The following is a 121896-nucleotide window of genomic DNA, read 5'->3' on the forward strand; positions in this document are numbered from 1 at the left end:
AAATACGGTATTAATCACTAATAACAAATATTACGGCCACCACCGAAACCGACATTCGTTCGCATCAAGTCCAAAACTAACTGGGTAAAATTCAGGATATTCATGAAATATAGGTTAGGGCTACGGCCAACAATAACAGCCTAAACACTATCTGCCTTTGAAAATGACCCAGAAGATTCAAAAGAGGTCCGAAGACTTAATCTTCCACGCAAAGCGTACAACAAAATGACTAGTACCACTAAACGTAGGTTCAATATTTATTTTAAAGTCCTAGCCAAGGTCCAATATCCCACCAAAGTGCCTGTAATTTTACATTCCCATTTCCTGAAGGTAAAAAAGACTTCCTCACGCACAGATTTCCAACATAAACCCTGGTTCTGACATAGGTCCCTTTTAATGAGTATTTTCGGTATTATGAAGATCCCAGCCACATTTACATCCAGGTTCTTAAAGTCAGGGTGACTTCCTTAAGGAGAATTTTCAACATTGTCCCTGGTTCTGACATAGCTGTCATGCAACGGTTGGTTCAATATTTTCAAGGTCTTAGAAGCAATTTTCCATTTCTTAAAACAGAAGACAAAAACACAGGCCAGATTCTGCCATAGATCCTTTATAATAGGTAATTTTGGTATTTTAAGGATCATATCCATATTGGTGTACAACGTGCGCACATTGGAAATGCAGATTCGCAGGTCGTGGTCCTTTATACGTTTGCGGGGGTCGTCAATATTAGGGTAGTATTATTTTTTCCGAGTGTGGGCAACTAACCCGCCGCATCAACGCATTTTTCATAGTTCTTGTGGGAGAACTCGCGGCACATGTCAGACCAATATTTCAACGGGTGATGAAAATAGTTACACCAGTGTCCACAATTGAAATGGTCAGTGTCCACAATTGAGATGAAAGATGGGCCAAGATAAGCCTGGGATTCGCCATGTTAAAGCCAATCAGAGCCGTTGCTTGGTATCTATCATACCCCAGACCACTCTGTTCGACTTTTAGGGACATATATTTTTTTTTCTTGGGGGACGGGTACCTGTTACTTCGGAACCTATTTTTAAAGGTTATAAAAGCACACTTTCATTAAGTTGTGTCATCATGGGATTATCTCAATCCGTTTGTAGGTTACTAAGATCCATATCTTTTAACCTAAAACAGATACAACAAACATGTTAAAAAGCTCGATATGTAGTCTATCGTTTGGGACAATATGTGAGAGGGACTTTAATGGAGCCTTATTCGACTTTTAGGGGGTTTAAAAAAATATATGTTCTAAAACCGATTTTTTTACTGTATATTAAGAGATAAAGTCAAACTTTAATAGAAAGAATTTTTATAACCTTTAAAATTTATTTATCGATTTCGTTGAACCGGTTACTCGTACCCGAACTTCCGTCTCAAATAACCGGGTACGTCCCAAAAATTCGTATTCGAATTATTAGGGTACTAATACCCACCCCTGCAAAAATATTTCAAAAAGAGTCTGATCTACCCTAGCGAAATTTTTACCCGTTTTACTTTGAGCCACTGTATGAGTATGAGTATTTTGTTTTATGTTTACTCAACCAGAACCCTCCCAAGCGGTTAGTTGACAACAGCTCACGTTTGGCGCTTCTCCATTTAACATTAAATGTTATTGTGTGGAACATAGCAGGCAGTTGACAGATGATGTCAACAACAAATGATGTTGCAGCGCTGCTGAAGTCTCTCTCTCTGTTTTTCTGCCCAAAATTGCAGCTCGAGTCACTGAATCGATTACATTTTCCCACTGGGTCTAATTATTCTCTCTCTCTCTCTCTGTTATTGTTATTGAAATTTGACACCGGGCCGGTTAAAATTTGTAAACGTCAAAGTGAGGAAAATAAAAAACAAACATTGCAAAATAAAAATATTTTGGAAAAAAGAATTAATTTTTGTTTCTAAATAAAAAAAATAATTTAAAGGAATATTTACACGTGTAAATGCATTCCACCACGTGTAAATTTTAAAACGCAGTGAATCCAATTTTTGTTGAAGCCTCTCACAGTGACCGTAAAAACCAAAACAAATGTCAGAACCGAATTGTAAAAAAGCTGTAAAATTTGTAAAGTGCATTCTATCAAAAAATATCTAATAAAAGAAACAACAAATACAATAAAATCTACAACAACAAGACGGCCGTTGGATATCATTGTTAAAAAAAAAGTACCAGAAAAATCAGGTAATATAAAATAACCAGGTGAACCAACCAGCGGAATCTGAAACTGAATAGGGCTGCAAGGTACATATGTGTAGGTTGCCAGTTCACCTATCCGCCCTACCACCTCCCCTTACAATCTCAAATAAACCAAATTTTATTACTTCTCATTTTAATTATCTAATAGCCATTAAGTTAAGTCATGATGCAGTTCATCACTCGTTGTTTTTATCGTTCCGCAGCCCATCGCCAATAGACATTTAGCTGTCTATAAAAGAGAGATTACATCTGTCTCAGCGCGTACATATGTACGATATATAGACAGTCATAAAATGCGATGTAATGACGACTGATAAACGCATGCTAATCACATGAACAAATACTTTATACAGTTTTTGTTTTTAACACCTTCAAGGTAAGATTTTCACCTGTAAGATCAGCCATCATCTACTTGACAGAGAAGTTCTGAATGCGAGGTTTTTATGATCCCATACAATGTGTCGAAGTTTTATTGGCAATATCAAGATTGACATTAAGATTTTTCCCTAAAGATAGGGGGAGTTTTTGTTTCACTTTTATATTTCAAGGGTATATTAAATTTATCATTACGTTTGCAAAGACTTCGAAATTTTTGTCGAAGATCCTATAATTTAAATATATTTTGGAGCCTAGTAAAATATTTCGGATAAATTACTACCCAGGAAACAATTTTCCATATCGTTCCATGTTTTAGTGTAGCACTCATATATGGGTTCCGATCTATGTATAAGAACCTGGAAGCTAATCGAAGCGTCTGCAATTTCCCATTTCAAATTCTCAGACTTCTTCGCTGAATATTTTCAATATTGGTATATGTATTGAGATATGCCTCATATAAGATTCCCGATCGTTTTTATACCCACCACAACTAGTCCAAGAAGATTGTTTTTGGTAATGATCGGTTGATATTCAGATGATGAAATGGACCAAATTTTTGTCTATTTTTCTGATCGCATTAAAATCCACAATTTTGACCCGAAAATCACTAAACTTTACACGGAGAAATGGATTTGGCCAAGGAACAATCGTGGCTCTTTTCATGACAATAGGTCAATATTTAGCGGATCAAATGCGCCCAGACTGGTACTTCATGGAAAGTGGTACATTTTGAAACATAATTCGGAAAAGTTGCCAGTGTAGGAAAGATGATCTGTTGAACTCTACTCGGACAAAAAGATGCAAACATCACGAAATATTTCGCAGACCAGGGATCTCCATAGATCTGTAGAAAGTTAGAGTTTAGAGGTAATTGTGTAGGGAATTATATGATCGACCTCGCCCGACTATACTGCTCCGCTCACTAGTTTAGCTTTAAAATACCTTTTTAAAAGCCTCTCAAGGGTCTTATGTCGCCAAAGAAACAAAAAGGCTAAATTCCTTCAAAAATTTTATCAATGAAATATATTTCAGAGGTATACTAAAATACCTTTAAGGAGACATTCTCTTTTCAAAAACTAATATAATCAAAAGATCTCTCCAAAATATTCTGCCTTCGGTTGGCCTCTCAAAAGCCTTCTACCGTCAGAAAAATCGATTAGTCATCCACTTTATAGTTTAACTTTCACAGAACTACTATTTGGGCTGTCCTATACGACTCCAAAAATACCTTTTATAGGCATTCTATTGAGGTCATAACGTTTCGAAAGACCTTTCAATTGCCTTATTTCTTTAGAAGACTTATCTGAAGTCCTTCGATAGACCTCAGAAGGACCTCCAAAGGGTGTCTGACCCCTCTAACACCATCTGTCTTCAGAAGACCTTCCAATGGTCATGTCTCGTTACAAAACCTGTCGTATGTCCAACCACTTTTGAAAGGTATTTTTTCTTCTAGAAAAAATAAAATAATCGAACAGCAGCAGACTATTCTCCTTCCAGCATACATTTCAGAGAACAATTTAAAAGTCCTCTACCTTCAAATGACTCCCTTAAAACCTTCCGTGAGAAAGACTTTCTGCCTTCGATTGACCTCACAAATTTTCGCAATCTCGAAATGAGCTCTTAAAGGCCGCTTGCATTTGACTCCTCTAATACATTTGGTCTTCAATGACCTTATTTCTTCAGAAGTCCCATATTATTAACATTGGAACCCTCTTGAATGGTCAATTAATAAAAGAGCTTTCTAGAAGATCTTTTAAAAAATTGCAATTTTAAGAATACATCCCAAAGACCTCCAGTCTGCCTTCACAAGTCATCACAAATGCTTTGTGTCTATTTAAAGTTCCTAAAGTGTCTTATGTGCTGAGCCCATCTGTGTACGCTTGACCTTTCAAATGCATTTCGTATTCAAAAGGCCTTTTCTAGGTCTTGGGTATTCGGCTCTAACAACTTCTGCCATTGGAAGACCTCTCCAAGTTTCTAAAAATGTGGTATATCTACTGAAAAGATCGATCGCTTACCATTCTGTCTTAAAAATGTGCAAGTTTTTTCTTTTGTTAGTTGGAAGATCCTAGCTGTTTTTTTAACAAAGGGGCTGTAATGTGACAGCTTCCTCAGGAAAAATTCAATATAGAATTAAGTTTTCTATGTAGAGTTATAAAATAGAGGTATTTTTATGGTTCTAACTCTAATTTTCCAAACAACATTTCAGACATAGAAATTTCCATGTTATGATATAATCTCGATATAAGTTTCCAGCCGATTTTTGCCGGACTTTCCGCATAGAAGGTCCGAGCTGCATTTTCCAATGGAATTGTCCTTTCCGGACATTATAGAAGTTTTCTATAGACAGGATAGCTTACAGAAGACTTCAATATACACAAGTCCTTATAGAGGTGTTATTTAAAGACAATGACTTCATTAGGTATTCTACAGTCAGATGTTAAATAGAAAATCGTATAAAGAAAATTGTATAAACGAGAGAAGATATTCTCAGTTATCAGAGCATTCGTCAAAGGTTTAACGTCAAGGTACAATTTTAATGATAAAAGAAATAGATAAACAGCTTTTTTAGGCAGCTATTTTTTTTGTGTTCTATAAACAGTCCTTTTGGAGACCATCAAAGGATAAAATGCATTTTTATGGTTCTGAACCCTTCCCGAATATTTTAAACGTTTTCTATAGACAGGATACCTTGCAGAGGACTTCTATGTACTCAAGCCTTCTAGAGATATTATGACAGACAGATGTTAGATAGAAAATGATGCCAAAATCTTGTATAAACGACAGACGATCTTCAATAGTTAGAATGGCTTCTAGATGTCTTCTCCGGAAGAAATAATACTTTCTGTAGATCTTTAATATACAGAAGTCAACCTTAGGCGGAAAACTTTCTTGGAGTATTTTATGGGCTGTTTGCTTTTTAAGATAATATGGAGATATGACTTCTGAAGGTCATCTAAATACAGAAGCTCTTCTAGATCTTCTTCACAGGACTTTTATAGTCAGAAGACATTCAAGGGGACTTATACAGACAGATGACGTTCTAGAGGGTGTAGAGAAGACCTTCAAGCGGTCTTATACAGACAGAGGACTTTCTAAAGGTCTTATACCGAAAGAAGGTGCCCTCTAGATCTCCTTTAGACTGAAATTTGTTAATGATACTTTTGACTAACATTTTCTAATGGTTTTTTATAAATTGCAGACTTGTCCAAGTTTGTTTCTGAAGGTCCTCCATAGACAGAAATCCCGCTGAAGGTCTTTTATAGATAGAAGACATTATATAAGTGTACTATAGACACAAGACCTTTTGAAAATCTTCTAGGAAGTGTCCTATCTTTTTATGGTATTTTTAGACCTTCTGAGCAAAATAAAATACTTCGATTTAGCCCGGTTGATTTGTTACTCTGTTGAAATGGTCCCCGGGTGCCCTGTGCGTACGTTCTGCCTCTTTATATGGGCCCCAACTGAATTTAGGGTATTTAAGGTCCTAAAATCACGATCTACATTAAATTTCTGCATATTTGCATTTGGGTTTATTTAGAAATTATAGGTCTATGTTTTGAAATTTTCAATATAGGACAATGTTCTGACATAACCTCATTTAAAGATGGAGTCACCTAAGTATACCCTTCACCACACTGTGGTACAGGGTATTATGTCTTTGTGCATATGTTTGTAACAGGCAAACGGAAACGAGATAGACACATGGTTCCTTTTGAGAATATGCATAGAATCACTTTCTAAGTCGATTTATGCATGTCCGTCCGTCCGTCTGTCTGTCTGTGCATGTTAAATTGTAAACAAAGTACAGGTCGCATTTATGATCCGAATTGGATGAAATTTGGCATAGGTCACTTATTCGGCCCAAGGACGAACCCTATTTAAATTGGGAAAATCGGTTCAGATTTAGATATAGCTCCCATATATATATTTAACCGATTTAATGTAAACAGTCCCTATATATCTTTCGATTTGCACGAAATTTGGTACAGCCTAATCATTTAGGTCTAGAATTATGTCTGCCAAGTTTCGTGAAAATCGGTCCAGATTTCCATATAGCTCCCATATATAGTTTCGTCCGATTTCATGTAAATGGTGCCCTAATGTTCTTATATATCTTTCGATTTCCACGAAATTTGGTATAACGTACTGAATTGAGCCTAGAATGATGTCTGCTAAGTTTCGAGAAAATCGGTCCAGATTTCCATATAGCTCCCATATATAGTTTCGTCCGATTTCATGTAAATGGTGCCCCAAAGTCCCAATATATCTTTCGATTTGCACGAAATTTGGCATAACGTAATGAATTAAGCCTAGAGTGATGTCTGCCAAGTTTCGAGAAAATCGGTCCAGATTTAGATATAGCTCCCATATATAGTTTCGTCCGATTACATGTAAATGGTGCACCAAAGTCCCTATATATCCTTCGAGTTGCACGAAATGTGGCATAACGTACTTAATTGAGCCCAGAATGATGTCTGCCAAGTTTCATGAAAATCGGTCCTGATTTAGATATATCTTCCATATATAGTTTCGTCCGATTTCATGTAAATGGTGCCCCAAAGTCCCTATATATCTTTTGATTTGCACGAAATTTGGTACAGCCTAATCATTTAGGCCTAGAATGATGTCTGCCAAGTTTCGTGAAAATAGGTCAAGATTTACATATAGCTCCCATATATAGTTTCGTCCGATTTCACGTAAATGGTGCACCAAAGTCCCTATATATCCTTCGATTTGCACGAAATTTGGCATAACGTACTGAATTGAGTCTAGAATGATGTCTGCCAAGTTTCGAGAAAATCAGTCCAGATTTCTATATAGCTCCCACATATAGTTTCGTCCGATTTCATGTAAATGTTGCACCAAAGTCCCTATATATCTTTCGTTTTGCACAAAATTTGGCATAACGTACTGAATTGAGCCTAGAGTGATGTCTGCGTTGTTTCGTGAAAATCGGTCCAGATTTAGATATAGCTCCCTTTTATTATAGATTGATTTTAAGTAATTGACGCACCAAGAACCAATAGGAACAAAACGTTCTGAAATTAGTATAACCTATCCTGTCACTAGTTTGTTTGAAATCGCTTAATATTTGGATAGAGCTTCCATATATATTTTCGCCCGATTTCAAGTAAATTGGGCATCAAACTCCTCATGTTAGTCAGTTTGACATCAAATTTTGCACAACGTACAAAATTGAGCATAGAATTATGTAGTTGCGTTTTCTAGAAGTACAGACATAGCCCAACGGATGACCCATTTATATTTGTTTGAAGTCGATTTACATACTTTATGGATAGGTCTTGGTAGATTCATATTTAGATAAATATCACATATTTTATTTCATCCAATTTCATGCTAATAGTCCTGTTTAATATACCCATAGTGGTGAAGGGTATCATATAGTCGGCCCCGTCCGACTTTACTACTTTCCTTACTGGTATTTGTTTTTGTTGTTGTTTTATTGTTTTTGTATTTTTTCTTAATTCAGTTACAACAATTAGATGCCGGCCAACGATGAGGATGGGAAAGTAATTTTTTTGTTTGTTTGATTTGATATAAAATATAATAATTATTATTGGCGTTGGAGGTATAGAGTTAATGGACCGCATCGACATACAAACAATCATACTATAATTTATCAAATGGGAGATCTGTTGAGATGTACATCTGGCGCTTAATGATGAGCAGTGGGAAAATTAGAAAAAATTAATTGAAATTTGAAAAGAAATTCGAAACTGAACAAAAATTTTTGTTGGGGAAACTTTGCTGAATAGAGTGTTTTCTATAGAAACACTCGGGTGAATTGAGGTTATCTATTAAGGAAAAAGGTCCGTTCTTTAGAACGAAGGCATCTTATGTAGATGGAGGACCTCCTGGTCCTTAATAAGGGCCAAAGCATTGCTAAATTGACAGTTTTATATAGAATAACTTTTTCTCAATTAGGTTTCTCTATAGAAAAATTTAGCTGAATTGCGATTTTTTTCAGAAAATCTTTGCTGAATTAGGTTTTTGTATAAAAAACACCGCTGAATTAAGTTTTCTTCAAAAGAAACTTGATGAGTTGTGTTTATCTATACAAAAATGTTACTAAATTGGATCCTTCTATAAAAATACGTTGCTGAATTGTGTCTTTTATGGAAAAACGTTGCTAATTTTTTTTATTTATACAAAATCTTTTCAAAATTAGGGGGTTCTATAGAAAAACTTTGCAAAAATTAATTTTTATCACGGAATGCTTTTCTGAATTAAGTTTTTCTATAGAAAAACTTTGCTGAATAGTATTTTTCTTCAGAAAATCTTAGCTGAATTAAGTTATTTCCATTAAAAGCATTGCTGAAATGAGTTCTCTGTAGAAAAATGTATCAAAATATCGGTTTGGTGTAAAAAAACATCCCTTAATTTAGTTTTCCCTATGAAAACCTTAGCTGAATTGAGTTTTTCAACAGAAACCCGTTGCTGAATTACTTTTTATTGGAGAAAACTGCGATTTTTCTATGGAAACGTTTTGCTGAATTGAGATTTTATATAGATATACTTTGCTGAATTGCGTTTTTCTTCAGAAAATGTTAGCTGAATTAAGTTTTTCCATTAAAAGCCTCTGCTGAATTGAGTTTTTCTGTAAACAAATGTAGCTGAATTTGGGTTTTATGTAGAAACATCTTAGCTTGATTGAGTTTTACCTATGAAAACCTTAGCTGAATTGAGTTTTTCAACAGAAAACCGTTGCTGAATTACTTTTTTTATTGAAGAAAACTGTGATATTGCTATGGAAACGCTTTGCCGAATTGAATATTTTTAATGAAAAACTGAGACGAATTGAGTTTTTTGTTGGAAAAAATTGCGGTACTGTTTTTTTTCTCTATAGGGAAACCTTGCTGAATTAAGTTTTCGTAAAATTGTTTCATAAATATTTTGCAAATTTGATTTTTTTTTTTAATTTTTCTCCAGAAAAACCTTGCTGAATTTATGGTTTTCTAGTAAAACTTTTTTTGGGGGAAATTAAATTGATGTTTTTTATGGAAAACCCTTTGCTGAATTAAATTGTTCTATTAAGAACTTTGCCAAATTGTTTTTTTTTTTTATAGAAAACCCTTTGCTGAATTAAATTGTTCTATTAAAAACCTTGCTGAAAAAAATGAAAAAATTTGAAAATTGATTGCAATTGTTTCCAGAAAAACTTAGCTGAATTGAGAACTTTCGATTTTTTTTAAGAAAAGCTGAGCTGAATTCAGTTTTCCTTTGCAAAAATCTTGCTGAATTATGTTTTACTGTGGGAAACCTTTGTAAAATTATTTTTTCCTTGGAAAACCCTTTGCTGAATTACATTTTTCTATATAAAGCCTTTCTGAATTGAATTTTCTATGAGAAAGTTGAGCTTAATTGACTTTGAAAACTATGCTGAATTGATTTTTTATAGAAAAGCATTGCTGAATTAAGTTTTCTTATAAAAAGAATTTGTAAAATTGATTTTTTTTTAATTTTTTTTTTTCTCAAAAAAAAAACCTTGCTGAATTGAGAAATTTCAATTTTGAAAAGCTGGGCTGAATTCATTTTTTTGAATTAGGTTTTCCTATAGCAAAATGGCGCAAAATAGTTTTTCTATGAAAAACGCTGAATTAAATTTTTCATAAGAAAAACCTTGCTGAATTCATTGTTTTTTAAAGAAAACTTGGCTGAATTAAAATTTTAAATAGAAAAAACTTAGGGAAATTTATTTTTCTCCCACTAAATTATGATTTTCTATAATTTTTGCCGAAATAAATCTCTCCACATAATCTGCTTTCCAAATTTGTTTTTTCTTCTGACACCTTGCTTGCTTCGCTTAATAATTTTTCTTGATTAACTGCCTCCACAAAACGTTCGTCCCTTGACCACTATAAACACACATATACGTATTAAAATCACCATCAATTCAAAATTATTTTGGTCAATTTGCGAATGGCCAACCAACCAAACCTCAATTGCGGGATCATAAAGATATATGGGACCCATAAACCTAAAATACCATTTATCATGAAATTATTATGAGAGTACAATTTCGGTTGGTTGGTTCTTGTCGTTATTGGTATTGCGGAATAATAAAATAATCTCATCGTTGGGCCATAAATTTGATTGATATTGACGTTTTCAATAAGTTTGGCTACTTCCCATATTTAGCGATTATGTTTTTGATTTCGCAGTTCAGATCGCTCACCTTTAATATCGGGGGATAATCAGTGAATGTGTTTGAGTTTGTTGTCGTTGTTGCCGGTTGCTATTTTATTGGGTACCTCAGGGCGATCTTATCGCAATGTGTTTTTAATCAATAACTGATTAGTTTTCGTCCTCGAGTTAAAAGCCAATTTTTTTGTTGGTTCTGTTTTCTAAGCATTGAAGCTCATTGAATAGCGCGGGCTGTCGAACTGGGACTTAATTAATAATGACATATAGTCTGGCTAAGTTTCGAGTACACTTCGGTTTTGGAAAAAACTGAATTCCAATTGCTGATGGCGATGATGATGACAAGGCATGAAAGTCATTTCAGCTTTCGAAGTAAAAAAAGTAGTTATAGCAGATAAGTTAACTGACTGACTGATTGATTGCTCAGGAAGATAGTGATCTCATAACCACAATTGCTGTTTGGCTATTTCATTTTCCATTGTCACAAGTGACTTAGAAATCACGTTTAGGTACTTCACCTCGCAACTGATTTAAAATGCAAATTAGTAGCAGAAAATCCCTTTTTTCATTAGAAAAATTAATGGTTAAACTATGCGGGTTTTATTTTCATTACCTAAGGAAAATAAAACCCGCATTCATTACCGGCGATTGTAAGCACAGACGTTTGAAGTATATTCAGCAAAATATTGTTAAAAAAAATTTGCATCTATTTTGTAAAAAAAAACTCAATTCCGGTTAGTTTTTATTAAATAACGTTTATTCAGCTAAGTTTTTCTATGAAAAAAATCAATTAAGCCCATATTTTCTATAGTTTTTGCAAAATAAATTAATTTAGCTAAATTTTTATAAAAAAAATAATTTAACAAAGATTTTCTATGCAAAAAACACAATTCAGCTAAGTTTTGTTTTAGAAATACTAAATTCAGCTAAGGTTATTCTTAAAAGAACTCAAGTATGTTTACGTATAAACACTATTCAGCTAAGTTTTTCTATGGGAAAACTCAATTCAGCAAAGTTTCTTCGTGGGAAAACTTAATTCCGCAGTGTTTTCCATAGAAAAATGCAATTCGTCAAAGTTTTTCCTTGAAAAGATTTAATTCAGCAAAGCTTTTCTTTGAAAAAGAAAATTTCTGCAAACTTTTTATAGTAAAACTTTATTCAGCAAGGTTATTTTATCACAAAAAAAACAAAATTCAAATTTTCAAAAAAAAGTCAACTCAGCACTGTTAATCTAAAGAAAAACTCAATTCAGCAGAGGTTTCTATAAAAAACTCTTATTTGACAAAGCTATTCGAAAGAAAAACCCAATTCAGCAAAATTGTTCATTAGAAAACCTCAATTCAGCTAAGGTTTTTCATAAAAGAACACAATTCCACAAAGTTTTTTTACGTAGAAACTACATTCAGCTAAGTTTGTTTCTATGTGAATACTCCATTCAGTTATGTTTTTCCTCTTCGGCAAATGTTTACTATAGAAAAACTAAATTCAGCAACGTTTTTCTAAAGAAACAATTGAATTCAGCTAAAGTTTTCCTTAGAAGAACTCAAGTTCGCAACGTTTTTGTATGTATAGACTCTATTCAGCTATGTTTTTCTATGGAAAAACTCAATTCAGCTAAGTTTCTTAATGGAACAACTCTATTCAGTTATTTTTTTTACATTCTGGCAAATGTTTACTATAGAAAAGTGTTTACTATATAATTAAATTCAGCTAGGTTCTCAGTATTAGTAAAACTTATCTCAGCTAAGTTTTTCTATTGAAATACTCAATTCAGCAAAGTTTCTTAAAGAAAAACTCAATTCAGCTAAGTTTTTCCAAAAAAATATTCAATTCAGCGAAGTTTTTATTTAGAAAAATTCAATTAAGCAAAATTTCTCAAAGTTTTTTTTTAAGTATAAACTCTATTCAGCAAAAATTTTCTATGGAAAAACTCAATTCAGCTATGTTTCTTAGTGGAAAAACTCTATTCAGTTGTGTTTTTCCGTCAACTAATACAATTCAGCTAAGTTTTTTCTTCAAAAAATTTAATTCAGTTTTTTTTTTAATTCAATTCAACAAAGCTTTTCTATGAAAAATTTAATTCAGCAAAGTCTGTCTTTGAAAAAAATCAATTCAGCAATGATTTTCTTTGAAAAAAGTCAATTCAGCAAAGTGTATTTTGTAGAATAATTCAATTTGCCACATTTTTCCGTAAAAAATGCAACTTTGCAAAGACGTCTGAATATCTATCACCCCAAAAAACACCTTTCAATGTAGTGTGTGTGTGGGAACTTTTATTAATTTTTCTTCTACGCCATATATAAATTCCTAAGGTACTTTACTTATATTTAAATTAAGCTTTATTAAGGCGTCTGGATTTGCTGAATACAAATTGTTTAATAAATTCACACACTTAGAACTTATTTAAGTGTGTGAGAGTTTATTAATAAAAAAACAGTGTCGTTAGACCGAGGAGATGACGGTGATTTGTGAATTTTAAAATCTAGATTTAAGCGATCGTCCAACGCCGTCTTGTTTGTGTCTGTCAGATTGGAGTTTGACCTTTCAACCTCTAGCAATGGAAATTCAAATAAGAAGAAAAGACAATTTTAGAAAGAGAGATAGAGAGGGAGAAGCAGGACAAGTCAATTTTAGAGGAGTAAAATAACATTGTGCGGTCTTTTGCCTGATGCTGCTTTACTCTCTCTCTCTCTCTCTGAAATTTACTTTCCCTCTCATTTGAGTTTCCATTGCTAGAGGTTGAAAGATCAAACAGGGTTTTGTGTCTTGGTGCATATGTATGTAACAGGCAAAAGGAAAAGAGATAGACCCATGGTTCCTTTTGAGGATATGCATAGAATCACTTTCTGAGTCGATTTATGCATGTCCGTCTGTCTGTAGATGTTAAATTGTAAACAAAGTACAGGTCGCACTTATTTGGCCCAAGGACGAACCCTATTGAAATTCAAGAAAATCGGTTCAGATTTAGATATAGCTCTGATTTAAGGTAAATGGGGCAACATAGCCCCTATTTATCTTTCGATTTGCACGAAATTTGGCATGGAAGACTCAATTAGGTCCAGAATGATGTGTGTTAAGTTTCGTAAAAATTGGTTCAGATTTAGATATAGGTCCAATATATAGTTTCGTCCGATATAAGGTAAATTGTGCAACAAAGTCCCTACATATCTTTCGATTTGCACGAAATTTGGCACAGCGTACTGAATTCAGCCTAGAATGGTGTGTATTAAGTTTCATAAAAATCGGTTCAGATTTAGATATAGCTCCCATATATTTTTTCGTTCGATTTAAGGTAAATGGTGTACCAAAGTCCCTATATATCTTTCGATTAGCACGTAATTTGGTATAGAAGACTGAATTAGGTCCAGAATGATGTGTGCTAAGTTTCATGAAAATCGGTTCAGATTTAGATATAGCTCCCATATATATTTTCGTCCGATTTAAGGTAAATTGTGTAGCAAAGTCCCTATATATCTTTCGATTTCCACGAAATTTGGCACAGCGTACTGAATTAAGCCTAGGATGATGTGTGCTAAGTTTCGTGAAAATCGGTTCAAATTTAGATATAGCTCCCATATATATTTTCGTCCGATTTAAGGTAAATTGTGCTCCAAAGTCCCTACATATCTTTCGAAATTTGGCACAGCGTAATGAATAAGGTCTACAATTTTATGTAAATTTCGCCCAATTTTATGTAAATTGTGCACCAAAGTCCCTATATCTTTCGATTTGCACGAGGGTACTGAATTAAGTCTAGAATAATGTGTGCTAAGTTACATGAAAAGATTCCCTTCACCGTGGGTTGTGTTGTGATGTTCGGCTTTCATTTGTGGTCTATAGATCGACTCGAAAATAACGCAAAAAATTAAGTTTTCGGTCCACTTCATTCCAAAATTATTATCTGATCTGATCACCGAAAATTATAGGCGTTGTCCTTGACCATACCCGGAACCTCATGTAAGATTTCAAAGCGATCAGCGCTATAGTTCCGCTCTCTAGAGTGATAATGGGTTACTAAATAATATACGAATACGGAGATACCTGTAAATATTTAGGTGTAACTCCCACATCCGAGCACATACAATAATATAATTGGTCTTAATTTAAAGGGCAACCACTCCTCTTGGATATAATATCAACTTCTTGGGTCTATGTCCTTCAGTGGTAAATACATATATACTATAGAATACAAATTTTGTAATTTTTCACACAAAAGTCAGGGTCCATTTGACCCGCTAAATATTGACCGATCTTCATCAAAACAGGCATGCTTATTCTTTGGCCCGATTCCCTTCTCCATGCAAAATTTCACAAAGTTCGGACCATTATTGCGGCCTCTGGAGCGATCAGAAAAACCGAAAAAAATAGTATTTGGTCCATTTCATCCCCTAAATATTAACCGATCTTTCCCAAAAACAATAGGGGTCTTCATTGGCCAGAACCCATCCTACATGCAAAATTTCGAGAAGATTGGTCCATAACTGTAGCCTGTATCGTGTTTACAAATTATAATGGACAGACGGACGGACGGACGGACACACATTTTTAGATTGACTCAGCTAGGCGAGATATGACGATCGATATACTTAAAGGTGAGTCTAGGACCAATATTTCGCGGCGTTACAAACTTTTGCGGCTGCACAAAGCTATAATACCCTGACAACATAATTGTGTAGGGTATAAAAACGACGTCTGTTAGGATACATATGTAGAATATACCCAAAGTGGTGAAGGGTATCATATTGTCGGCCCAGTCCGACTTTACTACTTTCCTTACTGGTTCCATTTAGAGCAGTGTTGAACAGAACTAAATCGAGAGTAAGTGTGTGAGAGCGTAAGAGAGTGAACATCATAAAAAATTACTAACCATGAAAGAAAAATGAGAACACATCACCGCTATCGTACTATTTTGTGCATTAGTGTTTTATAGTTATTCGTGTTGAAAAAAGTACTAAAGAGCTACCCCCTGCTTAGCCCTGCAGTAAAGTCACAAAAGTATCAACAATTAACGAATTTCTGATAGAAAAAATTTAACAAATGTTTATTATTTAATTTTTTTTTTTTTTTAACACCTCAAAGCCCCCCAAACTTGGTACTCTCTTTGTATGACCCACATTTTGGTCAAGGACCCCCATTTTATTCCCCCCTTCCAATTCAAAAAAAAAAACCCCAAAACAAAACGTGTTTCCTCTTATAACCCACCACCAGCCCTCTAAATCATTACCGAAATCCCATCCCCTCATAAAACACTACAAGACTATGACAACATTGGTTGCTGAAGTGTTTTTTGTTTTCGTTGTTGGAATTCTAACAACGAGAGTGTAATTCTCAATCACTACAACAATGCAAAATCACAACAGAATATATGACGAGAATTTAATTGAGTAACTTGGACAACAACAAATAGTCACTGACAAAAGTGAATTTATAGTAAGACATTAAAAACAAAACAATAGCAGCAACAGTAACAACCAACACTTATGGAAGATAAGTAATAGCTTTCAACCGAAAAAATCCACATTATTTTTGATTTAAAGACTCCAGCAGGGCAGCGCAGGTGTACTCATGTTTCGTTGCTAACTGCTGAATTGGCTGTTGTAATCAAAACAAAAAATTCTGGTTTTGTGGCAACGTAAAGAAAAGCATAAATATTCGTGGTTATTATCTGTAGATAGTTGGAAAGAAACCCTACCAGAAACAAGCCCTACCAGAAACCAGAAATTATTTATTTACCATCGTATGTAGGGAATACCAAAAATACAAACACATAATTATGAGGAAGAAATAACCAATAAATCAGTTGTAAAAAAATCGCCCATCAAGTTGAAGGTCGCTAATGTAGGTAACTGCCCTTTATCCAACCACCATTGGATTAATGATTGATAAGCATACAATAATCGGTCATAGGTGACAATTATAATTGGATGCCTTTGATTGATTTGGATTTTTCAAATAATTTGAAATGTTTAACGAACATATGTTAGAGGTAAGAGAGGTTCATCGTCAACTTTAGATGGGTCGCTGATGATTTGTTTATAATTGCTTACATATGTATTATAAATAAAAATTATGTTGGGTATATTTATTAAAATTTATACCAATTCAGCAAAGTAATTTCATACAAAAGGTCCATTCAGCGAATTTTGTCTGTATATAAAATCGATTCTATTTAAAAATTAAATTGAAAAAAGTCAGTAAAGTTTTGCTTTAGAAATCACCAATTCGGCAAATATTTGCTATAGGTTTCCTTCGGAACAACTTCTACTGGAGCCCCGCCGGGGTTGCTATCAGCTCTTTCACAACCTTACTGCCTGTGTTAGCTGTATCAGATGTCCCTTTACATTTATTGGCTACCATTTGTCGCCAACTTGGTAGAGGGCTTGACAGGAGTAGCCGATGTATTTTTGGTTAGGGAAAAATAAATGTTCGAAGTTGACCGGCATGTTAGAAGTCGTAACATCGTCCAGGAGCTAAAAATCGACCATAAAACTGTTTTAAACCATTTACACAAATCTGGATTCAAAAAGAAGCTCGGGTGCACAGCAATTAACAGAAAAAAAATGATAGATCGAATTTCCCACAGCGAAGCCTTGGTCAAACGGATGGAGATTGGAGATGAGAAATCGATCACATACGATAACCCTGTGCAAAAACGATCGTGACCAAAGAGCGGTGAAGCCCCTCAAACGGTGGCCAAACCAGGACTAACGGCCAGGCCAATGTTCAGCTATGCATTTGGTGGGACTAGAAGGGGATTATTTATTATGAGTTGCTTCCATATGGCCAAATGCTAAATTCTGATCACTACTGTCAACAACGGGATCGTTTGAAGATAGCAATTGACCAGAAACGGCCAGAATTGGCCAACAGGAGAGGTGTCGTGTTGCACCAGGACAACGCTAGGCCACACACATCTACAGCGACACGCCAGAAACATCGACAGCTTGGTTGGGAAGTTTTAATGCATCCGCCATACAGTCCGGCTTTGGCACCAAGCGATTATCATATTTTTCTTGGATTGCTAAATTTCTTTAATGATAAAAAAATTGGTATCTAGGGAGGATTGTGAAAATCGACTACTAGATTTTTTTTGCAAGTAGATAGCAGGACTTCTATGGGAGAGGCATTATGAAGCTAGCTTTAAAATTGCAACAAATCATACAACAAAAAAGTGTATATTTGGCCCTAATCGGACATTCCGAAGAATTGGACATTCTAAAGTTCTACAGTTCATATAAAAAAATGGATTTCTTTTTCCTTTCTATCGATTAAGAGTTCCCTATCGGACTTGTGTGAATTGTCCCGTTGGCACTTCCTCACCACCTTTAGGTGTTTCTTTAATCAATTTGAACTCCTTCGGTATGACTTCCTATCCAATGCTTCTTTGGATTTAGAACTTTTGGTTGCAACGTCGTTGACAATGGATTTTCCAAGCATTTCTTGGATCACACTCTCTTGACTTCTGTTATCTTCGTTACTAATTGCCTCTGAAGCAATGATGGCTTATCGACTGGCCCGGACTTTTGCATGATAGTTTCGGTCTTTGAAATTTGGTATCACTCCTGTCATAGGAGTGTCGTCCCATATGCCAGCTGGGATGCTTTCCTGACTGAAACGGATGCTGTCATATTCCTCAATGAGATTGCGGATTGAATGGGAATGTTAGGTCAATTACTTGTTGATGCCACCCAGGGTAGCGCTAAAGTTGTCTCCTACCGCATTTAATGTTCTTCTTGAGGATCGTGTACTCATACTATTGGCGCTGGAAGAATAATACGAGTCCGAGTTCTGGTATCGATTTTTTGTCCTTGTGGAATGAGCGACTAAGGGTGCCAATTCAATCACACAACATCAGTCGAAAAAAGATTTTTTTGTTTTTTGGGATGTTTGTTATTAGAATCCATACGTAATAGAAATAAGTGGAGGACAGATTGTCGACCATGGCATATCCTTCTTACCATGACAAGGACTTGGTAAGTAAACCTAATACTGTTTGAGGCTCCAATATATCAACCAGACTCCGTTAGAATACAGTAGGTATCCTGACTGGAAAAAAAACGATGCTATACATGATTTTGCATAACACACTAGCGGAATCCATTCTTTCTGGGTCCATCCAGGAATCCATTCTTTCTGGCTCGTTTGGGGCGCCTATGTTCGCCTCCACAGCGAATATACTCCTATATTTAAATATATATAGATGTATATCGACCAAAGCGGATAGTTGGAATACTTAAATGGGTATTTATACCCTTCACCACACTGTGGTGCAGGGTATTATGTCTTTGTGCATATGTTTGTAACAGGAAAAAGGAATCGAGATAGAGCCATGGTTCCTTTTGAGAATATGCATAAAATCACTTTCTGAGTCGATTTATGTTCGTCCGTCCGTTTGTTGATGTTAAATGGTAAACAAAGTACAGGTCGAATTTATGATCCGAATTGGATGAAATTTGGCATAGATCACTTATTTGGGCCAAGGACGAACCCTATTAAAATTGGAAAAATAGGTTCAGATTTTGATATATAAATATATATATTTTCGTCCGATTTAATGTAAATGGTGCACCGAAGTCCTTTTATATCTTTTGATTTCAGATATAGGTCCCATATATATTTTCGCCCGATTTTATGTAAATGGTGTACTTTAGTCCCTGTATATCTTTCGATTTGGACGAAATTGGTCATAGCGTACTGAATTAATAGTACGTTTACATTTAACCGGATTTCGTTAACCCAGTGGGTTTCAATTGTCAATTCCTTTGCATATATGTCAAATAAATCCTCATTAAGTAGGTTAACCCGGTAAAAAGTTATAATGTATATGCCGTTTAAGTCTAGAATGATGTGCGTTAAGTATCGTGAAAATGATTCAGATTTGGATATTGCTCCTATATATGCTTTCGTCCGATTTTAAGTAAGTGAAGCGCCAAAGTCCCTATATAACTTTCGATTTGTACGTATATTGAATTAAGTCTAGAATGATGTGTGTTAAGTTTCGTGAAAATCGGTTCAGATTTAGATATAGCTCCCATATATATTTTCGTCCGATTTAATGTAAATTGTTACCAAAGTCCCTATATAACTTCCGATTTGTACGAAATTTGGCACATCGTATTGAATTGAGTGTAAAATGTTATCTGAAAATCGGTTCAGATTTATATATAGCTCCCATATATATTTTTCCGATTTTATGTAATTTGTGCACTGAAGACTCAAAGTTTGCCCCAAAATTTTCACAACGTATCAAATTGAGACTACAATGACCTTATTGGGTTCTTTGAAAGTGGTGCTGATGCAGACATAGCTTCCATTTTTATTTAAAACGAGTGTCTGATTGGGATTAAATTTTGAACAGTGCAGCACACCGAATAGCGTGTATCAAGTTTGTTTTAAATCGCTTTGTCCCATGATACGCAAATGACGCTAAATCTGTCCGAATGAATTGAAATTTATGGATATATGTTAGTCGTGCGTGTGTATGGATATATGTTCGTTAGGATACATATGTAGAATATACCCAAAGTGGTAAAGGGTAACATATAGTCGGCCCAGTCCGACTTTGCTACTTTCCTTACCGGATTTTTTAAATTTATTTTTATTTAAATTGAAATATTTCCGAAATTTTTTTATCTGTCTATAAAGCTGATTTTTCACAGCTAGAAGTACGCTTAAGGTTGCTTCTATTAATTGAGACCCCGTCTAACGGCCTTCTGTTGTTGAGAAAAAACCCCTCAGGTTACAACCTAAAGATATGAGACCCCGATGTTGGCTTTCCTAAGTTAGAAACCCCACCTGATTACATTATATAGAGACTGAATATCCCTATATTGGCCTAAAGAAATGACCCTTGTAGATAGTAATTGTAAACCACGGAACCCTCGTGAGGTATTCTATAGGTAGAAATCCCTTTAATGGCCTTTAAGGGTTAGAAAACCTCTCCATCTGGCCTTCTGTAGACCGAAAATTGCTCTAATAGTCTTTTATACACATATGGACCGTTTATATCCACCACCACATCGCAACACTGTGCCATTGAAAAACTCCCAAAACAACAACAACACCAATACTAATAATTACTCTCGATCACACAACCAAACCACAATTGTTTTTTTAGATATTATTAATTGATTAAAAAAATAAAACAAGCAATAATTGTTGAGGTAATGTTGAGATTGTTAAAAAAACAACAACAAAAGTAAAGTACTTTTGTTGTTGCTATTTGAAGAATAGCAACAATATATGAAAATATATATTTTTTTTTTGTCTCAACATGACAACAATAGAAAAAAGGTAGTAACAACGTTAAGAAAATTAAAAACAAATATTTTTATCCAAAAACTAGACAAATTGGATTTGTTTATGTTTGATAAATTTTAAATTAAGTGAATGTTTAATTGGTAATTGGATATTAACTTTTCAAAATTCCTAGAATATAAGGTGACAGAAAACAAAAATTAAATATCTAACTAGCTTTGGAATTTAGATAAAAAAAACAGACAAATAATTTGTTCTCCTTAAGAAAGTGTAGATGAAATGACTCATACATTTCATATACACTTTCTTGAGGAGAGAAAAAATATTTTTCTGTTTGTTTTGTTTATTTTTTTACAAAAAATTTCTCGGAATATTGTTTGACAGCTATTCTCATGTTTTCAAATAAATTCCTTTTAATTATTAACTATTAATCTGACATTTGAAATGTTTCAACACAAAAACATGTAGTTCGGTATTTACGCTTGATATAACATTTATTAAATTATGGTTTTATTATTTTATTAAAATAAAATATTTACACCTTTTTAATACAACATTCCAACACCATTTGACGTAATACTCAAAATTGTTAATACGAACAATTTTTGGATTATTACTACTTTTTTTAGATAATATTATTAATGATAATTATAACGACAACAAAAGATTAACCACAATAAAAATAAAAACAATAAAAATGAAAAACAATTGTAAAAAAAAAAGAATTAACGCAGGCCACATAAAGTAAATAGGGACTTTGGGGTACTATTTACATAAAATCGGACGAAAATATATATGAGAGCTATATCTAAATCTGAACCGATTTTCACGAAACTTAACACACATCCGTCTAGACTTAATTCAGTACGCTATGCCAAATTTCGTGCAAATTGAAAGATATATAGGGACTTTGGTGCATTATTTACCTAAAATCGGACGAAAATATATAGGGGAGTTATAACTAATTCTGAACCGATTTCTTCGAAATTTATCACAAATTTTTCTAGACTCAATTCAGTACGCTATACCAAATTTCGTTCAAATCGAAGTATTTAGAGGCATTTTGATGCACTAATTATCTAAAATCGGACGAAAGTATATATGGGAGCTATATCTAAATCTGAACCGATTTTCACGAAATTTTACACACATCGTTCTAGGCTTAATTCAGTACGCTATGCCAAATTTCGTGCAAATTGAAAGATATATCGAGACTTTGGTGCATTATTTACCTAAAATCGGACGAAAATATATAGGGGAGTTATATCTAATTCTGAACCGATTTCTTCGAAATTTATCACAAATTTTTCTAGACTCAATTCAAATTTCGTGCAAATCGAAGTATTTAGAGAGACTTTGGTGCATTATTTATCTAAAATCGGACGAAAATATATATGAGCGCTATATCTAAATCTGAACCGTCATTGTAGGCTTAATTCAGTACGCTATGCCAAAATCGAATGATATCTAGGGACTTTGGGTCACTATTTTCCTAAAATCGGACGCAAATATATATGAGAGCTATATCTAAATCTGAGCCGATTTCTAGACTCAATTCAGTACGGTGTACCAAATTTCGTGCAAATAGAAAAACATATAGGGACATACATAAAATCGGATGCATATATATTTGGGAGCTATATCTAAATCTGAACCGATTTTCATGAAACTTAGCACACATCATTCTTGTCTTAATTCCGTACGCTGTGCCAAATTTCGTCCAAATCGAAAAATAAATAGGGACTTTGGTGCACTATTTATCTAAAATCGGACGCAAATATTTATGGGAGCTATATCTAAATCTAAACCGATTTTCACAAAACTTTGCACACATCATTCAAGACTTTATTCAGTACGCTATGCCAAATTTCGTGCAAATCGAAAGATATATAGAGACTTTGGTGCACAAATTACATAAAATCGGACGAAAATATATATGGGAGCTATATCTAAATCTGAACCGATTTTCACGAAATTTTACACACATCGTTCTAGATTTAATCCCGTACGCTGTGCCAATTTTCTGAAAATCGAATGATATATAGGGACTTTGGTGCATTATTTATCTAAAATCGGACGAAAATATATATGAGCGCTATATCTAAATCTGAACCGATTTTCACGAAATTTTGCCAGTACGCTATGCCAAAATCGAATGATATCTAGGGACTTTGGGTCACTATTTTCCTAAAATCGTACGCAAATATATATGAGAGCTATATCTAAATCTGAGTCGATTTCTAGACTCAATTCAGTACTGTATACCAAATTTCGTGCAAACAGAAAAACATATAGGGACATACATAAAATCGGATGCATGTATATTTGGGAGCTATATCTAAATCTGAACATATTTTCATGAAACTTAGCACACATCATTCTTGTCTTAATTCCGTACGCTGTGCCAAATTTCGTCCAAATCGAAAAATAAATAGGGACTTTGGTGCACTATTTATCTAAAATCGGACGAAAATATATATGGGAGCTTTATCTAAATATGAACCGATTTTCGAGAAACTTAACACACATCGTTCTAGACTTAATTCAGTACGTTATGACGAATTTACATAAAATCGGACCAAACTATATATGGAAGCTATATTTAAATCTGAACCGATTTTCTCGAAACATAGTACATATCATTCTGGACCTAATTCAGTACTCTATGTCAAAATTCGTGCAAATCGAAAGATATATAGGGACATTGCAACCCCACTTACCTTAAATCGAACGAAAAAAAAACTGACCCAATTTTCTCGAAACTTGACACACATCATTATGGACTCAATTCGGTACGCTGTGCCAAATTTCGTGCAAATCGAAAATATATAGGGACTTTGGAGGACTATTTACCTAAAATCGGACGAAAATATATATGGGAGCTATATCTAAATCTGAACCGATATTCACGAAACTTAGCACACATCATTCTACACTCAATTCAGTACCCTATGCCAAATTTCGTGCAAATCGAATGATATATAGGGACTTTGTGGCACTATTTACCTTAAATATACAGTGGTGGTCACAGAATTAAAACATTTACTGTGGTAAACATTTTTTGATCAGCCCTCGATTCGCTTGAAGTACTTTTGAATTTTTTTTAATTCAGAACACTTCGATATACTGCACTTAAGAGATTTAGTGTGAAAATAGAAAATTATTGCATGCAATTTTTCCATAAATAACGGTTTTTATGAAAATACATCGACTCTGAAGTGGCCATATAATTAAAACATTGTGTGATTTTTTACTTTACTGTTTTTTTTTGAAAATATTTTTTAAAAAGCTCTTTAATTAAGTTGAATTGTGTAAACTAAGCACTTTTAGAATCATTTACAGATAAAAAATTCAGAAAAAATCTGTAAAATCAATAAAAATTGGCAAAAATGTGTACAGTACACCTAACATTCAAAAAACACCCTTATTATAGAAAATAAAAGTCCGAATGCACCAGAAATTGCTAGAATTAGTAAAAATCACTTAATAATTATCAAAATAAATAAATATTTGAAATAAAAACTCAAAAAATGGGAATTAACCTAAAGGAGCGGTTCAATTTCAATAGGCTTTACTAAAGAAGACCGGAATATTTTTGCAGTATGTGAGAAAATATCGATTGATATCGGTACTTATTATATCAAATCGATTGTTCGAGTAGTACAGAATATATTTTATCAAAAAATATATCAGTCACAACAGAACGAACAGAGATCAACGCCTATGTTGACGAGTAAAGGTTTCTAGCACACAGCAGCATGGTTGATGGTCAACTCTTGACCCTTAAAATCTATTGAACATGAAAATATTTTTCCAAAATAATATTTTATGAAGAGAATAACTTCCACTTAATCTATTTTAGAAACAAGGAAGGAAAATTTTTACAGTTTGACAAATATTTGAAGACTTGTGTTGAACATCAACCATGCTGCTGTGTGTCAGAAATATTTACTCGTCAACATAGGCGTTGATCTCTGTTCGTTCTGTTGTGACTGATTTATTTTTTAATAAAATATATTCTGTACTACTCGAACAATCGATTTGATATAATAAATACCGATATCAATCGATATTTCCTCACATACTGCAAAATTATATTCCGGTCTTCTTTAGTAAAGCCTATTGAAATTGAATCGATCCTTTAGGTTAATTCCCATTTTTTGAGTTTTTATTTCAAATATTTATTTATTTTGAGAATTATTAAGTGATTTTTACTAATTCTAGCAATTTCTGGTGCATTCGGACTTTTATTTTCTATAATAAGGGTGTTTTTTGAATGTTAGGTGTACTGTACACATTTTTGCCAATTTTTATTGATTTTACAGATTTTTTCTGAATTTTTTATCTGTAAATGATTCTAACAGTGCTTAGTTTACACAATTCAACTTAATTAAAGAGCTTTTTTAAAAAATATTTTAAAAAAAATGCAGTGAAGTAAAAATTCACACAATGTTTTAATTATATGGCCACTTCAAAGTCGATGTATTTTCATAAAAACCGTTATTTATGGAAAAATTGCATGCAATAATTTTCTATTTTCACACTAAATCTCTCAAGTGCAGTATATCGAAGTGTTCTGAATTAAAAAAATTTCAAAAGTACTTCAAACGAATCGAGGGCTGATCAAAAAATGTTTACCACAGTAAATGTTTTAATTCTGTGACCACCACTGTATATGGCAGCTATATCTAAATTTGAACCGATTTTTTCAATAGTGTTCGTCCTTGGGCCAAAAAAAAGAGCTGTGCCAGATTCCATCCAATTCGAAACAAAAATGCGACCTTTACTTTGTTTACAATTTAACATGGACAGACGGACGGAAATGCATAAATCGACTCAGAAAGTGATTCTATGCATATTCTCAAAAGGAACCATGTGTTTATCTCGTTTCCGTTTGCCTGTTACAAACATATGCACAAAGACATAATACCCTGTACCACAGAGTGGTGAAGGGTATAAAATGCAAATATGGAAAATATTAAAAAATTATTAGAAAATGTTCTCTGAAAAAATTACGAAATTTGTTTTGAAACAAAATATAAAAAAATCAAAAGAATAAAAAATTAAAAAAAAAAATTTTTAAACATAGTTTTTATAAATCCACGCTTTTTTTTAAAAAAAATCCATTTTTTTAATTCCTCAACGTAATTTTTATAGCAATTTTCCAAGAAAATCTTTCCCAACCCTGATTAGCATGTATATTTCAAGCCTCCTCCATAATCACACCATGGAAAGCTACCCGAATTTTAATATATTTGTTTAGTGTGTTTGCCTATTCCGATAATAATTTCCTTACTTTGAGGCCAGACAAAAACAACAAAAGCACCAATCCCCTAAATTAAAATCGGACAGTCATTGTTGATATATATCTGTCATTTTGTCATTTTCGTCACCATCGTCGCACTTCACCTATCAAATGTCTCTCTATATGTATTAAATTACCCATAACAAATTGTATCAACAAAATAAAATAATTAAATGTTTAAATAATTTTAATAATTTTCAACAACAACAAAATAAAATAAAAAAATAAAAATTCGTGCGAAAAAATGTCAATTGACGGGTCTGGTGCCCTTCCTCCAAAATTTATAGTTCGTGTCAATATTTACCACAAGCAAATAACAAATAAACGAAAGAAAAAAATTCCTCTTTGACAAATATTTGTCAATCGTGAATGCCTATGAATGGAAGAATTTGATTAATTTATTGACAAATTTGTTAACACAAATTAGTGTTATAGTTTCGGAAAATGGTGGCCCAAAATGGCTTAATAAGTAATAAATATGCCAAAATTATGAACACCGAACTTATGGTGTAATTAGCATGTCGGCGACAATTATGATCCGACATGCGGACTATATTTGCGTAATAAAGTGAGGGCGATATATTTTTGGTACGGAAGCTATAAAGGTATATTTGTAAATGTCATAAGAAATCACCTAAGTCGATTTCAAAAAAAATTCTTTCAAAAATGCACGCCTTATATAGGTCCTTAAAAATATGGTTTAAAAATTCCACGTCTTATATATGTCCTTAAAAATATGGTTTAAAAATTCCTCGTCTTATATATGTCCTTAAAATATGGTTTAAAAATTCCTCGTCTTATATATGTCCTTAAAATATGGTTTAAAAATTCCACGCCTTATATAGGTCCTTAAAAATATGGTTTAAAAATTCCACGCCTTATATAGGTCCTTAAAAATATGGTTTAAAAATTCCACGCCTTATATAGGTCCTTAAAAATATGGTTTAAAAATTCCACGCCTTATATAGGTCCTTAAAAATATTCTTTAAAAAATCCACGCCTTATATAGGCACTTAAAAATATTCTTTAAAAAATCCACGCCTTATATAGGCACTTAAAAATATTCTTTAAAAAATCCACGCCTTATATAGGCACTTAAAAATATTCTTTAAAAAATCCACGCCTTATATAGGCACTTAAAAATATTCTTTAAAAAATCCACGCCTTATATAGGCACTTAAAAATATTCTTTAAAAAATCCACGCCTTATATAGGCACTTAAAAATATTCTTTAAAAAATCCACACCTTATATAGGCACTTAAAAATATTCTTTAAAAAATCCACGCCTTATATAGGCACTTAAAAATATTGTTTAAAAAATCCACGCCTTATGGTAGCCTTGGGAAAATATTGTTTAAAAAATCCACGCCTTATGGTAGCCTTGGGAAAATATTGTTTAAAAAATCCACGCCTTATGGTAGCCTTGGGAAAATATTGTTTAAAAAATCCACGCCTTATATAGGTGCTTAAAATATTCTTTAAAAAACCCACGCCTTATATAGGTGCTTAAAAATATTTTTTAAAAAATCTACGCCTTATGGTTGGTCCTTAAAAATATTCTTTAAAAAATCAACGTAGATTCTGTAGATTCTTAAACATACTCTTTAATAATCCACGCTTTATATAGGTCATTCAAAAATATTTGTTAAAAAAAAATCCTCGCCTCATGGTTGATTTTTGAAAAATATTCTTTCAAAATCCACTCAGTTTTCATTTCTTCTATTTTTTAATTATATTTCTTCAATTCCCTTCGGAAAAAATCTCTCCAATTACCTTTCAAATTTGTATTTCACAACGTATCATTTCAAAGCAAATAGAATTAGATTTCGTAATTTTTCCTCCATAATTGTGAAGATAATTGCCAGGTGTCATCATCATCCCCATGATCTTAATTTTATTTTTTATTGATTTAATTCCATTTAACCTAGATGATAATGGCCTTGTGACAAAAGCATGTCCGTAGATGACGAAGAGCATGTTCGTTTCTGTTCCACTTGGGTGGAATTTATCAACAAATCTAATAAATAAACCATAAAGCTCAACAAAAGGTATAAAATACCTGCAAATGAACTGTGGTTTTTTCTTTAATAAAATAAAAAATAATAATAATAAAATAGGTATTTATTTATTTTCTTACAGATTAATATACAAAAGAAGCGACGACCGAACCGGGCATGACCCAAACCAATGTACGATTGTGGGGTAAATGGAGAGTAGACATGCCGCAATAATATAATAACAATAACAACAATATAACAGCATCACACAGAGCAGGCCTCTCACTCCCTCTGCCACTCGGTCTCTAGGGCTCTGCAAACGAAACGAGCCGCCACGAACACACAACGATCATCATAATCATTTAACACCCATTTTTGCCACCCACCCACACAACAACAACACAATACATTTCCCTTAACCTGTTGAATGTAAATAACAATAATACTAACAAACAACAAAAACAACAATTACTACACTAGGCAGGCATACCAACAACAATTACTACACTAGGCATACCAACAACAACAAAAAAAGAAAGTAACATAAACGACTAGCATTAACGTGTCGTTAGTTGGGGGCGAGAGACGAACACGAGCAATTACATCGTCTCCACACACAGCACAGTACAGCACAATAATAACAGCAATACAATAACAGCAACACAATACACCATAACAGCAACGACGACGACGCTGATGATGGCTGTCGTTAACGTCGGCGTCAACGTAAGCGTTGGCAAAAATATAAAATAAAAACAAACATCTCCCCCCACCCTCTCTTTCACTGACGGCTACACTGCACTACAACAGCACTCTCATTGAACACAAACAAAATAGAGAGCCCCCACAACAGAGACGACCCCACAAAGATCACACGTTTGTTTTGTATTGTCTGTTTGCTCAACTTTGCTGTGTTGTGCTTATTGTCTCTACTATTATTGTTGTTGTGGTGGCTGCTGCCTGCCATGTCATGAGAGCAATGATGATAGCCTGAGTGTTGTTGTTGTTTTTTGATATGCCGACTCTCATAATAATATTATTTTGGCAAATGTGTTGTTATTTTATTTAAATCGCAGTTAAGTTACTCCGGTTTTATCAGAACCTATTCAACTGTTATACGACGACGAGCTAACTAAGTTCGCAAAGTCAGTCAGTCCGGTACGCCGATAACGTAAACCTGGAAAACAAATCGTCGTAATCGTTGTGCGTGTTGGTTGGTTTATCTGCTGACTGTTTAAACCAAAAAGTGTTTAGTTGCGCGACGGCAACGGCCAATAACGTACCGACATAAATCAAGTTCGCATCGCATAACTCAAATTAGGTTATTGTCAAAAAACAAGAAACCATCTCTTCGACAATAATCGGGAAAGAGTATAAAGTGAAAACGCAGCAAAAATTTTTGTGTGGCAAAGTGAAATATTTAAAAAAATAAAAATCCTCACACAATTGACACAAAAATGTTATAACAATAATTATTTTTTTAAAAATCCCAACCAACCACAAGAAACCTCAAAGAAACGTGAGCTCTGAGATTTCTTAATCCACCGGTCAAAAATATTTTTTTGAAATCGTGAAAAAAATTCAAACAGTATTATTAACATTTTGTAATATTTTTTTAATTTATATTAAATTAAAAAACCACACTCACCACAAAAATGACTTCCAAGGAACAAATTATGGCTGCCGAGGAGAAGGAAGTGGAGAAGCCAGCCGGTAAGTTTTGCGAACATTTTTTTTCGTTATCTAGATTTAAAAAGAAAATACTGGCTTGAGCCAGAGGGTAATAAATTTAAATGAGAAGAAAACATAGCTATGCAAAAACAAAAATAAAATTCAGTAATTTTTTAGACTCGAAGTCCTACTTGGGTCATAAAATATTTTCAGAATACAATTTTTAAAAATTAATAAATTTAATTTGCGTTTGCCCCAATTCAAAACAAAGCCCCAGATCATGCAATCAGCATGTCTAATGTCAACTTCCGTGTACTTGAACTGACATACACATAAACTTAAGGTATTTTTTTATTTTTAGAAAATTTCACTTACATGCCCGCCCGCGCTCCGTACATTGACATATAAAAATGTCACAATTATACGTTTTGAGAAATTTCACTTAAAAACGCCACGTTATTTTTTCAAAGTAATCACGCAAGCAAGCTGAAATATTTTTTTGAACTATAGTTTAAAAAATCATCAACAAATTATAGCTGTCAATGTTAACACGTATTATTTGACAGAATATTAGCAGTAATTTGGCAATAATTTGTAGGGATTGTTTGCTTAGAAGTTAGCTGAATAACATTTTTAATAGCTGAATATGGAAATAAAAAATTGAAATAAAATAGACAAAATATTTTTATTGTACATTTTAAAAAATGTTGCTTGCTGAATATAATAAAAATTAGCTGAATAGGGAATTTATCGGCATTTTTTAATATTAGAAACCATAAATAATTTTTAAATTGTCATAAAAACAAAAAATTTTAACTTTTTAAAAAATGTAGCTGAATAGAATTTTTAAAGCCTTTTTTGTTGCTGAATTGTTTGTGTTAAAAATTTTGTGGGGAAACAGCTGAATGAAAAAAAAAATGTAGCTGAATAGAATTTTTAAAGCCTTTTTTGTTGTTAATAAACACTGGCGAAGTATAATTGTTCATGTGAATTAAAAATTTTGCATTTTTGGGAAATTTTTTCTTTGCTGAATTGGGTATCATGCAGCTGAATTCAAATTGTAAACCTTTTTTGATATTAGAAACAATAAAAAAATTTTAAATTGCCAGAAAAACTAAAAAATGTCCATTTATAAATAACTTTTATTTTGCTGAATTGTGTAAAATGTAGCTGAATACAATTTGTAAAGCCTTTTTTGTTGTTAAGAAGCATTGACGAGTTATAATTTTTCATGTGAATTAAAATTTTTTGATTTTGTCGAAAAATGTTCTCTAAAATTTAGCTGAATTCAAATTTTAAAAGCTTTTTTGATATTAAGAAGCACCGACAAATTATAAATCCTCATGTGAATTTAAAATTTTGGATTTTTCGAAAACTATTGTCTGCTGAATTGGGTAAAATGTAGCTGTATTCAAATTTTAAAGTTCAGATGGAACGACAGGCTATAATTGTTCACGTGAATTTACAATTTTTTAATTTTTTCAACAAATTTTCATTGCTGAATTAGGTAAAATGTAGCTGTATAAGAATTATATTGCATTTATGATACTAAGAGGCCTTAGTAAGTTATAATTGGTTAGCTAAATTAAAAATTTTGAATTATTTCAACAATTTTTCTCAGCTGAATTGTGTAAAATGTAGCTGAATAAAAATTTTAAGGTAATTGTTGATGCTAGGAAGCTTTAGCAAGTTATAATTGTTTAGCTGAATTTCACATTTTGCATCTTTTCAACATATTTCCCTTGCTGAATTGAGTAAAATGAGCTGAATAAGAATTTTAAAGCATTTTTTTGATAAAATCATTGGCAATTCACAATTCCTTTGCTGAATTAAAAATTTCTCATAATATCAACAAATTTTCTTTGCTGAATTATTTTAGAGTGCAAAAATTAAAAATAATTGCAATGTGGAATTGTGTGAAAATATATGAGAATTTTAAGGCTATTTTTTGCAAAAGGTTTTCCTAGCTGAATTAGGTAAAAAGTAGCTGAATAAATATTTTAAACAGTTTTTGGTTGTTAGAAGTTGTTATTGACAACTTATAATTGGTTAGCTGAATTTAAAATTTCGCAATATTTCAACAATTTTGCTTTGCTGAATTGGTTAAAATATAGCTGAATGGAAAAATTAAAGCTTAATGAACTATAAAAAATGGGTAAAAAATTATAATTGGCCAAATAAATTAAAACCTTTTATTTTATTCACAATTTTGCTTGCTGAATTAAGCAATCCGTAGTTGAATTAAGCAATCCGTTTCATTGATTGTTATATGGCATTAATGTGTCTTATTATGATCTTTAAAATTTATATTTGGCGTTTTTATAAAACAAAACTTAGCTGAATTGTGTGAAAAGTGACTGAATATGAATTTTAAGACTTTTTTGTTTACAAGAAAGCAATGACAAGTTAAAACTGGCATGCTGAATTGAAACATTTCCAATTTTGAAAACATTTTACTTTGCTGAATTGTTTTAAATGTAGCTGAATACCAATTTTAATGTTTTTATGGATATTAGAATACAATAAAAACACTTATTTGATATGCTGAATTGTAAACTTCGCAATCTTACTTTACTTTTACTTTGCTGAATTGGTTTAAATCTTGCTGAATATAACTTTTAATTTTACATTATTTGAAATAAAATTTTACTTTGAAATGAAATACTTTGCTGAATTGCCTAAAAATTAGCTGAATAGAAAATGTAAAGCTTCTTTGGATATTAGAAAGCAATAATATGTTATATTATGCACGCTGAATTTTATATTTCGTTTAATAACCACTATTTTACAGAGTTTTTCTTAGCTGAATTGAACAACATTTAGCTGAATAAAGAATTTTAATAATTTTTTTATATTAGAATGGATTAATGTGTTATAATTTGAATGCTAAATATCATATTTTGCATTAATTTTAAAATTTTGCTTTGCTGAATTGTGTAAAAATTAGCTGAATTACATATTTTTAAGTTTTAAGTGCTTTATTTTGTATTTTTATTTGTAATAGTATTATTTGCATTAGTATTATCACGCCTAATTTAATATTTCGCTGAATAACAATTCTTTCTCAGAGTTCTTCTTAGCTGAATTGAACAAAAATTAGCTGAATAAAGAATTTTAACAATTTTTTGTTATTAGAAAGCTTTTATGTGTCATAATTTAAACGGTTAATTTTAAATTTTGCTTTTATTACAAAAATTTGCATTGCTGAATTGTATAAAAATTAGCTGAATTGTTTATTTTTAAGTTGTTAGTGCTTTATTTTATTTTTTTTTTTTTTTTTTGTAATTCAATAGTATTATCTTAACTGAATTGTGTAATTTTCCAAAAAAACCTGTCATATTTCTTCCATCCAAATTGATTATATTCAGCACAATTTTTCGTTTTATGGCATTATTTATTATTACGATTGCAACATCTTGGAAATATTGTATTGTATTTCCTGAATACTACAATGGTATTCAGTTTACGTTTTTTTTTCTTCCAGATGATAATACAAAAGAATAATATCATCAACCTCAAGTCAATTATCACATACGGCAATATTGTGGGTTACCCAAGCTTGTTGTAATTTATTTGTTATTGTTGTTGTTGTTTTTTTCTGCTTGTTACTATGTATTTAAGCAATACCTTTTACGGCATCTTTTATTGGTCATTTTTTCCGCTAAATTACACTTAAATTTTATTAGCTCTCTGATAAATTCATTCTTACATTACTAAAAGAATGCGGAATTGCTTACAATTGTGGCTTTTTAAGTTTGAGATGCCGGACAATGTCAAACATTTACAGCAACAAAGAAAAGGGAACCCCCCACAAACTTACGAATGTACAAGCATTTAAGAAGATTACTTTTAAGCTAGCTGAATATCTCAACAACAACAACAGGGAGCAATTTACAAAAGTATGGCTTAATTATATGCACTCTGTTTGTGTGTGTGTTTTTATTTTTTCAAGTATAATTGTTGTTATTTATTTTATTTAATTCAGACATTAATGATGCTTTTGTCCAATTACAAACACACACACTCACACATACACATGATTATAATAATAAACAGAACAATTAGCTCAGGTGAGGGAAGAGCTTTCATTTTAGACTACAATTTGTTCGACTGTTGTTGCTTTAATGCAACAAAAATGTTTGCATACAATTTTTTTTTCATGTTTTTTTTTTTTTATTATTTTGTTTGCCATATCTTTATGCTAATTAACTTCGTGCATGTGCTAAAATATTTGAACGCAAAAATGCCATACATTTTTGTGTTGCTAAATTGACCTTAAATGTGTTGATATATAAATTAAAAATTTAATATAAATTATTGTTTCGTATAAAAAAATAAATATTTAGCTGAATTTAATTTCGCTTAGCTGAATTTAAATTTTAATTATATAAAAACACGTTTTGTAAAAAAAAATAATTTTTTGCACAAAAAAAACTTTGCTGAATTGTAAAAAAATTAGCTGAATTAAATTTCTAGAAGCTAAATATTAATTTTAATTGCTTGGCAAAATGTTTTCTAAACGAAAATACAAGAAAATTCACTTTTTCACAAAAATAATACTTTGCTGAATACTATAAAATGTAGCTGAATTGCACTTTTAAAAGCTGAATATCATTGTTGACTAATTAACAGCGCCTATTGTAACTTAAAAAAAAAACATGAAATACAATTACGTTTTGTAAGGAAAATTAAATTTTTGCACAAAAAAACTTTGCTGAATTGTAAAAAATTAGCTGAATTGAATTTTTAGAAGCTAAATATTAATTATAATTGCTTTGCAACATGTTTTCTAAACGAAAATACACTTTTTCACAAAAATAATACTTTGCTGAGTACTATAAAATGTAGCTGAATTGCACTTTGAATATCAATGTTGACTACTTAACAGTACCTATTGTGACTAAAAAAACATGAAATACAATTTTTTCACATAAAACTTCATTGCTGAATACTAGAAAATTTAGCTGAATTACATTTTTATTATCTGAATAGCAAGTTTTATTGCATATGAACATTTTTTTGTAAACAAAATTATATGAAATGACATTTTTTGCACTTATAATTCTTTGCTGAATACCATAAAAAGTAGCTGAAGTTATTTTTTAGTGGCTGAATATCAATTTCAATTACTTGTTAGGGCATTTTGTCAATGAAAATACAAGGAATACAATTTTTTTACCCAAAACACCTTTGCTGAATACCTTAAAATTTAGCTGAATTGAATTTCTGAGTAGCTGAATTGAGTTTTTTTTGTAGTTAAATATCAATTTTTATTGATTTCTTGCACAGTTTAATAACATAAATACTATTTTTGGGCAGAAAATCCGATGTTGAACACTAAAAAATTTAGCTGAATTGAGTTTTTCGCATCTGATTAACATTTTTCCTAACATAATTCTATTTTTAGTAGCTTAAAATGAATTTTAATTGCCAGCGAGAATGTTTCATAATGGAAAATAGTTTTTCAAATAAAAAATCCTCTGCTGTATACCTTCTAATTTAGCTGAATTGAATTTTCGAGTAGCTGAATAGAGTTTTTAGCAACTTAATATCAATTTTAATTAATTTCGAGCAAAGTTCTATAACATAAGTACTATTTTTGGGCCGAAATTCCTATGCTGAATACTAAACAATTTAGCTGAATTGAGATTTTCGCAGCTGAATTTCATTTTTTTTACTTTCGTTCACTTACTGTAGAAACAGAATTCATGAAATTAATTTTTTATTTTTAAAATGCTTTGCTGAATATCTTACAACTTTGCTGAATTCAATTCTATGCAGTTTAAATATATTGTTTATAACATTTTTTTGGAGAATTGTATCTGTTAAATTTGTTTCAGAAACAAAATGTTAAATTTTTTCAAAGAAAAACTTTGCTGAATTACATTTTTAGTGGCTGAATTCAGAAATTTATAAGCTGAATTGACATTAAAATACAAATATATTAAAAAAATGTGTGAAATTTAAATTTTCCTTCAATAAAAACTTTGCTGAATTACATTTTTGGTGGCTAAATTTTAAAATTTATTAGCTGAATTGACTTTGCAATATTAATATTTCAAGAAAATATGCGAAATTTCATTTTTCCTTGAATAAAAACTTTGCTGAATTACATTTCCTTTAGCTGAATTTTATATTTAACAATATTTTTTACAATTTATGTCTTTAAATGTATTTTCTAATTTATTACAACAACATTAATGGCCTTAATATTTCACTGAATTACACTTTCACTTTAATTTTGAAGCTATTATTTTCAAATTTATTGCTGAATTGGGCCTATTAGCGTAATGATACTAAAAATTTACATTTTCCTAACCATCTGAATTCTGAATGGACATAAATTCGATTTCCTAAAATAAAAAAATTAACACATTTTATTGATCTTTTTCAATTGATTCCCAAACCTCAAAAAAATCCCCTCTAACTCTCTACTACCGTAAACAAAAAACTATTTCAATATTCATTGAAGTATCTCGCAAGCTAATTTGAAATTCAGCACATGTTTTCCCCAAAAGCATAACGTAAACAAGGTTAATAGACATCCAAGCGGCACAGCATTGCCACCTAGTTAATTGAACTTGCTTTTATTGTCAATACACTACTCGCATATCTGTCAGAATTATTGTTGACGGAAAATATTATTAATAAACCAATTGAAGTTCAATGTTTTAATGACATTCAATATTTTGTGTTTTTGGTTATCCAGAACTCACATTTTTCTATGTGATTTATATTTGTCACATCCACACTGTGACTAACTAGCGACAAATTTTTTGTTCTATTGTGCTAAATTTGGTAGCGTTTTGTATGTTTTTAGCATAATAAATAACTTCCGTTAATTTAATTTTCCATTTAATTTAATTTTTTTATTTAAAACATAATTACAAAAGAAGGTTACTTATATGCCGGCATGAATGAGCTCGTCTCATGCACACACACGCAAAAAACTAGGCTGAATTTTAAATTGAAAATTTTCTGATTTTTTTTTCAAGTTTCAAGTTTTTTAATTTTTAATGATGTGGGTAATTAATTTCGGGAAACATTTTCCAATTATTAATATTCAGCAATGAGATATATTATTCAGCAAGGCAAAAAGTTCTAATAATTCAATAAATTATATATGTTTTATTTTTTATTCAAAATTTACAAAAAAAAACATTTTTTAATGTTTGCTGAATTGGATTTTTTGTAGCTGAATAGCATTTTCACCCAGCTGAATTACATTTAAACGCTTCTAAAATGTATATAGACCAATTTTTTCACAAAAAATTGTAAGCAAAAGATTTTTGCTTAGCTGAATTACATTTTTCGCAGCTGAATAAAACTTTTACACATACCATTTAGTAATAGAATCGACAATAGTTTAATAATTTTCATAAATAAAGATTTTAAGCTAGCTGAATACAGATTTTCGTAGCTGAATATAATTTTTGTTAATACAAATCAAATTAATAGGCCTTAATAATTTATATGGCTTTGTTTTGAATTGAAAATCTGTATAAACAAAAATTTTAACTTAGCTGAATAGGACTTTTCATGGCTGAATATAAAATGTATTTAATACAAATCAAATTAATAGGCCTTATGGCTTTATTTTTGATTTAAAATTTTTATAAATAAAGATTTAAAGCTAGCTGAATAGAGATTTTCGTAGCTGAATAGAAATTTTACAAATCTGAATTACATTTAGAAGCTCTAATTATTTATAATGCATTGTTTTTTATAAAAAAAATCAAAAACAACAATTTTACCACAGCTGAATTTGAGTTTTTGTATATGTAAAAGATTTTTACTTAGCTGAATTGGCAATAGGCGTAATAATAAATCATATGAAGCGGTTTTTAATTGATAATCTCCATAAACACAAATTTTAGCTTAGCTGAATTAAAGTATTCGCAGCTGAATAGAAATTTTACTAAGCTGAATTAGCATTAAAGGTTATATTAGTTTATATTAAAATATTTTTAATAAAAAAAGTGCATTAACAAAAAAATATAGCTTAGGTGAATAATAATTTTATAAAGCTGAATTAACGCTAGAGGTCCTAATAATTCATGTGAAATAATTTTTATTTAAATATCTTCATAAACCAAAAATTTAACGTAGCTGAATTGCGGTTTTCACAGCTGAATAGCAAATTTTCAAAACTAAATTACATATGGAGGACTTAATATTTCACATTACGTTGTTTTTAATTTAATTTTCTTACAAATACCAATTTTAGGTTTGCTGAATAGTATCTGAATAGGATTTTTGCAAAGCTGAAATAGCTCTAAAGTTCCTAATAATTCATATAGTCTTATATTTTGTTCAAATTTTTCGTAAACAAAAAATTTAGCTTAGCTGAATTGTGTTTTTCGCAGCTGAATAGCAAATTTTTAAAACTTTATTACATATGGAGGCCTTAATAATTCAAATGACTTTGTTTTTACTTAAAATTTCTTTCAAATACAAATTTTAGGTTAGCTGAATTGTGTTTTCAGTAGCTGAATAGGATTTTTACAAATCGAAATCAGCACCTAAAGTACATATATGGAATTATTTTTAATTCAAATTTTGCAAAAACAAAAATTCTAACTAAGCTGAATAGGGGTTATCGTAGCTGAATAGGATTTTTACAAAGCTGAATTAGCAATAGAAGTCTTAACAAATGATAAGGAGTCATTTTTTATTGAATATGTTCATAAACAAAAATTTTATCTTAGCTGAATTGTGTTTTTCGCAGCTGAATAGCAAATTTTCAAAACTTAATTACATATGGAGACCTTAATAACTCATATGACTCTGTTTTTTTTATTTTAATATCTTACAAATACCAATTTTAGGATTGCTGAATAGGAATTTTTACAAAGCGAAATCAACACAAAAGATCCTAATAATATATATGGAATTACTTTTGATTCAAATTTTGCATAATCAAAAATATTAGCTTAGCTGAATTGCAATTTCCATAGCTGAATAGACCTTCTACAAAGCTAAAATGATTCATTATTCTGTCTTTGATAAAATAATTGCATATTTTTCACATAACTTATTAAACTTCCTCTATAAAATATCCATTTTTCTTTATAATCAGCTGTTATCACATTCAAAATCTTTTTCGAGTAAATGACCTTTCAAACCGAAAAAATGTAACGAAGGAAAGAAATTAAAAATGTATTTCACGCTTACAACAATCAGATGTTCGTGTTTTTTTTTCATTTTATATATGCATGTAACCAGATGGGATGTTCGTGGTATTGTCAAACCGTCATCACATTTTTTGTACGTGCATTTTTAATTGCAATAGTTGTTGTATTATGACAATAAATCACAAATCCGATGTTTGTTTATAAAATTTCGGAATACACCAGTTATTCCCCTTTATAAAAATATAATAACAAATTATTATTCAATCCGCAACATGCTGAATTAGGCAAACATTTGCTATAACACTTTTTTTCTCTCACTCAATCGATATAAATAAATATATGTATATATTCATCGTTTGTGCATACAAAATTAGTGGGAAGAAAGGTATAACAATAAAAAATATGTGTCTGTCAAAAAATTCTTAGAATTGACGACATTAATACCAAAATAAAATAACACGACAAAATTAACGAACAATAACATGGTTTAATTTAAACGTGTTAGAGATATCGCAATTTTTTGTGTGTTCTTTTTTTAAGCTTTCATTAATTTGTCAAAATACGACATGCCCGGTTTTTGATTGCAGCCAAGCCTAATTGAATTAAAAGCCACACAGATCCAAAATGCTGATCTGTAGTTTGTTGTGTGGTGACTCAATTCCTTATTGAATCCAATTTAATATTGAAGTGATGTTGTTAACAATAAAATGTGTTTTTGGCTGCATTCTAAAATCTGTGATTGTTTTCGTTTCTATTTCAATTCAATTTCCTATATAAAATTTCCACAAAAAAAATCGATTACGGAATACAAAATATAACAGCTTTTGGGAATATATCAAATAAAAAATAACACATTAAATAAATATAAACACATTATTCTACTAATAAAATACATACAAATAAATAAAATAAATATAAAAATACAAATAAAAGGAAAATCCTGCATTTTTTAACTCTCAAAATTTTAGAAAAACTTTCTCCAGTATCCTCCCTTTAAATAATTGGTAGGCATTTGGTTCTTTAGAAATGTTTTTTTTTTATAAAAATCACTAGGCAAATTGTTAATTTTTTCATCAAAATAAAATATGATAAAAAAATTCGTATATTATCTCGCATAGTTGTAGAAAAAAACTTCATATTGATTCTCTGGTCTCAGTAATAGCCTTCTGCCAAGAGATGTTTCTTGGATTAAATATTTGTTGGATCTAGACTACTTCCTTCCCTGCTCTCTTCTGAAGTCAAAGACTCTTTTAAATATCAGCTTTCCGATAAAATCTGTGATACCTTCATAATCTTTTTATAGATATTGTCCAATCCACATACAATTTTAGCACAATTTTATAGCGATTTTTCTTCAATTGCTCTCAAACTTTACACAATAGATGACACTTTTCAATTGAGGATACTCGTTCAAGATTATATTTTCCATCAATTCATTAAACATAGTTATAAAATAACTTATAAACCCACAATTATTCTTACCTGGCTTGTTACAGAGCGGAAAGTCCATAAGCCGAGCTTAAAAAAGATTTACAAGCGCGTCGGACTCCAATTTAAAAGACCACGTTCCCATATGTTGCCTTCCCCTTCTGCGTGAACCATCAGTAGGCTCACTTTTATATGCCTTTTGAGCTGGGGCATTCTCATTCATTCGCACAACATGGCCTAGCCACAGTAGTCGCTGCAGCTCTGTACGGCTGGCTATGTCGATGTCCGCAATTATAAAGCTCGTGGTTTATTCGACGCCGATATTCACGTCGACATAGCCCTTAGATCTTTCTGAGAAATTTTCTCTCAAACACCCTTAAGAGCTGCCTCATCTGCTTACTCAAGTATCCATGATTCAGATCCATATAACAGCACGGGTAGTATCAGCGTCTTGTAAAGTATGAGTTTGGTCTGGCGGGAGGTGGCCATGTTTCTAAACTGCTTACATAGACCATAGTAGCATCTGTTGGCCTTCACAATCCTTCTCCGAATTTCAAAACGGATGTCATTCGTTTTATTTATGGTGGTACCAAGGTATATAAAATCTTTGACTACCTCGAAGCTGTAGTTCTCAAGTTCCACAGTTGGTCCGAGTCTACTGGAGGTCTTGCACGTTGATACCATCAGCTTGGTCTTCTCGCGATTTACTGCAAGACTCACTTTGGCAGAATCCTTCTCAATTCGTTCAAATCTGGCTGTTACCGCTCGCAATGTTCTACACATTATATCGATGTCATCGGTGTAGGCAAGTAACATGTGTTGTTTGGTGTACACAGTGCCATTTCTGTTCACCTTTGCCTCTCATATGACCTTTTGCAGCAGGATTTTAAAGAAATCACATGACAAACTGTCACCTTGTCTGAATTCTCGTTCGGTATTAAAGGGCTTCGAGAGGTCCTTTCCGACATTAACAGCTGACCTTGTGCCATTTAAAGCTATCCTGCATAGCCGTATTAATTTTGCAGGAATGTCAAACGCAGACATGACTTTAAACATCTCTGAACGGATAGGGCTGTCGAATGCGACGACTAGGTGGAATATGTCGTTGTATTTTTCGTAGGGCTTTTCCGGGATTTAGGGTCGAGTGAAAATCTGTTCAAAGTTGGATATGCCAGACCTGAAGCCGCATTGATACGATCCAATTGAGCATTGGCCATTGGCTTCACTCGTTCACACAGTACGCTGGATAGCACTTTATATGCGATGGGAAGGAGATTTATTCCTCTATAGTTGGCAAATATCGTCTTGTCTCCTTTTTTGTGTACGGGACACAGTATGCTGAGTTTCCAATCATTAGGCATGCATTCCTCTAGCCAAATTGTACTAAGCAGTTGGTACATGCTCCTAACCAGCATTTGACCACTGGCCTTTAATAGCCGATTAATTGCTATTCTGAACTCAGCCGATTAATTGCTATTCTGAACTCATCTTGGCTAGGTTGTATACAATTTATACCGTCATCCATTATTGATTCTGGAGTATCTTCTTCACCGCCACTATTTGATGCCAGAAGTTTCTCAATGGCACCTGCTGCTTTATTATTAAGCCGATTAATTGTTATTCTGACCTCATCTTGGCTAGGTGGTATACAATATATACCGTCATCCCTTATTGATTCTGGAGTATCTTCTTCACCGCCACTAGTTAATACCAGAAATTTTGCAAAATGCTTCTTACAGATCCTCAACACGCTATCTATATCTGTCACCAGGTTTCCATTTTCATATCTACAGGAGGATGTGCATTCGGTTTGGTGTTTTACTCGTTGGTAACATTTCCAGACTTCGTTCAGACTCCTGTACATTTCGATTTGTTCCCGATCACGTTTTTCTGGTTCTTTCCTCTTTTTTAGGAAAATGCTTTTCTCCTCTCTCCTTTTCTCTCGATAATTCTCCCTCGCATTACGTGTTGCTACTGTCTTGCCTTACACGCTGCGTGTTTCATCATAGTGACACTTTAGGGTTAAATAAATATACTTGATGTAATTATTCTACATAATAATACTACTTATGCTAAACTATATATATTACGGGTAAGGCAGTCCTGGGCCATCCATCTTCCATAATCTCATGTTACAAGCCTCGATCACTCCATCATATATGGAATTTTGGTGAACTGATCTGACAATTTTCAATATCTTTGACTAATCATTTGATAGCCCCTTTGCTCACAACATAAGTAACCTTAAATTTCGGACCCTCTGGGCGAATTGTTAAACATTTTTTAAAAAAATTTCCATTGAATATTTTATTTTTTGGAAATTTTCAGAAATTTTTTCCTTGTATAACATTCTTTACATTAGCCATAAATTTTGAAATACACTTCCATGAAATGAATTCACTTCTGAAAGATAAAAAGCTTTGTCTTTATTCTCGAAATTTGACTTAGGAAAAATCTACAAATACTCTAAATAAATATGTTAAATTATTTTTTAAGCACATAAATACAACGCAATTCAAAAACATATTTTTTCGTATGTTTTACACTTTAAACGGCATTAGTTCATACCTTACAATTATTTAACACATTTTTTCCGAAGATAATAAACAAAGGCACTTGCCATTAAAAATAACTTAAATATTAAATAAAATAAATATTTATTTTAAAGCAAAATTGTCATGGCTGACTTATGTTGTGAATTGTGGATATCAGCTAATTATGCTAAATATTTAAATAAATATTATAATTCATGTTAAAATAAAAATTTGGAAAAAAAATAAATTCCCTTGAATATTATTTTTGGATTTCAAAAAATTCCTTTGGTAATATTTCTTCTCCTTATATCTTATAAAGTTTGTTTAAATTTTAAATGAGAATTAAATGGTTTTTTGTTTGTTGACATTTTAATTTTGTGATTTTTCATACGAAGCAAGAGATTTTCTTGCGAAGCGAACTTCGAATATCACATTTCAATGGAATTTCTGTTAATATAAATACATATTAGCAGAAGAACTTATAAACGCCATACCATTCAAAACATATTTGAATATGGCCAATAACAAACCTAAAAAATGCTGGCATATTAATTTTTTTGGGTGAAATGCAGAATTTCGAAAAGTTACCAACAAAACTAACAACACAAAATCAAGTTCAACACGACGTTTTTTCATAAGCTAATAATTCAAAATCCATAATTTTTTTTTTTGGCAAAATGTAGACCAAAGACGTTGGAAAGTTTGATTTACTTTTTTGCAAATTCGTATTTTATTTTAGAGGAAGCGTAAACAAATTTTGTATTCATAATAAATAAATACGCAATTTGTTTATAACATTTTGGGAATCTATTTGTAGGCCAATGGCCATTGGTTTAATTTAATCCGGTTTATTCGGTTGTTTACGAATTTTAAATATTAAAATTTTAGCCTTCGGCAAAAATAAAGTGGTTGGATTTATATTATTCAAATTTCACTAGGCAAATTGTTAATCTTTTTTAAGAACTGTCATTAATCACAGAAGTTTGCTGTTGATGTATTAATACGGGTTTTATTTAAAATCGTTTAATGCAGAAGTTTGAACATGATTAATGATTGGGTAGTCACGCAAAGGAATAGGGCGGCCAATGTATTCAAACTTAATACGAGAACGGTTCGGAAACTTCTTCAAAAATATTTTTATTTTTAAATATAATCTCCTAAAACTTCAATACACGTAGTCCAATGCTTTTCTAGCAATTCTATCCCTTAGTTATAATAGTTTTCCTCAAGGCCTTCAAAATAGTGGTTTACAACTGTAATTATATCTTCATTTGAGGTAAAACGCTTGCCAGCAAGTATTTTTTTAGATTTGGGGACAAGTAAAAGTCACTGGGAGCTAAATCAGGAGAATAAGATGTGTGGTCTAGAATTTATACGTTTAATTGATCCAAAAGATTGCAATAGTACTCTGAATCTATTATTTAACACTTTTGCAGACAGTCAATCAATAAAAAAGAAATAGTTCGTTCCGCAACTATTCAATTCTACTAGACATACATTTCCTGTTTCCCTTAACTTTTAACCTTTGGTAGACTACTTTGTGACTTGCTCCTTAATCGGGCTTAGAAGCGAAAAATTAACGAAAAATCTATTCTCAGACTCGTGAAATAAATTCCATCTATTTTACTGGACTTCTAGAATTCTCAGTACACTTCTCATCCCTTTCATTTAATTTTCTAATAACCGCATTTTTTGTTGTCTTTCCAAACAACCAATTTCAGCAAATAATTCTTGAGCAAATTCTGACAACTCCTTCATCTTATCTCCCAAAATTTGAACACAATATTTCATTGTGTTTATTTTTATTTCTCTATTGCAAATATTATTTATTTTTTAGAATATTCTGTCTCGTAACGTCATTATTGCATTGCAGACACGATTTGTGAAATGTTTTCGTCGTGATTAGCACATTTCTTTTTATTTATTTATTTTTTTAATAGACAATTAGCAGACGATGACAATTTCATAGGAAAGTCATCTAAAAATAACAAAAACACATTCCAGAGATCCTGGAATTCTAATGACTAATCATTATCTGGTAGCAAATGTCATTTGTCAATCAAAAAAATTATTTTTTAAAATATAGTCGTGTTTTGATAAATCCCAGATTTATCAAAATGATTTCACAACTTCACATCCTAAAATTTTGAGGGACAAAATTTTGTCATGTGATATTTCTTCTTAAAATTCGACTTAAGACTTCGAATTCCTTAAAAACAATGGACCTTTAATATTGCTTCCTTACACGCATCCAAACTTCAATCGAGATGTGTCCCTAGTTTTTTCTACAATTTCCAACCGATTTTTGTAGCTATTCGGTTTCACAGCTTCTTGCAGGCTTCTTTACAAATAATGAATTTCAGTCATCTTCTTTTCTCTGAAAAAATTGCTCCAATCTCAATTAGACATATATCCCTTCTCAATCTTGCAAACCGATAGAGCTAAAGAGATTCTCAAAGTTAGTTCGATCCAATGACTTTGTGTGTAGATATCCGTGTAGATATATATTAATAATACCCTTCTCTACCAAAATCTCGAACAAAATGATGTTTAATGTGGATATGTTAGGCACGTTTCATTTCTGTTTTTGAAGCCATAAAAATACATCCGACATTGTCTTCATAGATTGTAGCAGGTTCATCTGACATTATACACAAATCTTGCAAAATTAATCTAAGCCATACAGCTTCCATAAATAGCAGAACTATGTTCTATATATTCTGCCTCTCTCGAAGATGATTCATACGGTCTGCTTTGAGATGCTTGACCATGACACAGTACATCCAATGTATCCACGGATCCATTTCCTGTCCTTTATAGCACTTCTCCAGTCAGCCTCGACATATCCTTCTAGTATCTTTGGATTATTATTTTTATAAATAAATTTTCTACTCATGGTTCCCGTTTAAAAATCTTAAGTTTCTTCAAAAATGGGCCAGCTGTTTACTAGACATATATTTTCAATTTTCATTTGTTCACCAATTCTTTACTGGATTTATAACAACTAATAGACTATTACCAATTGATCACAAAATTTGGACTTGGTCAATTGATATTCCTTCTATGGAAGAAATCACAAATGTTACAGTTGATTTTCTCGCTTTTGAATATCTTCCATTAAGTTTCAATATAGATTGTCGCAACTAATATTGCATCTCAAGAAATAGGTCAGTTGTTTAGTAGACATATATTTTCAGTTTCCATTTTCTCGCCAGTTCTTCACTGGATTCATCACAAATAAAAGACTATTGCCCAACAGATATTCCTTCTATGAAAATGTCTTTCCTTAGGTTTAAACTTTTGCCAACTGATATCCAATCTTAGGGAAATGGGCCCGTTTTTACTAGACATATATTTTCAGTTTCCATTTTTTGCACACATTTCTCGCTCCATTTGGAAAGCTTTATTTTATACCTGCTATAAAATTTAAATATCACATAAATTTATTAAATTATACTTATAATTTCTTAACCTCTCCCAAAAATTACTTACAATTAATTTCCAAAATTTTCCATTACCGCATAACAAACATCTTTCCTCCACAAACACGCTGTGACAATTAAAAAAGCCATATGACAAATGGATTAATGTGTCAAACTCTACCTGATGTCTTTGAACTAATTTGTGGCGCCGCCGTCACCGGCATCGATAAAACATGTTTCAAATACTAGTTTGCACACTTTTGCTTGCCATTCACGATGTCTCGATGCTGTCACACGATGTGTCAAAGCGCACTGCAAATGAATTCAGTTACAAGTTCAACATAATTGTTTGGTTGCTTGCTGTGCACACACCAAGATTGCAATTTGTTGTCTGCCAAGTCAGGTTTTTGGCACGTGCTTACTTAAATAGAGATCTCACAAACTACACTAGTGGCTATACATGGCATGCATTTGCATTTCACACTCTCACTTACAACATCTCGTTTGCGTGCTCTCACACTCTCTCTGTGCATTTGATGTGTTTTTATTTTGATATGCAAACGAAGACAGCTGTTTGGTGTTGCCAATGAATTGGAAATTTGCAAGACTAGCTGGAAAACTATTTGCAAGTTTAACCAGAAATAAGAAAGAATAATGTAAAAATTATCTGTGTGTTATTAAATCGGATTCTAATAAATAGGTACTCCACTTAGCTCAGCTGACTGTCCGATTAACTGTCAAAGTGCATACTTTCTGCTTCAATTTGAAGTGCAAAGCTGCCAACCAGGCGAAATATTACTAGATAAAATTTGACTCCTTATTATTGCATCATGATATATATAGCCCAATATCTTTTATAATAATGTCATCCACGAAAACCCAGCTGGATATCAGCTGTCACTCAAGTTTGCTGTCAATCAATTCAATAATAATTGATACTCACTAATAATTGACATCCTTTTTGGAAACGTAAAAAAATGTGCAGTGTTACCAACCATTTGAAATATTATAAGGAAAAATTTGACAGATGGTCGGGACAAAAACAAAGGTTTTTTGTTAGACTTTTATCAGATTTAGAAGTGTTATTGGAGCAATTGATCACACATGACCGTTAGGTCCAACCAAGGGCAATATTTAAATCGTTGATAATTTTTTCAGAGGAATTACCTCAACCAAATCTAATGCCTCAGTCACAGTAATTAAACAATTATTCGAGGAAAAAACGGCAAGACTTAAAAACCAACATTTTGAGATTTTCTTTACTGATGGCTCAGTGTCCCCAAATTTTGCGGGGTCGGCGTTTGTACATGGGACAGTTTTCTCTTTCTATTGTAAGAACAACATATGCTCCATGTCGGCTGAGTTGATAGCTATAACAAAAGCGTTAGAATATGCCATTAATAACAATATTTCGAAAATTGCAATACTATAATATAGTCTCAGCAGACTTCTAGCAATAAAAAATAATGTAAAAGGTAATTTTTTTGATTGATAATTTAATACTGTTGTCTAATGAGCTGAATGATGAGGTTGAACTGCACTATATACCGGGTCATGCGGGTATAGCTTTAAATGAAATAACAGACCAAGCGGCAAAAAGAGCCGAAGAACTTGGAATACAATTAGAAATGAAGCTGACTATTTCCGATACAGTTGCCCAGATTTCACATGCTCTCTGGTCTGCGTGGTTTTTAGAATATAAAGATCGTGGCATGTCCAGTTCCTCTCACTACTTTGCGATCTTTACTGACACTGTAAAGCGGCCATGGTTCCATAAATCCACAGCCAACCCAAGCGAAATCAAACAAATCAATAGAATCCTGACAAATCATGCTTTCTGTAAAGCTACACTGTAGAGAATGAATGCGGCTCCATCAGCAGTATGTGAAACCTGTAATTTGGAGGAAAATGTTGACCATGTATTATTTCACTGCCAAATGTACATCCGAGCATCGAAAATTCAGTATCCTCGGTGGATTTCATAAACAAATATGGATTTGGATATAGCGGCCAAATAACCTTCGGAGTACACTCGACAACATTCCGGGGGGGACTTTAAAATCGATTTTTTTTTAGTTTTTATGCCTTTTTAGGGCAGAGGATAAGGATATGTTTTGATACATCACATTATTGCAATTGAATGCCTTTAATGAGGGTCCTATAGATCGTTAGTTACCCATTGTAATTAAATCATGACACATTTTCCAATATTTTTGTAAATTTTAATTTAATAAAGATTTTTTTTCTCCATGACACATTTTTCTAACAATTGTTTATGACTTAGATTGTGAAAAGTTTTACCTAACAATTGCGGTTTTTCCACTCATACTTGATTTTTGTTTATTATTGTCGCCTCTTGAGAACTCTTCGAGTTTCTTTATAAATAAATAAAAAATCAATATTATTTAATTCTCTAATAACTGTTTGCAATATTATATTGTATACAAAGAACATTTTTTTTCAAAATAATTACGTGTATATTTACGAGTATATGTAAACACAGCTTGTTTTAACTTGAACGACATTGACGACAAAAACACAGAGTTTTTATCTGACACTTGACAAAGAAAACTGAAAAACAGATTGTCATGAGAAACGTGTGGCATCCATTTGTTTCGTATGTTCTCATTTGACTCTTTTTCTGATAAAAGATTTACGTGTTTTCGAGATATGACTGGAGAAACATAACAAAAACTAGTTTATATCTTCCGCATCAAATTGAAGAAGTGGTCCAAAACAATTGTGTACTTGAGATATTTTGCAAAAAACAAAAACTCAGGTGAATAATACTTCAAACATAAATGCATGATTTACTGGTAGATTAGGATGCCTCAACAAATGTTGCATACACAAAAAATCGACCCAAAAAAACAGACAAGTTTTTCATAATAAACCTAAGGACAGGACGTTCCCGAAGTTCAATAACAGAGAAGAACAAAAAATGGTCCATTTACCAGCGCTCCTAAAATCGCTACAGGATTAAAAGAATCATAAGATAAGGAAGTTTCTGCAGAAATTTTTTAGGCAAAGTGCTGAAAAACTCAACATTCATGATAATTATTACTTCCAACATGACAATGATCCTAAACACATTGTGGATCGCATTCAATTCACCACACATGCTGATAACCCTTCCTTAATGCCCCTATTTGAATCTTAGTCAGAATATATGGGATAATCTAGAAAAACGAATCCGAAATCACATAATTTCCAGTGGGGCCCAAACCAAAGAAATATTTTTGACAGAATGAGGTTGTTTAAAATATTTTGAACAGAATTTTGTATTACAGAAGATTTGGTCGTTGGAGGATTTTAAGATAAGAGTCTAAAATCCCCCATGCAATCCTTATAAGATTGTTGGGTGTTGAAATTTTATGACGCATATGACGCAAATTCTATTATTAAAACAAATAGTTTACTGATAAGTATTTTGTGTTTGAGATTAGGCTAAGCAAGAGTAGTTTAAGTAGTACCTAAGGATAAATAATTTGCAATAAAATCAGTGCCTTACAATCACTCATCAAGGAACGGCCAGGAGTACCGTGTCTAATTTCTTACACAGACGAGCTGCGGCTGTCTGTATATTTTACAGGGGTAAAATACAGATGCTTGAAAACTCACATCTAAAGACGGCTGAAAAGTCATCTCTATAGATGACTGAAAAGTCATCTCTGTAGATGACCGGAAAGTCATCTCTACAGATGTCTGGAAAGTCATCTCTATAGATGTCTGGAAAGTCATCTCTATAGATGACCGGAAAGTCATATTTATAAATGACTGGAAAGTCATCTTTATAGATGACTGGAAAGTCATCTCTATAGATGACTGGAAAGTCATCTTTATAGATGACCGGAAAGTCTTCATTATAGATGACCGGAAAGTCATCTCTATAGATGACTGAAAAGTCATCTGTATAGATGATTGGAAAGTCATCTTTATAGATGACCGGAAAGTCATCTTTATAGATGACCGGAAAGTCATCTTTATAGATGACCGGAAAGTCATCTTTATAGACGACCGGAAAGTCATCTTTATAGATGACCGGAAAGTCATCTCTATAGATGACCGGAAAGTCATCCCTATACATGACTGGAAAGTCGTCTCTATAGATGACTTGAAAGTCATATTTATCGGTCATCTGTTTGGTCTTTAGTGGCCTGAATTACTCCCTCTCATCTCCCTAAAAACGTGTCAAGATTACTCCTCCCCATCATGACAGCAATTAGGTTAGGTTTAGACACTTCTATCACAAAATAAACCTCTCATATTTGCAAAGTTTTTTTGTTGAGTTTAAACAAAGCGAATAAAATACTGAATCATCTGATTCATTCATCCACACCCCAACAATCACGTTACATTACACATTCACTTGTGAACCAATTAATTGCGAATATTTTATTTTGTTGTGTTTTATTCACGGGATAGTTAATAGAAATAAATTTAATTAAGCGGAAATTCATCAATTCCATTGCGCGCTATTTCAAATATTTTTCGTTCTGTAATTGTCAACTCAAGCGTGAATTTAGTTTTTGTGAGGGGGCTAAATAGGCGATGGAAAATGTGTTGATGACTATAGATTCCTGCTATAAGACGCATTTAGAATAGGTAGAACTTTTTAAAGAAAGGTAGAAAGAGTACTCCATTTAGCACAGCTGATTGCCCCATTAACTGTCAAATGGCATAGTTTGTGCTTGAATACTCGACGTGCAATATTGCCAACCATGAAAAACAAATTACTAAATAAAATTTGACAGATGATCGGAAATCGGACAAATATTGAATCGCTAAAATCATTTTTTCGTGCAAATAGCGTTCTCTTTTGATATTTTCCATTTTTATTACTTTCTCGATAAATATAATTTTTCAATTAAGCGTCTTCGACTGTATTTTATTTATTTTTATATCTTCCGACCATCCTCCTCCTTGCTTCTTTCTGTAAATTCTCTTTCATATGATTTGTCATTTTCACACAGAACTAATTGATTACAAATAATTGTTTATACATTTTTTTCTCATTGCAATTTTTCTGCGAAAGAAAAATGAGAGCTACTGAGAAGTGATTGCGCAGAGGAGGGTTTCTAATGAAAGTAAAATATATGTCAGCAATTGTGCAAACTAATGTAACATTTTGACAATTATATATAGCTGTGTTGTGTTATCGACATGACATTTTATTTTTATAGTGTGGAGGAAGATATGGGATTATAAATTAAATTAAGGGGAAAGTTTTTATGATTTTAGACAAAAAGAAAAATGTGGCATTTGATGTTCTGAGACGAATGAATACCGGCAGATAACTATTTATTAAACACGGTCAAAGGAGTAAAAGTTGCATATTTGAAATATCTGATGAGGAATGGCAAAACCTATAATAAAACCGGGAAGTTGTGAGACGAATGAAAACCGACTGACAACTATTAAACACGTTCAAAGGAGGGGTATTCCCATATTTGAGACATCTGATGAGGAATGAAAAAATACTAATTTTTATAATCTATAATAAAAAAGTATAATTGAAGGATGCAGAAGTGGCAGAGGCTGCAGAGAGATGCTCTGGCTTAAAACAAGTCAAAAATGGCATTGGAAATTGGTTGTATTGAAGAATTTTGAGTTCTGAAGAGTTCTGAGAAGAATGAGTACCGACAGATAACTATTAAACATGTCCGAATTTTGGGACATCTGATGAAGAATAAATACAAATTTGTATAATCTATAAAAAATGTACAATTGAAGGATGCCGAAGCTAAGGCAGAGAAGGGGTGTTCTAGCTTAAAAAGGAATAGGATTTAGGTATTAAACTGGCATAAAACATGCTACGCCTGTACAGTATAAGGAAATTTAAAAAAAAAATCAGGAAAATCTGTATCTGCAGTAGAAGCCTGGAGCAGAAAAATTGCAGTCAAGTTCAAGTTACGATTGGAAGAAAATTCAGGCATTTGAATGAATTTATCCACCAATAGATGTTCAGAGACGAATAACTACCGACAGATAACTATTTAGCACTGTCAAATTAGGAAAAAGTCGCATATTTGGGGCATCTGATATTTGGGGCATAGTCGTTTACGATTCAAGTCATTCAGAGTCTTTTTTTAGAAAAAAAGTGTATTAATAAAAAAAATATTCTTCCAAAAAAATATTCCTCGAAATGACTTATATTCTAGCTGAATACTACTACCTGATCCTGAAGATTTGAATTAAATTCGTTTTGTAAAATTAGAACGAAATTAAGGAAATATAAATTATGTCAAAACACAATTTATAAATTATCGTAATTTTCGAAGATTTATTAATTTATTTTATTTATAACCATTAAATACTGGCCGGTTTTGTTTATTAAAAAAATATTTATTCTCTTAAAAACCTGCTTAAAATGAATGTCATGTATTTTTTGTGTAAATTGCATTACTTATTTATTTATATATTTATTTTGTACATGTCTGGTTACAACATATTTCCTCTCTTCCCTCGTCAAAAAAGAAACCGCCTGACAATTTAAATGACACTTCACTTTAATAAATCCATCCGTTGCAATGGTACCAGCAAAAAAACATTACATGCCGTCGCAAAAACTAAATTTATGTAATTTTATTTCTTATTTTTTCCGCTGTGTTATGGGTGGTGCCAAAAGATCAAATCAATGTCAGCAAAAAAATAATGAAATATTATTACATTTTATTTATTTTTTGTTGCTATTTTTATAACAAAATAGATTTTCAAAAATAGATATAAATATTTCTCACTGTAAATCAACCAGGAAGGAAATGAATAAATTTTGAAATAGAAATTATTATAAAATCATTTCCAAAAATATGGTAAATTTCAAATTATATTTTTATAAGAAAAAATTCAATGACACCTCCATTAAAACGTATTAGGTTTTTTAATTTGAAATATGAAAGTGTTGTTGATTTTTTTATTATAAAAATATCATTTTAAATTTCCCCTTAATTTTTGAAACATTTTTTGGCTCCGAAAATATAATAATTTTTTTTTTAAATTAAGCAATTATAATAGTTGTTTTGTGTAAACTCCGGCACATTCGTTTTATTAAAACATATTTGATGTAAACACAACCTTAGTCAGCGTTTTATGAAACTATGTCCTTTAGGGCATCATTTTATCGTTTTTGAGTTCTAATTTCCTTTGCATGTATATCCAACAGGTTCGTTGTAAATGTATCTTTAGTTCACGTAACCACTTTGGAATTAACACTTGAAATGAGCCGTTTTATTACAACGTTCATGATGTAAACACTGCCTTAATCTGCAGTGTCATCTATTAATTCTTTTACTTTATATTCCACAGATGTTAATATATCAATTAGTTTCATAATTGTATTTTGAATTGTTTTCACTCCCTTTAATATTTTTCTCTGTAAACAAAAGAAATTTACTTAAAATTCTTCTTATATTCTTCTATTTTACACATTTTTCTTATTATTTTCCATTTTATATCACATTTTTCCAATAATTCCAACTCCTACTCATTGTTCAACTGCTTTTAACCCAAAGCGCCTAAAAGCATGCTTTGAATTTTTGTCAATGTGCACGTTACTTCATACAGTAAGGTGATATCTAATCATTATACATTGTATCAGTTCATAAAGCGATCAATTACAAATGTTAAAGCTTTTGTTAGAAAAAAAGCTTTTTGTTTTTTTTTTGTATAGTTTAACCCGTTAAGGACCACAAGGGAATTTAATAAAAATAATAATTTAATAAAATAAACCAAACTTAAATTGAAAACGTTGACTGTATTTTATGTGGGTGTTTGTGGTAATACTTTAGATAGAGTTTATAGATCTGCTAGAGGTTATTGCGATGTCCTTAGGGTCTTTCATATTTGGGAACGGGGAATATTGACCCATATTTGAGAAGTATTGGACACGGTCAATTAAAGGTAATAACCATAATATGGATACTCAGTGGGATATCATTAAGGCTTATATACAAAGCAGAAATCTGTTAGAATTATTTTTTAAGAAAAAGGAAGACCTTTCGAATATTTTTTAAGAATACACATCCTGAGTTTTTCTACAGGAAGATCTTTGAGTTATTTTTATAGGAAACTCGTTCAGCTCTTCTCAAGGATAAAATGAAAGACTTCTGTATGACTCTTTCAAAAGAGGTTTAACAAGACCTCCATGAAGAATTTTCCAACATATCCATAAGAACATGTTCAGCTCTTCTATATATAAGACCTTTTTAGACATCCCATTGCTCTTCTATACAAAAATATCTATTCAATGCGCCAATAAAAGACTTATTCAACTCTTTTATAGAATACATCTTCAGCCCGTCTATAAACCCTCTTCAGCTCTCCTGTAGGCCTATTCTGTAACTTTTAACAACATTCGATATTGTTTAATTTTCCTTTGTTATTGTAAAAACTACAAAACAAACAAATGAAATTGTTGTAAAATAAACAATGTCAAATGTTGTTAAAAGGTTACAGAATAGGCATACTGGTCTGGTCTCCTATGGAAGACCTCTTCAGCTCGGTTATAGATGACTTTTTATGCCCGCCAATAGTAACCAATACGACCCGCCTATAGAAGACCTCTTCAGCCCGCTGAAAGAATACCCCTTCAGCACACCTATACAAGACCATTTCAGTCCGCCTGTAGATACCCCTTTAGCTATTCTATAAAAGACCTCTTCAGCTCCGCTACACAAGACTGCTTCAGCTCTGCTACACAAGACTTCTTTAGCTCGTCTATGGAAGACCTCTTCTAAGACCATTTAGCTCTTTTATAAGACGACATATTCGGTTCTTGAATAGAAGACGTACTGTATAGTCCGCCAATAGAAGACCTCTTGAAGCCAGGTATAAGCTGGCAAAAAATACCACTTTAGCTCACCCTATATACTATTCAATGATGGTTAAATAGGTTTCTTTATAAAAATTCTGCAAAGTCTTCTGCAACTCTCCCTTCGTGGTAGGATAGTGTAAACCGACCCACCTCTGAAACCATGACTTGGCATAAATCATAGCGCGACATCATCATGTATATTTCCATAAAAAAGGCTATTAACATTTTCTGTTTATTAGTCTAACCTCATAAGGTCTCTCTACCAGGCCATCACTGCTCTGCACACCCCCTTCAAACGTGATCGATCGGCGGAGAAAGAAGAGCGTTAATTAAATCAAATGGCAATTCATTAACACGAGATCACTACAGACGAGCCAAACATGCACACACACACATATGTATGGTTTTCTCACTTGGGCGAAAAGTGAAATGATTTCACAATGTTATGGAAGGGGAGGAGGAGGATGTTATTGTTGTTATCGTTCTTGGTTGATCACTTTGTTTAGTTAGTCACTGTTGCCGTGCGGGATGTCGGGATGATATGATGGAATAGTACTAAAAATTAAATTTGATTCTGAAGCTCTCATTATCGCTAGCCTCTACATACTCCACCGCCCTCCTCCGCCCCTTATGCTACCTTTTAATAGGAAACTAAAACTCGTGACAACTATTATGTTGTAAATGATTTTTCACGTTTGCTATTCACGTTATGCTCGGCGTGTGTTTTTTTCTATTCTTTGGAATTTTGTTTTGAATTTTTTTTTCGAATGATGCGGCTGGGTTTTATGGATTTTTATTATGTTGACAGAATGCTAATAAAATATCTGGGGGTTTTCGGATTTTTTTCTATGAATGGAAATTTATGGAAGTTTTAGAGAATGGGAGGTGGAATTCGCCAATTGAAGGTCTTTGAAAATTTGTTCGTTAATGAGGAAGAGTTCTGAGAGGAAATTTAAGTTCTTAAATTATCTCAGATTCTTGCAGGCCCCTTCAACCTCTACCATCCATTCATCTTCATAAACTTTCCACTCTATTTTTAGACCCATCACGATTAGAAGAAGTAGAATAGAACAAAAAATAAAAACGTGTGAAATTATGAAATCCGCAGAAAGTGTTTCATTGCACAAAAACCAGTCACGAGTTTACGTCATATTAAATACGCTAGAACCCAACAACACCTACGATAAGACCCACTTAGATAACGGGGGCCCCTCCTCTCAATGGCAATGACTAGACAATGTTGGACCTTTGTTTCTGAAAAACAACAACACAACATTTAATTTAGTTCAAATGAATAATATAACGACAAATAACAAAATGAATTATACAACAATAAATAATTAGTAATAGAATATGAAGATCAAGGGAGCGGGAGAGAGAAGGAGAGGTAGAGTTATATATGAAGTGCTGCAGAGAAAATAAGTGTTTAATCAGACAAAAAAGTGACAGCTATTCCAGGAGATATTTTTTTGTTATTTGATGATATTGAAATAAATATGTTTGTCATTTCCTTTCGTGGTATGGGGACAAAAGAGGGAAATTGGGGAGAAGAATGTCTTCAAAAAGGAAATGAAGGTCAAAATATAGAATAACTGAGCAATCTACTCAAAAAGTGGAAAGCTATTCTACAGAAGATCTGAAAAGTCATTCTATTGCAGATCTTAAGAGGTCTTCTATAGGGGAGCTGAATAGGTCTTTTATTGGAGGACTGAAGAGGTATACTTCTAGAGGAGCTAAAGTGGTATTCTATAAGAGATCTGATATTTGCTAACAGTGTTTTTATGTTTTCGTTCAGTGCCGAGTCTTTGCGCGATTTGTCTTCCTGTAGTTTCTGTACTCAGAACCGAAGCCCCTCGCCAAAATTGCTCGCCGTCACCGCCTTCTTCTTTGTAGCAGCCTCCTTCTGACACAATATTCTTACTTTTCATTTTTTCATTTTCTTCTCTTTGAAACTGACAGAATTTCCTCGACCTGTAAGGCCATATCAGACGAATTCCTGTTTTGCTACTTGAACACACACTCTTTATCTCTAATATTTTCTCAGCTCGACGTCTAAATATGATCTCACTCAAAATAGGGTTGAACTGATATGGAGTTGATATACCGGAAAGCTTTGAAGGGATTTAAGAATTGCCACTACATTTGGGAAATTTCCGATGTAGTAGGGTTTTATATAACTCTAAAAAGATCCTATATGTGCAGTAAATATGACTTCTGTAGGAGATATTCTATAGGAGGAAGGCGTAGTATGCCTGCTGTAGGAGCAGCACTGAATAGAAGCATTTGATATACAGGAAAGCTATAAAGGACCTTAGGATTTTTCACACTGGTATAGGTGTTTTGATCTATAGCTGAATACATTTTCTATTGATGGACTGACTTCTTCTAGGGGGACTGAATGGATTTTATATAGCATGAGGCCTGTATAGGAATAGTACTGAATAGGCAGAGAGCTGAAAATCCTCCTATAGAAGAAGGCATTCACATTCACCTACCATCTTCCTTTCACCTATGATCTTCCTCAGAATCAAGTTGAAAAGATGCGAAGATGATATACAGGAAAGCTTTGAAGGAACTTAAGAGCTGCCTATTCATTGATGATGACTTATTAGGGCTTCTTCACTTACTGGGGGAATCTATCTGCGAGCTGAGCGTTTGCATTTTCTTCTTAATTTCCTCTAAGCGAGCACCCGATGGAGAAAAGCTGTGTATATTTGATTCACTGTTATCTACAATCTAGTGGATCATCGTCGACAATTTTACGGAACAATATTGTTTTTATCTGTGAAGAAATTCGCTGCTTCGGCAACCTCTTCAAAATATCGTTTGCAATTTTTAACTTACTGATAATGACCGCATTTCGGATAGTAATTCTGAAGGTTACTTGTTTCCTAATTCAATGTTCGTGAAGAGCTTCCTCTGAATCCGAGAAACTACTCATCAAAATCCTAAAAATGTTGTTTAAAATGTCCGCATTTCGGATAGTAACTCTGAATGTTTCTTGTTAATTAGTTCAATGTTCGTCAAAAGCTTCGAGTGCCGATTGCATATCCTCTGAATGCGAGAAAATATTCCTCAGAAAAACAATTCGTTGTTATTTTTTACCTTGATGATAAAGACCACATTCCGGATAATAATTCTGATGGTTTTTTCTTGCATAGTTCAAGCTTCGCGAGACTCTTTTTTTCTCCTTTGTATCCGAGAAACGGCTTCCCTGAATCCTTAAATAAAGTAGTTTAAAGCTTTACCTTAATGATAAAGACCACATTTCGGAAATTAATTCTGAATGAATCTTCTTTCCTAGTTCAATGTTTGTCAGAAACTTCTTGAGACGCTTGTTTATCCTCTATATATGAAAAACTGCTTCCCTGAGTCCCAAAAATGTTGAGACATTACCTTGATATAATTATCGCATTTCGAATAATAATTTGTTGGATTCTTATTTAATAGTTCAATGTTCGTTAAAAGCTTCTTGAGGTTTTGCTTAGGTACTACCACGGCACAATAAATAGGTAGTCCATTTAGAGCAGCTGATATCTCGATTAACTGTGAAAGTGGGTAATTTCTACTTCAATTCGATGTGCAATGTTGCCAACCATGTGAAATATTATAAGGAAAAATTTGGTAGTACTCCTGATGCAAGAATAAGGTGATGTAAAAAACAAAAACATTTGTTTTTTTGTCGATCTTGTCAAATTTTTCCTTATAATATTTCAAATGGTTGGCAACATTGCACATCGAATTCAAGTAGAAATTACACACTTTGACAGTTAATCGAGTCATCAGCTGCGCAAATGGACTACCCATTTATTGTGCCAATGGTACTACCATGATGCAATAATAAGGTGATGTATCAAAACAAAAACCTTTGTTTTTGTCTCGATTATCTGTCAAATTTTTCCATATAATATTCCACATGGTTGGCAACACTGCACATCGAGTTCAAGTAGAAATTACCCACTTTGACAGTTGATCAAGACATCAGCTGAGCTAAATGGACTACCTATTAATTGTGCCATGGGTACTACATATGAGAAGTGAGATTCTTATAAAGTATTAGTTGCATAAAAAGGTATTATTATCAAGGATGTATTTTTATGGTACTATTTACAAAGTATTTACATAGTTGCATTTTAAAATGTTGGTTCAAATATTTAAATGCGGCCTATATGCTGTATGATTCGTTTCAAAATCCATTTCAGCTTAAAATACTCAATTTTCTTATTGACAGTGTAAAATATCCCTCATACATTGTTGTTTCTATTTTCTCCCTCTCTCATCTACTACTCTCCCTATCAATCTCTCGTACATGTCAATTTCCAATTCAAATTTGCACTTGAGAAGAATAATTGTTTCGTATAACAAAAAAATTTGCTACTCTGTGCGCTTTCGTCAACACTATCAGGCGATATACACGTGAGCCATAAAAAAGAAACCCACACACACCATTTGCCGCAGCACACCACAGTCACTGGCTGGCGATCCGTCCCAGCCCCTGCCCCACAAAAAAAAAACACAAATACACTTCGCGACACACCAATCAAAAGTATTTCATCTAATCAAACAACGAACAACGACAACTGTTGTTGTTGTTGGTGCTTGAATGTGTCATCTAAACTTAGAACTTTAGCATTCGTCGTTATATTTATACGACGAATCCATCGGAATCGTGTACAGTCACACGAAACAACAAGTTCAACAATTCCTATTTAATAATACAAAAAAAATACAATTAGTGAATTGTTTAACGTGACAATGTGAAATGTGGAATAATGAAACGTGAATGTGTGATATTTCACCAACAGCTAACTATTAATGTTTGCAGAATTTTTATCATCCGCAACTTCGCGTTCGTCCGTTCCCTCCCTCACGTTTTTTTTTTCGGGGGAAAATGAGTTTGCAAAATTTGTTTTTTTTTTTTGCACTTAAACAAATATTTTTATTAGTGTTTAACACAACTCAGTCACCGTTTTATTTTAGACTTTGTATTGGAAAAGTTTGATTTTTTATATTTTTGAAGATTTTTGTTTTTAGATAATTTCCTGTCGTCATTAAAAATTCACTCGAATGTTAAATTAGAAATTTTAGTGTGCGGTTTTATTATTTTCGGTCACGAGGGTTTGGTTTTTTGATAGAGAAATGGGTTAGCTAAGTGGCTAAGAAGTGGAGTAGATTGGAATTTGAAGTAGGATTTTTTATAAAATATGAACGTTTGAAGGACTTTGAGGTGATATATTTAAAGACGTCCAGAACTTTCTCCCCATGATGCAATAATAAGGTGATTTATCAAAACAAAAACGTTTGTTTTTGTCTCGACCATGTGTAAAATTTTTCTATATAATATTTCACATGGTTGCAGCACTGCACATCGAATTCAAGTAGAAGTTACCCACATCTGCTGCGCTAAATGGACTACCTATTCATTATGCCATGTTTCTGGTTTAATATGGGCTGAGGAAAACCCGTAGAGGCCTGTGATTCTGTGATTTGCAGGGTTAACTTCCTCTGTGAGGATTTATTTGACATACATATATGTAATTGACAATTTAGATCTACTGGATTTAATAAATCCGGTACAATGTAAACGTAGTATAAATCTCATGCCATGTGGTCTTATTTCCTTCATTTAACTTTCTCCACAGCTAAGGTCTACCGTCTGACCTACACCAACGTAATGTTTCTATGTGGGCTTCACATTTTTGAAAATCTGTCGTCTTGTCACAAGGTGTCTGATCGTTTTGACGTCTTCCTCAAATGAAATAAGTCTTCTCGGCTTAACTTTTAAATATGCTTTCACTCAAAAATGGTTGGCAAGGCAGACTGAAAAAAACCCATGCATCAGAACAGCTGTTGATGCAATCAGCTGACCAAAACGTGGTTGAAATTTGAAACAAATAAAGTTAGAAAAATAATTATGAATGGAAATTTCTGATGAGTTTATCGATGATGCAATAATAAGGTGATGTATCAAAACAAAATCATATTTTTTTTATTCGATCATCTATCAAATTCTCTCCAGTATTATTTTTCATGGTTGCCAACATTACACGTCCATTTCAAGTAGAAATTATGCTCTTTGACAGTTAGTTAATCGGTCTTAACACAACATGTCTATTCGTTTTGACGTCTCAACAATAACTCTCTCTCTCTCTCTCTCAAACAAAATACATCTTCTCGGCTCGACTTCTACATATGATTTCACTCAAAAAGGGTTGGCAAGGCAGATTAAAAAATGAACATGCATCAGAACAGCTGTTGATGGAATCAGCTGTCAAAAAAGTTGTTAAGATTTAAAACGAGTGAAATTGGAAACATATGTTCCACTCCAGCACTTTTTTTAATAGTAAAGCTAGTAAAAGGAAAAAATGTCAAAATCGCCCAAACATTTCTTTTTGTCTCGACCATCTGTCAATTTTTTCCATTGACATCGATTTTAAGTAGAAATTACGCACTTTGACAATTAATCAAGTCATCAGCTGCGCTAAATGGACTATTTATTGTGCCGTGGTAGAAACTATGCACTTTGACACTTCAACGAATCGTCAGCTGCGCTAAATGGAGTACCTGTTTGTTGTACCATGGTTGGATCCATGATGCAATAATAAGGTGATGTATCACAACAACAACCTTTGTTGTTGTCTCGATTATCTGTCAAATTTTTCCATATAGTATTTCAAAAGGTTGGCAACACTGCAATCGAATTCAAGTAGAAATTACCCACTTTGACAGTTAATCAAGACATCAGCTGCGTTAAATGGACTACCTATTCATTGTGCCATGGTTGGATCGTAATAACAGAACAGATGTTAATGCAATCAGCTGTTTTGTTAGCGATTTAAAACGAATAAAACAACTTAAATATGAATGAAAATTTTAGAATTTCTGGTGGTTGTTTTATTGAATATTTTTTTTAAATATTTTTAAAATGAAAAATCTTTACAGATTTTTGCTGTAATCGATTTCAAATTTTTCCATTATAAACTTGCCCACTGTTTTACGATTTATTGAATTTCTACAAAATTAATTTGATGAGCAATTATTTATTTTTATATTACACACATATATTTATAAAAATAGCTTGGGTCCACAAACCACCGCAATGAACAAAAAAATTGCAATGTAAAAAAAATGTCTACAAAAAAACTTCTCATAAATTTTCAACACAGCATAACATTTCTAAATAGTCAATGCCAGCCATATTGTGATGGTGATGATGCCGGTACAAAATGTTTCGAAAATATATAGACGGAATTAAAATTATTTCCGCTTTCAGTTAGTTTTTCTCTTTCTGTGAATGGGTTATTGGATAATAGGGTGGCTGTGAAAAATCAGAGATGAACAGATAACATAAGATTCCAAGGAAAATATTTTTAAAAGATAATGTAATTCAGTTGGAAAAATTTCTCTGACTTATTTATCAAAAGTCGAAATACTCTCTGTCATTTCCGATTCTTAAACAAATGTAATTCAATTTTTAAAATATCGACCTCAGCATCAATTAAGATATTATTGGAACATCTTTTCTACTTCATATCTTAAAATCCCCAACATTCGGTTTACAATTTATGTCCATTTCCTGGAAACTGAGAACAATTTCTTAAATTTATGTAATTTTCATGAAATAGAAAAAATCCTCGTTAATGTGATACATACATATAAATGAAATATGTTATGTTTATTTTATGAACCTTTTTCATTACTGCAATGAATTCAATTCATAGATGTTATGATATAGGTACTTTATGTTAATATTTTATGATTTTTTCCTAACTTTTTACATAAAATTCCTTCTTTTCTATGAGAAAATTGTTATTATATCTCTTATTCGAAATCTTTCTGAGATCATCTTTACAATTTGCCAATAGAAAATCTCTCCGAAAAACAAACTAATCTCAACTATTATTAACTCAGTATTCGAAAATACATTTTCTAATAAATTATGATTTAAATTTCAAAATTATGCCAAGAAAAAACATTCCGAAACAAAAAACCAAAACATTTCATCTCTTTTGTGGGATTTGGGATCTCGCCCCCGCCATAGCAAAAAAAAAATTGCCGGTCGGTCACGAGATCAATATACAAGATTTGTGTGTATGCCTGGTGTGTGTGAGGTATGTATATTCTGCATGATGATCTTGCGTAGATGATTTACTTGCGTTTTTTGTTTCTTCTATTCCCAAAATTTTATTTTTATTTATTTTTAGTGAACTTTAAAGACGAAAGTCCATTAACATAAGTTTATTGGTCTGTTTTTGTTGATGTTCCGATCTTTTGTGTTTTTTTTTTTTGCTCTGAAAAAAATGAATGAAAGCCAATTGAAAAAAATAAAAACAAAGTACTTTTGGTAATTACTTGTAGTTGATGTATATTTTTTTCGTTTTTTTTTTTCAATTGGCACAACTTGCGGCCAAAATGTTTTAAAATGACCGGCTAGTCTGTTTTTGGCCAAAAACAAAATAATACAAAATTATTATAAATATTATCACGATGATGTGATTGTTATTTTAAATAATTTTTGGTTATTGTTTTTTTTTTGCGAAAAAAAATTATGGAATGTTTTGATATTTATTGTATAATAAAGTTTTCTGAAACTATTTTTTCAATATTAAATTTATGTGATTTTTTATATTTCAAAAATTTTTTTCAATATTTTATTTTTATTTATATGGAGTGAGCTGGGAAAATTTGTTGAGTTACTCAAAGAGATACAATACTTTCAGAAATTCCCCATAGAATATTTATTTTCAATGACTACGTTACGAAACTTTAAAATTTCCCACATTTTATTCACAATTTATGTAAATTTTCTTGAAACTAGGACCATATTTCTTAAATGTATGTAATTTTCGTTAAATAGGAAACAAATCTAAGAATAATTTCTTAAACCTAATTTTTGTTTGTATTTTATTTATAATTTATGTAAAATATTCCTTGTATGTAGAAACAATTTCATAAATAGGAAAAGCATTTAAGAACAGTTTCATAAAATTTAACACCAACAATTTCATAATTTTTACTATCATCTGGAACCTGTTTTCCCTCCTGCCTCCTTCTGTTTACAATTTATGTTAATTTCCTGGAATCTAAGAACGATTTCTTAAATTTATGTAATGTTCATTAAATAGAAAACAAATATAATAACAATTTCTAAATATAAATATTTTAATTCTAGACATTATATTCATATTTTTATGTAAAATGTTCCTTGAATCTAGAAACAATAGGAAACGCATCTACGAATAATTTCATCACCTTTACTATCATTTGGTACCCTTTTTCCCCTACATATTTTAAAGATCCCCATCTTCTGTTTACAATTTATGTTCATTTCATGGAATTTAAAAACAATTTCTTAAATTTAGGTAATTTTCATTAAATAAGAAAACAATCTAAGAAAAATTTCTTAATATAAATACTTTAATTCTAATAAAGACGTTACAAAATTTAAAATTGTTGACATTATATTCATATTTTTATGTAAAATGTTACTTGAATCTAAAAACAATTTCACAAATTTATGTACACCACCTAAGAACAATTTCATAAATTTCAACACAATGATTCTACAATTTTATCTTCTTTACTTTAATTTGGAAACTCTTTTTCGCCAAAATAAAGACTTCTCCACATACTGTTTACAATTTATGTTCATTTCATCAAATTTAAGAACAATTTCTTAAATGTAGGTATTTTTAATTTTCATTCAACAAATTGGGCTTTAACAAATACATTTCCAAATATTTAACTATTCCAAATTATATTCAAAATGTATGGAATGTTTTCCTTGAATCTAGGAACCGTTTATTAAATTTATGTAATTTTCATTAAATATAAAACACATTTTAAAACAATTCCTTATTATATTTAATTCTGATTTAATGAATACATTTCCAAATATTAACATTTTCAACATTATGTTCAAAATGTTTGTAACAATTTCCTTGAATCTAGAAACAATTTCATAAATTTATGTAAACTTCCTTAATTACAATAATTTCTTTAATTTCACCACAATGTATCAACCATTTCATCATCTTTACTATCATTTGGTAACTCTTACCCCCTTCACATCAAAAAATAAATACCTCCCCCAATTATTTACATTGCCAATAATCGTGTTATCTCAAGATGATTTGCCAAAGATAAATGATGTTCATGTTTTTCATTCATGTCTAGCCATACCTTGTGATCTGTAAGTAAACGTCATATTACTGTTATTGTTGTTATTGCATTCGATCACATTTCGATCACTCAAAATAGATGGGGAGGAGAAAAAAATTTCAAATTCATTCATTGATCTAAATCTTAAATCATGCCATTATTTTAAGATCACTGACTCATGACAGTCAGGGAATTCTTTTTTTCAAATTGCTTTAGTCGCTAATGCTAATTGTTCAGGGTATGAGGGAGAATGATAGAGAATTTAAAATAAATGATATAGTATATTCTATGTTAAATTATATAATAGGTAAGAAAAGTAATTGGTATAGTGTATTTTTTTCGCTCTCTTAGCACCATTAAAGAACATACATATGTAAATGTATTTAAAGACTTTTTTCAGAACTGTCGCCCTCAGTTGCCACAAATATTTCAAAATTAATCACTTATTGTGCCAGGAAATTAATTTCTCAATTAATAAAATTTAAAAGAATATGTGGGAGTTATATTCGTCAATTAATAAAATATTTAAGAAAAAAAAATTGTGGGTATTTCAATTTTTATTTTATTATATTTGGGCATAAACAAAATCAAAATTATATTTGAAAAAAGAGCTCTCAATGATTTTCTTCAATAAATCTGAATATTTTTTGATATTAAATATTAATTTTAATTCGGAATTAAACTAATAATAATATATTTAACACAATCAGCTGTTTAGTCAACTGATCGACTTTACAGATGTTTATTATTATGATAGGTTTACATTAAACGATTTAAAGTTTAGTCATTGCACTCAAACTCGCAAAAAAATGAGAAAAATGTTTAGACTTATTTTTTTTAAAACCTAATCTTTGTCTACTTAATAAAAAAGCAAAAATAACAATCATTAAAATGTCAACTATTAATCAGCTGATTAACATAACAAATGATCAGTATTTAAGTAGGTTCACATCACACGAACGATCGTCAACTAACACATCTCAAAGAAGAATACGAAGAACTTCTTCTAGAAAATCAATAATAGAATTTGATCAGCTGATTTTTTTAGTTGACCCTCTAGTTAATTTAGTAAAAAACGTTTAAGACTTTATTTGGAGATATTTCTCTTCTTCTTATTAGAAGACTCAGCTGATCCTCTTAACACATGATTAAACATTAGGATACGTTCACATTAAACGATTTCCAACTCGAAAGTGATAAAAATTAAATAAATAAAGTTTTGTAAACTGTGTAAATGCAATATTTTCTCCAATCGATCAGTAGATTATCCTTCAAACCTATCAGTCCTTTTATTTGCTTTTTCAGAAAATAGTTCAGCTCTTCGATAAGCTCTTTAATAAGAAACCCTTTCAGTTCATCTATAATATTTTTTCAGCTCTTTTATAAGAAGACATTTCAGCAAAGAGACTGAATGCTTCTCAGCTTTTTAAATTTTGAAGACATTTCAGAACCTCTCAATTTTAAAATCTTAAAAGTCATCCCGCCAACTCTACTACTATAAGACCTTTTTGGATTATCTTCCAAAAGACTTTTCCAGTGCAGCTATTGGAAATTTTTTGGCAATTGATTGTCTCTTCAAAAAAATATTAGTTATGATTCAATAAATTTATGCTTTATAACGATTATTAACTTGTTCCATAATTAATATTTTAAAAAAGTTAAAACACAAGTAATGACGTTCCCCGATTAGATGCCATCTCAAACAATATTTGGTGTATGTATGTGCGTCACTATATGAACTCGTGCCTGCCTACATACTTCATATATAATACTACACCTCTTAAGCGCTTCGAAGGGGGGATTTGTGGGGGGATAATACCATTTAAACCGACCTTAACATTGTTAGTGTAAAATATCACTCAACAGACTCTTTTAATTCTACAACAACACCTTCACACACACACACCAATACAATGACAACAAAACGGCATTTCTGCCATACCCCCAACAACCCCCAATTGAATGATGATAACAACAATATCACCCTTTTGAATCTATTGCTCGCACTCTCTGTCTCTCTCTGTCATTACACCAACACTTACTCACTCACATAAGCTCTTGCTTATACATGCACGTGTGACCGAAAAACAAAAAGAAAAAACAATAACAAAACCAACATAGCAGGCATTTGCAAGAAATGTCGTTCAAAAAGATAAAAGTTTGCCGTTACACTTGGCCGTGTGTCAGTTGAATGGCAGAAGGCGCGCCAAGAAGATAGAAAATTAGATTTAAATAACGCGCAAAGACAGACAAACAGACAGATCATTCGGTATAAACGTCAGATCAAGTTGTGGTGTAACAATAAAAGAAGAAAAAGAACAGAAAAAGTAACAGTGAATAAATTTGCAATATAATTATTTTAATTACAAAACAACGTGTGAGAGTGTGACCAAGTTTGAGAGAAAACGAGAGCAAGAGAACCCCCCATTACATTTCCGTTGTAATCAAAACATTACATGAGCAGAGACTAACCGTTTACATCATTTTAAAAAAAGTGAAAGAAGAAGCAGCTCTCAACGTGAAAGAGAAAACCGCCTACCTAAGCAAAACTACGGATATACGAGAGGCACAGCCAGTATTTTTTTTGTTACAGACACCGTGCCATATTCTGCTTTTTTTTGCAAAATAAAAACACATAACGTAGCATTTTCGAAATTCTTTGCTAAACGAGAAAAAATTCCCAACACAGAATTTAGTTTTGTGAAAACCACACAGCGGGCAAGTGGAAAGAATATTCAAAGCAAAAATTAAATTTTTTTCAATACTACTACGGGCAACAAAAAAATACAATTTCAACTAATTAAAAAAAATCTAATTTAAAAAAAAGCGAAAGAAAACAACAAATCCGGAAATGAGGCAAATTTTAACAAATTCGCGGTAGAACATGAAATGGTTTAAACGTGTGCGTAAAAAGTGTTGACAATACTTTTTTCCCCCAAAAAAACAAAAAACCATCGTGAAAAACAAATATTTAATTAAAAATTAAATAAAACGTTCCTTCCAAACAAAACTCATACCAAAAACCTTTAAGTTATTATTATTTATTATTAAGTGATTTAATTTATTATAACAAAAAAACAAATTCCTCAAAATGACTGTACAAACAAACGAAAATCGTCAACATAATGGCCACGTCCTGGTCTGGGACCAGAACAGTTTCAATGAAATCTTCGAGGACACCAAGCCAAGATTGGGTAATGCAAAACATTTTGTTTTTATTAATTTGAATTTAAGTATTTTATTATTTAACGATATTATACACAATTTTGGAAATGTGAATTTTATGGTCCTTCGAGTCTTTAACACAAACTAGCCGCTTAGATCTGACATTAAAATGTCACATAAAAAATCGTTTAAGTAATGATTAATATTTTATTTTTTATTATTCAGTGATATTTTTTATTATTCAGTGATATTTTTATTATTCAGTGATATTATGAATAAATTTTGGGAAATGTGAAATTTTGAATTGCATTGTGAGAATCTGTATATGGTCCTTCGAGCCTTAAACACGAACTAGTGACCAAGATTTGCCATTAACAATACAATTTTTCAAAATATCTTCATTAATCTTTTGAGTATTGGTTTAAGTTTATTCTTCGCCACTTTTATAAAAATAAATTTGGAATTGGGAAATGAGAATTTTTATTTTGAGTTTATTTTGAATGTGAATTCTAATAATTAGTATGTAAAATTACAATTAAGTTAGATGTTTGTATAAGAAGAATATTCAAGTGAAAGGAGAAAAAATAAATCAAAAAGGGGAAAAGTATTGAAATAAATTGAAAAAAAAAATTATCAAACCTATAACAAAAATGTTGGGTTATATCCTCTTTTGGAAGAAGAAATTCACCCTTCCCACTTTTTGGACTAATTTTTTTTAAATTATTTATTTCTATAATTTATTATTATTTTCTATATTTTTTTCAATATTTTTCCCCTTTTTTGCATAATTAGAATCTTGTTTATTATTACACGTGCTTTATATTTGATTATTTTTTGCATTTTCTTTTTCACATGATAATCATTCTTCTATTTAAGTATTATTTTTTTCCTTCATTTTTATTTTTTTTTTTGTACATTTTATTGTGCAATATTAGCGCATGTTCTCAAAACGTAAAGGCAAAATAAAATGCAACGACATTAAACAAAAAAACTACTAACAACAACAACATAAAGAGCAATTAATCAAATTCAACATTGGCGTACTTAGGGATCTAGGCGAAATGGGTTTATTAAAAAATATAATTTGCATCAAGAAATTGAAGTTAGTGCATCTTGAAGCATTATAGAAGTTTCGAAGTTCTCAGATAGACATTTATGTTCCCATATTTACATAGACTATCTACGCCAATGAAATTTGCACATATGTATGTATGTGTGTGCGCAGACAATTAAAATAAATTTCTCAAAACGTAAATTCGCCAATCTGATCAATCATTTTGACAAAACGGGGTGGCTAATTATTTTCAAATGAAAAAAAAAAATTTCTATTTCTAATATTTTATTTAGTATTTTGAAATGTTTTTTTTTTTTTTTTTTTGTATTTTAATAGAACATTTACATTGTACCGTGGGTTTAAATTGTCAATTGCATTGTATATGTGTCAAATACATCCTCACGAAGTAGGTTCTAATGTAAATACCGTTTAAGTTTTTTTAGGAATTATTTCATAATTTTATTCAAATTTTTTGTTGCTGTAATCTAATTTTACTAATGTTTTTCTATACCTTTTAACATTAAAAGTAGTAGACTTTTAGAATTTATACCTAATTTGTTTATAAATTTCAAAAATTCATTAATTCTTGGAACATTTTCATATTTTTTTTTAATTTATTTAAATGTATATTTAACGCGGTTTTTAAGTAGTTTAAGTATTTTTTAGCTACGAAGTTTGTTTATAGGAACTATTTCATAATTTTATTCGAAATTATTTTTTGCTGGAATCTAATTTTACGAATGCGTTTCTATTCCTTTGAACATTAAGAATAATAGACTTTAGGAAAAAATACCTAAATCATAATTGTAAAAAATCATTAATACTAGGATTTTTTTTCATAAATTCTATTTTATATATATTTAAATACATATTTAACGCAGTTTTTAAATCATTTAAGTCACGTCTAGCTATGGAGTTTGCTTAGAAACTATTTCATAATTTTATTTTATTTTATTCTATTTTTTTTTTTTTTTGCTGAAATCTAATTTTACGAATGCTTTTCTTTTCCTTTGAACATTAAGAATAGTAGACTTTAGGAATTAATACCTAATTTTTTTCAAAAAATTCATAAATTCTAGGAATTATTTCATAAATTTTATTTTATATATATTTAAATGTATATTTTACACAGTTTTTAAATGATTTAAATCATTTTAGCTACGAAATTTGTTTAGGAACTATTTCATATTTTTATTCGAAATTATATTTTGCTGAAATCTAATTTTACGAATACGTTTTCATTCCTTTGAACATTAAGAGTAATAGACTTTAGGAATTAATACCTAATTTGTTCATAAGTTTCAAAAACGCATTAATTCTAGGAATTATTTTATAAATTGTATTGTATGGAATACAATTTTACGAATGCTTTTCTATTCCTTTAAAAAATAATTGTGTAATATACTTTAGAAATTAATACTTAATTTGTTCAAACTGTTCATAAATTATAGGAATTATTTCATAAATTGTATTTTAACACAGTTTTTAAATCATTTTAGTCATGTTTAGCTTTGAGTTGAGCAATAAAATTAAACTTTGTACAAAATACTAATTAATAGAAAAGTTTCAGGTTTTGTTAATTGTTATTTTTTAAATTTCACGTGATTCCACTTAAAATGATAATACATTTGTAAATTTCTTTATTACAATTAGTAAAAAAAAAAAATACCATTTTGTTTTTATTTTTAATTGTACAAATTATGTAACCCAGTATAAGTACAAAACAAATATTGTCTGTATATACAGCTTTTAATAATTAGATTGAAAATAGCTGATAATTTCCCTTCATGAAAATTGATTCTATTGTCAAGTGGTGACGATGATGTCGATGAAAATTACTAATAATAACAATCTAATTTTCATTCAAAATAATTCAGTTGACGTATTTTGAAAAGTCATAAGAGGAATATAAATAAAAAAAACAACAACAAAAAATTTTTATTGAAATATAAAATTCATTACAGTAGATATCGGATATAAGAAACTCAAAAAAAGCCGGATATTTCTTTATTATATGCGTTTTTTTCTTACATGGAATTATCCGATATAAGAAAGTATAAGCTCGGTGTTTTTGATAACCTTTCTTATATGCGATTTTTTCTTATATGAGATGTGCTTATATCCGATATCTACTGTACAGAGAATGACAGACAGCCACTACTTGTTTATTATTTGAGAAGAACAGCAACAAAAAAAAAATAAATGTGTTTTTAGGCAGCTGGAAAAGTTGGGAATTATTTACTATATCTTTTTCCATCACATTTTACACAATTTTTAGACAAAAACATATATATATATATATATATAAATAAAAAATAAATAATGTTTAACAATTTTTCTTAAAAATTGTACAATTGTGAAAAAATAACCTTCAAAGAAATGATTAATTTTTTCTATTTACTTTACCATAAAATTTTGTTTTATATCATGACAATTGAGTTTGGGAGTGTTTATTTTTCGTGCCTACTCCCGCACCCTCACCTTAAATAAATGACATTGTTCCTCAAGATGTTGCTTTTACAAAAAAAAAAAAAAATACCAAGAAATTATACTTATGGGACGATTACGGATGGCAACTATAGTTCAGTGGCGTTGCCAGTTGCCAAATTTGAATTATGGATGGCAACTGGAGTCAACGTCAGTTGCTTTAAATATAATTTTTCGGCAACCATTTATTTCTGGTTGCTGTTTGGTGTTTAACAATAATAACTGAAATTTATAGGCTTCCAATAATGGTTAAAATTACTACCAAAGAACAATTTGAGGTCTTAATTGCGCGGATGGAAGCTAACCCAAATGTAGCACGCGGCGTGCGGACTTTTGGTCAAACCAAAGCCACTATCGATGATGTGTGGAAGGCCATTTCAGAGGACCTTAACTGCTATGGCCCACCAATACGCACTCCAAATGAATGGCAGAGAGTGTGGGTTCATTTTAAAGCAAAGTTGAAAAAGAAGATGGCGCAAAATAAAAGAAACCATAACATCACCGGAGGTGGACCATCGCAAGAAGTGTCGTTATCAGCATTGGAGCAGGCGGCAGCGGACCTGTTACAAATGGATTGTACATTAAATCCAGAAGGTGCCCTATTTGGGGTTACATCAGATACATTGGATGTGGAGGAACTGCTTGAAATCGAGCCAATCACTGATAAGGAACAGGAAAATATGGTGAAACAAGTTAAGATGGACAACGAATGCCAGAATTTACGAAAAAGAGTACGGAAGGAAGATAAAAAGGTCGATATACTAAAAGAGCAAACGGCAACTCAAAGTGAACTTTCGAGTACAATAAAAAGAATTGAAAAAGATCTGTATAAACAAAATGAAATAATGAAAGACATCAAAGACCTACAAAGGAAAAATTATGAGATTTTTAAAGAAATTAAAGAAATGAAAAAGAGGAAATATGAAGCACAAGCAGAGGAACATAAACTAAACGTGGAAATTAAAAAAATAAAACTAAAATTATTAGAAGAACAACTGCAATGTCTACATAAGGGAAATATGTAATGTTTATAATTGAAACAACTATTATTTTATTATTATTTGAATATTATTACTTGTATTACATATTTGATTAACTGAAATAAAATATCCTTTTTAAATTTTATCCATTTAAGCTCTGCGTAATTGTTCTTCGTATATCTAAGGCAATAGAACTACCACTTTCATTTTCGCTTATGATTGGTACATTTACTACTGTAGGAACTTCTTCCCAATGAGCATTATAATGCCTGCCAATATTGTACAATGCGCAACACGCATTCACAATAGATATGCACTTTTGAGGCGTATAGTGCAGGCCACGTTCTGCAGAAAGGCATCTGAACACAGACTTTAGAACCCCATTAGTTCGTTCAATTATATTACGAGCCTTTGAATGAACGGTATTGTATTTACCTTCAGGCGAATGCGGTTCGGCTGAGCGGTATGGAGTCAATAATTGTGGTTCCAATGGGAATCCAGCATCACCTAAAATTTTCCAATTATGAAGATAATTAGAACTATAAGTATATATAACAACCTAGTAGCCAGGTATTTGGCCCGAAATCATCTGCGATCTCTTGCTTCAGTGGGCTATTATTCCATATGAAGGCATCATGTGTAGATCCAGGATGTCTACCGTCAACATACCTGATCCGCATTTGATAATCGCACATCTACAAAACAAGTATCTATGTGAAAATAATAATTATTTTTGCATAAAAAACTCACCAGCAAAACATTTAAACTAAAGTAGCCTTTCCTATTTAAATATAAATGACGAACATCTTCTTTTGGGCCCATGATATGTACGTGTGTGCCATCTATACATCCGACAACACCCGGGAACTTTGTTTTCGAATAAAAATAATGTTTATTCTTCCTTTTTTCTTCCTCTGTTAATTTGGAAACAATCCAAATTTTTTTTTCTATTAGCCGGACAACTTCGGTCAAAACCACCGACATCGTGGGTTGACCCATGCCAAGGTTGAAGTCATTGCCATGGGACTTTTGAAAACTTCCATCCGCAAAAAACCTCAGAGCTGCACACACTTTTAAGAGAGGAGGAATTGCTGTTGACCGTCGGGCTTTTCGGAAACCAGGATTTAATGCGTCAACTAAGTAAACAACGGCATCTTTTGGTAGCCGAAAATACGCCTTAAAGCTAAAACGAGCAGTTGATTGAACATTTCTCCAAACATAAACACCTACTCACAGTACGGATGGTAGTTCTAATGGATTCTATTTATCTCTTAAATGCCTTCTAATAGACGCCACGCCTTGGACATCATTTTCATCATCAAAAAATAGTTCCACTGAGCTTATCATCACTTAAAATTCTTGTTTCTGAAATATTCTATTCAATTTTTTGTTTGTTTACAAATATTTCTAATATATTTCTAGTTGTAGAAATGTCAAAACAGTATTATCGACGGCAACTGAGAAAAGTTGATATCCATAATGTTAACTTTTATTTCAGTGGCGTTGCCAGTTGACATAGCAACTGGAGTTTGGTTGCTATCCATAATCGACCCATTAGTTTCATGTTTTTCTTTAGAGATAAGCAGCGATTGTTCAACAAATTTACCCTTGTGTATTAACTTTTATTTTTATTTAACTTTTTGGTCATGAAAAAATGTACCAAAGTACCGCATAACTATATTTGGTTAGAATTAATCAGCCGGATATTAATTTGTTAGGGTGAAAATGCTCACTAGTGAGAAATTTCTCCCCGGCGTATATCCCGGCATTTCTAGGGAGTTATTTCTAAAAACAGATGTTATTTTTATTAAAATATTTATTTTGTCAATCAATTTTTTGTAGGCCTGTGTTAAAGCCGCTTTGTTATAATTTGTAGGGGTTTTTTGTGTTAATTTTCTGCTGAAGTAACAAATTATTAATCAATTGCATAAGTCAGCAGAGCGACGAACAAATAAATGTGACACAAAAACACGTGTGTGTCGGTCGGATTGGCATACATGAAATCAGTCGCTTTTTTGATTAAATGCAAATATTTACAGACTGTTTTTTATTACAAAAAATTGCAACAACAATAAAAAAAGGAAATTGTAATTGAAGATGATGCGACACAATTTAGACAATAAAATAAATAATAAAAATAAAAAAAATATTTTTTTATAATTCTAAGTGGTAAAAAACATTTGAATAAAATTAAAAAAAAAAATGAAATTTTATTCAAGTGTTTTTTTGTATTTTTTTCCAAAAAATTTCAAAAAATCAATGATCACCATTCATTATTTTTCCTCTTTTGTGTACTCAAATATTTAGCACTTTTCTTAAAACCCATAAAAATACAACACAAAATGTTTGCTATTGTATTATTATTTGTTTTTTCCTAATATTATTGTTGTTGTTGCTGTTGTTTTTTATTGTTATTATTATTAAATAATGTGCTAAAATTCCATGAATGAACAAAAAAAAAGAGGAAATTTTTTTAGCCAGGCAACCGAACCAAACCTCCTCCTCCTCCTCTTTTGCAATGCTAAATCATAACTAAAAACCAACAACAACGACAAACAAATTTTAGTCATAATGATTATCAGTGGCGCACAAACAATCCACCCAACCACGCCATCATGCGGGGTAATGAAATCAAAACTCATGACTTCACGTGTTGAAAAAATGTGTGTATGGTTGTTTGTTTTTTTTATTAATTTTTGAGATAAATCGACTTTTTTTGTTTTTGCATAGTTTTTTAGTTTTTAAATATTTTTGTTGTTTTTTTTTCTATTAATAAATTACTAATTTTATATTTTTTTTCTATTTTTTTGCAGGGCTCTTCCAAACCCGCTTCTTTGTCACATTTATGCTCTTCCTGGGCATGGCCAATGCCTATGTGATGCGAACAAATATGTCTGTGGCCATTGTCGCCATGGTCAATCATACGGCCATCAGTGATGGTCATGAAGATGTTATGGATGATGAATGCCCGGATTCCAATTATACTGAAGTGGTAAGTTGGCGGGGAAGTTTTAGAAAAATAATATAAAAAGAATCTTTAGGTCCTGAGAATCAATTTTCAGGCCCTAAAGATAGCGGTTTTTTTTTTGGAAAAAATGTTAGGGCGTGAAAATCTTTAAAAACAATTTTCAATTTTGAAAAAATAATTGAAAAAAAATATTGGGCAACTCCACGCCTTAGCTGGGCCTTGAAAAAAATTATTTTAAAAATCCACGCCTTAGCTGGGCCTTGAAAAAAATTATTTTAAAAATCCACGCCTTAGCTGGGCCTTGAAAAAAATTATTTTAAAAATCCACGCCTTAGCTGGGCCTTGAAAAAAATTATTTTAAAAATCCACGCCTTAGCTGGGCCTTGAAAAAAATTATTTTAAAAATCCACGCCTTAGCTGGGCCTTGAAAAAAATTATTTTAAAAATCCACGCCTTAGCTGGGCCTTGAAAAAAATTATTTTAAAAATCCACGCCTTAGCTGGGCCATGAAAAAAATTATTTTAAAAATCCACGCCTTAGCTGGGCCTTGAAAAAAATTATTTTAAAAATCCACGCCTTAGCTGGGCCTTGAAAAAAATTATTTTAAAAATCCACGCCTTAGCTGGGCCTTGAAAAAAATTATTTTAAAAATCCACGCCTTAGCTGGGCCTTGAAAAAAATTATTTTAAAAATCCACGCCTTAGCTGGGCCTTGAAAAAAATTATTTTAAAAATCCACGCCTTAGCTGGGCCTTGAAAAAAATTATTTTAAAAATCCACGCCTTAGCTGGGCCTTGAAAAAAATTATTTTAAAAATCCACGCCTTAGCTGGGCCTTGAAAAAAATTATTTTAAAAATCCACGCCTTAGCTGGGCCTTGAAAAAAATTATTTTAAAAATCCACGCCTTAGCTGGGCCTTGAAAAAAATTATTTTAAAAATCCACGCCTTAGCTGGGCCTTGAAAAAAATTATTTTAAAAATCCACGCCTTAGCTGGGCCTTGAAAAAAATTATTTTAAAAATCCACGCCTTAGCTGGGCCTTGAAAAAAATTATTTTAATAATCCACGCCTTAGCTGGGCCTTGAAAAAAATTATTTTAAAAATCCACGCCTTAGCTGGGCCTTGAAAAAAATTATTTTAAAAATCCACGCCTTAGCTGGGCCTTGAAAAAAATTATTTTAAAAATCCACGCCTTAGCTGGGCCTTGAAAAAAATTATTTTAAAAATCCACGCCTTAGCTGGGCCTTGAAAAAAATTATTTTAAAAATCCACGCCTTAGCTGGGCCTTGAAAAAAATTATTTTAAAAATCCACGCCTTAGCTGGGCCTTGAAAAAAAAAATTATTTTAAAAATCCACGCCTTAGCTGGGCCTTGAAAAAAAATTATTTTAAAAATCCACGCCTTAGCTGGGCCTTGAAAAAAATTATTTTAAAAATCCACGCCTTAGCTGGGCCATGAAAAAAATTATTTAAAAAATCCACGCCTTAGCTGGGCCTTGAAAAAAATTATTTTAAAAATCCACGCCTTAGCTGGGCCTTGAAAAAAATTATTTTAAAAATCCACGCCTTAGCTGGGCCTTGAAAAAAATTATTTTAAAAATCCACGCCTTAGCTGGGCCTTGAAAAAAATTATTTTAAAAATCCACGCCTTAGCTGGGCCTTGAAAAAAATTATTTTAAAAATCCACGCCTTAGCTGGGCCTTGAAAAAAATTATTTTAAAAATCCACGCCTTAGCTGGGCCTTGAAAAAAATTATTTTAAAAATCCACGCCTTAGCTGGGCCTTGAAAAAAATTATTTTAATAATCCACGCCTTAGCTGGGCCTTGAAAAAAATTATTTTAAAAATCCACGCCTTAGCTGGGCCTTGAAAAAAATTATTTTAAAAATCCACGCCTTAGCTGGGCCTTGAAAAAAATTATTTTAAAAATCCACGCCTTAGCTGGGCCTTGAAAAAAATTATTTTAAAAATCCACGCCTTAGCTGGGCCTTGAAAAAAATTATTTTAAAAATCCACGCCTTAGCTGGGCCTTGAAAAAAATTATTTTAAAAATCCACGCCTTAGCTGGGCCTTGAAAAAAATTATTTTAAAAATCCACGCCTTAGCTGGGCCTTGAAAAAAATTATTTTAAAAATCCACGCCTTAGCTGGGCCTTGAAAAAAAATTATTTTAAAAATCCACGCCTTAGTTGGGCCTTGAAAGATTTATTTTACAAATCCATGCCTTCTATTTGTTTCCCTTTTTTCTAATAAAAAATAAATGTCTTCTCCCTTCCAGGACAATGGACAAGATGGTGAATTTGCCTGGGATTCCGCTTTACAGGGTTACATTTTATCATCCTTCTTCTATGGCTATGTCATCACACAGGTAATTATTTTATTTTCTTCTTCTTCCTGCATTACAAATACTCACCTTCCTCTATTTTTTCTCCCCCCTCCTCCAGATTCCCTTTGGCATGTTGGCCAAGAAATATGGTGCTCTCAATTTCCTCGGTTATGGCATGTTAATCAACTCGGTCTTTGCCTTCTTGGTGCCCGTCGCAGCTCGTGAAGGTGGCGTTTGGGGCTTGTGTGTTGTCCGCTTCATTCAAGGTTTAGGTGAAGGTCCCATTGTACCCTGTACTCATGCTTTGCTGGCCAAATGGATTCCACCCAATGAACGGTCAAGAATGGGTGCCGCCGTCTATGCTGGGGCACAATTTGGTACAATTATATCTATGCCGTTGTCGGGTCTCTTGGCTGAATACGGTTTTGATGGAGGCTGGCCCTCTATTTTCTATGTATTCGGGGCGGTGGGTACCATTTGGTCTATTGCTTTCCTTATTTGGGTCTATGAAGATCCTTCAGCGCATCCCAGCATCAATGAACAGGAAAAGAAATATATCAACACCTCACTGTGGGGTACCACGGAAGTTAAGGTGGGTGTTTTTTTTTTCAACATTAATTTGAACATTGTTTGAATTCATAATATTTTTTTTTGTCCCTATTGCAGAGCCCACCCATTCCCTTCAAGTCCATTTTCAAATCGTTGCCCTTCTATGCCATCCTGTTGGCTCACATGGGCCATAACTACGGCTATGAAACCCTGATGACTGAATTGCCCACCTACATGAAACAAGTCTTGAGATTTTCATTGAAATCCAATGGTTTGTTGTCCTCCCTACCCTATTTGGCTATGTGGATCTTTTCGATGGGTATTTCTGTGGTCGCCGATTGGATGATCTCCTCAAAACGTTTCAATCACACACAAACCAGAAAGGTCATGAATTCGATTGGTATGTTTTTTTTCGACCTCAATTCGTATCTCTTGCTTAACTAATCTTTGTGTAATTTTTCTCCAGGTCAATATGGTCCCGGTTTGGCCTTGGTTGCCGCCTCCTATACCGGCTGTGATCGTGTGCTGACATTGGCCATTCTCACCATTGGCGTGGGTTTGAATGGTGGCATCTATTCAGGTTTCAAAATAAATCATTTGGATTTGACACCCCGCTTTGCTGGCTTCCTAATGGCCATCACAAACTGTATGGCCAATTTGGCTGGTCTATTGGCACCCATTGCTGCTGGCAATTTAATTAATAATCAGGTAATTATCGGGAGAATTAAAAAATTGAAAAAAAAAATATTTTAAAAATCCGCGACCTAACAAAAAATTATTTTGCAACCCGCCTTCTATGGACCTAAAAAAATTATTTTGCAATTCCAGGCCTTCTATGGACCTTGATTTTTTTTGCAATTCCACGCTTTCTATGAGCCCTGAAAAATATTATTTTGTAGCTCCAAGCCTTCTATGGGCCTTGAAAAAAATATTTTGCAACTCCACGCCTTCTATAGGCCTTGAAAAAAACTACTTGGCAACTCCACGCCTCCTAAAGGCCTAACAAAAAATTATGTTGCAACTCCACGCCTTCTATGGGCCTAGAAAAAAAATTATTTTGCACCTCCACGCCTTATATGGGCCTTGAAAAAAATTATTTTGTAACTCCACGCCTTCTATGGGCCTTGAAAAAAAATATTTTGTAACTCCACGCCTTCTATGGGTCCTGAAAAAAATTATTTTGCAAATCCACGCCTACTATGGGCCTAGAAAAAAAAAATTTTGCAACTCCACGCCTTCTGCGGGCCTAGAAAAAAATTATTTTGCAACTCCAGGGTTTCTATGGACCTAGAAAAAATTGTTTTATAAATCCACGCATTCTGTGTGGGCCTGAAAAAAAAATATTTTATAAATCCACGCCTTCTGTGGGCCTTGAAAAAAATTATTTTAAAAAATCACGCCCTGAAAAAAATTATTTTGTAAATCCCTGCCTTCTATGGGCCTCGAAAAAATTATTTTAAAAATCCACGCCTTAGCTAGGCCTTGAAATTTTATTTTTTCGTAAAAATAACTAATTTTGATATTTTTTTCGATTTTCCTTCCAGCCCACAATTGCCCAATGGCAAAAGGTATTCTTTATTGCCGCCGCCATTTACATCATTGCCGGTACCTTCTTCAATATCTTCGGTAGCGGTGCTCGCCAATACTGGGATAATCCCGAAAATGATGTGCGGGATAACAATGCTCTGGAATCACAGACACATGTCAGCAGTCAAGAGCAAGAGGAGGCTGCACGAAGACGGATAACAGCAGCCACCATTACAGCTAATCAATAATAGATACTACTACTAATAATAATAGTTATAATAAAAACCACAACAACAACAAAAGCATAGTTTGTAAATAATTATATTTTATATAGTAATAATTAATTAATGTACAGCGTCTTGTGTATACACAAATGAAAAAAGGCTAAATACAACAACATTTTTTTTTGTTTTGTTTTAGAAAATAAGAAAAAGAAACTAAAAGAATTTTAATTGTTAATTTTAAAAATAAATTGTAATAAAAGAAATTAAAAGAATTATTAAAAGGGGGAGGGAAGTTTGAAAAATCTTCCTCCATCATAATCAATAACAAATAAAATACAAAAGACATTAAAAATCAGGAACATTGTGTGAAACATGATATAAAAAATCAAAACTATTATTATTATTAATTTTTTTATTATTATAGTAATTATTATTATAATAATTATTATTACTGCTAGTGATAATTAAACGAAATATGTTATTAATTTTTTTTAGTTATTATTTTTTTTTGTTTCCTTGTTTATTTTTTGTTTTGTAAAATAATTATTTATGATTTTTTTAAATACCATACAAAACCACTGAAAGATTAACTAATTATTATTTTTTTATATGGAAACTAGTTAAAAGGTCCACTTTATAATAATAAAAAATGAAAAAGTTTATAAAACTACAACAACCACAAAAACAAGAAACATAATTATTTGGTAATGAAAATAAGCTAAATTTGAGTATTGATAAAAAATGATACATAATTAATTTTTTATAAAAAAAAAAAAATTTATAAAAAAAATTAAATTAAAAAATTAAAAAAAAAAAAATTCAATTTAATTTAAAAAAATTCTGGAAAACATTTCTAATTAATAAAAAATTTTGATATAAAAAATAATGGATAAATAAATTTTTTTTTATTAAAAATAAAATTTTTAAAAAATTGAAATATTTTTTGAAAAAAAATATATTTTTTTAAAGATTTTTGTAAAAATTGATATAAAAAATATAAAAAAATATATATTTTTTCGAATTTAAATGTTTCCAATATCTTATTTTATCAAAATATAAATTTAGCTTATTTGCCATTACTTTTCATTTTCGAGACCCAAGAAAGCAACTACAACAAATATCAGTATATTTAAATTTAAAACAAATTTTAGTTAATTAAAAAAGTGGAGAAGAAAGATGATAAAGAGCCGTAAGAGAGATTTCTAAAATTTCTTTCCAGAAATAAAATTTCAAAATAATAAAAAAAACATTAAGTACCTCATATATTTGTGAAAAGAAAATAACTTTTTTCAAAAGAATGTCTCTCTCTCTTATGAGAATTAATACAAAAAATACAACAAAAGATTTCAGAACAATAAATATTAATTTAAAAAAAAATCAACAGTTTTTTGAAAGAAAGAAAAATGTATTTTTTATGTTTGTTAAAAAGAAAACACATTTTTATTAAAAAAAAAACAAAAAAAAAATAAAATCGAAATAAAAAATGATTTTACAATTATTGCCATACTCCAACAAACAAACAAATTTTGAGTTTTTATTATTAAAAACATATTTTTTAAATATCCTTATTCGTTGACTTATATGTTAAAAATATATTTAAAAAAATCCACAATGTTTTATATACCGTAAGGATATTTATACCCTTCACCACACTGTGGTACAGGGTATTATGTCTTTGTGCATATGTTTGTAACAGGCAAAAGAAAACGAGATGGGCACATGGTTCCTTTTGAGAATATGCACAAAATCACTTTCTAAGTCGATTTATTCATGTCCGTCCGTCCGCCCGCCTGTCTGTCCATGTTAAATTGTAAACAAAGTACAGGTCGCATTTTTGATTCGAATTGAATGAAATTTGGCACAGCTCATTCATTTGGCCCAAGGACGAACCCTATTGAAATTGGGAATATCGGTTCAGATTTAGATATAGCTCCCATATATATTTTCGTCCGATTTAAGGTAAATGGTGCACCAAAGTCCCCAAATATCTTTCGATTCGCATGAAATTTGGCACAGCGTACTGAATTGAGCCTAGAATGATGTGCGCTAAGTTTCGTGAAAATCGGTTCAGATTTAGATATAGCTCCCATATATATTTTCGTCCTATTTAAGGTAAACGGTGCACTAAATTCCTAAATATCTTTTGATTTGCACGAAATTCGACATAGCGTACTGAATTGAGCTTAGAATGATGTATGCTAAATTTAGTGAAAATCGGTTCAGATTTAGATATAGCTCCCGATTTAAGGTAAATGGTGCACTAAAATACCTAAATATTTTTCGATTTTCACTAAAATCGGCACAGCGTACTAAATTAAGCCTAGAATGATGTGTGCTAAAATTAGTGAAAATCGCAGTGAAAATACATATTTTCGCCCGATTTAAGTTAAATGGTTACCAAAGTCCCCATATATAGCGAAATTTGGCACAGCGTACTGAATATATACAAAGTTTCGTGAAAATCGGTTCAGATTTAGATATAGCTCCCATTAAAATTTTTGTCCGATTTAAAGTAAATGTTTCACCAAAGTCCCCATATATCCTTCGATTTGCACGAAATTTGGATTTATTAAAAATGGCCGAATGTACAAAACTTAGCCTAGTGTAGCCTGTGACAAGTTTCGATAAAATCGGTTTAGATATCGATATTTTGCTTGAAATTTATTTACATAATTTTGTCCCATTGTAAGAAGCAACTCTATATCTGACCAAAATTTAGTATAAGTTGCAGAATGACATGGCTATGGATCCAAGTTCATGGTAATAGTCCTTCAAAAATGCATTTGCAATGAAAATTTTCAAAAATTTTTGCAATGAAAATTTTCAAAAATTTTTAATGGAGCTTAGAAAATATTTTTTTAACAAATCGGCACTTTCTGATAAGCCTAAAAAATATTTTTAAAAAAATCGCCTCTGGTTAATAAGCCAATTTTTTTTAATTCCCTCTCTATGAATAGCCCTTTATGCTCTTGTTGAAAAATAGTTTTTAAATCAAGGCGTGGATTTATTAAATTATTTTTTTAAGCCCCCATATAAGGTGGGTAATAATAAACCATGAATTTTAAAAAACAAAACATTTATTTCGTTTTACTTAAAATTTATTATATGAAAAAGAAAAACAAGTATATAACATAAGTTTGGATTGTAATCTCTTTCTTAGAAAATATATAAACAGCCGAAGAAAAGAAGATAGTCTTTATGGAGACAGGAGATGTTCATTATGGAGGCAGGAGATGTTCATTATGAGGTTGTATATGTTATATCATAAAATAGTTTTCATACAAATACAAATATTAGAAAACTAAACTTAAATAAAATTGGGGGAAACATGGAATGGTGACAAAGAACAAATAAAAAATACATATCATAACAAGTCAAAGTACAACATAACAGAAATAAAATTCTATTTTCTTTTTTAATAACTAAATTAGTTTGTAATATTTTCGGAAATGTATGTCATTGTTCTTAAAATATCAATATTATTTGTGAGTAGTATTTTTTTATAAAATTTCTTTAATATTATTTTTTTATATTAACAGAGAACAGGACCAAAAGTTAATAAGATATTCATTATTTTATATGAAACAAAATTTAGAGACTTCGGTAATACAGTTTTCAAAACGTAAAACAAATCGAGTATTTCAAATGTAATCCGAGAAAGGGACCACAGGGGTCTTTATAAAGGCCAATTGTTCTAAGTACCACAAAATTCATTTTTTTTAAGTCAGTTGCTATTTTTCACATTCACATTTTATAAATATTTTTCTAAACGCATAAAAACTAAATCTTCAGTTTAAAACACAAACAAAAAAAAACTAACCTAACTCTTTGTATCTTTATTATTATTCGCCACCACCTCCCTCCTACTTTCCCACCACTTTCTCTTCATCATCATCGTCATCATCATCTTTTGCAAGTATAGCCTTAATTTCTCGATCGCTTAAAACAAATTCTTTCCGCTCATCGATCTTTTCACCACGCAACATATCCAATATAACATCCTTACTCAATACAAATGCATTCTTGCCCTTTTGTATTACCGTCTTATCCAGTTCCAATTTCTTTTCCGACATCTGGATGATTTTCTCTTCGATCGTGTCTTTGGTAATTAAACGAAATACTCGCACCTTTTTCGTCTGGCCAATGCGATGGGCACGATCCATGGCCTGTAAATCCATTTGCGGATTAAAATCCGAGTCATAGAATATAACGACATCGGCTGTGGTCAAATTAATACCCAAACCACCGGCCCTGGTTGATAGCAGGAATATGAATACTTTTGAATCTTTGGCATTATATTCATCGATTTGTCGTGTACGTTCTTCGTGACGTGTGCTGCCATCTAGGCGACAATAGCTAAACGAACGCCACGCACAATAATCTTCCAATATAGTTAACATGATTTTAAATTGTGAAAATATTAAAACTCTTGATCCCTGCTGCTGTAGACGATGGAGAATTTTATCCAATGCCATCATTTTCCCCGAATTATTGACAATATGCATATCCGTGGTGTAGGGTGGTCCTGGTTCGGCACCATCGAATAAATACGGATGATTGGTACACTTGCGACATTGCATAAGTGTATTGAACAAATTCCTCTTTGTCACACTATTATCAATGTTATTTACCACCGTTATCTCCTTTCTCAATATTCTCTGATACCATTCGATTTGCATTTTTGACAGCCCCACATAAATTTTGGTGACTTTTTTCGGTTTCAAACTCTTCTCCACATCCAATTTTAAGCGGCGCAGCAGAAAAGGTTCCAATATGGAATGTAACCGCTTCACCAAGGCCGCATCATCCAGACAGGCATCTGTGTTGAACCATTGATCAAAATCATCGGCGCTATTGAAAATATCCGGCAGCATGAAATTCAACAAAGCCCACAATTCATGTAGGTTATTTTGTAATGGGGTACCGGTCAACAGCAAACGATTTGTGGTACTAAACTGTCGTATAAATGTCGATAGTTTGCATTTTTCGTTCTTAATGCGATGGGCCTCATCAATGACCATGTAGCGCCATTGGATTTTCTGCAACACCTGTTTTTCGTATCTTATCATTTCGTATGATGTTACACAGACATCCCAATTGCCGACGGCTAGAATATCCTTTTTAAAGTCTTTGCGATCCGATTTGTCGCCAATAAGACAGATAGCTCGAATCGTTGGACACCATTTCTGGAATTCATTCATCCAATTTTGTAGCGTTGATTTGGGCACAATAACCAAATGAGGACCAGCTTCATTACAATGGTGTTTCATATAGCCCAATAGGGATATGGTTTGTAGGGTTTTACCCAAACCCATTTCATCGGCCAATATGCCACAGATGTTATTCTCATACAGCGAAATCATCCAATTTAGTCCCACAATTTGATAATCTCGCATTTGACCTTTGATGTAATCGGGTGATGATACAAAGCGGAAGGGACCATTATTATTGTTGTTATTAATATCTTCTGTGATTTGTTGTTGTTTATTTTGTTTTTTGTTATTCTGTTTTTTTAGCTGTTGCTGCTGCAGCGGCTGTTTCTTGTTTGTTGGCAGTTTTGTTGTGGCCGTAAGGAAATTGGAAAATGATTCACTCTGTTTGAGTAGATATTCCAAACGGACATTACGATCAAGTTCTTCATTAGATTCCGTTGACAGACGTTGTTTTTTTGCCAGCGAATCAATTGTTTCGGTTGATCTTTTGCGTTTATTGTCGACCTGGAAATAGAAAAAAATATATATTATTATAAAATTTGGTATCATGTAAAGGTTTAATTTTATTAGAAACTCCTCCCAGAGAAAAAAGATATAACCAATATACCCGGGCAAAGCGAAGACTATTTCAATGCCCTCAAATCTCAAGTAGGAGGATCTATAATAATGGTTCATGTATTGTGGTTTATGATATGATTAAATGATATACTGGTAATTTTAAGCTTTTGGAGTAGTCCATGACGTCTTTGGAATCGCTCATGGTCCTTTAGGCTAGGTTCTCGTTTATGAAATAAATTGAAATTGTTTTCAATGCATAATATATTAGATGCAGCCTCGTGTAAAGGATATTTGAGTTTTTAATGTGTGAGGCCCTTGAGCCTCATTGCACATACCGGTTGCCTACCTAATAATTGCATTCAGCCCGAGCAGGAGTGCTTAATGAGACAGATTTTACAAAATGTTTAATTAGGTCAAAAGGTGGCCGACTGGAGTCACCGCAGGGGTAATCCGATGGCCAGACAAACATTATTTCCACAATGATGAAAATTTCCACAACAAAATGTTTTAATATTGGTTTTATATTGATCGGTTAATCGTTAAGTTCGTCAGTTCATAATCCGAATACCTAGTAGTAAATAGTAAAGAGGAAGAACTAAAGACTTCTAAATGGCAATATATGTTCTGTCTCCCTATCAATGAAGCTAATCTGCTACACAAATTGGCAACAATGATCTCTTGTGATTTCCTACTACTAGGCAGGTTACTTTCACTTTTTATTGTTATTCTTTAAAGGTGGCCATTGGAGTAATCTTCTGGATATTACGCATTGTTACACACATAACAAAGAGACGTGCATAAAAGCAGCTGTGAAAATGTAGTACACACATAAAGTCCTGCCATTCTATAGATAACAAAAGGATGAAAAAAATGGCTTTATTATTTTGAAAGTAAAACAACCCTAAAAAACATCTGCATCTTACCTTTGTTTGGGCGACATAGGTAGGTAGTTTTCGCCTAGAATAGTGAAAGTTGTGTGTGTGTTCCCCAAAACTACTTTACAAGGATTCTTTTCATTTGCAGAATGAAAATGAACTACGTTGAATATTTTGTTGCTATTTTAAGAGTATGTTTCATTTATATTGGGATTTTTGAAAACTATCTCTGGTGTCCTTTAAAAATATGTCTCATTAAGCCGATCCTTAGACAAGATTAACTATATTATCCTGAATGCTGGTCATAGGAAAGACAATTATATCCAATATAATATCCTTACTCAATACAAATCCATGCTTTTGCATTACCGTCTTATTCAGTTCCAATTTCTTTTCCGGCAACTGTATGATTTTCTCTCCGACATTGTCTTTGGTAATTAAAGGAAAAAATCGCACCTTTTTTGTCTGACCAATACGTGCTCCATGGCTGGTCATAGGAAAAACAATTACATCTACACTATTTTGATTACTTTCTTCCTATTTTTAGATATCGGATAATTTTGATACCGTTGGGGATCCTTTTGTGAGTTTCTAAGGAGTTTCATTGGAGTTTCTATCATTTTGTGTAGAAAGAATTTGATTTAAATAAAGTAGTCTTTAAAGGTGGGCGGCCATCGGTCTAGGATTTAAGAATTTCTCCTATCAAGAAATGCTAATACGAGCTATGCGACAGAATATTCCTTTTCAATAAAAAAATATGGGTAATCGAATCGTATTTTAATTGAAACTATACCAAATTTTGGACACCACTTTTTGCTATATAGGTATGAAGTTATTTGTTATCGGGATAGCTCGACAGCTTCAAAATGACTTCCATATACTGTCATAGATAATTTTATTAAATCCTTGTTCATTTGTTTTTTGTTGTTGTTTTGTCTAATATTGTATAAATACGAAATAACTGTGTGTGGCCGCGGATATAAAACTCTTATCCCATGTATAGATACCAACTAACACCGGCTAAACTTAGGAATTCTAATTTGCTGTCTAATTCGTAATCAGGACCTCAACTGCTTCAAAATGATACCCATATTGTCATAGTTAATTTTAAACTGAATAAAAAAAGTGCAAGTGTCATTACGGAACTCTGGAGGTTCACCATTCTGGAAGTATAGAATTTTGCTAGAAAAAAATCGATGTACCTATTTGTAGTTGTTTTAACGGGCTTACTGTTTTACATTATGGTTGTAATCTGATAGATCCCGGCTAAACTTAGGAATCCTATTTTGGCAAAAAATTCGTAATCAGGACCTCGACAGCTTCAAAATGATACCCATATTGTCATAGTTAATTTTAAACTGAATAAAAAAAATGTCATTACGGAACTTTGGAGGTTCTGGAAGTATAGAATTTTTCTAGAAAAAAAAAACTATGTATTTGTAGTTGTTTTAACGGGCTTACTGTTTTACACTGTGGTTGTAATCAGAGCCATTGGCCAGTGATATTATAAAATGTTCTAAATTATCCGCAACCAGGTCTTAAGTCCTAATAACCATAATATATCAAACTCCATCAATATTGCTTTATACCCAAGACAGAGCATGCAAAAATAGTTTGTAAATTTGATATGGCTTGTTGCGCAAAAAGTATTTATTCTTTGTTGTCCACTTATTTGCAGGACCCTCCATGGTTTCAAATTATCTACAAAACTAAGCCGGATTATGTGGATTACATCAATAAATTAAGTAATATTATACTTCACACAGACATGTCATATCTTGCAAAAATCCAAATGTCATTGCAAATTTATTGTAACCTATTGCGCCACAGAAAAACTCGCAATTTCTCTTACCACATTCTCCTTGTCTGCCACCAGGACATCTTCTCTTTCGAAACGTTTCATTGCAATCTATAGCACAACAATACCAAAAAAACGACTTAAAGGACTTTACAATTCAACAAACAAATCAGAAATGAATAAATTGTATGCCACATTTCGCGCCATGTCACCTTTTTCACCTAAACCAACAGAAAAACGTTCCAAATGATATGAATAAGGAAAACAAAAGAGGATCTTCAATGAAAAATGTGCACAAAAAACACATAATATATTTACGAATGTGTGTGTGAAACATAAGGGTGAAAATGTTGACAAGCGGCAGAAAAGAAATTGCAAAACTAGAAACAGGGATACATAAGTCGATTATAACCTATATGCCAAATCTCTTAGCGGCATTTGTTTTAATTTTGCCGAATAATGATTTTAATTTATAATTATTTATTACATAAATGAAATAAGTAAATGATTTTTGTTTATTTTTTTTCATTCAATAATAATCCATACCCCCACAATTTTGCAACGACTATACGATTATAGATCCCTATTTTACAAAAAAATTATATTAGGGTAGTTCACACTTCAAATTATAATTCACAGTTAGTGGTGTCTTATCCTAAATCCTGTTTATACAAAGACATCAATTTGATTTCGAATGGCAAGTCCATAGCTTTTACGTTAAATAAATTCTACCCATGGTACAATAATTACAAGGTAGGGCAGCTTGAGGTGAATAACAAAAAAGCAACAATGCACGTGTGGCCTCTTCTGTCAAAAATAAAATAAATATACGCAACAAGTGTTTGTGTTTATTTGACATTTTTTCTATACAAAACTAAAACCGCGAAAAATTAATGAAAGGTTATAATTTCTTCCCAAAATCCAGTAGGGAATACCATAAAATGTTTGTTTCATCCATAACAATGTAATTATTTCCAGACAAACGTGTTAAAAACTTTATGTTCATTTCAATTAAAATTGAATATATTTCAATTTATTTTGAATTTATTGACATTGTTTTCAAAACACATACACAATATATGTATTTTGATTTGATGGAACAAGCCACCCTGAGAAAAAATTGTAATCAGTTGGTAGCTGTGCCCTACCTTGTAATTATTATACCATGATTCTACCTCTCTAGATCATAAATATGGCCGGATTTTGGGAAGTATATCCATAAAACTACCATGGACGAAATGAAGCCTTTATAGACGAGCCGTAAGGGAGTCTTTATAGACGAGCGGAAGGGAGACGCATACGCATATTCATTTTAAACATAACGATACGCGACCGGTTCTTAAACATATTCCTTCCAGTGTACCCTTGAGCTTGACTCATACCTCTATGGACAATCTCCGTAGCTATAAAGTCCTCTATATACATCCTCTTTAACTATGTAGGCTCCAACAGAATTCCTACTTATCTACAGGAAATTCCAAAAAGACCCCTCCTCATTTACTCCAACCCCTTTTAAGTGTATCCTTATTCCATATCTCTGCACTTCTCCTTCTAACCTATTTAGACTTCGAAAAGGATCTACTTTCCTCTTTAAATCCTGGGAGTATATCAAAAAATATCATTTACATTTTTACATTTTTTACATTTTTTTATAAAATGCATTTTAGTTATAAATAAAAAAATCACACCCATGGGGTGGCAACATGCTCCTCTCCTTCCTTTCCTCCACTCTTTTTGTTTACTTCTTCAGTTTAATAAATTTCGATGCAAATTCATAAACGCCCACCGAATTGCCATTCTTCTCGTCATAGTCTACCCAATCATCTTCAGATAGATCAATATTTTCAAATGTTTGGCCGCCATCGACCGCCTTGGCTATCCAACCGGCACGGGGTGAGAATTCTACAGGTTCAGCACCACGACAATCGAAAATCACGATTGTTTTGAATTTACCATTATCGTCTTGGGTATAGGTGGCTGTAAAGAAATGGGGAAAACGGATAGGGTTCGGGTTTAATGGATTTAACTCGATCATCCATCCACTACTTACCATTCGACTTTTCCACAATATCTATGGAATTTTCCCGATTACACATTTTACATTTCATATAAAAATTGAAACCATCCGCATTTCGTGTATCCAATTGTGTTTTCTCCGATTCGATAATATCGTGCCATTTGTCGGATGTTTCACCACAATTGGTACAGGTGATTTTCACAAAGAATGCATAGTCGGGATGGCAGGTTTTCAGTTCTTCAATATTTTCTAAATTTGCTGAAATTTGTAGGCCAACGCGTACCATTTTTGGAACAAAGTTTTGTTTTTTTCTTAATTGCTTCTCCTGGAAGTTACTAGAGTCGTGTAGTTCAATGAATTTTATTCACTGAATGGTATTGCGTGAACTAGTCTCAACTGAATGTTCTCGACCGACAAAGAAAACAGCTGTTTATGCCGGCTAAAATACCAATTACCAAAATGAATAATGAGCAGTGTTGCCGTTAAAAAATGCAGTAATTAAATAAGTTTTTAAATACTACGAGCCAAAATATAATTCCTGCTTACCTTAGAAACTTCATTAAAAGTACCTTCCAATTTATACAGACCTCTATTAAGTTTATCCAGCTTGACTTGACTTACTTTACATTATTGTCTACCAGGGTTCTCCCTAACCTCTACAGAGCCCTATTGGGTTCTTTGTATCCTTGGCTTTAATTAGTTTGAGGTTATGATATTGAAAAATAAAAAAATGTAGTTTTTTTTTTGAAAAATACAATTTTTGTTTTATTAAATATTTTATATGTAGGTCTTTCATGTGTGTTAAAAATAGATATTTATGTGGATTTTCTTATCAACTTATATATTTTTAGCTTAATGATCGGTGTTTAACATTTTTCGTTTTTTATTTAAAATGTTTTGTTTCAAAACATATAATGTTAAGGTAAAATAGTTTCCAACAAATTTTAAATAGAAAAAAATGACTAAAAACAGCTATACAATCTGTTGTTACGAGATATTTGAATTTATATATAAAAAAATAATAAAAAATGAGAACAAAAAAATACCTACAATAAAGTGTTATATAAAAATATATATAGAATTTAAAAAAATATGTGTATTTTAAATTAATATTTGTTTTTTTAAGAAAAAAAATAAAAATGTATATATGACCATTACTTTACATTACTTAAAATTAAAAACAAAGAAGAAAAAATACAAAAAAGAATAAAATTAAAAAATAATAATTATAAAAAAAAAACAAAAAATAATAAAAAATTATAATGTTTCAAATCACTGGTCCTTAAATTTGAATAAAAAAGGAAAAAACCATTTGCATGCTTATCCACTAAAAAATAGTTTTTTAGGAATCTACTAGAATTAGAAATAATAAAAAATTACACTTAATAATTAAGATAATTATACACAAAACATTGTATGTATAATTGTCTAAAAGCAAGTCTAAAATCTCTAAGAAAGTTTTTACCACAAAAACAAAATTATATATAACATTTATAAAACAACAATTTGTTTTTTTGCATTATTGTTAAACAAAATCGAAGGCCTTTTTATGTAAGAAAAAAAAAATAAAAACAAATGTTTTTGTTTTCAATTAAAAAAGTTGAAAATATTGTTATCGACTAATGGCGATTTTTTTGTTTTATATTTTACACCACCTGAGGATCTGGAAAAAAAGGATTTGGTCTTTTACTTTGTTCGATTTTTTTAATTTAGATTTAATTGGAACCTTAATTTAAAATAAGTATGGGTTCGTTGTTGTTGTCCTATTGCAGTCCTATTGCCTTTACACAATGGGCTGAGGTGACAGACTTTGGCCTAGTAACACTCGGGTTATTTTGGATCGTAGACCCCTCTGTCGTGGAAACGTGTCGTGGGTTTGTAATCTGGGGTGTTTAATATTTTGCTGTCAGTGTAAAGTCTTATCAAGCCTTTGCTATGATAAACATACCTGTACAGAGCTCTAGACTTCAATAGAGCTCATACAGACCTATATAGATTTCAAAAAGAACCTACTTACTTATATAGGGCTCTCCATTGCCTATAAAGAACTCTATTGGGTTCTTCCTTGCCTATACAGGAATATATACAGAACTCAGACCTGTATTAAACTCATCCTATCCCATGCATACCTGTGTACAGACCTCTAGTCTTCTATAGATAGACTTCAAAAAGAACCTAATATTGAATCGGCAGCGACTAAGAAGGTGTACGACCCTAAAAATATATATTTTTTAATGTCTATACCTGAAGTATGTCCATAAAAATATTTTTACAAAAAATCCACGACTCATGTAGGACCATATAAATATTTTGTTATAGCTCCCATATAACTCTATTCGGGATTTTAGGGATATTGAGCTGGTCTTTGAATCGAATTGCCTGTAATTTGGTTTTTTGGCTTCTCATTAGGTGACAAATCTTCTTGCCACAAAATTATCAATATCGGTCCACGGCTATACCAAAGTATAGCCCCCATATGACGCTTTTCGAGATTTTAGGGATTTGGGTCTCATTTTTCAATCGAAATGTCTGTAATTTGGTATTTTGAGATCTCATTGGATAGCAAATCAACCTGCCAAAAAATTATTTGGTATTTAGGGTCCTCATTGAATAGGAATTTCTCCTGCAAAAAATTATCAATATCGATCCACGTTTTCGTATAGGCCCCATATAACCGAATTCTGGCTTTTGAGAATTTTAAACTCATTTTTCAATGAGAATGGCTGTAATTTGGTATAATGGTTTCTCATAGGGTAGTAAATCTTCCTGCCAAGAATTATCAATATCGGTACACAAATTGGTATAGCCCCCATATAACGGTATTCGGAATTTTTAGGATTTTTAGCTCCTTTTATAATCAAATTGGCTGCGATTTGGGATTTCGGTTTCTCTTTAGAGGACAAACCTTCATGCTAAAAATTATCAATATCGGTTCACGTTTCGGTATAGCCCCCATATAACGCCATTGGGAATTTTTGGCATCTTGACAAAAATATGTATTAAAAAATCTACGCCAGGTGTACGACCCCAAAAACATTTTTTTTTTTAAATCTGCGCCTCGTGTAGGGCTACCAAAATATATTTTAAAAAATCTAGGCCTCATGTAGGACTACAAAAGTAAAAAAAAATCTAGGCCAATGACTTTATAACCTTTTTGTAAAATCCTTTTTTATTTGTCCCTATTTTTATTAGAATCTATCTAAAAAAAACAAGGACTTTCGTCTTATCCAAATGTGGTGTAAAATATAAAAATTCAAGTTCAAACTTAACCTAACTAATGGGTGCTTTAATGTATGCAGTACAAAACAAAAATGGTGGATTATGAACCTAAATCAAAATATGTCTGGCTGAGTTTAAAGCTATCAACGAGGACGACGACGACTACGACAGACTAAACAAACAAATACACATTAAACATTAGACATAATATTACGATACAAATTTAAAATTACCACTAACTCTATGTGAATCGGGACAAAGCTGCTATCAAAAAAGTAGCAATTAAATATTCCTTTTTTTCTTAATCAGTTCAATGGTTTCCATTATTTCAAGTATAAAAGAGTGTACAGGAGAAGCTGATGAATGCGTGTATGTGTATGAGTGTGTGTGTGTGTGCATGAGTAATGTAATGTATGAAAAAAGAAGATCCTAGACTTAATTAGATTTATCGCCCACAATGGGAAAACGTACAACACGTATCTCATTGCCGTAGTCACAGACCACAGAATCATAGGCCAACATCATAGCCTTTGGACATAAATGTAAATTGGAGAAATCTAATTTAACTTCACGAGCCGGTTCTCCGGTGCGTACATCCCAAACGATGAGAGATCCTAAAAAATAAAAAAATAAACCCAATTATTACACAATATTCAAAATTTATTTTTTAACAGACTTACCCATTTTGCTGGTCACCAACAGTGATGGTGTCAACATTAAAAGACTCGAATATGCATTCGATATATTAATTGTGGTTAGCAGATTACCCTGGAATCGTTCCCACACACAAATACGTTCATCGGTGCCCAATGATATAACATAACTTGGGGCACATGCCAAACAGCTGACGGCACCATCGTGTGCTTGTATATTATACATGCACGCACCTGTATATAGATCCCATACACACAACAGGCCATCCTGGGAACCTGAACCACCGGTACCCGGTTGCCATCGATCCACAAATAGACATGTTATCGGACCACAATGTCCATGTAGGGTATATTCAATATCGCTGTTATTTAAACTGTAAACCTGGAGACAAAAAGTAGAAAAATAATTTAAAAAAAATCTACGTCTGTTTTAGAAGCAGAATTGTTTTTAATATCTACGCCTGATGTAGAAGTACAAATATATTTTTTTAACCAGTAAGGAAAGTTCAAAAGGACGGACGGGACCAGTTTGGGTATATAAATGACCTATTTTAGCAACCGTGGCATCCACCATTTGCTATGCTGCAACACAGTGCGCAATCCAAAATGTATCTCGACAAAAAATCCAATACAAAACTTGACATACATCAAGCTAGACCCAATTGTTTGGTGCAAAATCGGACGAAACTATATATGGGAGCTATATCTAAATCTGAACCGATTTCAAATTCTGAACCGTATGCCAAATTTCGTGCAAATCGAAAGATATATAGGGACATTGGTGGACCATTTACCTTAAATCGGACGAAAATATATATGGGAGCAATATCTAAATCTGAAGCGATTAAAAAAAACTTCGAAGACATCAGTCTGCACCTAATTCAGTACTCTGTGCAAAATTTTGTTTCAATCGAACATATATTAGCAGTCTGGTGCACCATTTACATAAAATCGGACGAAACTATATATGGGAGCTATATCTAAATCTGAACCGATTTTTTCCAATTTCAAAAACAAACATATGCACAAAGACATAATACCCTGTACCACAGTGTGGTGAAGGGTATACCTACATCTCATGTAGGACCCTAAAAATATTTTTTAAAAAATCTACGTCTCATGCAGGACCTTATAAATTATTTTTAAAAAATTTACGTCTCCTGCAGTTCCTCATAAATATATTTTTTTTAATATTTATTTTTACCTTCAGAGTATGATCCTGACTACCGGTAAATACCATCTCATTTACCACCTCCATACAGGTAATGGGCTGTTGATGGGCCAAACGAACCCCCCTCAGCGTGCATTTCATTTCTTCGTTTGTTGTTCGTTCATTGCGCGACTGTTGCTGATGATGATGTTGTTGTTGCTGCTGCTGCTGGTGATGCATCAGACCAATGCTACCCGTTGAATTGGTGCGAACATGGGCTAAAAGAAACAAACAAAAATAAATATATGAAAACAAAAAATATTATCTTCAAACGACAGATTACGAACTTACTTCGTCGATAAGCCGAGGTAAAACCCCAATCAATTTGTTTGCCCTTGTAATAGGTCTCCAGACGATAAAAGTCTAGACGGCCGCAGAGGCGGGCCACAATCACGCGATCACCATTTAAATTTATGTGTGTTATACCCTGATTACGTTTGGAATCTTCGTGATAAGTGCACTGCGAAAGGAGGGGGGAGGGAAATCAAATTATTATTTTTTATAATTTTTTTTTTCAATATTGTCTTACCTTCAAAATACCAGATGGCATTTCCCATAATTCAATGCGTCCATTGGCACAGCCCACCGCAATTAAATTATCAAAATAATCCAAACACCAAACGGGTGAGGAATTTAATTTCCTAACCACAACCTCACCATCCTCACGATGGGTTGTTACCTGGATATCACCGCGGTTGATGGTGGTGATATTTTCACCACTTCTGGCATCCCACACTTTAATTTGACCCTTCAAGCAACAACTTATAATATTGGCCCCATCCGATACCAAGCATTCAATGCGATGTTTATGTCCAGCAATTTGTATAGGAACACCTTCTAGGATCTGCTCGGTTTTCTGGGTAAATTCTGATGATTCATTCCAACTGGAACGCCATTCTGCATAGTTACGCGTGCAGATACAACGATAGAACACCACCATGGTGTAGCACAGAACAAAAACACTTATACAGCATAGGGTAATGGCAAAAAAGATTTCCATGGGACTTTTGGGAAAGAGAGGGGTGCCACCCGGCATTACCATGGGGGATTCACGGTTTTCATCATCACTAAAATCCAAAGGATCCAATGCGGCCGCCAATGCTTTCCATTGGAAATTTTGTACCACCTTCTCGTGGGGATTACGACCACGCACGGCCTTTTCGGGACTTATGGCATGGGACAGTTTTATGGTGGGTAAAATCGTGACATAACGCCCTCGCAGCGATACATTGTACTGCTTCATTATTGTGGACCAATGGAAGTTCGATAGGAAATAATTGATTTCATAATCGGGATAAAGTAAACGTTTCAATTCCGCCTCCGTTTCGTTGATATGACCTTCAAAGGGTGAGCCGCCAGTACCTTCATGTCCCGCATTAAGGCCACCAGCATTGTTGCCAAAAACACTATTACCCCCATAGGGATTGTGATCATCATCGTGGTGTATGGAATCCCCAGTCCCACCCGAATTAATTGCCGAATGAACATTGGAAAAGAAATTTGATACCGCCCCACGGCCCGCCATCCAATTACGATGGATATCATAGTTCCCGCCATAGATGCCACCCGTGCCAGCAGTACGATTACCATCGACCACAAATAGATTTTCCAGATATCCCGAATTGTAGATAATCGAACAGATCCACACACTCATCCATACCATAAAGGCGCGCTGGAAGAAACGGGTGCGGGCCCAAAAATTGACAATTTTCAAACGTTTGGGTATGTCGGGATGATGATGATGATTGTTGTTGTTGCCCAATGCAATTGAGGAACGTTTCATTTCTTGACCAGCCGCCGCCGGAACGTTGGCAAAATCAACAAAAGCCAATTTAGGATGTGATTGTGAACGATGAAAATTACCCGCACCAAAGGGTAGCGGGGCAAAACCATTGGCCGCCGTTGAATTGCCAAAAAATCGAAAATCAGGACGTCCATTGCTGGCAAATGGTCCACCATAACCACCCACCGCACTGGATGTAGGTGAGTTGCTGCCGCCGCCGCCCGTAAAGGATAACATCATTTTGGGCAAATGTTTGGCCTCGGTCGAGTATTCCGGTCGTTTAATGTTCATCGCTAATATGGTGGAAAATAGCAACATTTGTAACATATAATCGGATAGTAGACCGACAATGGCAAATACACAGAACTCTTGAATTACCGGTACAAAGGTGGCCAAACCAATTGTCAGTATGGTTATTTCGGTTAGCAGAGTTTTGGAAATGTGCCAACCTTCTTTGCTCAAGGCCTGGGCGACACGGATTTTCACATCGAAGGTTTCGTCGGTGGAGACAACACCTGTGGGGGGAGAGAGAAGAGGGGAAAAATTGTTAGTATTATAGAAATAACAATGTAGATATTCAGATGATGTGGATAATATTTAAGATGACACATGCAGGACGACATATGAAGGCTTTTAAGTGCCACTTTTTTAAACGAAAAACTTGCATTTTCGATTTCCAGATAAGAAAAATCCGCCTTGCAGGTCCAAATTTCCACATTTTTTCAAATTTAAATATTTTGTTTATACTTACACTTCGTTATAACTAGACAATTCTCCAAACCTAACAATATCACCAAATACGGAAATATATCCTTCGATTGCAGGCTAATGGTTAAACCGAAAAAGAAACACAGCCCTAGGGACATCACTAAACTACCCAGAATGGTAATGGCAGCACAAAAGGCCAACAAGCAACGCGAACGTATAACATCGATTTTTCGCACCGAAAAATAAACATAGGTAAAGAGCAGAACGAAAGCAATAGAAAGGGGTAAAAATTCCCACATTTTAAATTCGCCCGGATAAAAAATATATGTTATGGAAGATTTTTCGGTTAATTGTTGAGGTTTATGGGTTGATGTTGGGGTGGTCGTGGTTCCCTGTTGCTGCTGATTGATTTGTGGTGGTGGATAATATTTGAGCAGCTTTTCCTTTAACGATTGTATATATTCACGATCATTCTGTTTCAATATCAATGTGATGGCATATTGTATTATGCGTGAACGTGATCGTAGCGGATAACGCTTGAAACCGGTATCCTGCATGGGCAGGCCGAACAGCATTTCCGAGGTGGAGACTTTGGTTTTTTGTATATTCTGGAAAGAAAAAGGGAGAGATATAGAATAGATTAGATAGCTATTGGTCACAAAAAGGTTGTTTGGAGCTTCTGTAAGGGTTTTAAGGGTATTATTAATAAATTCGGAATTTTAAACCTATTTTCCCAAGGTGTCGATTTGATTGTAGAATATTATTTTTTCGTAGGCTTCAGAATAGAATATTATATGTTTCCAGAATCAGGTTAAAATACAAGTGTGAAAAGGCATTGAATATGGTTTATACCCAATGAAATGACTTGAAAGAGGTTTACATCTCTGACAATGGATTTAACACCAACTAAAAATACGGATTATGGGTTAACACCTACATCAAGGTATGAATAAAAGGTTTACACCTGCTGAAAATAATATTGATTAGTTTTACAGCCAATTTCAATGGCTTAATATAAGTCTAGATCCACGAACAACCTGGAGGTTTACAGCCACATCTAACTTCCTTCTGGAGGTTTACACTCACATTTTAAATAGTTTTGAGGTCTACAACACATCTAGCGCCATTCCGAAAGTTTACTCCCATGTTTGTAATCGTATTAGAGGGCTACAACACATTTAACGTCATTCCGGAAGTTTACACCCACATCAAACGTCTTTTTTTAAGTTTACACCCACATCTATGATCATTCTGGAGATTAACAACCACACCTAACATCATTCTGAAGGTTTACACACATATCAAACATCGAACATTATTCTGGAGGTTTACAACCACATTTTGGATCGTTTTAGAGGTATACAACCACACCTAACATAATTCTGGAGGTTTACACCCTTGATGTGGAGTTTACACCCACATGCAACTTCATTCTGGAAGATTACACTCACATTCAACTACTGTCTGGAGGTTTACACCCACATCCAACTTTATTCTGGTGGTTTACAACCACATTTTACATCGTTTTAAAGGTCTACATCCCACATCCAAATACATTCTGTAGGTTTACACCCACACTGTACATCGTTTTAGAGGTCTACATCTACATCTAACGCCATTCTGGAAGTTTACACTCACATCAAACGCCTTTCTAAAGGTTTACACCCACATCCAACTTCATTCTGGAGGTTTGCACCCATATCCAAAAACTTTCTGGTGATTTACACCCACATCTAACTTCCTTCTGGAGTTTTACACCCACAATCCACATCGTTTTAGTGGTCTACAACCATATCCAACGTCATTCTGGAAGTTTACACCCACATTAAACCCCTTTCTAGAGGTTTACAGCCACATCCATAGAGGTTTACAGCCACATCCATAATCATTCTGGAGGTTTACACCCACATCTAATTTCCTTCTGGAGGTCCGACTTTCGACATTGTTCAGATATTAAGCTCAATAAAATATTTCGGGTTCTCATGATGTGGTAAATTTCTCTACGCAAAATAATCAATATTGGTCCACTTTAAAACATTATCCCCATATAACGATACCTTCCGATTTTCGATATTTTGAGGAATGTGTGTACATTTTCCAATTGAATATGTTTTAGTTTTATATTTTGTATTCTCAAGGGGTGGAAAATCTACCTACCAAAAATAATCAATATTGATCCACATTTTGATATGAACCCTATATAATGATACCTTCCGATTTCCGGTATTTTAAGGATATTGGAACTGGTTTCCTAACCAAATTGGTTGTAATTTGATATTATAGGTTCTCATTGGCGTACTTGATTTCCCTGCCAAAAATATATAGCGTTGGTCCACCTTTACATATAGTCCGCATATAACTTTACCCTCCGATTTGCGGTATTTTAGGATTTTGCATACTTTTTTAAACCGAATTGGTTATAATTTGATATTTTGGTTTCTCATTGAGTACCACATCTCCCTACCAAAAATTATCAATATTGGTACACGTTTAGATATAGACGTCGTATAAACATATTCTCCGATTTTCGATATTTTGATGAATTTGAAGACATTTTCCAACCAAATACAAACCGTATTGGCTGTAATTTTATATTTTGGCCTCTCAAGGAGTAGAAAATCTCCCTACCATAAATTATCAACATTGGATCTCATTTCGATATAGCTACCACATAAGGACACCTTCAGATTTTCGTTATTTTGAGGTACATTTTGATATTTTGGGTACATTTTCCAACCGAATTGGCTGTAATTTTATATTTTGGGTTCTCAAGTCTCTCTACAAAAAATAAATAAATTTTGTCCACATTTAGGTATAGCCTCCATAACACGATACCTTCCGATTTTCGATATTGTGATGCATTTGGTTACGTTTTTTAACCAAATTGGCTGTAATTTTATATTGAGTTCTCAAGGTGTGGAAAATCTTCCCACAAAAAAATAATCAATATTGGTCCACATTTAGGTATAGCTGCCATATAACTACACCTTTCGATTTTTGATATTTCGAAGTATTTGGATACATTTTTTCAGCGAATTGGCTGTAATTTTATATTTTGGGTTCTCAATGGATTGTAAATCTACCTACCAAAAATGATCAACATTGGTTCACATTTCGATATAGCTCCCATATAACGACACCTTCCGATTTTTGATATTTTAATGAATTTGGGTACATTTTCCAACTGTATTGGATGTAATTTTATATTTTGGGTTTTCAAGGGGTAGAAAATCTCCCATTCCAGAATTAACAATGTTGGTTCAATTTTAGGCATAGCTCCCATATAAATATACCTTCCGATTTTCGGTATTTTGAGGAATTTGGGTACATTTTTCAACCGAATTGGCTGTAATTTAATATGTAGGATTCTCAATGGATAAAAAATCTCCCAATCACTATAACCCGCATATGAATTTGGATACATTTCCAAACTAATTAACTGTAATTTGATATTTTGCGGATTTATTATCAAATTACCCTTCGAAAATTATATATTTTTAGTTATCAACATTGTTCCATGTTTCAATATCAGTTTTGGGTGCATTTGTTATCAAAAATTTATGATATTGGTATAGGTCCACCTTTTGGAAATTTCTTATTTATGGAAATTTTGTGTGGCGATTCCCATACTTCCTACCCTCCCTTCCTATACCTTTTTGCAGTTTAAAAAAAAAACTTCACATATCATAAAATCATGTTTAAAAAAAGCGGATAGTTTCTTCGTTTAGGTTAATAAAGATTAGCATTGTTTGAAGGCCGTTTTACAGATAACAGATAGGTGGGTAATTGTTGCTACTTGACAAATTATCTAGCTGCCAAAAAAAAATAAATATTTACTGCACACCCAATAACAAAACAATGGTAAAATGGTCGACTCGAATGATACTCTACATGTGTGAAGGTGAAATGGAGAAAGAGTAGGTCTTCTATGTTGAGACGTTTTGAACTTTTAAGAGATGACTTTTGTGCTTTTCTTTAAAAAGGCCTAATCGTATCGTAGACCTCTTGGTCTTCTATGAGAGGAATTGTAGGTCTTCAATGAGAAGAGATGGAGGTCTTCTATGAGCAGATCTTTTGTCCTTCTATAAGAAGATTTTTATGAGATTAGGTCTTCTCATAAAAATCTCTACTACTCTACTCTACAAGAAGACCTACTAGTATTCACTAAGAAGATGCCAGATGGACTTCTGGGTGATGATATATATGCAAAGTGTTGAAATGAAATGGTGATAGGCGCAAATGTTTTTGTATTCAATATTTTCTTTTTTTTTAATCCATTTAGTTTCGAACAATCATCAACATATATACAAACATCTATATGTGTGTTTTAGCACGCATATATGTACTGATACTTGTATGAGTTATTCTTAATGCAAATATTTGATAATATTTTGGTTGTTGTTGGTGTTGCTGTTTTTAGTTTATTTGTTTGTTGGCTGGTCAAGAATAGAAGCAACAACAAAACGACAAAAATTTCCCCCCACACTCACAACCCATTTGACATGGACGCGTCACCCATTATACACGCGTGCAAATATATTTATGGCTATATAAACAGTTTTGTGTGTGTGTGTTTTTGCAGTTTGGCGAAATTTTGTGCGACCAACTTAACAACTATTAGGCGGGCCAAACAAGCCGATTTGCAGGGGGAAAAACAAAACCACAATTTATTGGTTACAACCACTGATAGCCGGTTTCAACAACAGAATGCATACAAAATAACATGAATAAAAAAATATTTTGAAGTTTATTTGATGTTGAAATTAAAGGACATTCTCCAATTTGGTTAATTTTAGACATAAATAAAGTTAGCACTACAGTTCGAATCATTGAATCATTTTGATGGGGAAATTTACTGCCCAACCGGAAACTAAAATATCGAACTTAACAATATATCGTCAATTTTGGGATAAAGGTGTAGGGGGACTGCAACTAAAGATTAACAATATAACCTCTGCTTTATGGCTACGACAAAATGTGACTAATCGTCTGTCGGGTGCGCACAGTAACTCGATGTGATATAAGACTAAATCCCCGAACAACGACTATCTGGAGGTTTACACCCACATCTAACATCCTTCTGGAGGTTTACACCCACAATCCACATCGTTTTAGAGGTCTACGACCACATCCAACCTCATTCTGGAAGTTTACACCCACATCCTATGACTTTACACCCATATCAAAAAACTTTCTATAGGTTTACAACCACATATAAGTACATTCTGGAGGTTTACAACCACATTCTATATCGTTTTAGAGTTTTACAACCACATCCAAAGTAAGTCTGGAAGTTTACACTCCCACAGATCCACATCTAACTTTAGAGGTTTATATTCACATTCAACGCCATTCTGGAAGTTTACACCCACATCCAATGACTTTTTGGAGGTTTACACCCATATCAAAAAACTTTCTGTAGATTTACACCCACATATAACTTCATTCTGGAGGTTTGCAACCACATTCTACATCGTTTTAGAGTTTTACACCTCATCCAAAGTAAGTCTGGATGTTTACACCCCTTTCTAGAGATTTACACCACATATAACTTCCATCCGGAGGTTTATATCCACATTCAACGCCATTCTGGAAGTTTACACCCACATCCAATGACTTTTTGGAGGTTTACACCCATATCAAATAACTTTCTGGAGATTTACAACCACATATAACTTCATTCTGGAGGTTTGCAACCACATTCTACATCGTTTTAGATTTTTACAACCACATCCAAAGTAAGTCTGGATGTTTACACCCCTTTCTAGAGATTTACACCCACATCTAACTTCCATCCGGAGGTTTACATCCACATTCAACGCCATTCTCTAACTTTACACCCACATCCAACGACTTTTTTGAGGTTTACACCCACATCAAATAAATTTCTGGAGATTTACAACCACATCCAACTGTCTTCTGGATGTTTACACCCACCTCCAACATCATTCTGGAGGTTTACACCCACCTCCAACCTCATTCTGGAGGTTTACAACCTTATTCTACATTGTTTTAAAGGTCTACAACCACTTCCAATGTCATTCTATTTGTAGTACAAAATTTTGAAAATGATTTACTCCATTTCAGAGGTGAAAAAAATTACAACCACATCTAAGGTCATTGTGGAAGGAGGGCATCCAACTTCACTCTGAAGATTTACACTAACATGTAAATCCCTTCTGGAGGTTTACAAACACACTGGAGATCCGACTTTTAATATTTTGAAAATTTTGAGCGCATTTTTTTAATTTGATATTTTGGGTTCTCAAAGGGATAGAAAAACTCCCTATTAAAAATTATCATTATTGGCCCACGTTTAGTTATATATCTCATATAACAGTTCCTTCCGATTTTCGATATTGTGATGAATTTGGGTACATTTTCCAACCGATTATGCTGTAATTTAATATTTCGGGTTATCAAGAGGTAGAAAATCACTCTACGAAAAACAATCAAATTTGATCCACATTTAGATATAGCCTCCATATAATCATACCTTCCGATTTTCGATATTTATAGGAATTTGGTTAAATTTTCCAATCGAATTAGATGTAATTATATACTTTGGGTTCTCAAGTGGTAGAAAATCTGGCTACCAAAAATGATCAACATTGGTTCATATTTGGGTATAGCTCCCATATAACGACACATTCCGATTTTCGATATTTTGGGGAATTTGGGTTCATTTTCCAACCGAATTGGCTGTAATTTTATATTTTGGATTCTCAGGGGGTAGAAAATCTTCCAATCAAAAATTAACAAGGTTGGTTCAATTTTAGGTATAGCCCCCATATAAAGATACCTTCCGATTTTCGAGAATTTGATGAATTTGGGTACATTTTCCAACCGAATTGGCTGTAATTAAATATATTTTGAGTTTTCATTGAGTACCACACATCCCTAACCAAAATTATCCATAATGGTTCTCTTTTAAGTATAGCCTTCATATAACGCCACATTCCGATTTTCGATATTTTAATGAATTTGGGTCAATTTTTCAACAGAATTGGTTGTGATTTGATAATTTGGGTTCTCATTGATTAGAAAATGTCCCTATCAAAAATTAACAATATTGGTTTACATTTTGGTATAGCCTCATATATAACTATACCTTCCGATTTTCGATATTTTGAGGAATTTGGGTACATTTTCCAACAGAATATGATGTAATTTAATATTACGGGTTCTCAATGGGTAGTAAATCTCCCTACCAAAAATTATCGACATTGGTTCACACTTCGGTATATAAATATACCTTCCGATTTTGATATTTTGATGTATATGGGGACATTTTCCTCCCGTTTTGGTTTCTCATTCTCTAATTCAAAAATCAAGAAGAATCGAAAAGGCAGATGATCTTCCCAATGAATCATTAAGATAAAAAATAGTTTATATCCATAGGGTAAGGTAATCACCCTATGTGTAGTGTAACTGCCATGCCGTCTATAACCTTTCTCTATTACCCTTTAAAAAATAATAATTCTATTAATGGCAAACAGAAGTTTCGTATTGCTATCTACTTGTTTATTGGCATATCAGTTTCTTCCACGGCATATGAGTCAGTCGGCAATTGACGACGACATGGCATGAAAGGCGGGCAGGCAGGTAGGTAGCAATAGAACATAGATAGGCTATCAGAGTTTTTAACATTTTTTAAAAGGAGTTTATTAAAAAAGAAAAAATGAGTGATGAAACATTTGCACTTAAAATTAATGGAATTTATAAATCACTAAACACAATCGATTTTTGTGGATTGATTTAGTATACCCTTGAACCGAACTATTGGCCCAAAAATAATGATAATGGAAATTTTTATACAAAAAAATATAACTTTAAAACCAAAAACCTTTTGTCTTAAGAAAAAACAAATATTTTTTCCAAGAACCAGGTTATCGTTTTGACATAGTTTAGCCTAATGGTCACTCTCGCGGAACGTGATATTCTTTTGGAATAAGCGTGCGCGAGCGACACCCTCAACAATATTATATAAAAAAAAATCTTCTTTTTTTGGTTGGTATTTTTCCAAATCTAGTTTTCATGTATGTTTATAAATTTTATTGTCTAATCAGAAACAATAAAAAATTAGAATATTCAAAATCCCTCTTATCAAAAGTTTTTAATCATATCTCGCGCACACTTCGCCTGTGGTCGAGATGATTACTCTATTTGTTCAATACTTGAGAAATAGGGTTCCGCGCGCGCTCTCTCTCTCCCTGTAAAGATTAGCTATGCGTTTATTTCATTTTTTTCCTGTTAGTATCGGTTTCTTCCAACACGAGTAGTTTCTTTTCCCCTTGGCCTTGACATTGTAGCCGTCGTTAGTCAAGCCTCAGTGTCAGTGACTTTTATATAATTTGTTTATATGTACTTGTTGTCGTTGCCGAATCGATTTAGTTGCTACTGTTTGCTGACAGACTGACTCTTGTTTATAAATAATGCAAAATTATTTAATTATTTACTGACGACAGACAAAATAAAACCAATTTTTAGAGAATTTATTTTTTGCATATTCATTCATGGATAGGGGTAGGTCAGGAAAAACGTAAAAATGACAGAAAGATGACAGAAGACAAAAAAATGCAAGGGGAAAAAATTAGAAATAATTCCACAATTAAAAGTCTCCTTTGGAAGGCAGAGACCTCACAGGGCTTTATGAAGACCAATTGATCACTACAGGAAGCACAGGATTTTATAAAGACTGTGTAGAGACTAAAACTTCACACACGTAAATCTGTTCTTATTTCGGTGGGCTGTTCGATATTTTGTTTAAATCGAAATATATATAGGGACATTATAGTGCACTATTTACCTAAAATCGGACGAAAATTTATATGGGAGCTATATCCGATCCGATTTCAACAAAACTTCTGTACTTAATTCAGTGCGGTGTGCACAATTTGGTAGCAATCGGACAAATTGTTAACGTTTGTGCCACCACTTATATAAAATCGGACGAAGATATATATGAGAGTTATATCTAAATCTGAACCGATTTCAACAAAGTTTCACATACGTCAATCTGCACTTAATCGAGTATGATGTGCAAAACTTTGTATCAATCGGACAAGTCATGGGAGCTTGGTGCACCATTTACCTAAAATCGGACGGAAATATATATGGGAGCTTTATCTAAATCTGAAACCATTTCAAAGAAACTTATCACACAACATTCTATACACAGTTCACTAGACTATGCAAAATTTCGTGTAAATCGAAATATATATAGGGACATTAGTGCACCACTTACCTAAAATCGGATGGAAATATATATGGGAGCTATATCTAAATCTGAACCGATTTCAACAAAACTTCACATACGTAAATCTGTTCCTAATTCAGTACGCTGTAGAAAATATTGTTTCTATCGGACAATATATATGGACATTAGTGCACCATTTACCTAAAATCGGATGAATATATAAATGGGAACTATATCTAAATCTGAACCGATTTGCCCCAATTTCAAATAGATGAGCTGTACAAAATTTCATCCATAAATGTGACCTGTACTTTGTTTAGAATTTAAAATTTCGTGAAAATCGAAAGTTATATAGGGACTAAAAATGCAAGGGGAAAAATTTGGAAATATTTCACCGATTAAGTCTCCCTTAGAAGATAGAGATCACAAAGGGTTTTTAATGACCAATTGGTCTGTATAGAGTCCAAAGGTCTTTATAAAGACCAATTGGTCTTTATTAAGACCATAGGTCTTTATAAAGACCTATGGTCTGTATAGAGACCATAGGTCTTATAAAGACCAATTGGTCTATATAGAGACCATAGGTCTTTATTAAGACCAATTGATCTTTATAGAGACCATAGGTCTTTATAGATGCCAATTGGTGTGTATAGAGACCAAAGGACTCTGTATAGGGACCATAGGTCTCTATAAAGACCAAATGGTCTGTTTAGAGACCAAAGGTCTTTATATAGACCAATTGGTCTGTATAGATACCATGGGTTTTATATAGACCAATTGGTCTGTATAGAGATCAAAGGTCTTTATATAGACCAATTGGTCTGTATAGAGACCAAAGGTCTTTATATAGACCAATTGGTCTGTATAGAGACCATAGGTTTTTATGAAGACCTGTTGGTGTGTATAGAGACCATTGGTCTCTATAAAGACCAGTTGGTCTGTGTAGAGACCATAGGTCTTTATATAGACCAATTGGTCTGTATAGAGGCCATAGGTCTTTATATAGACCAATTGGTCTGTATAGAGACCACAGGTCTTTAGAAAGACAAATTGGTCTGTATTGAGACCAAAGGTCATTATAAGACCAATTTGTCTTTCTAAAGATCACTGGACTTTATATAGACCAATTGGTCTGTATAGAGGCCATAGGTCTTTATAAAGACCAGTTGGTCTGTATAGAGACCAAAGGTCTTTATAAAGACCAGTTGGTCTGTATAGAGACCAAAGGTCTTTATATAGACCAATTGGTCTGTATAGAGACCAAAGTTCTTTATATAGACCAATTCGTCTGTATATATACCATGGGTTTTTATATAGACCAATTGGTCTGTATAGAGACCAAAGGCCTTTATTGGTCTGTATAGAGACCAAAGTTCATTATATTTATACGAGTTCTATTCCAAATAGTAAAGATTGTCCTCAGTGGGCAAATTTCAATTTTTAAAGCTCAAACCAATTATTATTATTTAATTACAATTAACACACTGAATCTGAACGTCATCACGATAGCCAATTGTTCGTAACCTAATTGAATGATCTTTATATTGATTAAACAAAAAAAAACTGTTAATTATAATTAAGGTTGCGATATGGTATATCATGGAATATTACTTACATGATATTGAAATACGGTATTCAATATATTTGCATCACCGGTAAAATTTTGTATACTTTGGCCCCAGAGATTGGCCGGCGACAGCACCAAACAATCATATTCCGGAAAAATTTGTTCGTTTTGTGGTCGCTTGACATTATCCACACGTAAACAGATTTTATCCAAAGTGCGTTGACTACAAAAAAAAAAAAAAACGAAAATGAAAATAAAAATAAAAATAAATATTAAAATTGTTAAGAGGAGAGAGGGGGAGACATACGGGAGGGGGGCATATAAATTAAAGTACAATAATATGAATGAATGAAACCGAACACCAACAACAACAAATACATGGAATATTAATAATAACAATACTAATATGAATAAATATAGACTTTGTATAAGCGACGAAAGCAGCAGCAACAAAAAAAAAAAAAGAAAAAAAATAAATAAAAATAAAACAGACATTTGTTTGCCTGCTTGTTTAAAATACGACACAATGAATGGCTGGATCAACACAATTAACTACACACGTTCGCTGCTAGTCATACAATTGAAATCGAGTTAATATAACAATAAATAATGGGCAGGCGGCAACTAACTAAACTAAACACAATTTAAATAAATTATAATAATAACAACAATAACACATGCAAAAAACGACACCCTCCCCCCAGAATCATTGTTCGGATTGGGAAGGTGATTGCAGGAGGTCTCTACTTACTTTTCAGCCGTTTCATGATTTCGCACAATTTCCAACAAACGAAATACTTCATAGAGTGGCGCTCGAAATGCATCCAATAACTGCATATCATCGGTCCAGGGTAGAACACTGGAACGCAACGTAATCTGTTGTACATAGAAGTAGGGAGAATTTTGCGCCCACGGTACATGCGGTTCATATGAAACATTATTCACATTGAAAATATTTTTGACAAGGGAATAATTCGATCGCTGTTCACCGCCACCGCCACCTTCACCAAATAGCGAATATTTACCCTCAAATGGTAAGACGATTTTTGTTGGTATTGTACCCGGCAGGGGGATGTTGATAAGGGGGTAACTGGAAAGAAAAGAAAATAAAAGAAAGAAGAAAATAAATTATTTAAATATAAAGACTTAAAAAGGAAGATAGAAACATAAATAAAAGGAAGTCCTTCCATAGAAGGGAATATCGTACCCTGTTGAAATTGGGGGAAATCGATTCAGATTTATATAAATAGTGCCCTAAAGCCCCTAGATAGCTTTCGATTTACACGAAATTTTGCAGAAAGACCTGATTTGAGTATAGAATGTCATGTGTTAAGTTTCATTGAAATCGATTCAGACTTAGATATAGATCCCATATATATTTTTGTCCGATTTTAGGTAAATGGCGCACCAAAGCCCCAATATATCATTCGATTTACACGAAATTTAGCATAGCGCACTAAATTGTGTCTAGAAACACGTATCTTAAATTTCATTGAAATCGCTCGAGATTTTGATATAGCTCCCATATAAAATTTCGTCCGATTTTAGGTAAATGGCGCACCAAAGCCCCAATATATCATTCGATTTACACGAAAATTTGTACAGAGTGCTGTTTTGTGTATAAAATGACATGTATTAAATTTCATTAAAATCGATTCAGGTTAAGATATAGCTCCCATATATATTTTCGTCCGATTTTAGAGAAATTGTGCACTAATGCCCCTATATATCTTTCGATTTACACGAAATTTTGCATATCATACTGAATTAAGTCTAGAATCACATATGTTAAATTTCATTGAAATCAGTTCAAAATAAGATATAGCTCCCTTATAACATTTCGTCGAATTTCAAGTAAATGATGCTCTAAAGACCCTATATATCTTTCGATTTACACGAAATTTTGCACAGCATACCGAATTTAGGTTAGAATCACCTGTATTAAGTTTCGTTGAAGTTGGTTCAGATTTAGATATAACTCCCATATACATTTTCGTCCGATTTTAGGTAAATGGTGCACCAAACTCCCAAAGTTTGTCCGATCGAGACAAATTTTGTACAGCGTACTGAATTAAGTACAGATTGACGTATGTGAAGTTTTCTTGAAATAGGTTCAGATTTAGGCATAGCTTCCATATGGTGTGTGGATTTCATGTATACATACCAATATGGTCTTAATAAAAATTGTGTAGTGTACAGACCAATTGGTCTGTGTGATAAGTTTTGTGAAATCGGTCTATACTGACCAATTGGTCGTTGTAACAACCTGTGGTTTCTATACAGACCAATTGGTATTAATAAAGACCTGTGGTGTCTATACTGACCAATTGATCGTTATAACAACCTGTGGTTTCTATGCAGACCAATTAGTCTTCATAAAGACCTGTGGTCTCTATACAGACCAAATGATCTTTATAAAGACCTGGGTGGTCTCTATACAGACCAATTGGTACTGAATTATAAATTGATATATGTGAAGTTTTATGAAATCGGAAAATTGAAACCTTTAATACTTATCAATAAAAAAAAAAACCTTTAGAAAAAATTGAATAGTAATTTAATGGTGATTTAATTCTTACACCATCACTACCTAACAACAACAACAACAATAAAGGAAGAACGAACAATTATTATACAATTTTAATAAATAATAATATTTTTTTATAAATTAATCTATGCATATGTGTCGCCGCTGTCGTATTTAGTCGCCTATCATATGGCAAATTGTGTGCCATATTCGACCTGGTGTATGAGACCTTAAATGGTGTATATAACTATTTCCGGTTCATTGTTGTTGAACTAATTCTTTGGCAATAGGAAAAACATTATTATGATAGAGATTATTTATTATTATTTGAATTATTAATTTAAATAATGATCTGAAAAAATTGAATAGTAATATTATGGTGATTTAATTCTTACACCATCACTAACAACAACAATAAAGGAATAACGAACAATTATTATACAATTTTAATAAATAATAATATTTTTTTTATATAAATTAATCTATGCATATGTGCCGCCGCTGTCGTATTTAGTCACCTATTATATGGCAAATTGTGTGCCATATTCGACCTGGTGTATGAGACCTTAAATGGTGTATATAACTATTTCCGGTTCATTGTTGTTGAACTATTTCTTTGGCAATAGGAAAAAAATTATTATGATAGAGATTATTTATTATTATTTGAATTATTAATTTAAATAAAAATGTAAGAAATTTGTCATTAGTTTTTCAATTTACAAAATTCCTTTCAATAGGGGAAGCCCAAAGAACGACCTATCAAATCCCTTTGAAATATATTTTAACCGAGATATTTTTCTACGCAAAAATATAGCTACAGTCTCCGCATATTGTTTTTTTTAATTTTGCAACACGCTTAGTTTCACCTTTGTTATAATTATTTACCTCCTCCTCCTCCATCCCATCTCATCCAGCAACCGATAAGAACGCAACAGCGATGCCAGGCTTGCTTGCTAGCCTGCCTATATGTAATTCGACTACCGCTCTTAACCTTCCCGCCCCATCACCTCCTCTTAGGGTTTCATAATAATAATAATAATAATAATAATAATGGCTACGTCAATTTCTATGATTATCATCAATAAGTTGCGTTGAAAGCATTTTCCTGCATGAGAGACGACGACAAACAGACAGGCAGACACACATACATACATATATACAAAATGCAAATTGACGTTTAGTGATTTGTTTGTATTTGGCAATTAATTAACATTATTGGTCAATGGAGGGCAGAAGAGGCAGGGAGGGAGGTAGGTAGGTATATATGTAGATAGGAAGAGAGATGTTTTATGATTTAATATATATATATATATATATATATATATATATAATGTGGTAATTTATTGGGTAAATAGTGGAGCCAATTATTTTTGAATGATTTCTATCTTTGTAGATATCAGAAAAATTTTATAGAGGAGGTCAATGAAATTTTGTCAGATAAATAAATGCAATGATTTTATGACCAAAGAAAAATGTATTTTAAAGACTTTTTATAATTTTTTATTTTATTTAGAAGTTTTGAAGGTATCTCAAAATGATAGAAGGCAAAGGCGTATTTTTTTTTTATGCGCCCATAACGTACCAGCAATATATTTTTAAAAATCTACGCATATTAGGAGAGCATGCAGAAGGCACACTCTCTCCCTTGGTGAGGGACGACGGAACGTACAACCTTGACACGTAACACATCTTCTGTCTGATTCCTATAGCCATCAACCTTTATTCCAATCTTACCTTTTTTATATATTTCTGTAACCTTAAAAAAAAACATACACTCCATGCTGAAATTTGAAAAATCTTCTCTCCCCTACAGATCTGTCCTTATCTCTTCTCGTGGATGATCGCAACGGAACTAAACGGTCTCAGTGGGCTGTAGCCACATAAGTGACTGCACATCACCAAACCTAACCTAACCCTACAACAAATGGAACCCCGTGGACAACCACTCTGCACATCCCTCCAGACGGAAGCAATGGCTCCCACGACACACCCGGAAATAACTCGTCCAAAGAATAATCTCCCTACACCCGACCTCTGACAACCTTGTGAGCACGCTGTCCCATAAGAGGGATGCGCCTTTAAAATCTACAAATATGACAAGGACATATTTGGAATTTGACCCGCTCAGGCTATCTTGCACATGCCGCCACGCATCCTCGGTAAACCGAACTGATACAAGGACGTACCTTCGCTGTAGCATTCCTTAAGCCGTGCCATCATAATCCTCTCCAGACTTATGCCCCGATACGAGCGAGGATCATTCGTTACCCGATCAGGCGACATAAGTAACACCACAACTTGGGCACACTCCCAAGTACGCGAGAAGTATCCATGAAGAATGCAGCTGGAGAAAATGGACTCGATATATTCCGGCATAACCTACCAGATGTTTTTCACCATCCTTCCAGTCATATCATCCATACCTGGCGATTTTCTACTTCTAACCCGGCAGATACTGTCCACAACTTCTATACGATCTAAACCCGGAGGCTACAGAAGACTTTGAAGATCTGGAAAAAACTTTTTAAACAATTCACACCTATATTAGGTTCTAGAAAAAATCCACACTTATGATATGATTCCACACTTATGATATGATTGATGAAACTCTTTTCTCCCTCTCCCATTTTATGAAACGAAGAATAGAAAAAAATGTTTGAATGCAATTTTTCTCACGCTGAAAATTATTCCACCCACCTCTCCATCATACAACATTTTCCCCCTCAAGGTTGAACATAAATTTTTAATATTTCACCCAGTAACCAAATGTGTTTCACAAAAGAAAAAATAAAGAAAAACAAAAAAAAAAAAACAAATTTTAAAACATACACAAAGAAAAATAAAAAAGACAACAAATATCAATCTTTAAATATTAATTTAGAAGAAAGCGTGCGGCGGCTTGTTGCTTCGTTGCTATTCGGCTATTAAAAAAGGCCAAAAGGTTACCATTTAACAGATTATTAATCTAAACGAAATGTGACACACGAACGAATGCACAATGTGAAGGCCTGCCTGGCTGGCTCGACGACCCAACGACCGAGGGAAGAAGATTGGCTCTCATCACTCTATATACAGTACAACAACAATAACTAAAAGTGGAAGAAGTCACCAAAAACAAAAACAGCAACAACAATCACATTTCATTTCTTGATTTAATTGACATAAATTAATTGAATATTTTATGAAGAGAATAGTAGTGACAAGCAGACGACAGTGGGATGGATGGACAGACGGAAGGCAGGGAAGTCATGGAAGCAACAACAGCAACAATGACCCTGTGTCTGGTGTGGTTGGTTCTCACACACATTTTTATTACACAAATATGTATATACATAGCTATAGAAGACGTATATAGTTAAAGAAGACATACAAAAAACGCATAAAGAAAATACATGAAAAGCAAAGCAAAGTGGCAACAAATCGGAATGCAGAAAAAAAAACCAAGCAAATCACAGTAAAAGAAAAAATACATTTTGCAGAAGTAAGAAAACACACAGCAAAAAAAAAACAAACATTTTAATGGCAAAAATGTGTGGCTGTGGTATGCAAACATAAGGAAACACACATACACACACTTATCATCATCTATATAAAAATAAATCAAGCGGGGGAAAATAGAATTTCCCGGATGAAATGTTGCAGAAAAAGTGGCATATTCGTTTCTCTGTAAAACCATCTTCAAAATAACTTCAAAATCCTCTTTAGGTTCTAGAAAAAATGTTTTTAAAAGATCCACGCCTATTTTACATTGTAGAAAAATATTTTTTGGAAATTCCACGCCTAATTTAGGTAAAAAAAATCCACGCTTTTAGTTAGACCATTCATACATCATCACAGATTATGTTTATAGTTATATATAGAAATTTTTCCCCATCGAAAAATATTATATATATATAAATATTTTTTTTATTTATAAAAATACCATATAAATGACGTATTCCAATAAGCACTGACGCATTTGCCGTGCATTTATTGATAATATAACAATTAATTATTTATAATTCATACATATATATATATTTAAATGTTGGAAAAAATATAATATACAAATATAGCAAAATAAAAAAAGAACTCCCCATCGATTAAATCTACACAACAAAAAAATTCAAAATTATTTTTTATCTATTGGAAATATTAATTTAATGGATTTTCTAGTCAAAGGAAGAAGAAAAATAAAAAAGAAGTAAAAATATCCTTTAATTTGGCCCTCCAACATGAGGTAGACATAATTATTCAAAATCTGTTCATTCTGAACCGACAATCTTCAAACCCAACAAAATTTCACAAAGGTCTATCTGTATTTCGTCACGTTTGTCCGAATGACACGAAATTTGGCATAGCGTACTGAAATAAGTACAGATTTACGTTGTTGTAGCAGTTTATATGAATTATATATTTAAATTTCATCTGGTTCTGTCTCCAAATTTAGAAATGCAGCTACCTCCACTGGCTGTAACCACAGATCTTCTGGAGTAAGATGAGTAGATTTGGCTGGGCAATTGAATAAATGCAGTGTGGTATGAGGGCCCGTACCACATGCTGGGCAGACATCCTGCACCTGGTCATCAATCCGTTCCCAATACGAATTGAGACGACTGCACCATCCTGAACGTAATTGGGCCAAAACTACTTGTCTGGGCAGCTAACGTTCTTTAGCTGTTAAGGGTGGGGGGTGAGCTCGAAGGACGGCATTCCTTCTGTACCCGTTCAGCGCTGCGGCTACAGCATCAGTATGAATGCTATTTAGACCTGCTCGATAGGCAACTTGATCTAGAGGCTCCCTGGGTGGGGGAGTCCCATCCACCATATGATGGTTGGGATGATTGTCCCTGAAACACCCGAGCATATACTGCAACGAAAGCATATTGCTATGCTGGCGTAAGGGATGGATCCTCGTCTCCTCATGAAGATGGTCCACTGGTGTCATGAGGAGGCACCCTGTTGAAGTCCTCAGGGCGGCGTTCTGACAGGTCTGAATACTTCATACGTACTGTCGAATGTGACCCCGAGTATTTTGGGGTAGTTGGTGGTCGGAATTGTATGCCCCCCGACCTGCACATTCAACGGCATTCTCATCTCCGCAGTCAATGTGGTGTATAATGTGGCTGACGACTTCGTGACGGATATTTTCATATTCCTCGCTTTAAAGAAGGCTGCTAATTCGACGAGATAGGCGTTCAACCTCACACATATGTCTTCAACAATGGGACCCGACCCCATGCTCGTACAATCATCTGCATATGTAACGATTTCTATGCCGTCCGGAGGGCATGGAATACCGGAAAGTTATAGGTTAAACAGTTCCGGAGAAATCTCTCCACCCTGGGGAACTCCCTGTTTAACTCTACGGGGTTTGGACTTCTTGTTCCGGAACTCCACGTACAACTGGCGTCCACACATATAGTTGATTTTCCAAACTCGGACGGAGAGAAGTGCTCTCAATGTCCTCAAATAGTGTGGCATGGTTGACAGTATCAAAGGCTATTGATAGGTCAAGCGCAACCAACTCTGTTCTATCGCACGGCCGGTTCTGGTTAAGTCTTCGATATATATGTTTGGAAAATTACAGATATATAATTAAAACATTGTGTGATTTTTTACTTTACTGCATTTTTTTGAAAATATTTTTACAAAAACTCTTTACTTTAGTTGAATTATGTAAACTAAGCACTGATAGAATCATTTACAGATAAACATTGCTGAAAAAAATCTGTAAAATCGATCAAAATTGCCAAAAATGTGTACAGTACACCTAACATTCAGAAAACACCCTTATTATAGAAAATAAAAGTCCGAATGCACAAGAAATTGCTAGAATTAGTAAAAAACAATTAATAATTCTCAAAATAAATAAATATTTGAAATAAAAACTCAAAAAAATGGGAATTAACCTAAAGGAGCGATTCAATTTCAATAGCCTTTACTAAAGAAGACCGGAATATTTTTGCAGTATATGAGAAAATATCGATTGATATCGGTATTTATTATATCAAATCGATTGTTCGAGTAGTACAGAATATATTTTATCAAAAAATATATTAGTCACAACAGAACGAACAGAGATCAAGGCCTATGTTGACGAGTAAAGGTTTCTAGCACACAGCAGCATGGTTGATGTTCAACAAAAGTCTTCAAATATTTGTCAAACTGTAAAATTTTTCCATCCTTGTTACTAAAATAGATTAAGTGGAAGTTATTCTCTTAATAAAATATTATTTTGGAAAAATATTGTCATGTTCAATAGATTTTAAGGGTCAAGAGTTGACAATCAACCATGCTGCTGTGTGCAAGAAACCTTTACTCGTCAACATAGGCGTTGATCTATGTTCGTTCTGTTGGGACTGATATATTTTTTGATAAAATATATTCTGTACTACTCGAACAATCGATTTGATACAAGAAATACCGATATCAATCGATATTTTCTCACATACTGCAAAAATATTCCGGTCTTCTTTAGTAAAGGCTATTGAAATTGAATCGCTCCTTTAGGTTAATTCCCATTTTTTTGAGTTTTTATTTCAAATATTTATTTATTTTGAGAATTATTAATTGTTTTTTACTAATTGTAGCAATTTCTTGTGCATTCGGACTTTTATTTTCTATAATAAGGGTGTTTTCTGAATGTTAGGTGTACTGTACACATTTTTGGCAATTTTGATCGATTTTACAGATTTTTTTCAGATATTTTTATCTGTAAATGATTCTATCAGTGCTTTATTTACATAATTCAACTAAATTAAAGAGCTTTTGTAAAAATATTTTCAAAAAAATGCAGTAAAGTAAAAAATCACACAATGTTTTAATTATATGGCCACTTCAAAGTCGATGTATTTTCATAAAAATCGTTATTTATGGAAAAATTGCATGTAATAATTTTCTATTTTCACACTAAATCTCTTAAGTGCAGTATATCGAAGTGTTCTGAATTAAAAAATTTTCAAAAATACTTCAAACGAATCGAGGGCTGATCAAACAATTTTTACCACAGTAAATGTTTTAATTCTGTGACCACCACTGTATATATATATATATATTTTCATCCGATTTTAAGTCAATAGTGCACCAAAGACCCAAAGATTGGTGGAGTGCAATAACATTCTGCACAGCGTACTGAATTAAGCACAGATTGACTTATGTGAAGTTTTGTTGAAATCCGTTCAGATTTCGATATAGCCCCCATATATATTTTCGTGCGATTTTATGTTAATGGTGCACCAAAAATACAAAGTTTATCCGATTGACACGAAATTTTGCACAGCGTACTTAATTAAGTACAGATTGATGTATGTGAAGTTTTGTTGAAATCGCTTCAGATTTAGACATAGCTCTCATGTATTGTTTGGTCCGATTTTATGTAAATGATGCACCAACGACCCAAAGTTTGGCCGACTGATACGAAATTTTGCACAGCGTACTGAAATAAGTACAGATTGACTTATGTGAAGTTTTGTTGACATCGTTTAAGATTTAGATATATCTCCCGTATATATTTTCGTCCGACTTGATATAAATGGTGCACCAAACATCCAATGTTTGTACAATTGAAACAAAATTTTTCACAGGATACCGAATTTAGTATAGTTTGATTTATCTGAAGTTTTGTTAAAATCGGTTAAGATTTAGATATAGCTCCCGTACATATTTTCGTCCGATTCTATGTAAATGGCGCACCAAACTCTCAAAATTTTGCACAAGGTATCGAAATTTCTTCAAAATAACATCCGGTAAGTTTGGATGAAATCGGTTCAGCTTTTGATATAGCTCCCAAATGCATATTCGGTCGATTTTACGTAAATGGTGCATCAAATACCCATTGTTTCCCTTTTTTTGCTAGTGTGGCTGCTTTTATATCGAGTTTCAAGTACACAAGTCTTGTCGGAATTGATATCTGCAAACTATTCCTCAAATTCCTTTAAATTTCTATTTTTCTAAAGTTCCATTCAAACTTCAGTCTCTTGAATCCTTAAATATTTTGCAATATCGTATTGGTCAACAAATCCCCTATCCCTTACCGAAATTAAATTAAAACAATAAATTAAAATAATACAACAACAATATTTTTTTACTTACCATGAAAATAATATTGCAACAATGGCTATACTTGTGGCACATGTGGGATAACTGGATAAAAAGAGACCATGTTTGTAATAGATATTTGAGACGGCACCGGGTAGGCCAGACGCTGCGGTTTTCTTTGACTTTTGTGTGGCATTTGATGATGAGGCTGATGGTGAGGTGTTGTTCGATGTGGCTGAGGCGGGAGATGATGACGTTGTTGAATAGGCGGCGGCGGCATCGCCACCACCACTTGTCGACGACGTCGATTTGGGGGCTGCACTTTTAATCGAAGAATTGCCGGTGGCATGTTCCGATATAGACATGGCGACAATGGATATGAAAGCAATTCGTATGCAAAAAAGGGAAAAACACGCGACAAACAATGGCAAAGGTTTGCGGTTGGAAATGTAGGCGTTTTCAGTGGTAGCGGTCAGGCGGGCAACACCAAAAAAAAACCAACCACTTTAAAATTCAATTCAAAAAAACACACCACACAATGTTTCGCTGCGTTTTCCGTTTTACTTTCAGAACGAAATGTTCTTTCGTTTCGCTTTTTTTTATAATACGTTCTTTTAGGTATTGGCAGATATTACAAACAACAGCAACAACAATAACACAACATTTATTTTGTAGTTAAATTTTTGTAATAAATACGTTGTTGAATACATAGAGATGGTTTGTTTGATTTAGCACTTGTTGTTGTTTTATTTTTCTTATGTTTTTTAAATTCAACGAATTTTTTATGAATCTTTCTTTTTGTATTTTTATGCGATTTTCTTTTCCTTTTTATTTTCTTTTGTGTATTTAGCACATTAATCACACTTTGAGTTTTACAGGTTGTCAAATAATTTGCGTCTCGTGGGTTTGTTTTGGTTTTTGCCTATTGTGGGTGGCTGGTATAGCGGTACTCTCTCTCTCTCTCTCTCTTGGTTTGTCACACAGTACATACGGTGTTTTAAATTCTCATTTAATCAATGGGAGCAGCTGAGCAGCAGCATTCATTTATTGTTGTTGTTTTTCTTGTAATTTGTAACAGTGTGGGTGGCTTGGGGCGGGGGAGGGAGAGTTGGCGTTTTGATCATCTGTATTTTGACACTTGTCGTAATGTTGTTATTATTTCTCACTTTTCACACAGGCATTTGTTTACCAATCATGTTTGCCATTTAAATTTCTTATTGGAAACAAATCACTTCCTCTGTTGCAGCTCTGCTGACGCACACTGCACTACTTTGAATAAGCAAGAACTTTTTTGCGCAAAGCCACAAAAATACGTCAGAAAACAACACAGAAAAAAATTAATTAGATGCGTTTGTTGCGTTGTTTTGTTTGTGTTCTGGCTATTATCACATAACAAATAAAAAAACACATTACTTCGGCAAAAGCCAAGAGACGCGCGCAATAGCCCCGATAATGCAATAAATTTATAAAAAAAAAATCACTATCAATTCATTTGAAAAGGAAAAAAGAAATTGATGTTTTTTTTTTGCTCACAAACACTTCCACTGAAGGGAAACTAGACTTTTGACCGCTAATCTTCTTGGTATGTATTTTTTTCTTTTGTTGTTGTTGCTTTTTGTCGCCTGAACTTTATGACTTCACTTTCATCACGGTATATTTACTTTGATTATTCACCAAACCAAAAAGCCCACACATCTTTGGGGAATTCTTTATCATTTTGTTAATTATTTTCTTTATTAAATCATTTAACATTTGCACGTTTTTACATCATACTCTCTTTTTTCTATATTTCT

At 32.6% G+C, this 121896-nt stretch overlaps 4 protein-coding genes across 4 annotated transcripts; 1 reads left to right on the forward strand and 3 right to left on the reverse strand.

Annotated features, from left to right (window-relative positions):
- Positions 1 to 29914: 29914 nt before the first annotated feature.
- LOC133333663 (putative inorganic phosphate cotransporter) lies at positions 29915 to 80781 on the forward strand. The gene is made up of 7 exons (XM_061541952.1): positions 29915 to 30032; positions 75981 to 76159; positions 78410 to 78499; positions 78576 to 79049; positions 79124 to 79406; positions 79473 to 79714; positions 80551 to 80781. Exons 1-7 carry the CDS (start codon positions 29975 to 29977, stop codon positions 80779 to 80781), a joined length of 1557 nt encoding a protein of 518 aa, XP_061397936.1. The 5' UTR covers positions 29915 to 29974.
- Positions 80782 to 84620: 3839 nt separating this feature from the next.
- On the reverse strand, positions 84621 to 89306 carry LOC133333664 (chromatin-remodeling complex ATPase chain Iswi-like). The gene is made up of 2 exons (XM_061541953.1): positions 89256 to 89306; positions 84621 to 86474 (listed from the first exon to the last, which is right to left on the reverse strand). The coding sequence occupies exons 1-2, from the start codon at positions 89304 to 89306 to the stop codon at positions 84621 to 84623; spliced, it is 1905 nt and encodes a 634-aa protein (XP_061397937.1).
- A 1625-nt stretch (positions 89307 to 90931) lies between these two features.
- LOC133333693 (UPF0587 protein CG4646) lies at positions 90932 to 91504 on the reverse strand. The gene is made up of 2 exons (XM_061541980.1): positions 91252 to 91504; positions 90932 to 91178 (listed from the first exon to the last, which is right to left on the reverse strand). The coding sequence occupies exons 1-2, from the start codon at positions 91502 to 91504 to the stop codon at positions 90940 to 90942; spliced, it is 492 nt and encodes a 163-aa protein (XP_061397964.1). The 3' UTR covers positions 90932 to 90939.
- A 3368-nt stretch (positions 91505 to 94872) lies between these two features.
- LOC133333665 (sterol regulatory element-binding protein cleavage-activating protein) lies at positions 94873 to 120468 on the reverse strand. Its single transcript, XM_061541955.1, has 9 exons — positions 120158 to 120468; positions 110309 to 110647; positions 109606 to 109780; positions 98835 to 99399; positions 96830 to 98598; positions 96592 to 96760; positions 96295 to 96518; positions 95118 to 95472; positions 94873 to 95051 (listed from the first exon to the last, which is right to left on the reverse strand). The coding sequence occupies exons 1-9, from the start codon at positions 120466 to 120468 to the stop codon at positions 94873 to 94875; spliced, it is 4086 nt and encodes a 1361-aa protein (XP_061397939.1).
- Positions 120469 to 121896: the final 1428 nt, after the last annotated feature.

Source organism: Musca vetustissima, unplaced genomic scaffold, assembly GCF_032173495.1.
Source record: "Musca vetustissima isolate MV318-11 ecotype Yass unplaced genomic scaffold, APGP_CSIRO_Mvet_v1 utg8392, whole genome shotgun sequence".
In the NCBI taxonomy this organism is placed as follows: domain Eukaryota; kingdom Metazoa; phylum Arthropoda; class Insecta; order Diptera; family Muscidae; genus Musca; species Musca vetustissima.

What these genes read in the sequence shown, in the direction of transcription:
- LOC133333664 (XM_061541953.1), bottom strand. Translation starts at nt 89,306, where the DNA reads ATGAAACGTTTCGAAAGAGAAGATGTCCTGGTGGCAGACAAGGAGAAT. An exon ending in TGGCAGACAAGGAGAATGTG is followed by an intron (nt 86,475 to 89,255) that starts GTAAGAGAAATT and finishes TTCTATTTCCAG; the next exon opens with GTCGACAATAAACGCAAAAG.
- LOC133333663 (XM_061541952.1), top strand. Translation starts at nt 29,975, where the DNA reads ATGACTTCCAAGGAACAAATTATGGCTGCCGAGGAGAAGGAAGTGGAG. An exon ending in GGAAGTGGAGAAGCCAGCCG is followed by an intron (nt 30,033 to 75,980) that starts GTAAGTTTTGCG and finishes ATTTTTTTGCAG; the next exon opens with GGCTCTTCCAAACCCGCTTC. An exon ending in GCAATTTAATTAATAATCAG is followed by an intron (nt 79,715 to 80,550) that starts GTAATTATCGGG and finishes TTTTCCTTCCAG; the next exon opens with CCCACAATTGCCCAATGGCA.
- LOC133333693 (XM_061541980.1), bottom strand. Translation starts at nt 91,504, where the DNA reads ATGGTACGCGTTGGCCTACAAATTTCAGCAAATTTAGAAAATATTGAA. An exon ending in TATTGTGGAAAAGTCGAATG is followed by an intron (nt 91,179 to 91,251) that starts GTAAGTAGTGGA and finishes ATTTCTTTACAG; the next exon opens with CCACCTATACCCAAGACGAT.
- LOC133333665 (XM_061541955.1), bottom strand. Translation starts at nt 120,468, where the DNA reads ATGTCTATATCGGAACATGCCACCGGCAATTCTTCGATTAAAAGTGCA. An exon ending in TGCCATCTGGTATTTTGAAG is followed by an intron (nt 96,761 to 96,829) that starts GTAAGACAATAT and finishes CTCCTTTCGCAG; the next exon opens with TGCACTTATCACGAAGATTC. An exon ending in GTCAGGATCATACTCTGAAG is followed by an intron (nt 95,473 to 96,294) that starts GTAAAAATAAAT and finishes TTTTGTCTCCAG; the next exon opens with GTTTACAGTTTAAATAACAG.